The 144,179-nt window shown below is 35.7% G+C and overlaps 3 protein-coding genes and 1 long non-coding RNA gene across 5 annotated transcripts in view; 2 read left to right on the top strand and 2 right to left on the bottom strand.

Moving 5' to 3' along the window:
* LOC143246534 (zinc metalloproteinase nas-8-like) overlaps positions 1-8,565 on the top strand; it is a 14,639-nt gene extending 6,074 nt beyond the window's left edge. Inside the window, exons 3-6 of the mRNA XM_076493397.1 lie at positions 695-770; positions 2,570-2,687; positions 7,286-7,464; positions 8,256-8,565. Of these exons, the coding sequence (XP_076349512.1) occupies positions 695-770; positions 2,570-2,687; positions 7,286-7,464; positions 8,256-8,488 (606 nt within the window). The 3' untranslated portion in view covers positions 8,489-8,565. The remainder of the gene's footprint in view (positions 1-694; positions 771-2,569; positions 2,688-7,285; positions 7,465-8,255) is intronic.
* Positions 8,566-18,908: 10,343 nt separating this feature from the next.
* LOC143246532 (astacin-like) lies at positions 18,909-28,789 on the bottom strand. Of its 2 annotated transcripts, XM_076493395.1 has the most exons (6): positions 28,563-28,780; positions 27,860-27,906; positions 23,611-23,686; positions 21,007-21,124; positions 19,543-19,721; positions 18,909-19,409 (listed from the first exon to the last, which is right to left on the bottom strand). In XM_076493395.1, the coding sequence occupies exons 1-6, from the start codon at positions 28,663-28,665 to the stop codon at positions 19,168-19,170; spliced, it is 765 nt and encodes a 254-aa protein (XP_076349510.1). In that variant the 5' UTR covers positions 28,666-28,780; the 3' UTR covers positions 18,909-19,167. The 2 variants fall into 2 exon arrangements, with proteins under 2 accessions (XP_076349510.1, XP_076349511.1); XM_076493396.1 differs by lacking the exons at positions 23,611-23,686; positions 27,860-27,906 and having other exon boundaries at positions 28,563-28,789.
* Positions 28,790-48,326: 19,537 nt separating this feature from the next.
* Positions 48,327-132,191, top strand: LOC143246035 (uncharacterized). Its single transcript, XM_076492276.1, has 4 exons — positions 48,327-48,934; positions 115,167-115,232; positions 116,697-117,083; positions 131,581-132,191. The coding sequence occupies exons 1-4, from the start codon at positions 48,889-48,891 to the stop codon at positions 131,817-131,819; spliced, it is 738 nt and encodes a 245-aa protein (XP_076348391.1). The 5' UTR covers positions 48,327-48,888; the 3' UTR covers positions 131,820-132,191.
* On the bottom strand, positions 107,279-112,684 carry LOC143246034 (uncharacterized). Its single transcript, XR_013025732.1, has 2 exons — positions 112,491-112,684; positions 107,279-107,713 (listed from the first exon to the last, which is right to left on the bottom strand). It is a non-coding gene; the product is annotated as an uncharacterized LOC143246034 (long non-coding RNA).
* Positions 132,192-144,179: the final 11,988 nt, after the last annotated feature.

Raw genomic sequence — 144,179 nt, 5'->3', positions numbered from 1 at the left:
GGTGGAGATGACTAGCTGTCTTCTCTTTAGTTTTACACTGCTAAATTACGGACGGCTAGCACAGATAGTCCTCTTGTAGCTTTGCGCAAAATTCAAGAAACAAACAAACGTTTCCAAAATGAAATAATAATTATGTATGCACATAGATTATTTGATTCTGAGACGTTTTAAATTTCGAAACAAAATTTTACATATAGAAATAAATGTAACATTGCTAATGTTTTCTGTTATTAATGTGAATGGAAAAAAAGTCTACATTCTGAAAGCGTTCGGGTGATGTTATAGGATTTTTTATTTTGTGGTAAATTGATATATTTGGTTTGTTTGAACTTCGCGCAAAGCTACACGCTAGTCGTCTCTAATTTAGCAGTGTAAGACTAGAGGGAAAGCAGCGAGTTATCACCGCTCACTACCAACTCTTGGGCTACTCTTTTACCAACGAATAGTGGGATTGACCGTACATTTAACGTCCCCACGACTGAAAGAACGAGTATGTTTGATGCGATGGAGACTTGAACCCGTGACCCTCAGATTACGAGTTGAGTGCCTTAACCATCTGGTCAGCCAGACCTTGATTTTTTTTATTTTTTTTTTTGCCTACGTGTTCTTTTGACATCGCGAATGAAACCACATAGTTCAATATGTTTATTGGTATGAAATTTTTAAATGTTTATAAAGTTTGTATCACCTCTAGGACAGAGTTGCTTTGAGAGATCGAAATTATCAGTGGCCAAATAAACGTGTTCCGTACGTGCTTTCAAAGTCTTACGGTACGTGAAAACTTGTGTGTGTTTTTGTAACTTGTTATTATTTCGTAATGCTTAGCAGGTGCCTTATAATGTTTTGTTGAGACAAACTAATCAAACATTTGAATGTTTTAAGTTTATTCTAAAAGTTTTGAAGTTTTTAAAACTAAATTGTCTTTGTATCTTCGTAGCTTACTTTCGTGATATTTGAAGCTAAATCTTTGGCGGTTTATGACATGATAAATTAATCAACTTCTCTTCTAAAATACAAAGTTATATGTAAAAAAATCTATACAACAGAAGAGTTTCACGATAATTTGAGGAAGAAAATTTACGTTCATGCAATGTGGAAAAGAATAACTAAAACATGTTGTTTTATTATTTAGGGTAACTTATAGTATTAGCAGTTCATTCATATGAGTAAAACGTCTGTTGTTTTATTATTTAGGGTAACTTATAGTATCAGCAGTTCATTTATATGAGTAAAACATGTGTTGTTTTAGTATTTAAGGTAACTTATAGTATCAGCAGTTCATTCATATGAGTAAAACGTGTTGTTTTAGTATTTAGGGTAACTTATAGTATAAGCAGTTCATTACTAGTGATTTAGTTTTCACATTTAACAATGTAAAGCGATTATAGTTTGTTGACAAAACAAGTTAAACCATATGTATTTCATTGAATAGCTTTTCAAAATTCTTGTATTCTCAAGACGGCTGGTATAGGTATTAGCACTTCAATTGAAATAAGGTAAATACCAACGTTTCGACCTTCTTAGGTCATCTTCAGGTTAACAGAAGAGTTTGCTACTGATCGTTGCTGGGCACATGCATCAGGGACGGGAGTATAAACGTGTACGATATTGTAGGGGGCGTTGCAGTTAGATGTTAGGTTATTAAAATTAGTATAGGTATAAAGGTGTTCCTTTATATTGGTTTAATTTTGGTTTTAGTTGCTGCATAAGTAAGGCTTCTTTAACTTTGCGTTTATTTATATTTGTTTCCTTACTTAGTATCTGGATGTTTTCTATGGTTATCTTGTGTTTATTTGATTTGCAGTGTTCAAAAACGTGTGAAGGTGTTTTTTATGTTCTTTGAATCTGGTTTCCATTTTTCAGTTTCTTTCTCCAATAAAGAAGTTGTGGCAGTTGTTACATTGTATTTCATAATAATGTTGGTGTTGTGTTTGTCAGTGCAGTTTTTACATAGTATGGACTTTAGTTTCGTGCCTAGTTTTTAAATAAATTTAGTGTTTACTGGAATGTTGTGTTTTGCTATAAGTTTTTCTAAATTTCTTCCATAAACCTTTGATAAAATTATACACACACACAACAACAACACAATCAATAAGAAACAAACGATAATAAATCCCAAGATGCAACAAATTACAAAACCTTATACTGCTGCATACCATATATTTCTGACATCAGCAAAAGAAATAACCAATAGCAGCAAACTGTCATGCTAACCTGAAGATGACCTAAGAAGGTCGACACGTTTTACTGTACTTTATTTTAATTAAAGTACTGATACCAATACCAGCCGTCTTCAGAATACATTTTTACTTCAAGTGGATTTCTCGTCATGAAGAATTACTTTTCAAAATTCGAAAGCTCACTGAGATTTTTAAACCACAAAAGGAAAGCTTAAAGAATAGCATCTTTGTAACGTAAACTGTAATATTGTGTCTAGTGTTTATTTCGCTTACGGAGCTTTCATTGTAGAGTTCATGGTTATTATACCCAAGACAGGTAAGAAAATCCAGAGAACGTATAACCTTTGAACTTTGTTCAACTTATTACATGTTTTATACGATTATTTCAGGCTCATCAAATGTAGCTGTAATAAAGAGTGCTATGGAAGAATATGCGAAACTTACTTGCATAAGGTTTGTGCAGCGAAGCACTGAGAGGGACTATCTGTATATTAGTTCTATGGACGGGTAAGTATTGTTATCGTCACTTGATTTTTCTTAGAACGCGAAAGAGATTTATTGTAGTATTTGTTTGAGACACTAGATGCCGCCCAGATATCAAGATAGGACAATTGAACACAAATGATAAACCCGCACGTTCGATGATTTTCGCCTTCAACCAGAAAACACTTGAGACATGAGAGAGTTCACCATCTTTGTCTTATTTAGCTTCATTCGTGTGAGAATCAAACGTATTGCCATTATCTACAAACGCGTTTTTGTCAGAAATCTTTAGTTAAAAAAATGCTAGCATATCACAAAACATTTCCTTAAAATCAGGAATATATTTTCGTATTTTGAAAATATAAATTTTTAATTTTTCCTGGGAAGTTTGGCTGTTGGATGTCAATAAAATTGTCTAAGTTGTCTTGTTTTTGTTGGCTAGATCTTCTAAACATGTTTTGATTTCTAAAGTTGGAATGTACCTAGGTGCTATTGCGAAGTTGAGTCCTATGTATGTCACGACAAACCGTTGACTAACCACATAATTAACAGATCCGACCGACAATTAAACACAGACGAGATACATCTACTTAACAAACGACTCAACTTCGCAATAGCACCTAGGTACATTTCAACTTTAGAAATCAAAACGTGTTTTGAAGATCTAGCCAGGACAAGTTTATTAACATCTAACAGACAAACTTCCCAGGAAAAATTAAAAATTAATATTTTCCAGAAACACCTAAAAACAACATCTTAAACGATTTTTTCAAAGACTTTTCTCACAAAACCATTAATATAATTTCACAAAACAGAAAGCCAAAAGAGAAGCTTAGAAAAGAGACATAATTCAACTATGTTATATCCAAACAAATCTAACAAAGACACACGAGACACAACTCTTTCACAAACACTTTACAGAAAACCGACTCACGCACACCACAAATATATGGCATCTCTAAACCTCATAAACCAGTTCCAACCGCTGAAGCAATCTTGCAAAATATGATAGCCTTAGAACTCTATATCCTTAATGGCCAGTTTCGATGTTATATCCCTCTTTAGACCCTAACCCATCTATAGACATTCCCAGTAACCAGTTAGCAACCCTCATAGAATTCACCACGATGAAGACAAACTTCATGTTCAACAACCACAACTATATACAAACAAATGGCCTATGCATAGGCAACCCAGTATCACCAGTTCTAGCCAATATTTTTATGACACAAGTTGAAACACAAGCAATTAATACAGCACTACATCCACCACTATACTGGTACAGATATGTAGACGACACGATTGCGGCATTCACATCTACAGAACACACACTTAATTTTTTCAGTCACATTAACGCTATACATCCCAACATCAACAAGAAGGAAGCAATCAAATATCATTTCTTAACCTCAAAATTACAAGAAACGATACACAATTTAAAACAGAAATCCACCGAAAAATCACCCATACTGGACTATACATTCCTTGGGACTCAGCACATGAAACCAAACAAAAACTCAACATACTAAGAAACCAAATAAACAAAGCCATAAAACTATGCTCACCAGATAAAATTAACGATGAATTAGACAAAATAAAACAATACTTCATCAACATCAATAAGTTTCCTTCACAAACCGTAGAAAACATTATACGCACACACCTAGACATAAAGCAAAATCAACCAACAAAAGTAAATATATCTCACGAATCAAAAAATCACGAAACCATTTTCTGCTGCAAACCATATATTCCCGACACCAGCAGAAACAATAAACAACATTTGGTAAACACTAGTAAAAAAATATGACATTCCAGTTAATACCAAATTTATTCAAAAACCAGGCACAAAACTGAGGTATATACTATGTTAAAACTATACTGACAATTTGTTTGTTTGTTTTGGAATTTCGCACAAAGCTACTCGAGGGCTATCTGTGCTAGCCGTCCCTAATTTAGCAGTGTAAGATTAGAGGGAAGGCAGCTAGTCATCACCACCGCCAATTTTGGGCTACTTTTTACCAACGAATAGTGGGATTGACCGTCACATAATACAATGGGAGGGCGAGCATGTTTGGCGCGACTCGGGCGCGAACCCGCGACCTTCTGATTACAAAGCGCACGCTTTAACGCGCTAGGCCATGCCAGGCCCTCTATACTAACACACATAAGAAGAACACACTATATTGGAGAAACAAGTATAAAAATAGAAACCAGATTCAAAGAACATAAAAAGTCACCTTCACATGTTCTCGAACACTGCAAGTCAAATAAACACAACATAACCATAGAAAACACTCAAATACTAAATAAAGAAACAAACATAAACAAACGCAAAATTAAAGAAGCCTTACTTATACAACAATTCAAGCCCAAAATAAACCAATACAAAGGAACACTTTATACCTATATTAAAAATAATATAATAAATAATGTTGTTGTTTTTTAATAAAGCACAAAGCTACACAATGGGCTAGTTGTGCTCTGCCCACCACGGGTATCGAAACCCGGATTTTAGCGTTGTAAGTCCACAGACATACCGCTGAGCCACTGGGGGGCATAATAAATAATAATAATAAAATAAATAATATAAAATTATATATTCAAACATCTAAGCACGCCCTCTTCATTCCGACACTCAGTTACACAAATCCTTTCAAACATGTGGTCAGCTTCCGGTCAGTTACCTCTTTCTTTCTTTGTGAATCTGATGACCGAAGAAGGTGGAAACGTTTTTCATTCCTCTACGTAAAATATTTTCTCAACCCAAACCAGCCGTTTTTACATATATATTATCAGACGTTGCATTGAACAGTTAGCAATTTTTATAGGGTGCTACTGTGATAGTATTAGATGTTTAAACGTTATCAGACGTTGCCTTGAACAGTTAGCAATTTTTATAGGGTGCTACTGTGATAGTATTGATGTTGAAACGTTATCAGACGTTATCGTGAACATTAATAAATATTATGAGACTAAATAGGTATTATTCAATAAAATAATCCGGGACCTCAGTGCCCCAGGGGCCCGGCATGACCAGGTTGGTTAAGACGTTTGATTATTCCCTTGTCTGATGATTCATTTGAACCATTATTCCCTTGTCTGATGATTCATCTGAACCATTATTCCCTTGTCTGATGATTCTAAGATGTTGTTACCCAACAGTTTGGGCCCGGCATGGCAAGGTGGTTAAGGCACTGGACTCGTAATCCGAGGTTCACGGGTAGAATCCCCGTCACACCAAAGACGCTCGCCGTTTCAGCCGTGAGGGCGTTATAATGTGTCGGTCAATCCTACTATTCGTTGGTGAAAGAGTAGCCCAAAAGTTGGCGGTGAGTAGAGATGATTAGCTCCCTTCTCTCTTGTCTTACACTGATAAATTAGGGACGACTAGCGCAGATACCCCTTGTGTAGCTTTGCGCTAAATTAAAATACAAAAACAAACAGTGCCAGAGCGGTGTGTTTTCGGACTTGCAACGCTAGAAACCTGGTTTCGATATCCGTGGAGTGCAGAGCACATAGTGCTCATTGTGTAGTTCTGCGCTTAACGAAATACAAACGAACGAAATAATTCGACAAAAAAGTATCCAAATATTAGTATATTTTTATTAGTATTGTTTCTTACTAAGCAGTGAATTTTTGTTTGCAACAAGTAAACCTGGTGGTTACGCGTTAGATATAGTTATTATCTAAGGTTTGATTCCTGCAGTCGAAGCTCAGATAATACGTTCTGAGGCTTTACAATAAAACACAATAACAACAACACGGTGTTTTGATTTTAGCCTATTTGCACGTGTGACATATTTTTGTGATATTGTGCTTTTTTTTTTATGTCAGTAGTCAAGAACGTTGGGAAGTACTAAACGTTCTAAACATCTTGAGAAAATAATAATTCTGGCCAGATTCTGAAGTTTATTTAACATGTTCTACGAATACGTGTTTTTGTGGAGACGTTTCTTTTCCAAATTGACTGTACTGAGCCAAGAGATTTGTTTTGAATTTTGCACAATGCTACACGAGGGCTATCTGCGCTAGCCATTTCTAATTAAGAAGTGGAAGACTAGAGGGAAGGTAGCTAGTCATTACCACCCACCACCAACTCTTGGACCACTTTTTTACCAACCAATGGTGGGATTGACCGTAACGTTATGACGCCTCCACGGCTGAAAGGGAGAACATGTTTCGTGTGACTGGGATTCGGACCCGTAACACTCGGATTACGAGTGTCGAGTGCCTTACCCACCTAGCCACGACGGGCCGAGCCAAGAGAAAGAACTAATTTCTTACTTCACTTATTTGTCATTAATGGCCCGGCATGGCCAAGTGATTAGGGCGCTCTACTCGCAATCTGAGGGTCACAAGTTCGAATCCCCGTCGCACCAAACATGCCCGCCCTTTCAGCCGAGTGAGCGTTATAATGTGACGATCAATTCCACTATTCCTTGGTGATAGAGTGGCTCAGGAGTTGGTGGTGGGTGGTGATGGCTATCCGTCTTCCCTCTAGCCTTACACTGTAAATTAGGGACTCCTAGCGCAGATAGCCCTCGTGTAGCTTTACGCGAAATTCAAAACCAAACAAACAAATATTTCTCTAATTTGTTATTTTATTCATCTTTCTGCAGATGTTGGTCATATATGGGACGTATTGGTGGAAGGCAAGATGTTTCTCTCGCCAGCAATGGCTGCATATACAAGGGCATTGTCATGCACGAACTAATGCATGCTCTTGGCTTCGAACATGAGCACAGTCGACCTGATAGAAATCTCTATTTGAATATTCTGTGGGCAAATATTGACAAAAGTATGTTTCTTATACACGTGGCTTTTAGGCAGTTGTACGTAACTCAGAACAAATCATTAGAACTGTCTCGTGTTTATAAACAACAATGCGTAATTAATTCTTAACGAGGGTTATTGTGATGAAGAATATATGTAATGAAGGTTAAACATTATTTTGTTTAAATCTCATGTGTAGTTAGAGAGAAAAAAAATAGGTAGGTGTGGTTTAGTTAAAAAAAAAGGAAGGTACATATGGTGATAGATACGTCTAGGTATATAATTAGGTAGATATACATAAATGTAATAAAAACATACTTATAAGTAAATTAACAGATAGGTAGGTAAAAAAAAAGGTTAAATATAATAATGTAATGGATTACATACATAGAAAAGAAGGTAGATAGGTGGGTACGCATGTTGGTGGATACACACCTAAAGAGGTAGGTAAGTAAATAGATAAATGGGTAAGTATGTGGATAGATATATAGATATGGATGCAGATAGGCTAATGAGAAGTCACGTATGTGGATAAATAAATATGTATTGTAATATTTCCTGAATGTAAATCATGTTTTAGCTTGAAAAGCAGTGATAGCTTTGTAAAGTTACGTCACTGTTAACATTTCTTGTACATGCATGAAAAATAAAAGTACAATTTGGGTAATGATTCTACTTTATCTATACGTGAATGATTATTATTGTTAGATTATTGACTAGGACAATTAGAAATAACTTAAGTTTTAGGCTTAACTTCGCCAATATAAAGTTTTGCATTTGATGAAGGAAAAACTAATTATGGTTTGTTCTTTATAGACAATTGGGACCAGTTTCAAGTAGCATCCTCTTTTGAATTCGATACGCTGTCTCAAGCTTATGATTATAGGTCAGTTATGCATTATGATGGATGGGCATTTGCTCGAGGTAGAGAGCCATCAATGACACCAATACAGGAAGGAGTCAACATTAATGAGTTAGGTCTCGGTCTTGAAGAGGACCGGTTTACATCGTTGGATCTAAAGAAGCTTAATAGTTATTACTGTCAATAAAGCAACGAAAGAATTGGAAAGTGTTTTGTCTATGTAAAGATTTGCCACGGGACTTAATAAAAAATGTATATTACAGAGTTTTAATGCTCTAGTGGAGTTTTTTTTTACATGACTCATTGTTAAGAAGTCTTTAAGGAGATGGGTGAATTATGACTCATTGTTAAAAAGTCTTTAAGGAGGTGGGTGAATTATGACTTATTGTTAAGAAGTCTTTAAGGAGGTGGGTGAATTATGACTCATTGTTAAGAAGTCTTTAAGGAGGTGGGTGAATTATGACTCATTGTTAAGAAGTCTTTAAGGAGGTGGGTGAATTATGACTCATTGTTAAGAAGTCTTTAAGGAGGTGGGTGAATTATGACTCATTGTTAAGAAGTCTTTAAGGAGGTGGGTGAATTATGACTCATTGTTAAGAAGTCTTTAAGGAGGTGGGTGAATTATGACTCATTGTTAAGAAGTCTTTAAGGAGGTGGGTGAATTATGACTCATTGTTAAGAAGTCTTTAAGGAGGTGGGTGAATAATGACTCATTGTTAAGAAGTCTTTAAGGAGGTGGGTGAAGTACATTCCACCATCCTCTTATACAGTGAATGACAGTTACATTTTGAAGACTGTCTGCTCTTTTAGAAACTTATGAGCACTGATGAGAAAGTAAAACATGCATGCGTCTGTCTATGCCACGACACCAGCATGATCAAACTTTTAACGATAAATTATATATTTTGTCTATAAGAAATAGGCCCGGCATGGCCAGGTGGTTAAGGCACTTGACTCCGATCGCAAGTAGCCTCTGTGTAACTTCGCGCGACATTCAAACACAAACAAACACACTCAACCAATATTATATTAATTCGCTTAACTTAATCATTATCATATTAACCAGATTAACTTAATCAATATCATATTAACCAGATTAACTTAATCAATATCATATTAACCAGATTAACTTTATCAATGTCATATTAACCAGATTAACTTTATTAATGTCATATTAACCAGATTAACTTAATCAATGTCATATTAACCAGATTAACTTAACCAATACCATATTAACCAGATTAACTTAACCAATACCATATTAATCAGATTAACTTAATCAATATCATATTAACCAGATTAACTTTATCAATATCATATTAACCAGATTAACTTTATCAATATCATATAAACCAGATTAACTTAATCAATATCATATTAACCAGATTAACTTAATCAATATCATATTAACCAGATTAACTTTATCAATACCATATTAATCAAATTAACTTAATCAATATCATATAAACCAGATTAACTTTATCAATATCATATTAACCAAATTAACTTTATCAATATCATATTAACCAGATTAACTTTATCAATATCATATTAACCAGATTATCTTTAATAGGACGATAGATACTTGGCTATTTTTTACAAAACAGACGAAGATACAGTAATAATAGTAAAAATAAATGTTTAGGGAAGCCAAACAAATCACATGTCATCATAATGGTTGCTCTTGAACTTTGAACATATCAACAAATTATCCTTTTGCTTACATCACAATTTAAACAGCCACAATACTTACTTTTTGTTTAATAGACTCTTTCATCGTATATAGGGCTTCCACGTGATTAAACAACTACTTTGAACCAGTTTCTACTGTGCGCATACTAATAGTTACGGTGGTATATGACGCAACAGCTTATAGAAATTTCATCCACTCTCAAAGTTCCACATCATCCTCAACTTGTCAAGGGACCAAAACGCAAATAACAAGTACAGCCCACTTCAAGAAGAACTGTGTAGACAATTGTCATATACCAGTTAGCGAGATGCGAACGTTTTCTCTTTGGTAAACACACCCAGATATAGTAAACAAAGTTTACACTTAAGAAATTACAAAACAAGAGATCACGGGAAATGTTGAAAACTGCAATGCTTCCCGTTGAAACCATTTATTGCTGCAATAATTATCCATATCAATGAAAGACAGGGGTTGAACGAACACGTCGGAAATCACGTCTTACCTTGCTTTATGTTAAATATTCCTAAATAGTATGATTAGAAATGATATGTTATTGATAAACTACTTGTTAAATTTGTACTATTTTAGATTATTCTGTGTCGAAGCCTTTTATGAGTGATTCATTTACTTGGGTGCGTTCAGACACCAATCTAAGTATGGTCAGGTGCGTTAAGGTGTTCAACTTGTAATCTGAGGGTCGCAGGTTCGAATTCCCATCGCACCAAACATGCTCGCACTTTCAGTTGTTGGGGCGTTATAATGTTACGGTCAATCTCACTATTCGTTGGTAAAAGAGTAGCCCAAGAGTTGGCGGTGGGTGGTGATGACTAGCTGCCTTCTTTCTTGTCTTACACTGCTAAATTAGAGATGGCTAGCGCAGATAGCCTTCGAGTAGCTTTGCGCGAAAATTCAAAAACAAACAAACCGATAAGTCGAACAATAACATACATCAGAATTTCAGAAAAATCTGGCTTGTTTCTGGTAAGGTTACTTGAAACAGCATTTCACTCCTACTTATTAAGATAGTTATGTAATAACATTTTATAGTTGTTCTACGTACACTCATACAAAAAAGTTAGGACACCCTACGAAAGCCTGTGTATTTGTGTAACATTTTTGGATATGTAGATATTTAATCTCAATTTCAACAATACTGAGAGATTATAGGAATATAACTAAACAATTAAAACTAAAGAAAAGACTTTTCAAGATCTTCTGTAAATGTAATTTTACAAAAATGCATATTCTAACTGAGGAAAAAGTTAGGACACCCTACCCCCTAATAGCTAGTGTTACCCTCTTTGGCTGAAATAACTGCAGTGAGACGCTTCTTATAACCATCTATCAGTCTCTGACATCGGTCTGAAGAAAGTTTGCCCCACTCCTCAATGCAGAATTCTTTCAGTTGTGAGATGTTTGAGGGGTTTCTTGCATGTACAGCCCGTTTCAAGTCACCCCAGAGCATCTTAATGGGATTAAGATCTGGGCTTTGACTCGGCCATTCCAGGACTCTCCATTTCTTAGTTTTCAGCCAGTCCTTGGTAGATTTACTGGTGTGTTTTGGGTCATTGTCGTGTTGTAGGGTCCAGTTCCGCTTCAGCTTTAATTTTCTTACAGATGGTCTCACATGATCCTCAAGCACCCTCTGATACACAGTAGAATTCATGGTGGATTCTATGATTGTGAGTTGTCCAGGTCCTGCTGCAGCAAAGCAGCTCCAAGTCATGACACTTCCACCTCTATGCTTCACAGTTGGTATGAGGTTCTTTTCCTAGAATGCTGTATTTGGTTTACGCCAAACATGTCCTCTGTTCTGGTGTCCAAATAATTCAATTTTGGATCATCTGTCCAAGGAACATTATTCCAGAAGTCCTGGTCTTTGCCTACATTCTCTATGGCAAACTTCAGTCTGGCCTTGATGTTTCTCTTAGAGAGCAAAGGTTTCCTCCTTGCATATCTCCCATGCAAGTTAAACTTGTACAGTCTCTTTCTGATTGTAGAGGCATACACTTTCACATAAACAGTAGCCAGAGCCTGCTGTAGTTCCCGTGATGACATGTTAGGGTGTTTTGAGCATCTTTTAGCATCTTGCGGTCTGCTCTCGGGGTGAACTTGCTTGGACGACCAGACCTGGGCATGTTGGCAGTTGTTTTGAAAGCCCTCCACTTGTTGACTATTTTCCGGACAGTGGAATGTTTTGGGATCTTTTTAAATCCCATACCAAACTCATAAGCTGCTACAAGTTTCTTTCTTAAGGCCTCACACAGCTCTTTTGCTCTCACCATGATGCTCACTCTCACTTCAACTGTCAGGAGCACACCAAACTAAAGGTCTGTGGTTTAAATAGGGCAAGCCTCATTCAAAATGCTGAGTAACAATCTTCTAATCATGTACACCTGGTGTGATACACCTGTGTGTGAGTTGAGCCATTTTAAGTGGGTTTGTTTGTTTTTTATGAATTTCGCACAAAGTTACTCGAGGGCTATCTGTGCTAGCAGTCCCTAATTTAGCAGTGTAAGACTAGAGGAAGGCAGCTAGTCATCATCACCCACCGCCAACTCTTGGGCTACTCTTTTACCAACGAATACTGGGATTGACCGTCACATTATAACGCCTCACGGCTGAAATGGCGAACATGTTTGGCGCGACGGGGATGCGAACCCGCGACCCTCGGATTACGAATCGCACGCCTTAACACGCTTGGCCATGCCGGGTCATTTTAAGTGGAAATAAATGTGGGGGTGTCCTAACTTTTTCCTCGGTTAGAATATGCATTTTGTAGAATTACATTTACAGAAGATCTTGAAAGTCTTTTCTTCAGTTTTAAATGTTTAGTTATATTCCTATAATCTCTCAGTATTGTTGAAATTGAGATTAAATATCATCATCATCATCATATGCCACTTGATTCCGCAAGGAACATAGGGCCACAAACGCTGCGGTTTCTGTAACAGGCTGGGTTTTTTTTTTTTAAGTGAGTAGGTTGTTAGCCTACTGCACAACCCCCAACCAGGAGGATCTTTTCTCTGCCCACCGAGGGGAATCGCACCCCTGAATTTAGCGTTGTAAATCCGGAGACATACCGCTGTACTAGCGGGGGGCGAGATTAAATATACTCTTTAAAAAAAATAAACGCAAAAGGGATATTTTTTTATTTTAAAGAGAAATATATGTAATAACGTTAAAAGCTCAGAGTATGTGATGTTACACGTGTTAAGGCACTGATTGTCAGACCAAAATGACAATAAAAGTTGTGCACTTTGAAAACGGAGGAAAACATCGGATTTTTCGCCCAAACGCATTCGTGTCCAATAAATTTGTTTGAGAGATCTGCATGTTCTGCACGTGCAACATGTGCAAAATCCCTATAAAAGTGACGGGTTCTCGGTTTACATAGCTCAGTGTTAAGCCACCGACACGCAATACAGTTACGCCAAGACTGACTGAAGCACAACGCAACAACGCCATTGGTCGCTTGGAAGCAGGCGAGTCTCGATCAGATGTTGCCAGAGCTGTGAATGTCCACCCAAGCACCATCACAAGGCTATGGAATCGTCACCAACAACATGGATCAACTCGTGACCATCCACGATCTGGCAGACCTCGTGTGACCACGCCCGCACAAGATCGCTACATCCGGTTACGTCACCTTCGGGATAGGACCACCACTGCGACGTCTACTGCCTCAACCATACCAGGGCTGCGTAGGATTTCCGATCAGACCGTACGCAACCGTCTTCGAGATTCTTAGGCCCCATGTGCAACCCATCATGGTTAACGTCAACGACGTTTTTCAACATGACAACGCCCGTCCTCACACAGTCCGACTCACCACTGTCTTCTTGAGACACCACAACATCAACGTTCATCCCTGGCCCTCAAGATCACCAGATTTAAACCCCATCGAACATCTTTGGAACGAGTTGAACCGATGTCTGCGACGGCGACAACCTCAACCGCAGACTCTACCTCAGCTTGCAGCAGCTTTGCAGGCTGAGTGGACAGCCATTCCACAGAATGAGATTCGTCATCTCATCGCTTCCATGGGCAGGAGATGCCAAGCAGTTATTGATGCTCACGGGGGGCATACTCGTTATTGACGTTGAGTGACGTTAAACGTCAACTAGTGAGCGTGGACTTCGCCTTTGCAGACTTTGGATGTTCAGCAGTGAATGTGCAAAGTTTCACACATGTCATACAGAACTACCCGGAATAAACTTGTTAACAATATGTCTCAAATTTTGCCTTTTGCGTTTCTTTTTTTGAAGAGTATATCTATATATCCGAAAATGTTACAAAAATACACAGGCTTTCACAGGGTGCCCTAACTTTTTTACATGACTGTATATTATTCATGGGTAAATATGAGTGACTGTAACACTAATACTCGGAGTTTACTACCAGCAGCGAATATGATAAGTTGTGTAGATTTTCCTATAAAAACAAATAAAACAATTGTGTTGACTTACTTTTAACACTTTTAGGGTTTGTGTATTAACACTGACTTACAATAAGCGTTTAGTGTTGATCATAGAGGTTACTTTTCATTCATTTATCACTTTTATAATTTGTGAACACGTCTTAATAACAATTAAACATGAACACTCAATATACAATCAAGTACCTATGTGATGTCTTATGCATATAAATAACTCGGTAGGGCATAGAAGACAAACAGTGGTACTATACACGAAAGTATCCCTGGAAGTAAATGTATGTTCACAAAAATTGGTAATTAAAGAGCGGTCAAAGTCGATGAGAATTGTTAAACCATCTGAATTACCTAATCCAGCTTCAAAATGGGTTAGGGTTCCAGAATCTACAGAATGGAACCCTTCGTGATGTGAGGAGAATACCCCACGTCAAACGGCTGTTACTATTTCAAGACAGGTGCAACTGTGCCCCATTTTCATCAAAAGTTATCTTCAAAAAACGGGCAACAGTGGTAGGCTAGTCAAATGCAAGTCACTCCATATACTAGATAATATCGTACGTCGACAAAAGGTGCTGTCACACCTTCCCCCTTTTTGGGTGTAATTATCTGCAGGGAATCCACATTTGTAAAACAGTTCTTGCTCAATGGTTCAATTTGTATTTCTGTTATGGTGCAAGCGGAAGGACGACCTCTAGTGTGTTATATGTTACAGTTCTTGTAGTTTTCTTGTAAGACTGGTCTTCTGCTCATCCAGCCCGAGTCATTAAAAGATTGCTTAAAGGTCAGGGTAACATCACTCGGGCTAATAGTGGGATAAGTGTACTATTATATATTAATAGCCTATTTTTTATCCTACCCTAGGAAAGTGTCTCAAAAATCAACTTCTAGGCATATCCTCATCCAAATTTCTCGCCAGGAGTGAGGTACGATCCCACAGATTCAGATTCTGAAAATATGATCTGTATCCCTGTCTTTTCTTTAAAAATTTGAAAGAGGGGATCTTCTAAAAAATCATTGTAATCTGTTTAACTTTGTTTCATGTTTGTTTACTTAACGAAACCGGAATTATTTGTGATGTGAGTGTCTGTTTACTTACTGGTAGAGAGTTTGTGTTAACGTAGAAATTCTGTGACGTATATGGTGGGTGAAGCCTCTTGCTTAACTCCAAAGAAAGAAATTCTTCTTGTTATTTCCTTTAAAACTTTACCTACATAGCAACAGTGCGAACAATATGTGTATAATTTGGCTAAGCCTTTTGAGGCCCTTGTCTTCTTTTTAGAGCAAAACGACTCAATGTGTTCTGCTTACCTCGGGGAATCCAATATCTGGTTTTATCGTCCATTAATATACCACTGGCTCCCCGAGGGACGTCAGTTTTTCGAAATATTTTGGTTTAATGTCAATATCGTCTTATGACGGGTTTCTTCTACGTTCAAGTAATTGATCTTAGTAACCACTTTAAACAACACCATGTTAAACCCCAGAGACATGCAGGTTTATCTGGCAAGATTGAACAACAACAACAAAACACAATCAAATCTGTAGCTTTTAACATTCCAAACATTCAGTTGTGGTGTGAATTAGAAGCCCACCCCATCCATGAAATAGTAAGTTCATTTTACAAATTATTTTGAGCTTGAATCTTATTTTTAGTAAACTTTTCCTGTTCTTCTGGTGAGTTTTCTGAAACTGGTATTGTACTAAGTTTGAATAGTACTGTAGACCAAAAATAAATTTGTGAGTATATTCACTATATTTTCTGTAGATATGGTAAGAGTCGAGATTATTAAGCTCTATGTGAAAGAATTCTGAGGTTAGTCCCTTCGTCACGTGTCACAGAGTTAGACAAGTTTTGGGAGGGAAATTCTTCCCTTCATTAGGGACCCTGGACGAGGGTAAATCACAGAGCCAGACTATAAAAGAAGATCTGGCATTGCCAGATGGGTTAAGGCGTTCAACTCGTAATCTGAGGGTCGCGGATTCGAATCCCCGTCGCACCAAACATGCTCGCCCTTTCAGACGTGGGGGCGTTATAATGTTCGGTCAATCCCATTATTTGTTGGTAAAAAAGTAGCCCAAGAGATGGCGGTGGGTGGTGATGACTAGCTGCCTTCTCTCTAGTCTTACACTGCTAAATTAGGGACGGCTAGTGCAGATAGCCCTCGTGTAGCTTTGCGCGAAATTCCAAAACAAACAATCTCATCGAACTGTCAAACGCAACGATGAACATGGATACGTTTGTGACCATATTTTATTTTGATCATCTACCAATCACCCACAAAGCCAACGTGAGCTATGAGTCTTATAAGTAGAAGTTTTGGTAATTTTATAGACAATGAAATGGTATGCTTATGTCATGAATCAATATTTAATACGGGTATGAAACGTACCTATGTTGGAAATCAAAGGGTTAAAAACGCACATCTTTATCGATACCAGGTAAGATAATCTTAAGTGTTGTAGATGTGAGGAGTAAATCATAGTATTATAAGTATGAACTAATGTAACATTTATTTTAGGCTTCTGGTTCTAATTTATTTTTAAATATAATTACGACAAAAAAAAAGTCTGCTTTCAGTCGAATGTTCGACTGAAACTAAGAAATCGTTTGTTTTGTTTGAAGCAAAGCAACACAATGGACTACTTCAGTTGTATCTACCTGGGGAATTGAACCTGGAATTTTACCGCTGAGTCACTAGATGGCAAAGAGAAAGCGAAATATTTATAACGAGTTTCTTTAAGCAACAAGTGAAATAATGTGTTCTTTATAGTTCCATATTTAATACTATTTGTTTAAGGTTGTTTAATTCTCAACTAAACCTAGATTATAACCATAATAAAGAAATGCAGTTGATAAGTGAATTATTACATTAAACGGAGCACTCTAGGATATAGAAAATACAAGTCACAGCACTGGTGTTCATTATGTTTTTATAATTTAGAATAGATGTGTGAATGTTACAGTAGCACACTATATTGACGTTTGCTCAAACGTCCTATAAACACTACAGTTATTAGTTTGTTTGTTTTGTTTTTGAATTTCGCGCAAAGCTACACGAGGGCTAGCTGTGCCAGCCGTCCCTAATTAAGCAGTGTAAGACTAGAGGGAAGGCAGCTAGTCATCACTACCAACCGCCAACTCTTGGACTACTCTTTTACCAACGAATAGTGAGACTGACCGCCACATTATAATGCCCCCCACGGCTAAAAGGGTGATCATGTTTGGTGCGACGGAATTCGAACCCGCGACTCTGAGATTACGAGTCGAACGCCTTAACCCACCTGGCCATGCTGGGCACAGTTATTAGTAATGTCATAGCTATGAAAAAGATTTTGTCCCAGGGCGACATAGCAGTAACTCTGAGGCCTCGCAATGATAAAAACACGGGTTTAGACAATTGTGGTGGGCGCAAGATAAGTAGTCTACTGTGCAGCTCTGCGTTTTAAAAAATAAACTAACAGGTTTGACTTGAATTCCACGCAAACCTACACGAAGACTTTTTGTGCTAGCCGTACCTAACCATCTGGCTATGTCTGGCCAACAAACTAACGATCTAAAAGTGTTCAAACACATTATGTTAAAGTTGAAACCATCATAAAAATGAGTATTTTTGTTTCTGTAGCGCGTGCATTTGATTGATAATATGAACGTAGTCATCTGATTTTTAAATAAGTCTTCACACCATCTTCTGATTCATCGACTTGTAAAAGTAAGATGTTACTTGTTACTTCAGAGAATGCTGGTAGTCTTGTTTTGCTGTAGCGAATAACTATAATAAAAGGCTGCGAATGGCTATTGGATAAGTTCTAGGCTGTGGATCGAGAGGTTCAAAGTTCGAAATACGATATGCTTATGAATATCTGAAGGTATGAGTTACTACAGATGACGAATTCAGTTCCTCCACTTGAGTAAGTCCTGTGGGTGGCGATTGTTGCTGGTTAGGTACTCTTCCTGTTCTGAAAAGTTCTGCACTAGAGATTTCTGAAGCATAGGGATTTCTGCTGTGTCCCAAGAGTTCCACAAAATGCCATTAAAGTTGAGCAAAAAAACAAAAAAACCACACTTAGTCGTTACCCGTTGGAACAGCGGTAAGTCTACGGAGTTACAACGCTAAAATCAGGGTTAGATTCCCCTCGGTGGACTTAGCAAATAGCCCCATCTAGCTTTGCTGTAAGAAAACACACACACCCACACCTTGTCTTCAACATAACAACAGACCACTGAAAAGTTAAGACGTTATTACCTGTGTACAAATGTCTTCTTACATTTTTAATGTGTCTTTTTTTCACCGCTAGTTACTGAGAAGTTCAAACACTTCCTTTTTAAACTCAAGGATAATATATATATACCAATGGTCAGTGTATGGGTTACAGTTTATTATATACATTTAATCTATAAATAAAAAATTAAGTTTTGGAAACAAATAAAGTGGTTCTGGATCATAAATGTATTATGTTTATAACAAACCAAATAACAGGTATTTTTATTAGTCTTTTATTAACAACAATTTAAGTGACAACACATATTCAGCTGAGCTTATATATTATTTTAATCTTTAACAACCCGGATGTTCTCTTCGAATACACGATTGAAGTTTTATTTCGGAAGAACGCTTTTCGAAACCACTGATGTATTAAACCGTAACGTAGAGAGTAAATTAGTTAAATAAGAGGAAGTATTTTAAGCAACATGCGAGTTTAGGTACCTTGTTTTTAATCCAGCCACCGATGTGACTTACTAGTTGTATTCATCGCAGTAAAATTTGTTTAGTTTCCTGATGTCGGTTTCGGTGAGCATGTCATTCGTTAGGGCCTCTCCTAATTCTGTTGGTAGAACGGAACTCTTTTTAGGCAAGAGTGTTGGGCCTGAACCTTTGGAAAAAGCCTTGTAGTTATAATGCATTACGGATTTATAGTCGTATGGTTCTCCAAAAGTGTCGAACTCAAACGCATAGACAATATCAAACTGGTAAAAATTACCTGTAATGATAATAAATATATTTATATTAATCCGATTACATATAAAACTAAGCAGATTATATCTTTTTTTGTAATGTGATCTCATAACCGCCTTCCCACCCCTATAAAGGTAATAACATAGAATGTAGCTTACTTGGAAGGATATTCTCCCATTTTATAATAATATATTCGTTCCTATCAGGTCGATTGTGCTCGTGCTCGAATCCAATGGCATGAATTATCTCGTGCATTACCACACCTTTGTGCACGCAAGAATCACGCTGAAGAGATACGATCTGCTTTCCTCCGAGACGACCAACATTGGACCAGCAACTTCAAATGGAAACAGACTATTTGTACACTACTGAACAAAAACACAAGTGCTCTAGAGTCAGGTTTATCCCAGTCAAGCAATGAGTGTGGATTTCAGAAATTTACAAAAGTGTTTACGGTAAGTAAAGACGAAATAAAAAAAGAGTGACGTATAAAAAACATTTTGTAATTTCAGCTATAAAAAGTTAAATCATTATACAGGAACCACATCAGATAAATAGCTGAAGGTTTTGGAGTGTGGGAAACTGAAGTCTGTAGTTTATATGTGGTAGTTTTGGTGAAGGACATTGGCTGTATGGCGAAATTGCCATGAATGTTGGCAGGTAGTGGATTATCGTATGGTCATCCATCGAGTTACGAATAATCTATGTATCGAGGTGTACTAACAGCACCATTAATCAAGGACAAATCTGAGATATTTCTATGTTGAAATGTACTAACCGGCCAAGGACGAATGTGAAGTGTCGCTGTGTCCAGATGTACTAACAGCACCATTAACTAATGAATGATCTGAAGTGTTCCCATGTTGAGATATACTAGCAGCACCATTAACCAAGAACAAATGTGAAGTGCTAGCCTTTATTATCCCAAAAACCACAGTTGGTAATATGTAATTTATTTTGTTACATTTGTTACTAACGCTGACCTCTTATATTTTTATTTCGTTATGTTTATGTGCCAGTTTTTGTTTTTTTTTGTAACCAAAGTTACTCATTTGTAGTACTGTGGAAGGTGATCCAGAGGTTAACAATCAGAGGGTTTATAGTTCACAGCCCATTGCTACAAAAAAAAAAAGAGATCACGTTCCATTTTCGGGTGTCCTGGGCATAAGTTAAAGTAACCCAACAATTGATTCGTTGGTAAAAGAGTAGCCCAAGAGTTGGCGGTGGGTGGTAGTGATTAGCTGCCTTTCCTCTAGTCTGCAAAATTAGGGACGCTTAGCGCAGATAGTCCTCGAGTAGCTTTGCGCGAAATTCAAAACAAACAAACAAACAAACAAACAATTCTTTATCATACACTGGCAATTAGAAATTAATGTCAAAGAAACGCTAGTAATCTTGCGCTTTAATTATGTATACAGATGTCAGGAACTATTGTTGGGTTTTACAATATTTATATGAAGTATTATATTTTAGGTATCAAAAAGAAATAATTAGATGTCTGACACACGGAGATTCACAATACGAAACTAAACCTATATTCGTGACTGACATTATTTTCAAAACTGCAACGTCGAGCTATTGAAACTGAATTACCAAGAGAGACAACATTACTTATAACATACCCTTCCTTCGAAGTGATGAAAACATGGTCTGCCGTGGTCTCCCTTTCCACAAATCGAATACATGTTTGCTTTTCAATTTCGGTCAGGGCACTGATGATAATATTCCTTTCAGCGTCATCTATAGGATAAAATACAACAAAATTAATCACATCGTGTCTTACTATAAGCCCATCTCGTTTGTAGATTAGAAATTATATGTATACATATTAAAATCAGGGTCAATGTCAGACGCTTTCATCCAAGTCTCTTGACACTAAAGGTTGCTTGGCAGAGAGTCATCGAGCTTTGTCCTCATCAGTTTTCTGTCAGCTACACCCAAGACAAAATAAACAGTACAGTAGAATTTCCATAGCAGTGCTGACGAGTTTGAAAATCAATAATGTTGTACTTCCCTCTATAATCGTATTTTATATATAAAAAAAACTGTTTAATATAATGACTAGAACTGAACTTTTGTGTCAATAAGTACTTTGAAATGAAAATCTAACGAATTTTTTTTATTGAGTCCCCTCCATTGGCTCAGTGGTACGTTTGTGAACTTAAGAGGGTTAAGAACCGGATTGCGATACCCGTGGTGGGACTAGAGCAGATAGTCCATTGTGTAGTTTTGTGTTTACTTGGAAACAAAGAAATTAGACTTTATTAGCGACAAGAACTTTTGATATAAATGTTTAAGGAAGGCTTTTGTTGATAAAATTATTTTTATAAAATGTGCATAGCCAGGTGGTTAGGGTATTCGACTCGTAAATCTGAGAGTCACTGGTTCGAATCCCCGTCGCACCATACATGCTCGCCTTTTCAACCGTAAGGGCGTTATAATGTGATGGTGAATTCCACTATTCGTTGGTAAAAGAATAGTCCAAGACTTAGCGGTGGGTGGTGATGACTAACTACCTTCCCTCTACTTTTACACTGCTAAATTAGGGACGGCTAGCGCAGATAGCCCTCGTGTAGCTTTGCGCGAAAATCTAAGACAAACAAACATAAAATGTGATCAACCTTATTTTTGTATAGAAGATTTGAATTAAAATTCTTGAGGTAAAATTATATAAATCATCCTTATTTAACGTCAAGCATTCATAAAAATACGTTGGTACGCTATAGTCAGATAACTAAAGCAGCTATAGAGACAATAGTTCAATGTGTTTAAACATTAACAATATTGCAATTATAACTACAAAACATACAATTACTTTCTCAAGATACCAGTTTATTAAACGTGTGTGGTGTGTAGAACATTGCAATCTATCATTATACTAAAACGATTCGGGTGCTTCATCGTTTCGTTACACACAGAATCGCCATTTCTTACTTTTTGACAACAGCGTAGTTTCCATTGTAAAAAGCTCTTTGCAATTACAACATCATATAAATTAGAAAGAATACAGCTAGCCAGTAGCATATGCTGACACTAGGAGTTTGTTCGGATCTTTGAACTACATAATGAGATTGACAGTCACTTTTATAAGACGCTTATAAGACAGTTAAAGTTCTTTAACGTTATTACATCTCAGACCTTTAACCATTGGCCACGCCCCACCATAGAAGTATCCAATAATTTACAAGCACTTAAAACATAATATTAACACTATAGACAAAAGGTTGCAATATTATTAACTTAATAACAAATATAAAGGTTAAATTCGACGCCACGTGTGTGAGTAATTTATTTAATGCACAAATGTTCTCCTCTGAGATTAAAACCAACTTTTATGAATATTTTGATGTAATTATAACAAATACATCTGTCTCCCAGGGACACAGCAGGAAGTTTATGAACTGACACCGCCTGTCTCCCAGGGACACAGCAGGAAGTTTATGAAATGACACCACCTGTCTCCCAGGGACACAGCAGGAAGTTTATGAACTGACACCACCTGTCTCCCAGGGACACAGCAGGAAGTTTATGAACTGGCACCACCTGTCTCCCAGGGACACAGCAGGAAGTTTATGAACTGACACCACCTGTCTCCCAGGGACACAGCAGGAAGTTTATGAACTGACACCACCTGTCTCCCAGGGACACAGCAGGAAGTTTATGAACTGACACCACCTGTCTCCCAGGGACACAGCAGGAAGTTCATGAACTGACACCACCTGTCTCCCAGGGACACAGCAGGAAGTTCATGAACTGACACCACCTGTCTCCCAGGGACACAGCAGGAAGTTTATGAACTGGCACCACCTGTCTCCCAGGGACACAGCAGGAAGTTTATGAACTGACACCACCTGTCTCCCAGGGACACAGCAGGAAGTTCATGAACTGACACCACCTGTCTCCCAGGGACACAGCAGGAAGTTTATGAACTGGCACCACCTGTCTCCCAGGGACACAGCAGGAAGTTTATGAACTGACACCACCTGTCTCCCAGGGACACAGCAGGAAGTTTATGAACTGGCACCACCTGTCTCCCAGGGACACAGCAGGAAGTTTATGAACTGACACCACCTGTCTCCCAGGGACACAGCAGGAAGTTTATGAACTGACACCACCTGTCTCCCAGGGACACAGCAGGAAGTTTATGAACTGACACCACTTTAATTTGGGGTTAATATCCGTGGCAGAATCAACATGTAACCCGACTAAAGAAACAATACACTCACCGTAAACTGAATCAATCGTATAAGGAACAATACCGTTTGGCCACTTTGAATTTTGATCTTTAACCGCTACTCTGTCCTGTAATAGAAGAGAATATTTAAAGTTCATGAATATCAAAACTCGTACGATGCATAATAAACCCAAACAATGGCTGTTTAATGAGTGTAAGAATGTATAAAATATATATGTTGACAAAGCTAGTTGATAGTATGAGCATCGTATTTCATTGTAAAGAACATAATTAATTATAAGAAAACCAATCTTCTGAAATTATCAAGATGAATCAGTTTGAATGTGATACCATATTAAAATTATTCTTTGATTTCAACTTGTCAGAAGATAGAGACTGAAGTTAGGTTTAGTAAATAATGAAAATTATTTATATATTAACCTATACGTTCATTGCAGCTACTCAATACAAAATGTTTTCGTAAGTTTGATTTTAATCTGGATGTTATAGCACCAGTTTCTTGGAACCGAATTTTGGAATATTTTGTTACATGAGCTGGAGTTAAGTTTCATAAATCACTTTTAAGCTTCGATACAAGACAGGGCTTATCAAAAACCACAAGTGTGATTTAATTTAGATTTTAATATATATATCAAAATAATAACATATTTTTATGCGCTTCGACTTCTGCTGTGACTACTGTCTGGGATGGAGAGTATATCAAACACTCATGATTGTTTGAAATATACCAGTAAAGGTATACCAAAGAAAAAAGAAACGTACATTAATAGCTGAGTCATTTTAAAAGGAATTCTGCACATTAGCAATATCCTTTAATAGTCTACTGAAGGTGCAACTATGTAGACAAGTTTTGTTCATAGTTAGAAAATTGAGACAAAACGGAGAAAGCAATCTCTGAACAGAAGCAAAATTAGGCAGCGAAAAAAATAATTAAACCACAACAACACAACTTTAGTTTGAAATATAAAGTATTTTTCACAGGTTGAGGTGAAAACAGTCTATTTGGCATGTTTAGTTGCATCAGTAAATGTAGTTAAAAACACAAATGACTCAGATTTTTCTCAAACGATCTGGTGGGTCATTCATTGTTAATCACAAACAGAGATAAATTACAAATGTGTCGTATCAGGTTTTGAAAACCTCCTTTTACAATGTGTTGCGATCCAAGACGTTTTACTATCCACTAGGTAAGGTGTTTCCGTTCTTCAGTGAATAAATGGTTTAAATGAATGGAAATGAACACGTTAAATATTCTTACAAACATTAAAAGCCTACAACACCAGTTTGTCACAAAAGCTATTCGTAAAGTGTGTCGAATAAAGCTCTATAAAAAACAAATTATGAACAAAGTGATCTTGGTATTTATATTCCCATAACAATTGTAGAAAATATAAAACTTCCAATTAATTATAAAGATTTTCTTTATCGATTTGATTATTTATTGAGTTATTACTCTCGTAACAGTTGACTTCTAATATACATTTAAAAAGAACTTGAAATTCACACATGCCCACGTATCCACGTTATGGAGGTATCAAAGAACTGTTTGGTGATGTATCGCATAACATGGAGTATATATAATTCATTAAAATATCACACATTGATGGATTATCTCTAAACAGAATCTTTGTATCTAAACTTTTCAATAATGAACAATAAATAACATTATCCAGTGGTATAAGACACGACAAATAAATACCTATATATAATCAAATCCTTTATTTTTTTATTATTTCAGGATTTGATAATGAAAAACGAAAATTATTTTATGCTAACAGATGATATGAATGAATACTTATCTCTAAATGTGAAATAATTGTTTCTGTATATCTCAGTATTCAACAATGACGAAAAATACACAACGTAAGAATACATTACAAATAAGAACCTATATATAATCAAGTCCTTAGTTTCTGATTGTTTGAATATTTAACAATGAAAACCGAACGTTATTCAATGCTAAAACGTGATATGAATGAATACTTATCTCTAAATGTGAAATAATTGTTTCTGTATATCTCAGTATTCAACAATGACGAAAATACACAACGTAAGAATACATTACAAATAAGAACCTATATATAATCAAGTCCTTAGTTTCTGATTGTTTGAATATTTAACAATGAAAACCGAACGTTATTCAATGCTAAAACGTGATATGAATGAATACTTATCTCTAAATGTGAAGTAATTGTTTCTGTATATCTCAGTATTCAACAATGACGAAAAATACACAACGTAAGAATACATTACAAATAAGAACCTATATATAATCAAGTCCTTAGTTTCTGATTGTTTGAATATTTAACAATGAAAACCGAACGTTATTCAATGCTAAAACGTGATATGAATGAATACTTATCTCTAAATGTGAAATAATTGTTTCTGTATATCTCAGTATTCAACAATGACGAAAATACACAACGTAAGAATACATTACAAATAAGAACCTATATATAATCAAGTCCTTAGTTTCTGATTGTTTGAATATTTAACAATGAAAACCGAACGTTATTCAATGCTAAAACGTGATATGAATGAATACTTATCTCTAAATGTGAAATAATTGTTTCTGTATATCTCAGTATTCAACAATGACGAAAAATACACAACGTAAGAATACATTACAAATAAGAACCTATATATAATCAAGTCCTTAGTTTCTGATTGTTTGAATATTTAACAATGAAAACCGAACGTTATTCAATGCTAAAACGTGATATGAATGAATACTTATCTCTAAATGTGAAATAATTGTTTCTGTATATCTCAGTATTCAACAATGACGAAAAATACACAACGTAAGAATACATTACAAATAAGAACCTATATATAATCAAGTCCTTAGTTTCTGATTGTTTGAATATTTAACAATGAAAACCGAACGTTATTCAATGCTAAAACGTGATATGAATGAATACTTATCTCTAAATGTGAAATAATTGTTTCTGTATATCTCAGTATTCAACAATGACGAAAAATACACAACGTAAGAATACATTACAAATAAGAACCTATATATAATCAAGTCCTTAGTTTCTGATTGTTTGAATATTTAACAATGAAAACCGAACGTTATTCAATGCTAAAACGTGATATGAATGAATACTTATCTCTAAATGTGAAGTAATTGTTTCTGTATATCTCAGTATTCAACAATGACGAAAAATACACAACGTAAGAATACATTACAAATAAGAACCTATATATAATCAAGTCCTTAGTTTCTGATTGTTTGAATATTTAACAATGAAAACCGAACGTTATTCAATGCTAAAACGTGATATGAATTAATACTTATCTCTAAATGTGAAATAATTGTTTCTGTATATCTCAGTATTCAACAATGACGAAAAATACACAACGTAAGAATACATTACAAATAAGAACCTATATATAATCAAGTCCTTAGTTTCTGATTGTTTGAATATTTAACAATTAAAACCGAACGTTATTCAATGCTAAAACGTGATATGAATGAATACTTATCTCTAAATGTGAAATAATTGTTTCTGTATATCTCAGCATTAAACAATGACGAAAAATACACAACGTAAGAATACATTACAAATAAGAACCTATATATAATCAAGTCCTTAGTTTCTGATTGTTTGAATATTTAACAATGAAAACCGAACGTTATTCAATGCTAAAACGTGATATGAATGAATACTTATCTCTAAATGTGAAATAATTGTTTCTGTATATCTCAGTATTCAACAATGACGAAAATACACAACGTAAGAATACATTACGAATAAGAACCTATATATAATCAAGTCCTTAGTTTCTGATTGTTTGAATATTTAACAATGAAAACCGAACGTTATTCAATGCTAAAACGTGATATGAATGAATACTTATCTCTAAATGTGAAATAATTGTTTCTGTATATCTCAGTATTCAACAATGACGAAAAATACACAACGTAAGAATACATTACAAATAAGAACCTATATATAATCAAGTCCTTAGTTTCTGATTGTTTGAATATTTAACAATGAAAACCGAACGTTATTCAATGCTAAAACGTGATATGAATGAATACTTATCTCTAAATGTGAAGTAATTGTTTCTGTATATCTCAGTATTCAACAATGACGAAAAATACACAACGTAAGAATACATTATAAATAAATACTGATCTCTAATCAAAACGTTTCTTTGTTTAATTTTGAACGTTAAACAATAAAGAACAATATTGAATAACAGAATGTGATACAAAATATTTTTATAAAATGTTTCAAATGTTACACATGTGTTGGAGTATACAAACTTACCCTCACTGAGAAACCCTTTGGAACCATAATGTCCCCCTCTATCAGGTCTAAACAAAGAAATACAAGCCAAAAGTCTATAATTTGTACAATTTTAAAAATAACGTTTAATAAAAAAATATCAGTTAATAGCCTAAACAAAATTGTTAGTCTTATAAACTGTATCAAAATAAACGTTTAACTAAATTTCAGACCTTCAAAAACTTTACGTTTTTTTATGTAACAGTTGTTTTCTACCAGTGTATAGCATGTGACTTATTATAACTCCAAGAAAAAAATGATGAAATTGCCCTATCCGATGAACGCCCACAGAAATATGTATTACGTGTGCCTAAACGCAAACAATAATTTATAGTTTTAATAAAAATTATTAAAATATTTAATTTAATTACATTATTAAGTTTACATCACAATAAGTATATTTTTTTCGTAAAAGCTAAGGGGGCAAATGCCCCCTCTTGCCCCTTTTTGTGGCCGCCCTTGTCCTCTCCCCACATAGGAGCTAATGGATGAAATGGACCATAAGAAACGGATATAAGTCACTTTCTATGGCCGTTAATACTTATCTGCTACGATTATTGTTAGTTACATGAGCCATTAAAGAGCGCTCTAAGTGAAATGAATAGAAATAATACATTTCCAAGAAACGTTTAGTGACTAGATTATATTTTCAACTAAAAACCTGATTATAAATCGATTAACTCACGACCGAAAGGAGTTTCTTTGTCTTCTCGATAAAGAACATCAAACTTTGAAGACGAGACTACCTTCCATACAAAAACACCCCACAACAACATTCCAAGTGCCATGTTGTTTAGTGTCAACAAGCGAACTTTTCTGTTTCTTTGACTCAGAGAGGGAGCGGTATCCTGAGAAAACCTGATAGGATATCTACGTAAGTCCTGCAGATTAACATGTGTTGTAACTTGTGTTTGTTTTCGCTGTAATTCTTCGTTACACAATTACGCCGCTGTGTATCATAACGGTAATCACTAAGATAATAGATGCTGCTGTTGTTTTTTTAATCGTGCCTTCAAATTACTGCTGAGAATCAACAGAAGTACATCTTGGTTGAACCTGTACAAAATGTGTTTTAGTTACCTAAGTTAGGGGTTAAAAAAAAAGTGAGACAGTCCGAATTAGACGACCTTGGTATATTTGTACTCGAGTTATTTAGAATATTACCGTAACGTAAGCTCATTACAAACTGCAATTTATGTATTAGTGAGCAATTTCAGGTAAAGAGTTTCTCACCGTTATGGTATTTGTTGTACTGGTTGTTTTTTTTTATCAGGAGCCTAAAAAATACCTGGATGAGGTTTCTGGTAGCTGCGCCGCGCCGCTTCATGATTAGAAATTTTGTAAGGTTGTATGGTGCCTGGTGCTATTCTCTCTTAAAGAAGACTGGTAATCGAAACGTTGAGAAAATAAATATTCTGTTATAGAAGTCATAGCCTTGTTGTTACCATGGTATCCGAAACGTTGAGAGAATAAAGATTCTGTTATGGCAGTCATACTCTCGTTGTTACCATAGTATCCGAAACGTTGAGAGAATAACGATTATGTTATAGTAGACATACTCTCGTTGTTACCATAGTATCCGAAACGTTGAGAGAATAACGATTATGTTATGGCAGTCATACTCTCGTTGTTACCATAGTATCCGAAACGTTGAGAGAATAAAGATTATGTTATGGCAGTCATACTCTCGTTGTTACCATAGTATCCGAAACGTTGAGAGAATAAAGATTCTGTTATGGCAGTCATACTCTCGTTGTTACCATAGTATCCGAAACGTTGAGAGAATAACGATTATGTTATAGTAGACATACTCTCGTTGTTACCATAGTATCCAAAGGTATCAGTCGGTGTTGCCAGTTATTGATTAAACATATCTACACACTGAAAGCATCTACTTTCTGTAATCTCCTTACATGATATATATATATATCTACTGTAACACGAACTATACATACAGCTGTCAGTAATGATCTGGGGTTTCATATTTGCATATTAAGATAGTTGTGGGGTTCAAATGCCCCTTCACAATACACAGAAACCGTTACTTACTTACATTATCTACATTACTCCTATAACTACCCTTGGGAGTATGGACCCGAAAAAAAAACACACGTTAGATCACTTGTCCATGCATTCTAAGCTTGGTTCCGCTGTTTTGGAAGTAAGCGTATGAACACAGTTTTAAACACCTGGACTCCAAGGATCTAGGGACGGGGCTGGGCAGAAAAAGACAAAATCAGATGTCAGATTTGGGCTCAGTGATCCTGAAAAACCCATTCTTGTTCTCTTATTATGTCTTCCTTTCTACGTGGGATACACCATACAGAGGGAACACTTCTTGGGCTATTCCGATATCTTGTTATCTTTAAAATTGTGGGAGGAGTTAGTAGAAGGAGAAAATAATGACGTATTTCTCAGGAGCCATTAAGCTCCGCCTTTTTCTTACGTGGGTCACGCCATATAAATAGGACATCCCTCTGAGTCACTTTGAATTTATTTTTCTCGTGCTAAGATATTTCCACAGCCAGCGAATTGTACGACAGGCACCATTGGTAATTTTTGACGGATTTCCTCCAACTTTTCCCGGTCTCAAATAGTATTCTTTGTCGGCAAAACCTAGCTAGCAGTAAACCTCGACCTTACAACGACTAGGATACTTCGACGAGGCGGAATCTTTCTCCAGCCCTCTACCAAATGGACCTCATCTATGTATGTGAGCTCTGAAACGTCGACATTAAAGTCAGCGTTTCACTACCAGTAGTTCCACTGATCTTTTCTTGTTTGGTTTTCCTTAGGGTCGTTGACCTTTCCATTAAACGAGAGGAAATTAAACAAACTCTGGAATGAGAATCAAACCAATCATAACACGTTCTCCACATCAAACCAATCATAACACGTTCTCCACATCAAACCAATCATAACACGCTCTCCACATCAAACCAATCATAACACGCTCTCCACATCAAACCAATTATAACACGTTCCACACATCAAACCAATTATAACACACTCTCCACACCAAATCAATCATAACACGTTCTCCACATCAAACCAATCATAACACACTTTTCACACCAAATTAATCATAACACGCTTTCCACAACAAACCAGTCACAACCAAATCTCCGCATCAAACCAATCATAACACGTTCTCCACATCAAACCAATCATAACACGCTCTCCACATCAAACCAATCATAACACGCTCTCCACATCAAACCAATCATAACACACTCTTCACACCAAATTAATCATAACACGTTCTCCACATCAAACCAATCATAACACACTCTTCACACCAAATTAATCATAACACGCTTTCCACAACAAACCAATCACAACCAAATCTCCGCATCAAACCAATCATAACACGCTCTCCACAATCCATCTGGATACTATAGAAGACCGACAACACCTTACACACACATTGACCTGAAGACGAAAGGTAGAAGGCTATTGAAACGTCACGTTGTCCTCTACACTTGTGTCTCCACAACAGGCAGTTGCTGTTCATTCTACAAAGTTTCATTATGAGTACTCTACCTAAACAATTCATCAAAGAAAAACTTTAGAATATCATATTAAGACCAAACTACATGCATATCACAGAATCCGATGCAAAACGACAGGCCAAATTACCCATTTCATCAGAGTGACAGCTACGTCTACAACGATTGCAAACTATATCTTATCTAATGGTTGTTTTTCATATCTTCCATTTCAGAGCCGAACGCCCCTACCGGCGTCCAATCAAGACTTATTCTTCAGTATCAATCAAAAGTTCTCTCCATCTATCCCAAGCCAGTGAACCACCAACCATCGTCACCAAACAACCTACTAACCTTCAGGTCACTTTAAACACAAACGACAACAATACAACAGTAATCATTAAAACTCCACATCAGTCCCAGACTACAAACATATAGTTAGACCCCTTTACTTCCACTAATATGCCTGGCATGGCCAGGTGGTTAAGGCACTCGACTCGTAATCTGAGGGTCGCTGGTTCGAATCCCCGTCACACCAAACATGCTCACCCTTTCAGCCGTGGGGGCGTTATAATGTGACAGTCAATCCCACTATTCGTTGGTAAAAGAATAATATCCCAAGGGTTGGAGGTGAGTGATCATGACTAGCTGCTTTCCCTCTAGTTTTACACTGCTAAGTTTAAGACGGCTTCCACTGACAGCCTTCACCTAGTATGCCAAGAGACACAAACACGAATCGTGAAGAAGAGTTGAAGGATCCGGACCACGGCGGCTTCAGAAGACTGATATGAAAACGCAACCACCCGAAACCTAACAGGCCGAGGATGAAATATTCACCTACTCATGCGAGGCCACAACCTTGTTGGACAACCCGTTTCTTCGCACGATCAATCCGAGACTTCCAGCTACACAGCAACTTTAACAACCGTAAGTTTACTCTGGACCGAGTTATACGTATTTATGTTTGTTTGATAATAGTCCTGTCTTCCATGGCATCTTTCGAGCACGGTCAGAGCAATTTTATTTGCCCCTGGCGGTGAAAGTGGGTTTTCTTTGAGCACTCCCGTTTCCCCTACAGCAAACTTTTCAACAAACCTAGCATCCAGTGATCCCAGCCCTGAGAAGGACTGTTCCTGATCAATGTAAGCTTAAAACACTAATCTTTAAGTTAAATATCTCTAAGTCCAGAATAATATGGTTTTAATGTTAAACAGGATCGGACATACACAGCCTGCACCTTTCTGGGACAGTACATCTCTCTCCTACAATCAAGATCCATCCAAGTCCTTCTACTACATCTCCTTTCAGCTTCTCTCCTGACCTTATATAACGTCTTCACGGCTTCTCCTGACTTTATATCTCCTCAATAACCTCAATCAACGAAAATAATATCATCTCTAGATCACGATAAATAATTAAGAAAACTCGAAAGTCACGCATCCTATAACTCTAAACCATGCAGGGAAGTGAAAAGTAACAGACCTTTCTGACTGCTCATGATTATACCTCATTCTCCAAAGAGGAATAAAATAAACTTTAACCTAAATTATTGCCACGTGCCACGCGCCACGCTGTGTTATTGTTTGGGTCACTCCGAATCCGCCTGTGTTAACAGACAAACAAACATAGAATGTAAATTTACAAGCAATGTAAGTGTATGAACACGAAACCTTTCTTATTTGGGGACTTAAAATCTAATCTTACCCAACACATAAAACACTAAGTATCCTATAAAGTCTTTCACATTACGTTGTCAGAACTTAGGGTAACACGTGATTTCAAAGGAAATTTTAATTTTCCAGGACAATGACATGAAATATTTAAACAAAAGAAAATTGAGATTTATAAAAAACTAAAACAAGAAACTTCTTTAAAGTTTTAATAAAGAATTTACGAGGCTAAAATCAGGGGTTCGATTCCCCTCGGTGGGCTCAGAAGATAGCACGATGTGGTCTTGCTATAAGAAAACACACACGTAGAGAAGGTTCAACCACCATGAAACCCGAAGGTTGAATGTTTTTATCCATTTACGAAACCTCAATAAATAAATTTCAACCAGATGGAACTATTTGAATGAAGCATACTTTGTAAAAACAAACCCCACAAAACTAAAGATACATACTGCGTTTTGTACTTGCTTGCTGAAACTAGTTTTAGCTTTTGTGCGAAAAAATGATATTTAGTAACCGGAGTTAAAGACGTGTTTATTTCACGTAACAATTGCCAAATAGTGTTTCGTACGCAGTGCTTATTTCTCGCTCAAGGGATTTTTGAATGGTTAGTTGGCTGATATAGTCAGTTATATTATTTTAGTCCCAAATAGCACTCAGATAATTTATTCACTCTCTCAGTTTTTTTTATTATGTTTACGTGTTTTGCAAAACCAAGCGAGGTATTTGCTAAGTTATGGAGGAGCCAATGTAGTTACAAAATAATTTGTAATTTCGATGGGTTAGTTCGTACTTTCAATAGTAGATGGCAATATGTTCCAAAAAAGTGAATTTATATATGTACATATATAAGATGGCCCGTAAGTCCCTACCCATTCATATTCTATTATAAACAACGTTATAATACTAATGATGAGTTGAAGGCAGCTGTTACCGCGGCATTTGGAACAATAACCCCTGCAATGTTGAGGAAAATGTTTCACAGAACATGGCATCGCATAATATTATGCAGCGAGAATGAGGGACAGCACACAGATACACTGGATACATAAGATATATGGATGGGTAAGGACTTACGGGCCACCCTGTATATTTCAAGTTAAAGTAGATAATGAAACCAGCTTGCTTGAAAAAGAATGAAAGTGGAACACATTAGAATATCCGTTTTCACATTTGTTACACTTTATAAGTAACGTTTTACTTTCTTCTGTAGATTAAAACTGGTCATGAAAATAACAACTCTTTCACTTAAGACGTTTTAAGGGCTCGGCAAGGCCAGGTGGGTTAAGGCGTTCGACTCGTAATATGAGGGTCGTGGGTTCGAATCCCGGTCGCACCAAAACACGTTCGCCCTTTCAGCCGTGGGGGCGTTATAATGTGACGGTCAATTTCACTATTCGTTGGTAAAAGAGTAGCCCAAGAGTTGGCGGTGAGTGGTGATGACTAGCTGCCTTATCCCTAGTCTTACCCTGCTAAATTAGAGACGGCTATCATAGATAGCCCTTGTGTAGATGTGCGCGAAATTCAAACAAACCATAATGAACGTAGTGAGGAGAAGGTAATGACACGTGTTAATCACTCGTAATGTACGTAGTATAATAAATAAACGTAATGTCTAGAAGATATTAACGTCCCTTAGACACTTGAAACAAACGACTGTTCAGAAGATACCACAATCTGTTAAACACTCTTGATAAGAGTAGCCAGTAGAAGATGCTAACACTTGTAACACTTAGATATATACCCAATAGACTACTTTATATTCTGTTAAATGCATGAACAAACAAGTAGAGTGTAAGATGCCGCTTTCCTATATTGCCTATACTGTAAGTGTGAATTTATTCCAAATTTTTTAAAAAATATATGTACATGTGTTTTCTCCAGGTTGATAAACATTTCATATTTTGCCATTTAATAAGTAGTTTCTCCATAGAAATTAAGATAGGTATCGAAGTTCGCATTTTAAAAATTTATATTTTAAAGGGATAGGTTTGTGGAGTCGTGAAGCGCATATCACAGAAGTAAACAGGGGTGTGTATGTGTATGTTTTCTTATAGCAAAGCCACATCGGGCTATCTGCTGAGTCCACCGAGAGGAATCGAACCCCTGATTTTAACGTTTGTAAACAGACATCTAATAAGAAGTATAGTCAAGTAAATACGTGAAGTAATTGTGTACTTATGGATAAAAATAAAATCTGGGTCATAAATAAATACGTAATGTAAATTTTACGGTGTGAATACCAAGACGGAATTAGCATGTTAGGGTGACAAGTTTTCATTTCAAAATGGTCACCATCTTTAAATAATGTAAGATAAAGTCGACTTCGAGGCCACGTAGGAGGTTATTTTTAATGACTGTATTTAATTTTTAGGGTTAAGGATCTGTTAGTCATTTTTTTATTTCAAAATGGGTGCTAGTTATTTAAAATAGCGGTAGTAACCAGCTTCTGAATTAGGGCCTGTATAAAATTAAATTTGCATAGGCAGCTTTTAATTTTGACGTACTACAACTTTATTAAATTTTATTACGCCAACTTAATGTGAAGTCGTCACATTCATAAATCTATATCCGGTAAACAGCAAAATCAACTTGTAGAACACCAGCCTAGTTACTTAGAGGTCTGTTATCAGGCCTGCACATCATTTTTCCTTGCTGTCCTCTGCCTGTTGCTTTGAAATTGCTAGTGAAATACTAACCAAACACTGTATTCAAAGTGTTTATTTGCTTATGACATAAGAAGAGAACACTAATTCAGTATATTCGCCAAATGTTTATGGAGCTCCAGGTTTGAGCATGATGAGGAGTGCTACAACAACCACAACATCAAACACTGGAGCATTTGACGCCTTCAACTGTCTAGTTGTTGCTGTTTGTTATTAAGCACAAAGCTACAAAACGGCTACCTGTGCTTTGCCCACCACGAGTATGGATACTCGCGTCTAACAGTAGAAGCCCATAGACATACCTCTGTGCCACTCGGGAGCCAGATGGATAAAGTTCCTCTAAACATCCAGTTAGTTCCGATCTAGTACCTTGTCTGAGTGTTTGCAACAGTAATGGGTAGGAAGGGGAGGGATGTCTCTTTCTCAGGCCAGAAGAGTGTGTCCAATTTACCTTCACGTCCCTGACAGATTATGAACAACAGTAAACAAAAGTAGGAAGTATTCAGTTAGCTCACCTGGATTTAAGATTGGGATATTGCACAACTGGATGAATTATTGAAAAATATGTAGCTGGCTTTACTTGATTGGATCAAAAACAAACTTTTTTATTGTCTTGAAGTGGTCATCAACAAAATCCAGATGTAGGTCTTGAATACATATCCCTATCACAACTGCTAGCCTAGTGAGGTCAACTTCTGTAACTTTCTTGGAGTCAAGAACAAGCAGGTCTACACTTTTCTCAAAGAATCATTTACCAATTTCCTCAAAGGCATCCACTACTGCAGTCCCCTCTGTGCGGAATGAAACTTGTGCCCCTTTGGCCTGTTCCTGGTGTTTAGTGTATAGCTGCTTCTGAAATTGTTTTGTATACTCCTCAAACTCTGTGATCACTCCAGTAACTTCAGGTCCTAATCTTACTTACCACAGAAAGGTATAAGGCAGTGGTGCACAAACTTTTGAGTCAGAGGCCACAAACAGACTTCTCGTAACCGTTGGGGGCCACAAAAAAGTGAAGATTAAAATCGTCCCACAGCTGTTTTACACAAGATGAACATCACATTTAAGAACACACAAATAACGATTACATCAAAGACTTTGCACATTATTCTAAGAAATGTTATGATATATCAACTCTCACAAAGTCAGTGCGATGGATGGTGCTGCTTGTCATCTACGAGCTTAGAAATGTCCGACTTGATGTTTGACGTTGAAAGACGCAAGACTGCTTCCAGATGATCATTAGTCAGCTGATTGCAAGTGTTTTTTTTTGTTCAATTTCATGTGCGAGAAAGCCTGTTCGCAGCAGTACGTGCTGCCAAACATGCTGGTGTGGACAAGTACGTTCTCTTTCAGATTAGCAAATGTATCAGGCAACGTTTTGTAGAAGTCAAGCAAATTGTTTTCTTGGTAAATAGCACGCAGTTCATCAGATGCCTGGAGATCAGTAAGTTCGAGATGATATTCTGCTTACAAGTCATCCACTGACACAGTGACCGGATCAGCAAAAAGTTTCATCAACAATCAGCATTGGTCAAAGTCATGAAACCATGAGTTGAAGGATTGAATCAAGGTATCTAGCTTCCCAACATAAACTTGTGTGTCAATGTCCTGATTCTTCTGTAGTTGTGACTGAAAAGTGGGAAAGTGCACGAAGTTGCCTGATGCTGCTTGCTGCCGAAACAACTGAAACTTTGTATTGAAAGCTGAGACGTGATTTGCAAGCTGACAGACAAGCTGATTTTTGCCTTGCAACTTCAAATTCAGATCATTCAAGTGTTGTGTCATGTCGACCAGAAAGACCAAATCAACTTGCCATGCTGAATCAGTCATGGAAATCACTTCTGTGTCTTTGTTCTTGTGTCTGAGGAATTCTATCACCTCATCAATCAACTTCCAGAATCTTCTGAGCATCGTCCCTCGATTCAGCCAGCGTACTTCACAGTGATACACAAGGTCACCATAGTCTGAATCAATTTGAGCATCTTCCCTCGATTCAGCCAGCGTACTTCACAGTGATACACAAGGTCACCATAGTCTGAATCAATTTCTTCAAGAAGACTTCGAAACTAACGGTGATTGAGCCTTGGTGATTTAATGAAATTAATGGTTTTCGTCACTAATGCTATCAGTGCCTGAAAACCAACTTCACCAACTGTCTGTTCTGCTTTCCTCAATGCTTCATCAACAGTGCTACCAGCCCGCTAGTTTCTTCGGTCATGGCTAGTGCTCCGTCAGTTGTCACACTTACCAGTTTCGTGAAATCCAATGAAACACTACTACACAGTCGTACTGTCTCCTCGAATAGAGCAACCCAGTTGTCTGACCTTTCATAGAACCCATACCGATTAGTTCCTCTGTGATATTAAACGATGACAACACACCACGAACAAAAACTAGTGGCTGTGCTGTTGAACTGATGTCAGTCGACTCGTCTGCTGCCAAAGAGAAGAAGACAAGGTTGGCTGCTTTATTTGTAAGCTGTCTTGTCACGTCTGCTGAGAGGTGTGAAATTCTTCGTTGAACTGTCATACGATTCACCGTCTGTAGCTTGCGAACTGCTTCCGGACACAACTTTTCCGATGCAGTAATCATACATTGCTTGACAAAATCACCATCAGTGAACGATCGGCCAGATTTCGCTATCATCAACGAAATATCGTAACTGACCTCACACGCTGCACATAAATCTACTGACTGCTTTGAGAAAACGTTCTGCTGGTGATTCAGCGACCGCCGCAGAGATTCAGTTTGAGCTGTTCGTTCATCACCTACAACGTTGTGGAAATCTTTATGCTTCGACTCATAATGACGCTTTATATTGGATACCTTCGCTTCTGTTACTGTTGAATGACAGAGCAAACAAATCACGTTCTTCTGTTTTTGAATAAAATAGTATTGCGCAGTCCAATCGTCAGGAAACTGCCGATTTTCGTCGTCAACTTTTCTTTTACAACTAGCTGCCATTTTTGTTACGAAATAATATCAAAATAGGGCTCGTAAGTAAATGTCGAAGAACAACTGGAACGCGTGAGATTTCGTAATTACGGAAATATTACGCCATTGTGCCGATGATTAAATGTCTATGCATTAACGAGATTTGCTTATTAAATTTTCTTTATGGAACCATCCAATATCTAATCTAATGCATATTCTTCTATAGCGCTTAATCTTCGCGCAGGCGCGAATTCTGTGTTTGACTTTCCCGTTGGACATCGCAGGCTGCTCGGCGACTCGTCGCGTGCCGGATTTGGCCCGCGGGCCGGACTTCGTGCACCATTGGTATAAGAGATTTCTGTGAGAACAACAACATCAACATTTCCCCTTCTATAACGTATTGTTTTGTTTATGTGTTTGGTATATTAAAATAGCTGAGAAATGATGTGTCTTGTGGATCACAAAGTTACTACTGATAAACTGTGAAGTGTGCTTGGATGTTTTCTGAAAGTAAGGCCATGTCACAGAGAAGAACTATTAGCCACTACTTCTAGTGAGTGTGGTCTATGGGTGAAGTTTTGTGAATACTTCTTGAATGTACAAATAGCAGCACAAGCAGATAAATTTGTAGTACGGTGTTCTAGCACTAAAACTGTGGACGTTTATAAATTCATTTGAAAATCTAGTTATCACATACGAGGATACGTTTCTCGGGAACGCCACTGCCGTATACATCATAAACTGTACTTAGAAGCAGACGAATTTTGCAAGCGATTACCTGGTAGGCATGCTTTATAAGTCACAGTTACCGACGAACCTACAACCTCTGATAAAGCAGTCTGAGTTGGTTTATAGCTCTGGTCTATTTATTAAATCCCAGCCAGTCTCCCATGCACAAAGCGATTCATAATTTTGAGCTGGTGGACTAGAGAAAAAGCTGATAGCTAGTGGATAGCACATACCAAAAAAGATTGAATTGTTCTTGACTGAACAATTAGTACAATTTGATCGCTAATCTTTTAGCGCATGAACTCAAAAATGGGACGTGTTTCTACCGCAACGAAATACATTATACGAATTCTCAGATTCTCAGCCCAGACATGCTAACCACTGAGCTACGCCTTATACAAATTCAGAAACTAATACCTTTAATTTTCAATACGTCTTTGAAAAAAATATGAATTTTTGGAAAGAAATATTTTGGGCCAATTTTCTGTAATCAGTACGATGATAGGATTAACCGTTCATTTTATATCTCTAGTGAGATTAATAATGAATTCTTTTAATTTCTTATATGAACATCTTTCGCTATCCTTAATCCCTAAAATAATTATTATTTATCACAGATTAAAATTAATTTCTGATTCGTGAACCTCTTTTTACATAGAATTACACAAGTGTTATAATAATGTAAAACAAAAATAATTAAGGTTTGAATTTCGCACAGAGCTACACAAGAGGGATACCTGCGCTAGCCGTCCCTAATTTAGTAGTGTGATACTAGAGGAGAGGTAGCTAGATATCACCACCCGCCGCCAACTCTTGGTCTACTCTTTTACCAAAGAATAGTGGAATTGACTATAACATTATAATGCCCCTACGGTTGAAAGAGCTAGCATGTTTAGTACGATAAGGATTCAAACCTGTGACCCTCAGATTACGAGTCGAGCGCGTTAACCACCTGGCCATGCCGGGCCAATAATTATTGAAACACCCTAATTGATTTATCTGCTGTGTATGATCGCTCATCCAGTGGATTACCTAGCAGATTTACTTATGTAATATATTTATATTAACTGGTTTTGAAACTAACACGTTTGTTTTCTTCCCATTTAATTTTTATATCAATTTAACAAATGGCAATTTCAACACATAATGAATTATTTAACTGTGTGAGGAAGGCAAACCTATTCGTTTTCCGTGGACACGAAAGGTAATTCTGCCCGGTGAAACTATAAGATGTTTTCTCTATGTAATACAGTCTGCATGAGAACATTACATTACCATTACAAACTCAATACAAATACAGTAATGCACTGGACGCCTCAAACTGTTGTGAACTCTAATGTGAAAAAAGTCCGTATTATTCAGTCAAATATTTGTGGTTATACAACATCTTTGTTGTACGCATTAAAACTATCGTTCCTATATACAATGATATCTTGCTTGGTAAGTTATGATGAAGTAATTTTCATTTTCATGATATATTTCCAGAATTATTGGCATTAAGCTCATAATACTATCCTTATAAGACCTATCCTGTGATGAAAACAGAAATGATTCTGTGTTCGTTCAGTTATTGTAATTATATAACACCAGTAAGGTTGCGTTTGCTTTGAATTTTGCGCAAACCTACACGAACCGTCTATAAGTTAACAGCTAGTCAACACTACCCACCGCCAACTCTTGAGCTACTTTTTACTAACTAACAGTGAAAATGATCGTGATATTGTAACACCCCCGCGGCTGAAAGGACGAGTATATTCTTTGATGGGGATTCGAACCCGCGACCCTAAGCTGAGCGCTCTAACCATCAGACCATACCAGGCAATAATAGTCAATAAGGATACTGTTCAAAGTTTTAAGTTTCACACCGTATTGTACCGTAGTACTTAAGTTTAACACAGCAGTGAGGAATTTGAGCAAGCCACGTTTTATGTAAAAGTCAAAGGATATGCCCCTTATAGAGTAAAATATTGCGTTACGTAGAAAAAGTGTTAGTTGTAGAATAGACAACGTAGATACTAAAATATCCGCTCTAACTGTTTTTGTTGTTACTCTCAGCTTTCCTATGCCCATGATATTTCCAAACCAGTCTTCATTGCGTTTGTTACTCATAATATATCAAAATCTCTTCATCTGGATCATTGCAGACTGTTAAAGATCACTTTGATATGAGATCTGGCAGCATCATAAAGTCGGTAGGTTAAATGGACAACTTTGTTTGTTTTTACAAATTTCAAGTGATTTTTCTAGTATTCATTAAAAGAAGCTGACCTCAACTACTAAGAGTATTTTACTAATGTGTCTGAAAACTCCTTATGATTTATTATCTACAGAGAAATACCGGATAAAAGGCAGAGATAGACATAGTGTCCCGCTCAAAACGTACTGAAGACAGAGTTTTAGGCATCTACGGATCATACACCACTGAAAGGTATTATGTTTGTGTGTGTTTTCTTATAGTAAAGCCACATCGGGCTATCTGCTGTGAAAAGTATTAGACAAGAAACTTTTAACTCAAATAATGCACGACGCCCATTCAGTTGTGGAGTCTCATAAACAGGTAAACGGAATTTTTACTTCCAGAACCTAAATGTGAAGAGCCTGAAAAACAATAATTTAAATGTATAATAGAAACGTTTAAAAGGTTCATAAATAAGAATAATTAATATTACTATTCACAGGAAAAAAGTAGTTCCGCGCTCCCTTATTTCTGGAACTTCCATATTTCTTAACAACGCTTACACAGATTGCTACGTTCTAAGCCTTACTTCTTAATCGTACATGCTACCTAACTGCTAACAGAACCACCTGATTTGAAATCTAATCTTAAAGTTATATCGACTGAAAAAATTCAACGATTTTCTTATTTCTAGGTTCATTGTTAATCCAACACGGACTACTTATCATGCGTTTTGAATGTGTTTAACGTTTCGAACATTGTTATAAGCACTCTGTAACTTTTATGGATTCTCTGTTTATACAGATGAGTTGAAAATCCGTAAAAGTCACTGAAGTTTACTCTAAATACTGTAAAAAGAAAGTCTTGATAATCTACTAACGAACGAGTTAAAAACAAAAAAATTACATCATAATTATTCTTCTTAGATATAAAAAAGTGAATGAAGTTTCCAGTAATACGAAATCATAAATTTTTATTCTAACATTTACACCATTCTAGAATAGATATTGTTTAATCGACACCATTAAATAACATTAACCGTTTTGCATGATCAGCAAAAAACGCTTGATTAATCAAAATATTAAGAATAAATGTTTTTTTTTAGTTTGAAATTGAATCTAAACATGTCAGAAGAGTTTTGTTAAAGCAATGAGATGAAACTACAAAGTTTTTATAGTTTGCTTGATAGCCAACTTTAAGGGTAAAAGGTCGGTTTACTGGCAGTTAAAACATGCATCTAGATAAAGTGTTGGAACATTATTTCTGTTATCGTTCGTTTATTACTGATTAACATAAACAAAAACCGCGTTAGTAAATATATATATATAACTAAATGGCTCAGTGAGATATACATGGAACTAATACAAAGCATAATAATTAAACAAACTCGACTGTAGAGCAATAAGAGAAGAGATCAGTGTTTCCTTTTTTTTTTAGTAAATCTTTTTCAGAATTATTTATTCGGTCCTTAACGACAGGAGTATATTCGGATGAAGTAATGGCTTTCTTTTTTTTTTTTTCTCTTTTAGGCATCACAACCAAAGATCACTGACGTTTTATGCTAACAGTTGTAATAACCAAAAGAGGTCATTTGGGTATTTAGAGCAGTGAATTATTTTGACCAAGAAACAACCTTGCGGGTTCAATTAATACATTGTTATTCCTGTATCACGAGCTATTTTGTTAACTTTCACAACAACAATATTCGAAGGTAACATTGTTCAAGTAAATTCTTTACTTTGTATTAAAATTTTCGATTTTGTTAAGCTTCGTGTTTGGTATTGAGTAACACCGTATAGGTTTTTAGTCTTTAACAGCTAACTTTACCCAGTGTAGCAACACTAAGCACTAAACACTAAGCAACACTTGTAAATGACAAAATATGAAAAATTATTCTCAAATTTAGAATTGAAAAATTGCCAGTTTACTTGTTTCATTAAACTAAAAACATTCGAAACTGTTACTGAATCAACTGCGTTTAAAAATAGATTACGAGTGTTATTAAGTCTTTCTTTTGAATTTCGTGTAAATCTACAGAAGGGCTATTTTCGCTAGACGCCTCTAATTTATCAGTGTAAGACTAAAGTGAAGGCAACTAGTCATCACCGCCCTCCGTCAACTCTTGAGCTACTCTTTTGTCAACGCATAGTGGAATTGATCGTTACGTTATTATGCCCTACGGCTGAAAAGACGAGCATGTTTGGTGTGACGGGGGTTCGAACCAGCGACCCTGAGGTTACGAGTCGAGCAACCCTAACCACCTAACCATGTCAGATCTATATTAAGAGTTATTTAATATTTTTTTTACACATAACACTATGTAAAGCTTTTTAATTTTACATTGTTGCTCCAAGCGTTCATAAATATGTTTTGCCCTCTATGAAGAATATAGTACACTACATTAATAAGGACTGTTCGACAGAAATAACGCCCATCAGTAGATCAACGTTAAAGTTTATGGGCTTATAGCACTAAAGTCCGGGGCTCGATTTCTTTTTGTGGGCGGAGTGAAGAGAACTCGTTTTGTGTTAAAAGAAACAAACTATAGAAATGTTATACCATTTTATATGACTAATTTAAAATGTCAGTGACTTAACAGAATTACGGTTCAAGAGTATATCGTTTGTAATAAACACTGTATACGATACAATCATATATTTCATTGACAGTTCTTACAGAAAGATATACAGACGCCATCTAGTGAATAGATTCTTCTTATCTAATAAGCACTCGATAAGTGGCACAGTAAGCTGGTTGTTTGTAGGCGCTTTTGTATCAACTGGGGGGTAATTTGTATCGTTATGAATGAATCCAGTGACACTGAAAGATCAAACCGAAGATTTACTACACATACCTCTGTCTTCAAGGCTTTACTACAGTTAGGTCAAAAGTGGCAATTCGCAGGAGCATATAATCACGTTTTGTGATTCTGTAGTTTCAATCTGGTTCTTCCGTCCTCGACGAGTCTTCATTACCTGGTTTGTTTGTTTTTGAATTTCGCGCAAAACTGCACGAGGACTATCTGCGCTAGTCGTCCATAATTTAGAAGTATAGGACTAGAGAGAAAGTAGCTAGTCATCACCACCCACAGCCAACTCTTTTACCAACGAATAGTGGAATTGATCGTTACATTGTAACGCCTTCACAGTTTAAAAGGGTGAAGATATTTGGTGTGACGGGATTCGAGCCCGCAACTCTCAGCTTGCGAGTCGACCGCTCTAACCGTCTGAGCATGCCGGGCCTTCGTTACCTGCTATTATATCCTCTCACAAACTAGTAATGTACAAACACCAGTCTATCGGAGTTTATGGCTAATTGAATTTATGAAATATTATCATACCCGTTTGACCGAAGAGCTGAAATTGCGCTTTGAATTTGCACCGTTGCAGTAGCTTGAACATTATTTGTGGTGTATGACTGATAGTTACCCCTATTATTGCACACAGTCTCGTTTGCAAATTTATCCAGATCCACTTTTAGATTCTCAAATTCATAATTTAAATATTCTGGCTGCTGCAACAATGCTCTTATAATCTAAATACTGGGCCTGATCTAGCTGTCCCTAATTTAGCAGTGTAATATTAGAGGGAAGGCAGCTAGTCATCACCACCCACCGCCAACTCTTGAGCTACTCTTTTACCAACGAATAGTGGGATTGTCCGTAACATTATGACGCCCCCACGGCTGAAAGGGCGAACGTGTTTGGTGTGACGGGGATTCAAACCCTCGACCCTTAGATTACGAGTCAAGCCCCTTATCCACCTGGCCATGCCGGGTCTTTTACGTGTCGAAGCTCCTTTTATAAACTTTATATTGATCACTGTGTCTGTCTGTGTCACTGATGGTCTTTATACTTATTTTTGTTGTTAAACACAAAGCTTCCGGTGAACTCAGCAGATAGTCCGATGGAGCTTTGCTATAACAAAATACACACAAAGCTTTACAATGGGCTGTCTTTACTGTGTGTACTACAGGCGTCGAAACCAGTTTTCTTAGCATTGTAAGTTTCAGACTTGACACTAAGCCACTGAGGATGGAAGCTACTTATATTGAGACAAATATAAAATGAATACAACTACATCACAACCAACAACAACAAAAAATTAAAAATTTCCGTTAAGCCTAAACAAAGAAGAAGAAACAGATAATATGTATTTTCATTATTGTTTCATAAACAACCATTGATTATTAAATTTAAATAGTAGAAAATAATGAAAAATAAATTAAAAGAAAACAAAAAAATATAAATGAGAGTTGTTTATTTTTCTTAGGAATGATTTACATCAGCCGCTGGTCATCATATTTATTGAACTTTAATCTGACACTAAACATAATACTATCCAATTGAGCAACAAAACTACAGTAAAATGTACTTGCCAAGAAAATTAATTTGTATTTTAATTGATTTAGTTTTAAAGAGTTAAAAATGTTTAAGCGACCAATCAAAGCTTTGTCTCAACGATAAGTCCGCAGACTGACGATAAAAATCGAGTTGCGGTGATTCACAACTTTGACAGCACATTGTATAACTTTGGGCTTAACAACAAACAATCTGAGACGCTGATTTATTTGATTTGCTTTTTTAAATTCTCCACCCACTCCCGTGGGCTCAGCGATAATTCTAAAGGCTTTTACAGCTGAAAATATGGTTTCGATACCAGCAATAGGCAGAGAACAGATAGCCCATTATGTAGTTTTGGACTTAGCATCAAACAATCATTCTGAAACCAATGATAACAGAAGCTGATGCCAGACTACAACGAACAGTTTGCTGGGCTTGAACACACACATGTGTAGATTAGGGGACAAATACTTTCTATGAGGATTCTCAATCTGGGAATATTATTAAAGAAGTCCCGTGGAACGTGGAGATGCTATAAGTCACGTTGTTAGGTTAGCAGCCTGTTTTAAATCAGATAATAACTACGATATACTACACTGTGAAACGTGGAGATGCTACAAGTATAGGCTACGTTGTAGCTAGGAGGAAGAGCTTACGTTGTTGCAATTGTTAAGCCTAAATCCGATACCGACAGTATTGTACTACTTTGTTAAAGAACATGCCTCATGTTATCTTCGTACCAACTTTAGTTATTTGAACGTTAAGAACAACAATGGACTTTGGTAATACCAATGTGTGTGAAAATTAATGGTAGCCTATAACTTCTAAAACCGTTTATGTGATGTAAGAGATGTAACTATCCGTTATTTATATGCGGATTTTGGCAGATACGTCTTCTCTATTATAATGACTCAAATAATAACATGGTAAATCGAAATTGTTTAATTCCTATATTCAGTGCTTAAATAATATGGTAGTCCACAACTGTCCACTCTTTATATACAATGTTTAAAGTGTATATGGTAATTTGTGACTATCTACTAGTTAAGCACAATGCTTAAAGCATATATGGTAATTTGTGACTGTTTACTAGTTAAGCACAATGCTTAAGGGATATGGTAATTTGTGACTGTTTATTTATTAAGCACAATGCTTAAAGCATATATGGTAATTTGTGACTGTTTACTAGTTAAGCACAATGCTTAAGGGATATGGTAATTTATTACTGTTTACCACTTAAGTAAAATGCTTTTAGTATATATGGTAATTTGTGACAATGCTTTAAGTATATATATGGTAATTTGTGACTGTCAACCACTTAAGTACAATGCTTAAAGCATATATGGTAATTTGTGACTGTCTACTAGTTAAGCACAATAGTTAAGGGATATGGTAATTTGTGACTGTTTACTAGTTAAGTACAATACTTAAGGTATATGTCAGTTTGTAATATTAATAACTTACGACGAGTGTGTGAAGTATATGATGTGATATTTTTGTACTTTCAATATATTTAATATTTTACGTATTTACATTAGTACAGACGATATTTATCAGCTTTTGAAGAGAAAGGTCGAGTGAAATACAAACATTTATTTTTTACACCATAAAAAATATGTCCGTGTGTCATGTTTCAGTATATTTATCTGTGACGTTCATCACTTAATTTCATATTTGTACATATAGGCATCAAATTAAACTTTGTAATTTAAGTTAAATTTACAACTGATACTCATTGTATCTCCGGTACTAAGAAAAATGATAATTTGATTTGTTAATTTACAAATGTCACTGGTATTTGTAACTTGAAAACTTGTCTGAGAAATGTACATGTTGCTTCGTTTAGTGTACTTAGTAATGTGCCACCTATCCCTTTATTTTATTAAATTATGTATTTATTTATTAGATAAACATTTCAACTTACGAAATGCGCAAGATAACTTATAAATATTCATTTCGTGTCATATTAAATTATTTGTTTAATTTTTTACATGTACTTTACAAATTATAAACCTACGTGACGTGATGTGAAAAACGAACGGAAGATTAGAAAATGCAATTACAAATAATTAAACAACTAGTTCACTTCTTAGGTAATTTGCCAAATTTAGAAATAGCAATGACATTTATAAGCTAAGTTTACACTGTTTAAATTGTGCGTACATTTTACCTCAAATTGCAAAGATAAACGTGACATGTCATACATTGGGCACAAGTGATAAAGGTTAACAGATTTTTCTTGCGTTCCTTCTGCTGGTCTGTGAATCAAAACGTATTTTTCTTGTGGTTTTCCGTGGCTATGGTGTCATTATTTGTGCTTCCTCTGCGTTCTAATTTTATCTTGGGTCGCGTCCAAAGTGTTCGTCTTTCACTTCTTATATCGCTAAGCTGCATCACTTGCCGCAGGAATATAAGGTCTTACGGCACTGATTGACACTTGTAATGCGTAATACATGGAGAATCGTATCTATATTATGCAAGGGAAAAGCTCTTACGTTATTGCCGCTTTAAGTTTGTCTCCGTTTGTAGCATGTTGCAAACAAGGCACATTTTCACTGTGACAACTCTATTCTATTCGTCGTCTGTCTCTTCGAAAAAAATACTGTTTTCCAGCAAAAATATGCGCATTAAATAAAGGATAAAGAACAAAAAACACGTGCGGGCATGCCAAGCCTATTTCCAGGGATAAGCGTGCCAATGTCCATACTAGATTAGGACTACGAAAGGAGTTAGAATGGTTGCTAGGCGACCAACAAGTCAAGCTCGCGAGAGTCGAGGAATGTCACATTGGCTGATATTGTTCTCAGCACCTTGGCGAGAGCAGACGGTATACTAAATTCCCTCCACTGGCCGCCGTTGTATCATCCATAATAGCCCGAATATTTTCCACTGGAATACATATCAGTGCTACTTCTTTGTTACTAAACTCAATATTTCATAAATTACAGCCTGGTTTTTTTGGCAACCAGCTGTTGGGAACATAATTCTAGAAGTACTGTAACAGGAATGCCTCCCAAGCACGACCGAAGACAAAAAGGCGCCGAAAGCCGCAGTAAGTCACCGTGATTATTTTCCTAAGCGAACTACTTTATCTTTAGTTCATTTACAAGGTCAGTATGCAGGGAATATCGAAAGGGACACTAACACGAAACTAATCACAGTTGTTTAACTTCCCCAGTTCGGCGGCTGTTGCTGTAGGCTTCACATGTTGCGTATTTGTAGAGTCCATGTTGATTGTGTTTGTGCAATTTTTTTTTTTTACTGCGAAACTGCACATTTTACAGTGATGGATCTTAGGTCTCATAATCCTGTCCGTTTTACAAAAGTTTGAGTTGTTAACAAACACATTTAACAAGATTGATTAACACTCCTACGAAAAGACGTTTCTAGTCCTGATTTCTCCAAGCCCGTTCCCCTGGCTGTGGTTTCGCTAGATAGTAGATAGGGATAGTGAGAATCTCGTTAATCCATTCATTAATGGATTTAAATGGCAATTTCATTTAAATACAAAATTATTAGCCTAATATTAATAACCTTTCAAGTTGCCCTGGGGCCTATTAGGCCCCACTTTTCGTAGGAGTGTTAACATTGTTCGTTTTCAATACTTGCTAGACGATATAAAACGATAATTCAGACAACAACACAAACGAAGCACTTGTGAAGAAAAGTAAAAAAAAAAAAAAAAACATGCTAATTAGTCAATTATTTACTGATTTGTAACAACGTAGTGAAAGAGAGAGAAACTTAAGCCGTTGTCTTAATGATTAGTTAGAGACTTTTTTTATTATCCTTGTTTTATTAGAGGTCCTAGACTTATAAGGTAGAATATACTGGAGTGAATAAGGTAGGACACTCTACTGACACGTACATTCTAACGGTTAAAAACGTTGCTCGTCATATTATTATTTTCCATTTATTTAGTTAAACATATAAGTTTGTAAAATAAGCTACACATATGTGCAGAGTTACACACTACGGCATTTTTTTATAATATTTTTTATTGTGACAGAGGACAGTTGGTTGTTGGGAGTAAAGTCAGATTTGTATACAAATATCTGTGATGCTCATTTCCATTCATCTTGTCCGGCTGTATTGTAATAACGAAACACGTGTACAGTAATGGTTGACTCACCGGTTGCTATACAAAGTCGTTGGACACAGAAACAACGTGTATTAAAGTTACATACAGAAGAAACGAACGGTGTGATCAAACGTTATGTACTTGGACAATGGTTCGTGTGCTATGAATGCTACAGAAAAAGTACTACTCATATCAAATAAACATTGACCCTCTGTCCAGATAATACCCGGGTAAGGAAGGATGGTATGTCCGTATAGCGGTATGGTAAATATCGACCCTATTCAGGTAATACCCGGGTAAGGGTGGATAGTAGGTTAACATAGAGGTTTGGTAAATATCGACCCTATTCAGGTAATACCCGGGTAAGGGTGGATGGTAGGTTAACATAGCGGTTTGGTAAATATCGACACTATTCAGGTAATACCCGGGTAAGGGTGGATAGTAGGTTAACATAGCGGTTTGGTAAATATCGACCCTCTATTTAGGTAATACCCGGGTAAGGGTGGATAGTAGGTTAACATAGAGGTTTGGTAAATATCGACACTATTCAGGTAATACCCGGGTAAGGGTGGATAGTAGGTTAACGTAGCGGCTTGATAAATATCGACCCTATTCAGGTAATACCCGGGTAAGGGTGGATAGTAGGTTAACATAGCGGTTTGGTAAATACCGACACTATTCAGGTAATACCCGGGTAAGGGTGGATAGTAGGTTAACGTAGCGGCTTGGTAAATATCGACCCTATTCAGGTAATACCCGGGTAATGGTGGATAGTAGGTTAACATAGCGGCTTGATAAATACCGACACTATTAAGGTAATACCCGGGTAAGGGTGGATAGTAGGTTAACATAGCGGTTTGGTAAATATCGACCCTCTATTTAGGTAATACCCGGGTAAGGGTGGATAGTAGGTTAACATAGCGGTTTGGTAAATATCGACCCTATTCAGGTAATACCCGGGTAAGTGTGGATAGTAGGTTAACATAGCGGTTTGGTAAATATCGACCCTCTATTTAGGTAATACCCGGGTAAGGGTGGATAGTAGGTTAACATAGCGGTTTGGTAAATACCGACACTATTCAGGTAATACCCGGGTAAGGGTGGATAGTAGGTTAACATAGCGGTTTGCTGAGCAAAAGGAGTGAAGGGTGCGACCAAACTGTTTGTACTCGATAAGTGTTGAGTCTTACATGACAAACTAATTATATCAAGGTTAAGGTTAGTTTCAAAAGAAGCGAATGATATAATAGAATGATATGGATTTAGAGATTCGTGTGCTGAATAATACAAAACAAACTACGTACGTTCACGTGAAGCGAAAGATATGATCGAATGATACGGATTTAGAGATTCGTGTGCTGAATGATACATAACAAACTACGTGCTTTTACGTGAAGCGAAAATTGAAATAACATGAAACAGAAACATTATTAACTGTTTGTAACATTAACACTATATTTTCTGATAGACGTTAAGGCCTAATATCCTTATAAGTTATTAATGTAGTCGAATGTCAGCAACATACGAGAAGCAATAGAAAACTGACACCAGCATTGTTAAACGTGCAAATCGTTTTAAACGACGTACGACAGGTTGTATGTTTTAAAACTTCAGAAGGCCTCGTTTTAAATAGCGATCGCCATTATGCAGCATCTGTGCCTGAAACTAAAACAAACAACAACATCAATAGTATCGCTTTTTTAGATTTTATAGAGCATGTGCCAAATAATCAAAAATTGAGAGAAAAGTGTATGCAGATGAATCTTTAGAGAGTTGAAAGATAAAAATATAGTTTCATCTTTTAGTATGTGTTATATATAACCAATCAGTTTCTCATATGAGTATCTGTAGCCTTGTACGATCTTTCTGTGATTGTTAGAGGTTTAATCTCTTATTAAACATAATGGTAATTTATTTTATCAACTCTGTAATAGAGAAATTGACAATTCGTTGAAATACCTGCAAGTTACAAAGAATGAAACTCCATTAGAAGACTGGTGGATTATTATATTTGTTTGTGCTACCTTTGGTACCGTTTATACGTGAGAACAAATCGTGAATCTATTATGTACATGGTTAAAAACATACTCTGTTACGTATCAAAACAACATGACTGTTTCAATGTGATGTATAACGAAGTATACACACGTGTGGTAACGCATAATGAAAACATGTCTGTGTGATAAATAACACAATCCTGTAGGATCAACTACATTTTGTAAACTGACTGTGTAATATATATAGCACATTGTGTAGATATGATATTACATATCATAATTTATCACAAGTAAGTCTCCGATATATTATGCTACTTACACTACGTATTGGAATTTCAAATAACCGAAAATTTTAATTTAGAAGTTAATTCAATGTTAATATGTATGAACTTTATGATATTTGCTAACAAGATTGATACACGCAATTTTCTTTCTTAATACAAATATTTTGAATATACAAACAACAATACAACATATAATAACGGTTATTACAAATAATGGTTTATATACAAAAATTTTACAAACAATACGGAGCCTTCTATCTGGCCTAGAACTAAATATTTAATCGACGGTCAACGACGACGACCAAATTAATTCTGAGTTGACATTGTTATACCATGGTGAAGCTAGCGTTGTCTTTTCTTGGCTGGCCTCACACCGCTAACAAGCTGCCTTTTTAGTGACGAAGATATTTAATGTCGTTATACAAATACAAACGTCCGAAGTTAATTAATTGAAGTTGAACTGTTTGTATTGTTCGAAATATATAAAGGTTCTTGATCAAATTCTATACTTTTCTTTGTTAACCACAATTATAGCTTCTGAGGCTTATGGTATACCCACTGTAGTTAACAAACAAATATTTTGTTCTGTATCCCGGCGCGTCGGTTTATATACTTTAAAGTGCGATTTTTGAATGTTCAACATTGTTCGAAGACACGCTAGTATTTACGTAAACCATATATTGTTGATTCTTGCTCTCCAGTATCTTCTACACTTTTTTATAATAGGCGGGATTTGCGCAATACACATCCAAGAATATACGTCACATGCATCAAACTGAAACAAACATAGGTATTAAAATAAACCTATAATTGTAGCTCCGTTACAGTGATATATAACACAATGTATATGCTGTAACTCGTTAGATAGACATTTGTTGTTTTCATAATTCTCTCTCTATAAATATACAGAATGTTGGCTTTAAAGTTTTTTTCAACAGATATTTCCATCGGTGGGACAACGGTAAGCCTTTGTATTTACAACACTAAAATCAAAGATACAATTCTCTTCTGTGGTGACAGTAACGGGAATCAGAGAAGTCAGGTGGCTAGGGTGGTCAACTCGTAGTCTAGGAGTCGTGTATTTTAACGTCCATCCCACCAAACACGCTCGCCCTTTCTGCCGTGGGGACTTTATATTGTGACGGTCACCCTTACTGTTAGTTGGTAAAAGAGTAACCAAACAGCTGGTAATGGGTGGTGCCTTCTCTCTAGTTTTTTACTGCTACATTATCAAAGATAGCCCTCGTGTAGCTTTTCGCGAAATTCAAAATAAATCAACGGACATAATCTCCAAACAAGCACCGATAAAGCACATAACAATGTGCACATCTGTCAATTTACCGGCATCATTGTAACTTTTAAGACTCTGGATAGATTCTTTTCGAAGACTGTTAATGGTAGGAATTATCGTTTGTTTATTTTCGGATGTTCGCGCAAAGCTACATGCTGTAGACACCCTTGATTTTTAACATGATCGACCAGAGAGTAGGCAGGCAGATAATAGTACCGACCGCTAATTCACGAGCTGCTCTAATCAAGTAGCGCAAGTTTACAGTCGCATTTGTAAAAAAAAAATCAAAAAAATCTCCGGCTCCAAAGTGCAGAGGGCGTTTTATTTTTATTATTTTTCTGCCAAGTGACGTGAACCATGGTCAGATACTCTGATCGTTAGGACTTACCAGGTCGTTATGTGAAGAAACGTAATACAGAAAATCTCAGTTGCTAATCCGTATAAAGCTCAGGTAGCAGCATAATTACACTGAAATATAGCTCTAATCATACAGTCGTTTTGACGATTTCAGTAGTTAAACTTTTGGGCAACCCGAAAGTTTCCGAATAATCCGGACCGACATCATCAACTATTCTTCTTGTTAAAAACGCTATAACCCTGCCCAGCTATTGGAATTAAACATGTTATTAACTGTTCTAAAGCATGGCCAAGCGCGTTAAGGCGTGCGACTCGTAATCTGAGGGTCGCGGGTTCGCATCCCCGTCGCATAAACATGCTCGCCCTTTCAGCCGTGGGGGCGTTATAATGTGACGGTCAATCCCACTATTCGTTGTTAAAAGAGCAGCCCAAGAGTTGGCGATGGGTGGTGATGACTAGCTGCCTTCCCTCTAGTCTTACACTGCTAAATTAGGGAGGGCTAGCACAGATGGCCCTCGAGTAGCTTTGTGCGAAATTCCAAAAACAAACAAACAAACAATCATTTGTTTTTGAATTTCGCGCAAAGCTACACGAGGGCTACCTGCACTAGCCGTTCCTAATTTCGTAGGACTAGAGGGAAGGCAACTAGTCATCACCACCCTCCGCCAACTCTTGGGCTACTCTTTTACCAACAAATAGTGAGATTAACCGTCACTTTATAACGCCCCCACGGCTGAAAGGGCGAGCATGTTTGATGCGACGGGAATTCGAACCCGCGACCCTCAGATTACGAGTCGAACGCCTCAACTCACCAGTCCATGCCGGGCCCAAATTTTTATCGCTCAGTACATTATTGCCTTATGAAGGCTCCTGTAAGAAGGTCAAAGGCTCTCAAATAAAGGTATTCTATAACTCATAATGTAGGTAAGGTAGAAAACAACAAAAGCAGTGCTAGGTTATGAGTGCGATAAAACACTAAGGTAAAACACAAATTAGTGATTTGAACGAAAGAATAATAATCTGTTGAAAATATTTATTTCACTAATGAACGTTTACATTTTTTGATAATGTTTAATATTATTTTAGCAATACTTACTATCTAACGTTTCAAATACATCCAAGGATTGAATTAATCGTCGAAATAAACAGACGCCAGTCAATTTACACTCATGTTTCTACACTAAGGAGTCACTACAAAATTAACATAAATTTTCTACGAAAAACGTGACAATGAATTGGTATATCGGTTAATAATTATAAAACTGATGTTTAACATAACACCACAGTGTTGTAAATAGTTTTTACTACTGGGTATTGAAAGCTTGTTTGATTACCTTGATCAAATGATATTAACAATGGATATAATTGGTTTATTTAAAGCGTATCTCGAATTTTCTCTGTTTTTATATATAAATTTTACAAGAATTTATGAGTAGTTGTGGGCAGCGAAGAACTGTCTTAAAAATTAGACTAGAATTAAAAGCGAGCAGACTTGTGAATAAAATGGGTGAGTTTGTTATGGGTAAAGGATTCCATGGATTAAATAAATAAGTCTAAAATTAAGTATAGCTTTATTTAAGTTTAAACATATTGTGTGGCCTAGCATGACAAGGTGATTAAGGCTCGCGACTCGTAATCTGAGGGTCGCGGTTTCGAATCCCCGTCGCACCACACATGCTCGCTCTTTCAGCCGTGGGGACGTTATAAAGTTACGGTCAATCCTACTATCCGTTGGTAAAAGAGTAGCCAAAGAGTTGGCTGTGGGTGGTGATGACTAGCTCTAGCTGTCTTCCATCTAGTCTTACACTGCTAATCTGGGGACAGCTAGCGCAGATAGCCCTCTAGTAGATTTGCGCGAAATTCAAAACAAGCAAACAAACCCTCTAGTCTCTTACTGCAGCCCCCCGCTAGTACAGCGGTATGTCTCCGGATTTACAACACCAAAATCAGGGGTTCGATTCCTCTCGGTGGGCTGAGCAGATAGCCTTTGTGGCTTTGCTAAAAGAAAACACACTCACACTGCAAAATTAGGGACGGCTGGTGCAGATAGCCCTCGTGTAGCAATGTGCGAAATTTAAAAACAAACAAACATATAGTGAAAAACAACACAATCGGCTAAGATCCGCCTTAGTAATTAGGGCTAGAGTAGAGTCCAGTTATTATTATTTTTCTGTGAAATATATAATGTATTTTAAATACCAAAAAGAAGAGAATTTATAAGTTAGGCTTGAAACATTTTGTGAAATAAGTTTAGAGTATCGTTTTTGTAATCACAGAATTATAAATTGTAATTGCTGGAGTCTTCCTAGCCAGCTGACTGTTCAAAAAAAAAAAAGTCTGTTCAAAGCCGATGTACAAGAATATTTGATGTTGTTGAGTTTACGAATTTGATAAGATCTAACGAAGATAATAATAAAATACAAACTGTATATTGCTATCAAGTTATATTAGACTTCATATTTCATAGCGTCTTGAGGAAGTGAGGCTACACAGACACTCTCAGTGTTTCCTGTTTTCAAACAGGAGAGCCAACTTTTCGGTCATCTTTATTTATTGTGATTAGAGGTTGGAGAAGGTTTAGAACTGTAATAAAGACGAAAGCTGTATACTTTTTTTTTTTTTTGGAAATCGACTGATGTCGAAATTTTAGTTGGAAATCAACTGGTGGAATTTTAAACTTTGAAGTTACTTAGATAATTAAAGAAAACCAACTCCAATCACGAGCCTTAAGAAACAGAGATTTTGTTTGTTTGTTTGTTTGTTTAGGATTAAGTACAACGCTACATAGACAATTTGTGCTTTGCCCAGTTCGGGTATCGAAACTCGGTTTTTAGCGGCGTGAGTCCGCAAACATGCCGCTGTACCACTGGGAGGCAAGAACCATAGACTGGTTTGGTTTGTTTTGAATTTCGCCCAAAGCTACACGAGGCCTACCTGCGCTAGCCGTCCCTAATTTAGCAGTGTAAGACTGGAGGAAAGGCAGCTAATCATCACTACCCACCGCCAACTCTTGGGCTACTCTTTCACCAATGAATAGTGGGATTTACCGTGACATTTTAACGTCCCCACGGCTGAAAGGGCGGACATGTTTGGTACGACCGGGATTCGAACTCGTGACCCTCGGATTACGAGTCGAGCGCCTTACCCACCTGGCCATACCGGACCTGAAAGAACCAGAGGAAAAACCAAAACAGCAACTAAATCAATGACGTAAAATTTAAGATGCAGAACACAGACATACAGTTAATATGATTGGTAGTGGCTTTCAAGAGTGGAAACAGTCTAGTCTACAACAGAGTTAAAAAAGAAAACAAAAACAGTTAAATCAATTTGACCAACGCTTAAGTACCTTAATCCATGTTTCTCGTAAAAACGAATATTTCCACTACGTAGTTTGAAGAAAATTTATTTCACAGAATTTTTGCCTTTTTTATAGTGTGGTATATTTGTGTTTTAATAAAAGATGTTGTTAGTGTAATTTGTTTTACATTCACAAGAACTAGGACGATCTAATCTTGGAGGCCGATTGGCGCGCTCTAATTCCGAATTATCTTGTGTGGTGCTAACTCAGCATTTTATGTTAATCTAGTTAATTAACAATTCTCAAAATTACTGAAGTTGAAGAATAAACTTGTAAGGAAACACTGTAGTGACTTGGATTTGTGGTTAATAATTGCTAACAACAAATTATGAAATCGTAAAGTAAGATTAGATAACCTTTGGTACAGTAGTATTTATGGTATGAATTAATTACGAGTTCTCTTGTTTTGTAATCCAATCTGTGGGGCTTTATTTGGGGCTGTCATTTTTACCAGTTCATCAAGAAATACTATCTAGAATTGCTTCGTAACGGATGAGATGGTTTGTTTTGAATTTCGCGCAAAGCTACTCGAGGGCTATCTGCGTTAGCCGTCCCTAATTTAGCAGTGCAAGACTAGAGGGAAGGCAGCTAGTCATCACCACCAACCGCCAACTCTTGGGCTACTCTTTTACCAACGAATAGTGGTATTGACCGTAACATTATAACGCCCCCACGGCTGAAAGGGCGAGCATGTTTGGTGCGACCGGGATTCGAACCCGCGACCCTGGGAATACGAGTCGAACGCCTTAACACGTTTGGCCATGCCAGGCCAGGATGAGATGGAAATCGATGTTTCTCAGCGAAACTGTTACGTTAAAAAAATTAAACAATCTCGGAATGTTTTTATAATTAATGTATTATCACCTAGGCCCAAGATATTTTGAAAACCAGGGAATGAATCTAGTGATTCGGACCACCACGTTTTTTAGTGTCTTATACAATCTTCATGGAATAGTCGAAGTTAAAGAATATCAAAGAAACTTTAGACAAGGTGAAACACCAACGTTTCCTAGCCGTTGTTAACGTGGCGCTGAGTAGAGTCGCCTGAAAAGAGCCTTGGGGAATAATGGAGAAACTTGGAGGTCGAACGTGCGCGAGTTTGTCTCAAAATAACAGATTCTTTCGAGACATCTGAAGAAGGTTTTTCCTTAAGATTTCGTGACTGCAGTTGTAATTTGTTTGTTGTAAACGTGAGAAATGCAATCGCTGGGGATTTCTGTCAATAAAAAGAAGAAGTTAAAAAAGGAAAATTTCTCAGCTACTTGGAAAGAACCTGCAACGTTTGCTAAAACACTTAAGTACATCGTTTCGGTCAGCAATATAAAATGTGACGAATAATTAGATGGCCGATAAATTTAAATATTCACGCCTTTTGTCTGTTATTTTTTACAGAAGAACCTAAATTATATTGATAACACTTTCACGAGACAATAAAACCGTTTGTGACGAAAAGAACAAGAAATAGCGCGAAAAGCATACATTAATACGGATATTATCAAACCATCCGTTTCGTAACCTTTATCTGTGAGAAATAAATTTATATATTCGCTGATGATACTTTTCGTTTCAATCGATAAAAGAGAGCACAGTGGTTGGTTGGCTGGATTTATGTGTTTACTGTTTATTTTTATTTGTAACCCACTAATAGGTTCTAATCGTGAAAAATGTCTTGCTCGATATATGTATATATCTTATAACGAAATTCAGATAAATTTGATGAACCTTCACTGTTTTGGAGAAAAGTTTCGGCTGATACTACCGTTGGTGCTATCTGGTGACAGTTTGGAGGACAACATGGCTATAAAGTTCACACTGTTCTTTGAAACTTTAAATACCTTTGGGGTGGATTAGTAATTAATGTGTCGCACTGTGGCTCTACAGGTTAATGTGTCGTATTGTGATTCTACTGATTAGTGTATTAAACTGTGGCTTTACAGGTTAATGTGTCGTATTGTGATTCTACTGATTAATTTGTCGCACTGTGGCTTTACTGGTTAATGTGTCGTATTGTGATTCTACTGATTAATGTGTTGAACTGTGACTTTACTGGTTAATGTGTCGTATTGTGATTCTACTGATTAATGTATTAAACTGTGGCTTTACTGGTTAATGTGTCGTATTGTGATTCTACTGATTAATGTGTCGCAATGTGGCTTTACTAGTTAATGTGTCGTATTGTGATTCTACTGATTAATGTGTTGAAGTGTGGTTTTACTGGTTAATGTGTCGTATTGTGATTCTACTGATTAATGTATTGAACTGTAGCTTTACTGGTTAATGTGTTGTATTGTGGCTTTACGGATCAATATGTCGCACTGTGGCTCTACAGGTTAATGTCGTATTGTGCCTCTATAGATTAATGTGACGCACTGTGAATCTACGGATTATGTGTCGGACTTTGGCTTTACAACTTGCGTCTCCTTGCCGCAAAAAAACTATAGACCCCCATATTTTGGAGCCGTGGGTGTGATGTCAGACAAGACAAACCTAAAAGTTGACCGAGGGTTGTTTTTACAATCTACCAGTCATTCGAGTTGTCTGTTTACATTTAGGAAAAGTTGTTGTTGTTTTGAATTAAGCACAAAGATACATAATAGGCTATCTGTGCTCTGCCCACCACGGGTATCGAAACCCGGGCTTAGCGTTGTTCCACAGATACACCGCTGTGCCACTAGGGGTCAATTTACGAAGAGCTAGTGCAGATAACCTATGAGTAGTTTTTCGCGAATATCCTAAAACAAAGAAACCAAAACAAAACGTTAAAATTTTGTTTACTTTCAACAATGTGTTTGAGTGAAAAGAGATTTGTTATTCTTCATCAGGTACACGCTTTTAAGTGAGATATCTCTCATGGCTACCATAAAAAAGAGAAAAAAGCCAGTCATTGCTCGTTACATATATTGTGTTTTTTTTCTGAATTAACGCGCTCTAGTGGCACTATACATCAGAAAAAACTACTCTTCTGATCGTCTTACACAAATCTGCTTCTTCAAATTAAAATTAATCGGGCAAAGAAAGTAATCCTGTGAACGATCCAGAGTTTTTAGCTGAAGTTAACTGTAACTGGATGTGTGTGTGTGTAGGTGTTTTTTTGCAGCAAAGTCACATCGGGCTATCAGTCGAGCCCACCGAGGGAACTACAACTGGTACAGGCCCGTCATTACCAAGTGGGTTAAGGCGTTCGACTCGTAATATGATGGTCATGGGTTAGAATCCCCGTTACACCAAACATGTTCATCCTTTCAGCCGTAGGGACGTTATAATGTTACGTTCAATCCCACTATTCGTCGGTAAAAGAGTAGCCCAAGAGTTGGCGGTGGGAGTTGATGACTAGCTGCCTTCCCTCTAGTCTTACACTGCTGAATTAGGGACGGCTATCGCAGATAGCCCTCGAGTAGCTTTGCGCGAAATTTGAAACAAACAAACAAACATCGTTTGTTGGTTTTATCTTTTAAAGAAACGGCAGATATCTGAAATTTGGAAAATTCTTGTACTCTGTTTGTCTGTTTAAAGAACTGAGATGGACGTTACCTGACGGAATATAAATAATCTTCGTGTTCACATTGCAGCGCAAATGCACAAAGGGGGTGCGTATAAGAGTGGCAGTCAGATCCCATTTTTCAATCACACGAGAGTACTCCATGAGCTGGCGGTTGATGCTTTTGAATAACTAATTACAGCACATTGTTATGAAATACATTTCAATGTTTATATAATTATGGTACTTTTATGTGGCTATTTAATCAAACGTATCAGCGAGTGGAGCTTCTGGAGTTACAATTACTCTTATTTTAAATTTCAACTTCGTTACTGATTTTAACAGACTGACTAGTGTGTTCGAATCCTGCTAAAGAGGCATTTTGTTCATTTTGTCCTTTAGTGGTACAGCGGGAGGGTTTGCCATTTGTAACGCAAGAATTCGGGTTTCGATACCTGTGTTGGGCACAGCACAGATGGTTTAGGTTTGTGTTTGACAAAATCTTCCCTTTATAAAGAGCTTCTTAGGAACGATTATGGCAGAGCAACCACTACAGGCGGCGTGTGTTACTGAACGGTTGCCTTCCTTGCGGTCTTCAATCAGAAATTCGGAACGAATATGCCTAAGCTATAATGGTTTATTTTTTTTATCCTGTCTGTTTAACACAGTATTCTCATAAGTAGTCGTTCAGGTGAGAAAATTAGCAGACCACTTAATTTTTATCGTTTTTAAAATTTATATAAAGTATTTAAAGTATTACATTTCGCATTAAGCGGATTCGACCTTTGATAAAATAAACAATCCGAAGTGGAGAGTTTGATTGATTGTTTCAGTAAAGCACAAAACTACACAGTGTGCTATCTGTGCTTCACCCACCACGGGTTAGAAACCTGGTTTCTACAAGAGGGAGTCTGCTGACATACCGCTGTGCCATCGAGAGACAAGAGAAAAAGCTCTTATTTTTAATATTTTCCATCTTACGTTATTCGAAGGTTTAGATTTATTATTATGTGGGTGTGGCAACATCGTCACCAGGAGTCATTTGTTCGGGCTACACAGAAACGTGTTAAAAGATTAAGTCCAGAACAAAAACTTTTCATTCAGTGCTAATCATACGGATACACACCTTAGTTTTATTATGTCGGTAATTCGAATAGTATAAAGAAATTCAATACTTAAAAGTATTAAAAAATACTTAAAATACTTTTCTCTGTTTCAGATCCTCATAAAGTATTTCTTTGATGGGACAGTAGTAAGTAAATTAGATGCAAAATAATAAATAGCCTGTCGGAATTCCTATGAATTAATATCCAATGTCTGCCACCGAGAATACACAGAATCATTTATTGTTATTGATTAACTGCAATCAGTCGTATGTTTTTTTGTTCATGCTATATACAAAGAATTTCTTATCCCAGACATCCCTGGTATGTTTGATTAAACAGGGACTGTTGTAGTAACTAAATGTATTCATGCACACTTGTACTTTAATATTGATTAAAACATAAAGCTTGTCGATTCGTTTTGATGTAATATAAAAAAAATATTCTATGAACCTTAGATTTTTAAGCAGTATTTTTTAACCATTTGTACTACAAATGATATTTCTATGATTATTTACGAAAGCTAAAAACTATCGCTTTAAAGTTATCGGGTTTCTATTATTATTATTTTTTTAACAAAACATATTTAAACGATTTTTAAAGTGAAAGAAAACTGTAATGTTATGGTCTAGACTAGAAAGTAAACACACACACTATGCTCATCTCGTCAGAGTTTGCTGTTTGATTTCACTCAAACGGTAACTACATGTCAGTTTCAATCAGAGATGTGAAAAGACAGTTACGGTATTTGGAAGTACGTGATTAAATACAATATTTAGCAAAGTACTGGCATACTTTACGTCCTACCGACGATGTTTAATTTATTTCATGGACGTTATTATGTTAAATAAAGTAAGCAATCACACAAGTTACCTTTTTTGTTTGTTTTTAAGCACAAAGCCACGACGAGTTTTTTAAAATTATTCTTAGACGTAAAATATTCAGCAGAAGAGTCCGAAACTGTAAACATAACATCAAACAATATGGCCGAAAATATTGTTGACAGTGATGGTACCCAAGTAATGAAACAATGCACATTCTAATCTCTTCGAGTAAAAACGTAAGAACAGTATATTGAATTAATTATACTCTTTAACGGATTGAGTTGTATCCTTTGATTTAACTAGGTTGCTTTCTCGGTTCCAAAGTAACTACTGATGTTAATTAAGAACTGTTATTCTTTCTTACTGCGCATGTGCAAGAATAGATTTGTTTTTTTATTCTTTTAAATATTCGAAGACCTAAATAATGAAACCAAACTTTTATGATATATTAGTGAATTTAAACACCCTCAAAATATGCACACACATACGCAAAGAATAAAAAATGAACAACACGTAAAGCTATTTTACCTTCGTAATCAGAAAAAAAACAAATATTGTGTTTTTATTTACTGCATTGTTTCAGGACACTTACACTATTTACACACGTACAATCGATTGGGTTTTATTTATATTGATCCACGTTATTTTCGGTTTTCAAGTAACACGAAACATTATTCGTCTCTATATAAGAATAGGTAGTTGTATTTGAATTTGTTTATCACAAGGAAGCCTTACCCTAACCTGTTCTAGACAAATGACTAGGTATCACTGGCCGTGATAGTTCTGGTTAACACTTCTAGACTATTAGAACTGTCTGACGTTTGCTCTTTAATACTCGACCCACGTGTGGGTTCTTTGTTATTGTTCATATGTCTCATTCTAACGTTTCTTGAATACCGACATTCCTTGTTGGATTGTTATTGTGAAAATAACTTAGGTCTCACGACTAAGGCGTTTAAGCTAAAAAACAAAACAAGACAGGTTAAACGTTTCATCAGACAGTGCATTCAGTCCAGGAAACGTGTGATGAATAGAGTGTTACTTGATTATAAGGACGTTGCAAGCAGTGGTTTTAAAGCTTTTAATAAAACGCCAAGGATCGTGTGAGTTTAGTGGGTCTTGAATATTACAAGTCCTTTGAACTACTTAAGAAATCTTGTTTTTGATGGTCGTACTTGCAGTAAGTCTGGAGGCTTATAAGGCTATAAAATAGAGTGTTGATACCCACCGCTGTCGGAGCACAGATACCTTTTCGTGTAGATTTGTACTACACAACAAATAATCAGACTAATGGGTGTTTGCTGTTATACGGAACCTCACTAATTGACGAAATGAGGTAGTATTGGTTTTACTACGTCACAAAATAAGCCATGTTTCGCCTAAAGCCGTACAAATATCTATCTCAACACAGCTGCCACTGGTTCTGAGCTGATAGATAAGGGAAAAGGCGGCTAGTCGATGGCCTCTAACTATTGGGCCACTCTTGTCTGACTGAATAGTAGAATCTGGCCACCACTCTCATAATGCTCCAACAGTTCCAAAGTACGGAGAATATTTTACTGCATTGGCACTCGAACCTCAATAATCCGATTCACAACTGGGAGGGGTCACATTAGCCACCAAGTCACGCCTTGCCCAATAAGCCAACTAGAGGTTACCACGTGTGAGAGACTAACAGTTCGTGTAACACACTCTAAGTGTTTGTTTTTATTGGTGCGTTTTAACCTTCTCGTGGGTAAGTTAGCTCCGATCTAATAACAGTTAGAGCTGTATACATCCTGGTAAAGCTGTGATACAGAAAGACTATTCAGTCTTCTTGTTTATACTGGCAAATCTCCTGGCATCATACACTTAAAGGATCAAATCTTTAGTGATAAGACATTACTTTTAATGAAACATCTCGTTAAATATAAGCTCCTAAAATTCTTCCTTTGTAAATATAAAAGTTTTAAGATTGGTGAAACAGCTTCTTCGCGTTTCTTTGAATTTTCACACATTTGAGGCCTGGTGTGGCCAAGTGGTTAGGGCGTTCGCCTCGTAATCTGAAGGTCGCGGGTTCGAAATCTCGTTACACCAAACTATAGTAGCCCTTTCATCTGTGGGAGCGTTATAATATGACGGTCAATCCCATTATTAGTTGATAAAAGAGAAGCCCTAGAGTTGGCGGTGGGTAGTGATGGCTAACTTCCTTCCCTCTATTTTTACACTACTAAATTAGGGACGGCTAGCACAGATAGCCCTCGAGTAGCTTTGTGCGAAATTCAAACACAAAACAAACAATTGAATCATTTGACTGTTGCAGAAATGTGTTTGACGTCCAGCACTAAATCTGAGGACTTATAATTCGTAATGCACACAGCACTGGCAATCTATAGTGTAATGTTGTAGTTAACATCAAAGAAATAAACAACAAGAAAGTCAGTTCATCTCACAACAAATACAACGTACAGCTCACTACTAAAAACGTCTGCTTAAATCGAAATCTTGTTACAATGCTAACAACACATTACTTACATTGTATTTACTAAATAGTACGTTGCGAACAACCTCTTACAGAACTTCTTAAACTAATCCCTTTGTATTACCCTCAAGTAATTGAAATACATAACATATTTAGAGCTAGTGGCTAATTCTTGAATTGACATCGGCCCGGCATGGCCAGGAGGTTAAGGCACTCGACTCGTAATCTGAGGGTCCCGGGTTCGAATCCCAATCGCACCAAACATGCTCGCTCTTTCAGCCACGGGGACGTTGTAATGTGACAATCAATCCACTATTCGTTGGTAAAAGAAAAGCCTATGAGTCGGCGGTGGGTGGTGATGACTAGCTGCCTTCTATCTAGACTTACCCTGCTAAATTAGGGACGGCTAAAGTGAGAGAGCCGTGGAGTAGCTTTGCGCGAAATTAAAAAAACAACAAAGAAACCTTGACATTGGATGTACACGCCGCTAAAACCTGGTTTCGATACTCGTGGCAGGAACAGCACAGACAGTCCATTTTGTTTTCTTGTTATTAACAAAAAACAAATAGGAGGCGAAATAATTATAAAATATTAATTGTATGAATCTGAATTTGTGATAAATTTTGAATTTAACTTCCTAGCATTTTGGAAATAAGCCATAACGACTGGTTTTAAAGTTATTAACAAATATGATGCTGTACGTTATGATATTGGGCCAGCTTTGATTAACTTGTGTTCGGGGTTACTAAGGGGGAGGTGGAATTCTCCGAAACTGGTATAACCTAGTAACACACGTTGACCAAAGAGAAGGTTGAACCGGATTTATCTTGAACCTATACTTCGAAATTAAACAATTTTCGGAAAACTAAGTTTGTTTATTATATCTGCAATTTTGCGGCCACATAATATGACGAAATAAACAGCGGCCACATAATGCGAAGAAGTAAACAGCGGCCATTGAGACTTTTTCTTCACTTCACTTATCCAGTCCCCCGCTGGTACAGCGGTAAGTCTACGGATTTACAACGCTAAAATCAGGGGTTCGATTCCCCTCGGTAAACTCAGCAGATAGCTCAATGTGGGTTTGCTCAAAGAACAACACACACACACCTATCCAGTGTGAAGGTTTGTCTCATAGTGAATATCACATTCACACCGATAGTATATTGGATTATTATTACATTTATCTTCTTAACAGCTGAATGGACTAATCAGAAAGTGTTTCATTTATAAACACAGCTTCTCTATGCTCGCTCCATATTTAAAGTGTAGTGCAAACAAAAGGCAGCAAATTACTGACACTAATGTCTCTGCTCATTTACTGTCTCTACAGAATGATATAAACAAAAGGTAACATGTTTCTAACGCTACTTTCTCCTTCCATTGGCCACAGAATTACGAAGTGTTAGATTTCTAATGTCTTTTGTAAGATAACACTAACTGATATATCCCTTGATTTACAATATACCTACGTATTGTTCGACAAAGAAACAAATGAAAACCCGAATAAGTAAGATAATTAAGATAATAAAATTAGAGACGGTTTCTTTGTTTTCTTCGTTATCCGTATATTTGTTCTTGAAGTGTATTTTCTTGCACTTCAAAACCAATTTCAGACACAGAAAGAGTTTGTTTGTTGCAAGTTAAGCACAAAACTGCTCAACGGGCTATCCGTTCTCTGCCCTCTACGGGTATCGAAATCCGGTTTCTAGAGCTGTAATACCGCAGACATATCGCTACACCACTGGGGGACGTCACGAAAGATTGTTTGTTTGTTTGTTTTTGAATTTCAAAAAGACTTGGTGCGAACTCTTGGGCTAATTTTTACCCGCGGGATCTCGAAAGAAGGTTAATTTCTCTCGAAAGAAGGCTAATTTCTCTCTCTCCCTTTTTATTATTTCGTATGCAAATAAATATAATGCACGAGTGAACTACATTGTTCATGTGCATTAAGAATCAAGGAAAAGAATATTTTATTTTCCCAGACGACTAAAGTCACGAATCAGGATATCTGTCACAACATTAGTTTTAAAATGTTTTCGCATAAACACTCAAAAATATTTTATTATGCACGGTCGTAATTTGTAAGCAACATTATTGTATTCTCTACAGGCATAATTTTTAAAAGATGATATTTCGTTTTGTGCGGTCATACATTTTGAGAGACGTTATTTTATGCAACCATATTCTTTGGGAGACGAATTTTATTCTCTACAATTTTATGTGTTCGTCAGTTTTTATACACATCATATTTGTGTACTGATTCTGAGTAGTGTTAGTTGTTCGTCAGTTTTTAAACACACCATATTTGTGTACTGATTCTGACTAGTGTTAGTTGTTCGTCAGTTTTTATACACACCATATTTGTGTACTGATTCTGACTAGTGTTAGTTGTTCGTCAGTTTTTAAACGCACCATATTTGTGTACTGATTCTGACTAGTGTTAGTTGTTCGTCAGTTTTTAAACACACCATATTTGTGTACTGATTCTGACTAGTGTTACTTGTTCGTCAGTTTTTAAACACACCATATTTGTGTACTGATTCTGAGTAGTGTTAGTTGTTCGTCAGTTTTTAAACACACCATATTTGTGTACTGATTCTGACTAGTGTTAGTTGTTCGTCAGTTTTTATACACATCATATTTGTGTACTGATTCTGACTAGTGTTAGTTGTTCGTCAGTTTTTATACACATCATATTTGTGTACTGATTCTGACTAGTGTTAGTTGTTCGTCAGTTTTTATACACATCATATTTGTGTACTGATTCTGACTAGTGTTAGTTGTTCGTCAGTTTTTAAACACACCATATTTATGTACTGATTCTGACTAGTGTTAGTTGTTCGTCAGTTTTTAAACACACCATATTTGTGTACTGATTCTGACTAGTGTTAGTTGTTCGTCAGTTTTTATACACATCATATTTGTGTACTGATTCTGACTAGTGTTATATGTTTGTCAGTTTTCAAACACGCCATATTTGTGTTCTGATTCTGACTAGTGTCATGTATTCGACAGTTTTTAAAGACACCTTATTTGTGTACTGATTCTGACTAGTGTCATGTATTCGACAGTTTTTAAACATGTAATATTTATGTACTGATTCTGACTAAAACGAGAATCATCCTGAATTAAATTTGACATTTTTTTTGCATCATTATATTATTAATCCCAATAACGAGTCTCGTGAAGATCGGTCATCTTTTTTTGCATTTTTTCTGGAGAGTTCTAGTGTTATGCAAACATCACTGAACCATTTTAACACTGTGCCTCCATTACCAGAAGGAAGAATTATAATGGACTAAAGTCTGGGTGTTCACAGCAATATCAACGTATCCTTTTAGACTTATAGCTTTTCCACAAGTTATCTGTAATCCACGAATGATAATATTCGTGAAGAACTTAGAGAAACGTCTTAACTCTCGCATATTTTAATTCAGGGTCTAATCATTCTAATAATCTAGAATATGGTGTGCACGTTTTATATCTGTCTACAACGGCAAGGCAGTTACAAAGTCAGTAACTGTCAGCAGTTAATAAACTGATATCTAACGAAAACTTACCACATTAATGCTGCCCTGAATAGTGCCCAAAATAAACTTCTGAAATAAATGGAATGCAAAGACTTGGCCAGATCGGAACATTAGTCATAGACTGAAAACATGGAGAAAACGATTCAGTTAACAGACTTTATGAGTTCTTTTAGAGTTTTATCTATTAATGAAACTTAAAAGATTTCAAAAACTGTTTCCAGAGTAGTTAAACTACAAAGTTTAAATAGCACTAGTGAAACGTTCCCGTCTTCACTTGGTCCTGTGTCGGTAATTTTCCCTCTTTTTATATCTTAATTAAATCAAACACAAAACACTTCAGTAATTTCTACCGACCATCCAAGCATAACGCACGTTTTGGATATTCTGTTCCCATAGGTATCACACCTACATTAATCTAGTGATATAGTCAGTGGTTTTCCATTCCCAGGAGCCATCCTTGCAAAATGGATGACTGGTTCATTTCGGCCTAGCATTTAAACACGCCTTTCGGAAAGCCTCACTGTCTTTTTATACTACGTCGGTTTTTGCTCTTCAATGTTAAAAATAAGTAACGGCAAACTTAATGTTTTTAATATCCATTTATTTTTTACCTTTATATACTCTTTAAAAGTCCACAATTAGTGATAGAATAATAGGTATGAATCTTACCGTATTCTGCCCACTGCAGGCATTAAAGTCCGATGTTTGGCATTATAAGTAATCTGATATTTCTCTGATCAACCAGAGGAATATTATACAGTAGTATTTATTACAAGAATTGAGTAGAGTCAGAACGAAATTTACACGAAACTAACATTCAAGATTTTTCATCCATCTTGACTTCTTGTTTGTGCATACTTGTAATTAGTGTAGTGTCTCTGATGTTATACTAGTGGAAGTGGTCTGTTTAAGGTCACTTTGAAGCACAGTAACTTTATTCTATCGATAAAAGGTGAAGTCATACTTCGGGGGTAGTGTTTATTTTAATATTAGTGTTACCTTAATGGGTTTACGTAACGTTATGAAAATATGAAGGTACAAAAATCGATTTAAGACAAAATACAAAGCTGGCATTTCTTCTCCAGGGGTAAACGGATTTTCAGTTTTACAAATAGTCGAAGTTAAAACGTTTCGAATCCCTTTACTTGAAACTGTATGCGGAGAATACGAATTTAGCCACACGTCAAGTAAAAAGGTAAAACGAAGTATTAACACGTTATGACGTCAGCTCATCTGCGCTGTGCTCACCTTATGAATCAAAACCCGAATGTCAACGTTATACGTCCCCAAACTTACCGCTAAGCCTCAAACTGGAAATTGTCATATTGGAACCACATTAATTTTATAAATACATGATTTTCTGTTAATTTGGATTTGAAAACCATACGTGAGTAAAAAAAACAAAACTCAAACACTATTTGAATATTTGAAAAAGGTTTGATAAGTTTTCAACGCTAGGAAACGTTGCTATAGTGAAATTAAAACATGAAATGTTTGTTCACCAAGAATTCCGAGATCGTCCATACAGAAGAATCACACAGGCCTGCGATGGTTTTATTGTCTTGAAATTGTTACACGTTCTATAGTAATTTATCTATGCTGAATTTAAAAACGATATCCATATTTCTCCATCACTCAGAAAACGTCATATGTGCTTTCAGATAAGTGAATAATTGTAATTGAAATTTGGTCACATTTTGATATGCTTAAAATAGTGACAACTAATGCTTGTAGATTTCTCTAAACCGATCGTGACGTGAGAATCTCATCGATCGTTCTATTGTTTGTTTTGTTTGTTTTTGAACTTCGCACAAAGCTACTCGAGGGCTATCTGTGCTAGCCAACCCTAATTTAGTAGTGTAAGACTAGAGGGAAGGCAGCTAGTCATCACCACCCACCGCCAACTCTTGGGCTACTCTTTTACCAACGAATAGTGGGATTGACCGTAATATTATAACGCCCCCACGGCTGAAAGGGCGAGCATGTTTGGCGCGACGGGGATGCGAACCCGCGACCCTCAGATTACGAGTCGCACGCCTTAACACGCTTGGTCATACCGGGCCCCTCGATCGTTCTAGAACCCAAACATATTAATAAAAGATGTTCATTGTGGTAAACGAAATAAGAAATTTGATCTCTTCCCGTGATAGAAAACAAAATTAATATATCAACAGGTTAGCTAAAAAGGAAGATTTAGAGAATTTATTTCACGCTCGGAATTTTTTTTCTCAACTAGGTGGCTTTATCTTCCAGAAAATAGTTATTATTTTTTCTTATCAGTGCATAGCCTATTAGTTTAATATTGATATAAAAATATTAAACTTGCGTTGTAAGAAGTTATTTGCGAAAATGTTAATCTATATTTATAATATCTTTTAACCGGTGAGAGGACTCAAAGGCTTAGCACAGTCAATAACTAAAAAGTAATTATATGAGATTTTGACAGAATGAACTAAACGAGATTTTTCCTCACAAAAACAACAGCGACTCGATGAAAGATTTTAATTCTAGAACAGTCTGCGGTGGACGGGTGCTTCAATGTTCAGCGAACTGTGCGCTAATAGATATTGGTTCTTCACCATGCGTGTGGTTCGTTTCAAGCCCAGAGAAACATCTTAAGAATAGCTAACCTTGCGTCATCTTCCGGAGATAACCTTAAATCATGCTCGTAAGATCATGGATACTGAGCACACAGAGTTTTATGTCGATAGTAACAAAGTATAAGAAAAGAATCTTCTAAACTAATAGGCTCTGACATAGTGCGTTTAATTTGGTTTACAGGAAATGGAATTACAAAATGAAAATATTTGGTAAAAGAAAAATGATAATCCGTATTTCGATACAGATACCATTGTAACCGACAATAATAGATCTACTAGGTTCTTAATATAGCTTTAAATCAGAAGAAACGTCTAACCTCTTGGAAATAATTATAGAAGCAGTGAATACAATTAATATAATGTACAAGATTTATGCTATTGTTTCTCTCTATTATACGAAAACCAACAGCATTAGGGAAAAGTGACTTTTCGACAGTTTACAATGTTATTGGCTGTCATCTAATGAACCAGAGATCCACACTAGCATAATGTTTATGAGAAATAATTACGGTCATACTATTCCCAGAAGTATTACAGCAAATGCACTCGTGGTTTCTGGGGAAGACATGACACACGACAAACGTGGTGATCAAAGTTTTGAAGACTGTTTTATGCGACTTACATCGAAACAAAATTTCATGTCTCAATGGGAGATATATGAAAAATCTGAAGAGAGCATATGGTTTGGTTTGAACATCGGGCAAAGTTGCATAAAGGTTATCTGCGCTAACCATCCATGATTTAGCAGTGAAGACTAGAGGAAAGGCAGCTAGTCATCGCCACCCACCGCTAACTCTTGGGCTACTCTTTAACCAACGAATAGTTGAACCCTATTCATTATAACGTCCCCGCGGCTGACTGGGCGAGCATGTTTGGTGGGACAGGATTCGAACCGGCGTACCTCGGATTACGAGTCGAGTGTCTTAACCACCACCTACCTGGCCATGTCGGTCCGAGGTTAGGTGACCGGTGCTTTTGACAGCAGAGATGGTCGAGGTGGAAAACCGAAACTCTCCAAAACTAATGTTAAACACATTCTGAGAACCTTGAGACTCGAATTCCCGAGACGAACATAGCGGATAGCCCAATGTGGCTTTGGTTTAAATAACAAACATACTCAATGTGTTTATCTACAACGAAATGTGATTGAAGATCAACAGAGGTTTGCGCCTTCATTTGCGGCTCATGTCAGTCTGCTTATCACTCCATGCGCAAATATTTTTTGAGGCGGGCTAGTCATAATGACATACGCAAAGTGCTTGCATACTATGATGTCAACCGCAGTCTCGTACGCTAACACCATATAACGTCAACCGCATCTCAGCCAATCGTATACATCAAATATGGTTAAATTATATATTGACAGCAACTCAACAGGACAACCATGATATTGTAGATGCTTAGGTAGAAAGTGATTGTTTGTTTGTTTTTGAATTTCGCGCAAAGCTACTCGAGGGCTATCTGCGCTAGCCGTCCCTAATTTAGCAGTGTAAGACTAGAGGGAAGGCAGCTAGTCATCACCACCCACCGCTAACTTTTGGGCTACTCTTTTACCATTGAATAGTGGGATTGACTGCAAAGTAAAAGACTTGTATATAAAATATTAGTGCATTGTTCTACGCTTCTTTTTAAAAGAAAATTTCTCAGATAATGTTTTTTTATCATCAATAAGTTCACTACTTAATTGTCATTATTTTTTTACTTATTTCTCTTAATTAGAAAAAGAAGTATACATGATGGCAATACCCATAAACAAATGTAATATTGTTTCACTAAGCCTAACTGAGATATTTTTATACATACATATCTTTCCTGTCCCGTATCTTCGAGAGCGTTTTCCATTCATACAGATCTTAATGGCCCGGCATGGTCAGGTGGTTAAGGCACTCGAGTCGTAATCTGAGGGTCGCGAGTTCGATTCCCCGTCACACCAAACATTCTCGCCATTTTAGCCGTGGAGGCGTTATAAAGTGTCGGTCAATCCCACTATTCGTTGGTAAAAGAGTAGCCCAAGAGTAGGCAGTGGGTAATGATGACTAGCTGCCTTCCCTCTAGTCTTACACTGCTAAATTAGGGACGGTTAGCGCAGATAGCCCTGGAGTAGTTTTACGCGAAATTCAAAATAAACCAAACAAATCTAAATTCAACAAGTGTTCTAATTTTCTGAAATCTTCATTCGGTCTTGTGATGGACATGTTCTTAAAAATTTATTTGTGTTATTGTTGCTGATAGAATGGTACACTTGATTATCTAAACACACTTTGTATGTAAGGTCCATCACATACTCTTAGGATGTTGTACTGATGGTTCTCTGAAGAGATTTTTCTTTAAATTAGATTTAAGTTGCTAAAATATATCAAAATGTTGAACCAGCTTGTAAAATGTTAAAACTGCTACAAAATTTAAAATTTAACCAGATAATTAGTAATTACGAGTCATGTAAGGTCATAGTTAAACAAAGAGTACAACGCAATAAGGCATTCGTTTTTTTTTTCTTGTTTCCTTCTTATAGTTTTATGCAATGATTTTTAAATACTGAAGAGATACAATCGACTAATACATGCTTAAGTGAAGAAACTTTTATGTTCTAACTTATATCAACTACTTGAGTTCTAACAGGCAGTTATCCGACTTAAGTTATTCCAATAGAAATTTCAAAATGACCGCCATCATCACATAAATTAAAATGCCTTCACTCAAATCCGTGCTGAACAGTATTTTGAACTTGAAATCGACCAGCAAACTGAACATTTATAACTCCAGCACTCATGATAACGTTAAAAACCCTAAGCTCTACTTTCCACCATTTGGCGATTCAGAGCAATTTTATAACACTTAGATTTGATGTCTCGGGTTGAACGGGTGACTCGGAGAGTTTCCATACAATGTTGCTGTCGAAGAATCTATGACAAGTATGCAACTAAACGACTGCATGTGGTCGCGTTAAGCCTTATCTTTATTACCATATAGCAGCGTTATAACAAGCTACGTAGAATATCCTCCCAGAGAGTTGGTTACGTACCCATAAGAGACATGATTTTATTATAAACTTTTTTGAAATGTAGGAAGATATCTTCTTTTCTTAGATCCTAAAAAGAAGACAACTAACTTCAAGGTAATTTTATCCAAAATAATAAATCTCCGAACATTTCATTAGTTTTGGCTTAAGAGGGAATTAGTATTAGAAGTTTATTTTGCCAGTTTTTTTTTGTGATATTTTGTGGTTTTGTTATAGCATTTAGTGCAACTTCATCATTAACCAGGCAAATTGTGCATAAACTCAACATCTGCGCTTGTGAGTTATATTTACGGCTAATAAACATCACGTACTTTTATGGCAGATAAACATCACATACACTTGTGACTAGTAAACATTTTGCTTATTTATGGCTGAAAAACATCCCGTATATTTGTGATTAGTAAACATCGTGTATATACGTGACTGATAAGCATCACGTATATTTTTAATAGATAAAAATCGTGTGTGTGTACCTGACTGTTAAACATCACGTATATTTGTGATCAATAAACATTGTATGTATACGTGACTGAAAAACATCACGTATATTTGTGATCAATAAACATTGTATGTATACGTGACTGATAAACATCACGTATATTTGTGATCAATAAACATTGTATGTATACGTGACTGATAAACATCACGTATATTTGTGATCAATAAACATTGTATGTATAGGTGACTGATTTGGGCCTGGCATGGCCTAGCGCGTTAAGGCGTGCGCTTCGTAATCTCAGGGTCGCGGGTTCGCGCCCGAGTCGCGCCAAACATGCTCGCCCTTTCAGCCGTGGGGGCGTTATAAAGTGACGGTCAATCCCACTATTCGTTGGTAAAAGAGTAGCCCAAGAGTTGGCGGTGGGTGGTGATGACTAGCTGCCTTCCCTCTAGTCTTACACTGCTAAATTAGGGACGGCTAGCACAGATAGCCCTCGAGTAGCTTTGTGCGAAATTCCAAAACAAACAAACGTGACTGATAAACATCACGTATATTTGTGTATACGATGCTCGAGAATGTTTAGAATTTGTTGAATTAGTGAAGTAATTACACGTAGTTGAACAATTAAAACTGACTTGTTCATTTAAAGTATTTAATATTAATGTTCTTCAATATTTAGTGTAAGAGGTCATGTAAGCGACTTTTGTTTGGTCTGTCCAGTAGGATGATACTGTAGGCACATTAATATTTTAAGATTATACTGAATCTGGTTGTAGTTATGTAGACTATGCTAAAGAAAAAAAATAGTTTTACAGTTAATAGTAAACAGTAAGTATCCCAATAACAGGAGGATTAAAATGAATTGTTTGTGAAGAGAATAAGGTGGTGAACCCTTACTTACACTGGTAAGTAATCCAGTTATATATATTCAATGAGAAATTAACTATCACCTCAAACTATTGTACCGTCTCTTTACACACATCTCTTGTGTATTGTGTCACAGAAGCGTTACAAAGATAGCGTTATCTCTATATCTCTGTGGAATCTCAACAGTGTTGTGTATATTCTTGTCCAAAGGCAAGGGTTAATAAAAGTTTACAACTATTTCAGAGAGGCTTTGACTGCGTAAAATATGGGAGTTTTAAATGCTGCATATAGAGCACTGATTCCATAGAAACACTAAATATATTTGTTTCAAATGTTAAAGCAATGATACATATTTTAAATGAAAAAAAACCTTTTGAACTTATTATAGTCTATATATGTATTTTTTTGAAAACAAAGGTTCTTCGTTTCGTATAAATATATGTATATATTATATTACGAAAATAATATAAGTATGGTTTTTTAGAGAGCTATCCTGGGCTGGGCGTGGCGTAGCTGATGTCTTTCGAGACTGTGAAACTAAGAAATTTATGGTTGGTGTCTCGTTCTTTCCAAAGCGCACTCCACATCTGGCAGTGCGAACGCTACAGATGTGACATCATAACCCATTATTCCTTCAGACAAGAGCAGGCCAAGAGATGGTGGTGGTTGCTGTAATTAACAATTTCCCTTTCGGATGCCAGTTCAAGATTAGGAATATTTATAGGCAGAAAGCCTGGTTTGTGTAGCAGATAGTCTGGTTTGTGCAGCAGATAGCCTGGTTTGTGCAGCTTTTCACGCTAAATAACGTATAAAAATTGATTTTTTTTGCAATTAGTTATAACTTAAAAGCAGTTTCATTATTAACTATCTGTGTGATAATAAACAATTACTGACTAATTGCGAAGGCAAAAATATTATCTTTTGCCTGAAATCACCAATCAATAATAGGCTTATTCCACCGCTTCCTCTTCTGTTTTTAGTTTTACTAGCATCTAATTAATTAGTGCTGTCAGACAGTATATTTAGCTTACATCCACGGACCTATGTGTAAGTTTTAAACTTTAAGATTTCATTGAATATACTGACATAATTTTAATAATAAATAATTAATCAATAACATTTATCCGTTTTATTATTGTTATAATTAAACAATATTTCAGTGCTTTAACATTCGTATTTTCAACTCGCAACTTATTCATCTATAAATGTCACTACAGGTGAGATTGTTATGAATGACATAGCTCCATACTATAAGTAATCATAATATTTATATGAGAAGTAATAAACTTAATCTGGGCCTGAACCACAATAATTCGATAACTTTATCACTAAGTATAATATCGCAAAAAATAATGTTTACAAATCACAATAAGACTATAAAGCATGCACCTATCTAACTTCTGTGTAAATTTTGCCTAGAGGGCTGGCAAGATTTACAACACTGTCATCCACAGTCACTCTCCGAGCAATATATGATAGTATTCTTCGAATACTTTAATACCACCCCTGATTATGTTTTAGTATCCCAACTGCTCTTTTCTGCAGCGAGACTCTGCAACCCTTCCTCTGGGAGTAACTGAACTCTTACACCATATGATACGTCCGCATTTATTTAACAAGTTTGAGAAAATTGTTGTAATTAGGCCTAAATGAATCAGTATGTTCTCAGTATGCTAAACAAATAGTTTTTCTACAGAATTCTGCTGCGACGTTAGGAATGGATGGTTACTTCCATGATACCACTGCACAACAAAGTTTTTGCTTCTTGAACATTGTTGGGTGTTCCTTATAGATGTTTGGCTGCTGATCACGAAAATCACATTCATATTTGCCCATCACGTACCGTTTCATCGAAATCTTCAGTTTTGCTACAATGGAAAAACGATATCAGGGCAACTGGAATCTGTCAATGCTTGCTGACTACTGACTATGTGATGCACCTGACATTGAATACAAACGAAAATCAGGAGCAAAACACTTTTAATTATGTTGAACTTAATAGCGTATTAGAAACAAAAACGAAATTAAATACGTTACTGCCGGTAAACAGTTAACTGTCTCTTTCTCAGAGTTCCTACGTGATGAAGCAAAACCAAAACTATATTTGTACATACCCACCAAGTACTTTTCAAAATAATTGTTGTGCAGTGCTATCAGAAAGCTACCCGTTATATAAAAAACTAGGCCAGACATGGCCAGGTGGTTAGAGTACTCAACTCGTAAGCTGAGGGTCAGGATTCAAATCCATGTCATACCCAACAGACTTGTCCTTTCAGCCGTGCGGACGTTATAATGTGATAGTCAATCCGACTATTCGTTGATAAATGAGTAGCCCAAGAGCTGGCGGTGAGCGGTGATGACTAGATGCCTTCCCTCTAGTCTTACACTGCTAAATTAGGTACGGCTAGCACCGATAGCCCTCGTGTAGCTTTGCGCGAAATAAAAAAAAATATATTTCATTTATTCCAAGTGATTGTGCTGAATGATAAAATTTATCTGATCGCTAACTCTTAACTTCAATTTAGTTCCATACGCCTAATAATTTTAATTGGATAATTTTGAAACTTTTCAGAAATAATTTTGAGATGTCATGTTTGCAGGGTGAATATAAAAGTCTACACGTCTTTTCAAAATGAATAATGTTTTTTTAGCCTCAGAAGAAACACTTGTGATGTTCGAGCCACCAGTCGCATATTTTCTTAAGCGACGATAGTACCTCATTAAGTCTAAATTCCAAACAACTAGGCTTAAAACAAGCAGCGTCGTAAAAATAAAACAGACAAAAAGGAAAAAGATAAAAACTGCATTGTAAGAATAGTGAAATGTATCTTAATAGAAGAGATGTCTGAATGAGTTTTGCTCTCACTGCGGTGGGGATACATAGACTGTCATGTCTATCATTAATTCTAAAGCCTTACATTTGAAATGGAACTAGACCTAAAAAAATAGGGTTTAAAAAGTAGGAGCCCATAACATTTCATCTTTATAACTGCCATACATTTCTGCAAGCATTTGTGAGAAAATAAATTTTCCAAGTAAAACAAATCAAGGAAAGAAAAACATATTAAAAATATCACTGTTCTTGATAACTAAACCTAAGTCTTAAACGTAGATCATTAGATGTTAATTAAACCTAATTCCTAAACAAAGATAACTATATGGTAATTAAACCTAAACCAGATTACCAAATTACAAGATGATAACTGAACCTAACTCCCAAACAAATATCATTGGATGGTAATTAAACCTAACTTTTAAACACAGATCACTCTCGATGGTAGTTAAATCTAACTCTGAAACACAGATCACTGTCGATGGTAATTAAACCTAACTCTTAAACACAGATAACACTCGATGGTAATTAAACCTAACTCTTAAACACAGATAAAACTCGATGGTAATTAAACCTAACTCTTAAACACAGATCACTGTCGATGGTAATTAAACCTAACTCTTAAACACAGATAACACTCTATGGTAATTAAACCTAACTCTTAAACACAGATAACACTCGATGGTAATTAAACCTAACTCTTAAACACAGATCACTGTCGATGGTAATTAAACCTAACTCTTAACCACAGATAACACTCGATGGTAATTAAACCTAAATCTTAAACACAGATCATTGTCGATGGTAATTAAACCTAACTCTTAAACACAGATAACACTCGATGGTAATAAAACCTAAATCTTAAACACAGATCACTGTCGATGGTAATTAAACCTAACTCTTAAACACAGATAACACTCGATGGTAGTTAAATCTAACTCTTAAACACAGATCACTGTCAATGGTAATTAAACCTAACTCTTAAACACAGATCACTGTCGATGGTAATTAAACCTAACTCTTAAACACAGATCACTGTCGATGGTAATTAAACCTATCTCTTAAACACAGATAACACTCTATGGTAATTAAACCTAACTCTTAAACACAGATCACTGTCGATGGTAATTAAACCTAACTCTTAAACACAGATAACACTCGATGGTAATTAAACCTAAATCTTAAACACAGATCACTGTCGATGGTAATTAAACCTAACTCTTAAACACGGATCACTCTCGATGGTAGTTAAATCTAACTCTTAAACACAGATCACTCTCGATGGTAATTAAACCTAACTCTTAACCACAGATCACTGTCGATGGTAATAAAACCTAAATCTTAAACACAGATCACTGTCGATGGTAATTAAACCTAACTCTTAAACACAGATAACACTCGATGGTAATTAAACCCAACTCTTAAACACAGATCACTCTCGATGGTAATTAAACCTAACTCTTAAACACAGATCACTGTTGATGATAATTAAACCTAACTCTTAAACACAGATCACTGTCGATGGTAATTAAACCTAACTCTTAAACATGGATCACTCTCGATGGTAGTTAAATCTAACTCTTAAACACAGATCACTGTCGATGGTAATTAAACCTAACTCTTAAACACAGATCACTGTCGTTGGTAATTAAACGTAACTCTTAAACACAGATCACTGTCGATTGTAATTAAACCTAACTCTTAAACACAGATAACACTCGATGGTAATTAAACCTAACTCTTAAACACAGATCACTGTCGATGGTAATTAAACCTAACTCTTAAACACAGATAACACTCGATGGTAATTAAAACTAACTCTTAAACACAGATCACTGTCGATGGTAATTAAACCTAACTCTTAAACACAGATCACTGTCGATGGTAATTAAACCTAACTCTTAAACACAGATAACACTCTATGGTAATTAAACCTAACTCTTAAACACAGATCACTGTCGATGGTAATTAAACCTAACTCTTAAACACAGATAACACTCGATGGTAATTAAACCTAAATCTTAAACACAGATCACTGTCGATGGTAATTAAACCTAACTCTTAAACACAGATAACACTCGATGGTAATTAAACCTATCTCTTAAACACGGATCACTCTCGATGGTAGTTAAATCTAACTCTTAAACACAGATCACTCTCGATGGTAATTAAACCTAACTCTTAAACACAGATCACTGTTGATGGTAATTAAACCTAACTCTTAACCACAGATCACTGTCGATGGTAATTAAACCTAACTCTTAAACATGGATCACTCTCGATGGTAATTAAACCTAACTCTTAAACACAGATAACACTCGATGGTAATTAAACCTAAATCTTAAACACAGATCACTGTCGATGGTAATTAAACCTAACTCTTAAACACGGATCACTCTCGATGGTAGTTAAATCTAACTCTTAAACACAGATAACACTCGATGGTAATTAAACCTAACTCTTAAACACAGATCACTGTCGATGGTAATTAAACCTAACTCTTAAACACAGATAACACTCTATGGTAATTAAACCTAACTCTTAAACACAGATAACACTCGATGGTAATTAAACCTAACTCTTAAACACAGATCACTGTCGATGGTAATTAAACCTAACTCTTAACCACAGATAACACTCGATGGTAATTAAACCTAAATCTTAAACACAGATCATTGTCGATGGTAATTAAACCTAACTCTTAAACACAGATAACACTCGATGGTAATAAAACCTAAATCTTAAACACAGATCACTGTCGATGGTAATTAAACCTAACTCTTAAACACAGATAACACTCGATGGTAGTTAAATCTAACTCTTAAACACAGATCACTGTCAATGGTAATTAAACCTAACTCTTAAACACAGATCACTGTCGATGGTAATTAAACCTAACTCTTAAACACAGATCACTGTCGATGGTAATTAAACCTATCTCTTAAACACAGATAACACTCTATGGTAATTAAACCTAACTCTTAAACACAGATCACTGTCGATGGTAATTAAACCTAACTCTTAAACACAGATAACACTCGATGGTAATTAAACCTAAATCTTAAACACAGATCACTGTCGATGGTAATTAAACCTAACTCTTAAACACGGATCACTCTCGATGGTAGTTAAATCTAACTCTTAAACACAGATCACTCTCGATGGTAATTAAACCTAACTCTTAACCACAGATCACTGTCGATGGTAATAAAACCTAAATCTTAAACACAGATCACTGTCGATGGTAATTAAACCTAACTCTTAAACACAGATAACACTCGATGGTAATTAAACCCAACTCTTAAACACGGATCACTCTCGATGGTAGTTAAATCTAACTCTTAAACACAGATCACTCTCGATGGTAATTAAACCTAACTCTTAAACACAGATCACTGTTGATGGTAATTAAACCTAACTCTTAAACACAGATCACTGTCGATGGTAATTAAACCTAACTCTTAAACATGGATCACTCTCGATGGTAGTTAAATCTAACTCTTAAACACAGATCACTGTCGATGGTAATTAAACCTAACTCTTAAACACAGATCACTGTCGTTGGTAATTAAACCTAACTCTTAAACACAGATCACTGTCGATGGTAATTAAACCTAACTCTTAAACACAGATAACACTCTATGGTAATTAAACCTAACTCTTAAACACAGATCACTGTCGATGGTAATTAAACCTAACTCTTAAACACAGATAACACTCGATGGTAATTAAACCTAAATCTTAAACACAGATCACTGTCGATGGTAATTAAACCTAACTCTTAAACACAGATAACACTCGATGGTAATTAAACCTATCTCTTAAACACGGATCACTCTCGATGGTAGTTAAATCTAACTCTTAAACACAGATCACTCTCGATGGTAATTAAACCTAACTCTTAAACACAGATCACTGTTGATGGTAATTAAACCTAACTCTTAACCACAGATCACTGTCGATGGTAATTAAACCTAACTCTTAAACATGGATCACTCTCGATGGTAATTAAACCTAACTCTTAAACACAGATAACACTCGATGGTAATTAAACCTAAATCTTAAACACAGATCACTGTCGATGGTAATTAAACCTAACTCTTAAACACGGATCACTCTCGATGGTAGTTAAATCTAACTCTTAAACACAGATCACTCTCGATGGTAATTAAACCTAAATCTTAAACACAGATCACTGTCGATGGTAATTAAACCTAACTCTTAAACACAGATAACACTCGATGGTAATTAAACCCAACTCTTAAACACGGATCACTCTCGATGGTAGTTAAATCTAACTCTTAAACACAGATCACTCTCGATGGTAATTAAACCTAACTCTTAAACACAGATCACTGTTGATGGTAATTAAACCTAACTCTTAAACACAGATCACTGTCGATGGTAATTAAACCTAACTCTTAAACATGCATCACTCTCGATGGTAGTTAAATCTAACTCTTAAACACAGATCACTGTCGATGGTAATTAAACCTAAGTCTTAAACACAGATCACTGTCGTTGGTAATTAAACGTAACTCTTAAACACAGATCACTGTCGATGGTAATTAAACCTAACTCTTAAACACAGATAACACTCGATGGTAATTAAACCTAACTCTTAAACACAGATCACTGTCGATGGTAATTAAACCTAACTCTTAAACACAGATAACACTCGATGGTAATTAAAACTAACTCTTAAACACAGATCACTGTCGATGGTAATTAAACCTAACTCTTAAACACAGATCACTGTCGATGGTAATTAAACCTAACTCTTAAACACAGATCACTGTCGATGGTAATTAAACCTAACTCTTAAACACAGATAACACTCGATGGTAATTAAACCTAAATCTTAAACACAGATCACTGTCGATGGTAATTAAACCTAACTCTTAAACACAGATAACACTCGATGGTAATTAAACCTATCTCTTAAACACGGATCACTCTCGATGGTAGTTAAATCTAACTCTTAAACACAGATCACTCTCGATGGTAATTAAACCTAACTCTTAAACACAGATCACTGTTGATGGTAATTAAACCTAACTCTTAACCACAGATCACTGTCGATGGTAATTAAACCTAACTCTTAAACACAGATAACACTCGATGGTAATTAAACCTAAATCTTAAACACAGATCACTGTCGATGGTAATTAAACCTAACTCTTAAACACAGATAACACTCGATGGTAATTAAACCTATCTCTTAAACACGGATCACTCTCGATGGTAGTTAAATCTAACTCTTAAACACAGATCACTCTCGATGGTAATTAAACCTAACTCTTAAACACAGATCACTGTTGATGGTAATTAAACCTAACTCTTAACCACAGATCACTGTCGATGGTAATTAAACCTAACTCTTAAACATGGATCACTCTCGATGGTAGTTAAATCTAACTCTTAAACACAGATCACTGTCGATGGTAATTAAACCTAACTCTTAAACACAGATAACACTCGATGGTAATTAAACCTAACTCTTAAACACAGATCACTGTCGATGGTAATTAAACCTAACTCTTAAACACAGATCACTGTCGATGGTAATTAAACCTAACTCTTAAACACAGATAACACTCGATGGTAATTAAACCTAACTCTTAAACACAGATCACTGTCGATGGTAATTAAACCTAACTCTTAAACACAGATAACACTTGATGGTAATTAAACCTAACTCTTAAACACAGATAACTGTCGATGGTAATTAAACATAAATCTTAAACACAGATCACTGTTGATGGTAATTAAACCTAACTCTTAAACACAGATCACTGTCGATGGTAATTAAACCTAACTCTTAAACACAGATCACTGTCGATGGTAATTAAACCTAACTCTTAAACACAGATAACACTCGATGGTAATTAAACCTAACTCTTAAACACAGATCACTGTCGATGGTAATTAAACCTAACTGTTAAACACAGATAACACTCGATGGTAATTAAACCTAACTCTTAAACACGGATCACTCTCGATGGTAGTTAAATCTAGCTCTTAAACACAGATCACTCTCGATGGTAATTAAACCTAACTCTTAAACACAGATCACTGTTTATGGTAATTAAACCTAACTCTTAAACACAGATAACTGTCGATGGTAATTAAACATAAATCTTAAACACAGATCACTGTTGATGGTAATTAAACCTAACTCTTAAACACAGATCACTGTCGATGGTAATTAAACCTAACTCTTAAACACAGATCACTGTCGATGGTAATTAAACCTAACTCTTAAACACAGATAACACTCGATGGTAATTAAACCTAACTCTTAAACACAGATCACTGTCGATGGTAATTAAACCTAACTGTTAAACACAGATAACACTCGATGGTAATTAAACCTAACTCTTAAACACGGATCACTCTCGATGGTAGTTAAATCTAACTCTTAAACACAGATCACTCTCGATGGTAATTAAACCTAACTCTTAAACACAGATCACTGTTGATGGTAATTAAACCTAACTCTTAAATACAGATCACTGTTGATGGTAATTAAACCTAACTCTTAAACACGGATAACACTCGATGGTAATTAAACCTAACTCTTAAACACAGATAACTGTCGATGGTAATTAAACATAAATCTTAAACACAGATCACTGTTGATGGTAATTAAACCTAACTCTTAAACATAGATCACTGTCGATGGTAATTAAACCTAACTCTTAAACACGGATCACTTTCGATGGTAGTTAAATCTAACTCTTAAACACAGATCACTCTCGATGGTAATTAAACATAACTCTTAAACACAGATCACTGTTGATGGTAATTAAACCTAACTCTTAAATACAGATCACTGTTGATGGTAATTAAACCTAATTCTTAAACACGGATCACTCTTGACGGTAGTTAAATCTAATTCTTAAACACAGATCACTCTCGATGGTAATTAAACATAACTCTTAAACACAGATCACTGTTGATGGTAATTAAACCTAACTCTTAAATACAGATCACTGTCGATGGTAATTAAACCTAACTCTTAAACACAGATAACACTCGATGGTAATTAAACCTAACTCTTAAACACAGATCACTGTCGATGGTAATTAAACCTAACTGTTAAACACAGATAACACTCGATGGTAATTAAACCTAACTCTTAAACACGGATCACTCTCGATGGTAGTTAAATCTAACTCTTAAACACAGATCACTCTCGATGGTAATTAAACCTAACTCTTAAACACAGATCACTGTTGATGGTAATTAAACCTAACTCTTAAATACAGATCACTGTTGATGGCAATTAAACCTAACTCTTAAACACGGATAACACTCGATGGTAATTAAACTTAACTCTTAAACACAGATAACTGTCGATGGTAATTAAACATAAATCTTAAACACAGATCACTGTTGATGGTAATTAAACCTAACTCTTAAACATAGATCACTGTCGATGGTAATTAAACCTAACTCTTAAACACGGATCACTTTCGATGGTAATTAAATCTAACTCTTAAACACAGATCACTCTCGATGGTAATTAAACATAACTCTTAAACACAGATCACTGTTGATGGTAATTAAACCTAACTCTTAAATACAGATCACTGTTGATGGTAATTAAACCTAACTCTTAAACACGGATCACTCTTGACGGTAGTTAAATCTAATTCTTAAACACAGATCACTCTCGATGGTAATTAAACATAACTCTTAAACACAGATCACTGTTGATGGTAATTAAACCTAACTCTTAAATACAGATCACTGTCGATGGTAATTAAACCTAACTCTTAAACACAGATAACACTCGATGGTAATTAAACCTAACTCTTAAACACAGATCACTGTCGATGGTAATTAAACCTAACTCTTAAACACAGATAACACTCGATGGTAATTAAACCTAACTCTTAAACACAGATCACTGTCGATGGTAATTAAACCTAACTCTTAAACACAGATAACACTTGATGGTAATTAAACCTAACTCTTAAACACAGATAACTGTCGATGGTAATTAAACATAAATCTTAAACACAGATCACTGTTGATGGTAATTAAACCTAACTCTTAAACACAGATCACTGTCGATGGTAATTAAACCTAACTCTTAAACACAGATCACTGTCGATGGTAATTAAACCTAACTCTTAAACACAGATAACACTCGATGGTAATTAAACCTAACTCTTAAACACAGATCACTGTCGATGGTAATTAAACCTAACTGTTAAACACAGATAACACTCGATGGTAATTAAACCTAACTCTTAGACACGGATCACTCTCGATGGTAGTTAAATCTAACTCTTAAACACAGATCACTCTCGATGGTAATTAAACCTAACTCTTAAACACAGATCACTGTTGATGGTAATTAAACCTAACTCTTAAATACAGATCACTGTTGATGGTAATTAAACCTGACTCTTAAACACGGATAACACTCGATGGTAATTAAACCTAACTCTTAAACACAGATAACTGTCGATGGTAATTAAACATAAATCTTAAACACAGATCACTGTTGATGGTAATTAAACCTAACTCTTAAACATAGATCACTGTCGATGGTAATTAAACCTAACTCTTAAACACGGATCACTTTCGATGGTAGTTAAATCTAACTCTTAAACACAGATCACTCTCGATGGTAATTAAACATAACTCTTAAACACAGATCACTGTTGATGGTAATTAAACCTAACTCTTAAATACAGATCACTGTTGATGGTAATTAAACCTAACTCTTAAACACGGATCACTCTCGATGGTAGTTAAATCTAACTCTTAAACACAGATCACTCTCGATGGTAATTAAACCTAAATCTTAAACACAGATCACTGTCGATGGTAATTAAACCTAACTCTTAAACACAGATAACACTCGATGGTAATTAAACCCAACTCTTAAACACGGATCACTCTCGATGGTAGTTAAATCTAATTCTTAAACACAGATAACTCTCGATGGTAATTAAACCTAACTTTTAAACACAGATCACTCTCGATGGTAGTTAAACCTAACTCTTAAACAAATATCACTAGATGATAATTAAACTTGATTTCCTGATTCTAAATACTTGTATGATAAACACAACGAATCTTAATATTTACTTCTAGACTATTAAAATAACTACTAAGTAATTAAAACTAAAAGTAAATCACCTTCTAACTTTTAAAAACAAGGCTTATCAATAAACTACCTTAGGAATCTTAATGCAATGTTAACAAAGTTCTTCCTTAAGCTGATTTCTACAGATATAAGAAGAAAACAAGTTAAAAGCTAACATAACTTATTTCATTCGCAATACGACACGTACACATAGATATATTATGTAGGTATTTATTTGTGTATATGTAGATAAAATTTTATTTTTTCTTAAAGCAGAGCCACAATGGACTATTTGCTGTGCTGTGCTCACCGCAAGGAGTCAGATCTCGTGTCGCTGTCCCACCGAAACACGTGGTTAATTGTGTTTGTTTTGAATTTCGCGCAAAGCTACTCGAGAGCTATCTGCGCTATCCGTCCTTAATTTAGCAGTGTAAGACTAGAGGGAAGGCAGCTAGTCATCACCACCCACCGCCAACTCTTGGGCTACTCTTTCACCAACGTATAGTGGGATTGACCGTCACATTATACTGTATTGTGAAGACATCTTATTAAAGTGGTAATTTTAAATATTATCCTTATATCAAGCACAGTGTGTTTTATGTTTACTACTGAAGTGAATGATCAATGATTCATTAATTTTCAACATTTATTCTTATGATCATTAAGATAATTTACAAATTAAATTTAAACTTTTGTTTTCTATCTCAAACATAGTGAGTATTTTACACTCAGGTAGATAGAAAAATAAACAGCTACATGTTCCTAAACATTCCCTGATTTTGAACTAAAACACTAGGTGGAAGATATCCAAGTTTCAGACTATTCTTGTCTCACCCTAATAGCAGAATTTGACTGTCACTTATATAACATTCAGGTTCCCCAATACTCACAATTACGACACGTTTACCACCTAATCCCGCCAAGCCTTAGCTAGCTAAATTAATAGATAGATTCAAGCCTTAGCTAGCTAAATTAATAGATAGATTGTAGTTTATATGCTTGATATTCCACTGTACTTTATATACTTAAGGCCTACCAGTGGCACAGCGATATGTCTGCGGACTCAACAACGCTAGAGTCCAGGTTTCGATACCTATGGTGGGCCAAGCACAGATAACCCATTGTGTAGCTTTGTGCTTAAGTACAAACATATATGCTTAATATTTCATAGCATTTTATACGCGTAATATTTACTAGCTATTGTACATAAAATAGACTGAAAGAAATCCTGCGCTTCATATTTCACTGGTATCTCCAAGAAGAAGTAAAAGAAGCCACATTTTATATATAACCAGCGCTATAATTAGAACTTAATTATTAAATAATATTTCATTATGTATTTAAAGTATTAATATACCAGCTGTGTTTTTTGCTAATACAGGCTACTAGTGTTACAAAAACGATGAAATAAATGCATTGTTAGATGCCGGTCTTGAGACATAGGCGGCGGGAACTGAGGTTTATAGGACCGACTCTATGCACGTATATATATTAATGGTCTTTTTATTTAGTATTGGTGTTGTGACAAAAGGTTCGAATGACTTGTAAATTCATTCTACCCACCTTCCCTACCATCCACGTACACACTTAGTATATATGTAGAAATACCCATACCTTTATGCGAAATATCTCAAAGAACATAGATATAAGGAGAAAGAAGTACTGGGTAGGGCCCGGCATGGCCAAGCGTGTTAAGGCACTCAGCTCGTAATACGAGGATCGCGGGTTCAAATCCCGGTCGCACCAAACATGCTCGCCATTTCAGCCGTGGGGACGTTGTATGTGACGGTCAATCCCACTATTCGTTGGTAAAGGAGTAGCCCAAAAGTTGGCGGTGGATGGTGATGACTAGTTGCCTTCCCTCTAGCCTTACACTGCTAAATTATGGACGGCTAACGCAGATGGCTCTCGTGTAGCTTTGCGAGAACAAAAACAGTCTATCAGTTTGTATTTCTCTGTCTTCCTCTATCTATCTGTCTTTTTAATTATAAAATAAAAGGAAAAAATATATGTAGGGAAACAAGGGAATACCACCTTTCTTAAGCTTGATGTCATACATAGACATGAGTTATATTTATTGTGGGGAGGTGAATCAGTAGATAACATTAAAACCTGATCTCATTCATGGACATAACTTATATTTGTTGTATGTGGGGGATAATCAGTCAAAAACTGTAAGCCTGATATCATACATGGACAACACTTATATTTGTTGTATGTGGGGGATAATCAGTCAAAAACTGTAAGCCTGATATCATACATGGACAACACTTATATTTGTTGTGAGGGGTATAATAAGTCGATAGCGTTAAGCAAAGTCTCTTACGAAGACATAAGTTATATTTGTTGGATGTGAATAATCAGGGTACAGATAATCAGTGGAGGATCTTTCACAACGCACTTCGTCCAATCTGGGCGCCTCCAGTGGATCATCCGTATGTTTCCGGATTTAGAAAGCTAAAATCTGAGAACAAAGTGCAGATAACGTGTTGTGTAGCTTTGTTCTAATACAAATATTAAGGCTGGTGAGAGTGAGTCATATTTGTAACTTCTTTCGCAAAACATTTCTTTTGTATCTGTACTTACTGTGCTTATTTCACACCTTGAGTTTAATGGAGTTTAAATCTTTTCGTTTGTGAACTTACAAGTCACCAGTATAAACGTGGTTATTATTACAGTTTTAAGTTGCTTTGTAAAATGATAGAACGGACTTATAGCTCTGAAAACAGGATTTCGATACTCGTAGTTCGTAAAACACAAATAGATATTTGTGCAGCTTTATATTTAACTGTAAACAAGTAAATTATAGAAATAAATAAATAGGAAAATTAGTAAATAGCAGCGAAAAACCTTATTTATCTGTATCTAACCACATGTTAAAAACTGGGATATTAGAAACTGGTGAAGTCAGACTCTGTAACAAAACCTATACCACAACCAGCTAATTATTATAGTTCAAATTATATCAGCAAAACTATAGATCTGTGGTATAGTATGATTCTATTCATTGTCTTTTATATATATATATACACGTAACATAACATTTAATAGAACTTATGTGTATCACGGGCACAAAAGATACGTATACACATTAGTTTGAAATTAACTAATAATAAAATTAATATAGTACACAGTTACTATGCACATAAAAATAATAGCTTGTTATATGTATTTTTTATGATCGCATTCTTATTTGACTTTTATTATGAAAAGTAACATGTTTATGATATTATAAACAATACGTTTTAATGTGTATTAAAACACACATATATGTGTGTGTTACTTTTAAAGTCTGTTTTAACAGAGTGGAAACATTGGATTCCTATTTTAGTATAGATAAAGAAAAATCCGTTTATTATGAAAGCACTTCACTATATCTAGACGTGAATCTGGAAAAGATATAGCAAAGTAATATACTTTACAAAAATGTCTACCTAGAATAATGTCGAAGTGGATTGCGTTCAAAGAACAGTCAACACGTATTAATTATTTCAAGTGAAGCGTCAGAAAACAACAGATAGCTCTGTCTGGCTCTTTCCACTTTTAAGATCAGATTGTTTCTGACAACAAAAATCTGGCTGATGAGATTCTTAAAGCATACATCTGACGACAGAGATATTGAAAAAAACATTTGATAAGGATAAGCCGATTAGCAGTAGTCTTAGCTTTCTATCCACTACAGGATATTGGATAAAAACTTCGACCTGCTACTTGGTACACACACATACACATGAAATCTAGTGAAAATCCTTGAGCTTTGGTATCTTACTATAATTTCTTGAACTAAACTTTCTCGGGTGTGTTAAAGACAAACACAAAGAGTAACTTACGTGAGGCGGAAATTACCGAAAGTATTCTTTTTATTGATATTTGTCTGTACAAAGAGAAACGTAATTTTGTAAGAAGTAATTACATTGTAAAAGAGAGACTGTTTATATCTGAAAGTAAATATTAAAACACGGTACTAAAAATATAGCAATTTAACAGATTTTCTGATAAAGGTAAGTTCAATGGAAATTCGCTAAACATTTTTATTGACCTCAGTTGTAAGACAATAAGAGCAGTTGTATACCAACTGTGAGGATAGTTGTATACCAATAGTAAGGATAATTGTATACCAATAGTAAGGATAGTTGTATACCAATAGTAAGGATAGTTATATACCAACCGTAAGGATAGTTGTATACCAACTGTAAGTATAATTGTGTACCAATTGTAAGGACAGTTTTATACCAACCGTAAAGATAGTTGTATACCAATTGTAAGGATAGTTGTATACCAATTGTAAGGACAGTTTTATACCGAGGACAGATGTAAATCAACTAACTATATGAGCTAATTTGAGAAGCCAATAACTATGACAAAAACAATATTTTAACATTTTACATTGTTCATCTGCAAAAAAAAAAAAAAAAATATTTGAAAATAATATTTAGTGTTTTGTAAATGAACAATATTTACACACACAATAATCAAGCCTAACTTAACCTGACGTAACTGAACGTTAGCCAAGACTAAAGCAGCCTAACGTAATTTGATTTTTAGTTTAAAGTTTATGGTTTAAACTTCGCAAAATATGGGAAAACTAGGTTGTTTTTTTCCTCAACATACCTTTTAATTTGTCCATTACGACTCGAAATCAGAGATACGTAAAAATTACATTTTAAGGCTATTTTTTGTAGCCCACAATTAATTGTCAAATAAAGTTTTTGTTCAATATCTCAACTGATCAGTTAGGCTGTATGACGAGAGATAAAAAAATCTATGAAATGCTATTTATATGTACATTGTTGTAATAGTGTATAAGAATAAGTTAACTGAATAAATTTAAAGAAATATGGAGAGAAATTCATTTGAAGTTAACTTGTTTTTATACCAATTCGTAGGCCTATTGGTTCTTCACAAATAGCCCCCCAGTACTTAGCGGTATGTTTACGGACTTACAACACTAAAAACCGAGTTTCGATACCAGTGGTGGGCAGAGCACAGATAGCCTTTTGTGTAGTTTTGTGCTTAATTCAAAACAACAAACAACAATCTCTAAAAATATTTCACCTGTTAGATATCAGATGATACGTTAATATAATGGGATTAATCAAACTTCTGGTTCAAATATGAAATCACATTTAGTAGTATATGGACAGAAATGTTCTTCAATGACGACCTGGCTCGGCATAGCCAGGTGGTTAAGGCACTCCTTTCGTAATGCGAGGGTTGTGGGTTCAAATCCCCGTCATACCAAACATGTTCGCCCTTTCAGGCGTGGAGGTGTTATAAAATGACGGTCCATCTCACTGTTTGTTTGAAAAAGAGTAGTCCAAGACTTGGCGGTAGGTGGTGATGACTAACTGCCTTCCCTCTAGTCTTACACTGCTAAATTAGGGATGGCTAGTCCAGATAGCCCTCGTGTAGCTTTGCGCGAAATTCAAAAGAAACCAAACCAATGACGACCTTTCTTCGTCTAGTATTTTGAATGTTTTAAAAAGTCCCTGATTTTGTACTTTGGACAGGAAGACGTGAGCAAGGAGACATAGCAATTAAGCCTATGCAGTAGAGTTGAAAAGTTAAAATTCACTTTCAATTACTGGTTATCTGCTCGTCTCACTCAATAAAACTTGCAAGTTTAATGAATCTGTATACATAGTTTAAAAATGATAAAGTATTTCAGAAAAATATTTTATTAACTCATTCGCCTTTTCCTCTATTCCAGAGTAAAGAATTTTTCTGAATATTAACTGATCAGTGCTAGTACAATGAACCTAAACATTGTGAATTCTAATATCTATAGAATTATATAAAATTTAATACCAAAAATCAATATTTAATAGCACTCAAATGAATTACTATATGTTTTTTTCCAACTACTGGGTAGGAATTAGCTAACTTAAGACTCCTATATATAGAGAATTTGACCAACTGGCAATTTGTGACGTCATTACTGAAATTGGAAGAGATGATAGGTCCAACTAGAGGTTGATACAAGTTTTGACGAAACCTGTAAATAATATTGTTTATTTGTTTGTTTTGGAATTTCGCACAAAGCTACTCGAGGGCTATCTGTGCTAGCCATCCCTAATTTAGCAGTGTAAGACTAGAGGGAAGGCAGCTAGTCATCACCACCCACCGCCAACTCTTGGGCTACTCTTTTACCAACGAATAGTGGGGATTGACCGTCACATTATAACGCCCCCACGGCTGGGAGGGCGAGCATGTTTAGCGCGACGCGGGCGCGAACCCGTGACCCTCGGATTACGAGTATATAATACAATTAGAGTGTTTGCGCGGAAAACGACGAAGGTTTTATGTTTGTTGGTGTGTTAATTATTGACAAATTGAGCTTCGTGTTTCTTGACAAATAGATTTGATGTTTTGTAAACAAATTTACAGCCATCATTAAATGACATCTCTGGACACTGTTCTAAAAAATAAATAAAAATTAATATATCAAAAACACAAATCTTAGTCCTGGCAAAACTAAATAAATAAATAAAAATTAATAAATCAAAAACACAAATCTTAGTCCTGGCAAAACTAAAGAAATAAATAAAAATTAATATAGCAAAAACACAAATCTTAGTCTTGGCAAAACTAAAGAAATAAATAAAAATTAATATATCAAAAACACAAATCTTAGTCCTGGCAAAACTAAAGAAATTAATTAAAATCAACCCCAAATTATATTTTAACAGAACACTTCTATAAACAGGTACTTCATCAAAATTTCTTGGTCTCATCTATGACATAAAATTAACCTGACAAAAGCAAATAAATGAAATATTGAACAAACATTTGGCAAGGAATAAAGTAAGTTAGAAATCTGTCAGAAAATAATAGAGGTTTGTTTTGTTTTGAGTTTTGCGCAAAGTTACAAGAGGGCTATCTGCGCTAGCTGTCCCCAATTTAGCAGTGTAAAACTGAAGGGAAGGCAACTAGTCATCACCACTCACCCTTGAACTACTCTTTTACCAACGAATAGTAGGATTCACCGTCACATTATAACGCCCCCACAGCTGAGAGGGCAAGCATGTTTGGTGGGACAGGGATACGAACCCGCGATCCTCGGATTACGAGTCGAGTACCTTAACCACCTAGTCATGCCGGCACCAATTATAGGGAAACAACACCAAGCAACATATTAAAATTTATATCTACGACCATCATAGAATACGCTTGTCCAGTCTGAATCAATGTCGCACCGCACTAAATTAAAACTAAACTACAAAATATAACACGCACTAGTGTATATAAAGCTGCTCAACAAATTCAAACATACAAGTACTCCATGACACACTGTTAAGTTGATAATTCACGTACTTTAAGAAACTTGCATGAAAACGAAATGTGACGAGCATTAGATCGCTATATCATACATGATAAAAATGAGCCTACGTACCTTTGACCTTTAAATACGCATCACAAGTTTAGTAATACGACAACTATTGCTAGATCTGCTTAATTCATTATTTTGTTCTTTATTATATAGTGTATTAAAAATGTATTTATGTAAATAGACTTACATGTAGAATAAACGAACAATGTGAAAAACATTGGAATATATAGACTATGTATATATAGCGAGTGTGTCCTAGCGTAAATGAGGAACGTTAGAACTTAAATGGAGATGGTTCCGTTAGGAGTTTTGAATTTATATAAATGAATATTTGTGATCACAATACTCTCTTTTATGCTACGTTCAACATGCGACAGTTACCGAACCACAAAATTATTAATAACACCTAAATGTGGCAGGAAGTGGTTAAGACCGCATCTGACCCTCCCAGGTTCACCAAAAGGATCTAAATAGCGATATATATTAACAGATGTTACAATATGTAAACACAGCACTTTCTCTATGAAAGCGCTTAAACTCCGATTCACAGAAAACAGCGTAATTTTCCACAATGTTATTTCAAAATACCCAGCTGTGCTGCCTGAGGTGGCAGCAATCGAACCAAACATGGTGTCCGCTTGTTTGGCTTCCCAGCAGATATTTAAAGGAGAAAAATTTGGGAAATGAAAGTTTAAAGTAGGAATGGCGAGTAAACAGAAAAAAAAACACAGAGTAAAAGAACAGAGGGCTGTGTGTCACTCATTTTGGATAACGTGTTCTCAAATCTCTTTGAAATGTATCTCGAAAAATATTCACACTGGGGCGTTTCAACGTAACGAAACTTGAATCGAAAACTGATAAAATAGGCTTAACTCAGCCTAATGTTATTCTATGCCTGCGATCGTTATCTTTAGGCTGTGATGCTACGTCTGCTAACATTTACATTTGTTCTGACCTAGTCAAAGTCAAGTTGAACTCCTATAAATTACATAGGGTATAACAAGCTCTCGTAAATAAAAAGGGAAAATTACTACCTCACATGAATCAATGAAATGCCTGATCTAATATTATTAGGCCTATTTGTAAGCTAAACCATTTGTAAGCTAGCCTTATTTGAGCTTAAGAAAACTGCTAAAATGAAAATCATTCACACTTGAGTAACTACATTATTTGCAAATTATGAAGTGAAGCAGAAATGTTGGTCGTTTAATGGTATGTCGTTTACTTGTCTATCTACTCCTTCATAAGGTACCTCTGTCTCAGGAGTAATATACTCCGAATAGGCGTCCCCAACATTATCTATTTTCTACAAAGTTTGATTACCACCGAATAACTCCTCGCGGTAACTTTATCACTAACATCCGGGATCTTAAACTTGAGTGCCGGATTGTATCGCAAGCCTTCTGTAAATCAAGAAGACAAACGACCTACACTCTGTTCTGTGAAAACTACCTATTACAAATTCAGTCAATCTAACTAAATGACCTGTTGTTTGCCGAAATTTCCTGAAACCATTTTGTACTTCCGGAAATTTAAAATTATGTTTTAGGTAAAGATTTAATGTTTCTAAATTTTTTTCTTATGCAGCTGGTCAGGTTGATTGGTCTGTAGCTTTACGATTCATTACCTGGTTTTATTTCCTTTAAAAACATGAGAATATTCGTTTGCTTTCAAGAGACGAGGATATACTCTGTTTTGAGGGAGAGGTTGTAGAGTGCCTTAATGCCTTAAGTAATAACCGAGTTCCGTTTTTCAGTAACATTACTTGTATGTTGTCTGTCCGTAGTGATTTGTTTTTAGTAAGTGTCATAGCTGTATAGTTTGTGATTTTGTTATTTTACTGGTCATGTATTCTTCCGTGGTTTCGGTGATTTATTTTGTTGTTGTTTGTGGTGGCTGTAAAGAGTGGCGTGAAGATATTTTGTTGTTTACTTGGTTTTGATAATAGTTATTCATATCTGGATCGTTTTGTGTTTGAAAAATAATTTGTAGGTGTTCTTTAAGTAGTTCAGCTTTTTGCGTATTAGTATGTGGTGTTTTGTTACTGTGGGCTAATGTTGGGTAGGATTTTGTTGGTTTTTCTTTTGTGTGAATCTGTTTAGCTGATTCCAGAATTTTTGTGGGTTTTGTTCTTCATTTAAAATATTACCATCAGTATCCAAGTCTTGCTGTTTTAGTAATTTTATTTCATTTTTAATTTTGTTACATAGTATATTTACCTGTGGTTTCAAAATTATAGATGTGGTTTCAAAGTTATATCTCAAGTTATATCTTTTGTGTTTATGTCCAGTCACTATAATCTCCATCTTTCTTTAAATATATCTCTCATGTTTTAATGTGGTTTACATGTCTATATAGCTGTGTGATTTTGTTGTTTTGGAATAGCTATTTCTGCTGCTTTAGTGATTGCGTTCAATTATTACTTGACACTTGTTACCTTTGAATAACTGGTAATAATTCAGTTATTACTTGACAATAACCATCTATGTCTTGCGGACACGACGCACTTGTTATCTGTGAATAACTGGTAATAATTCAGTTATTACTTGACAATTAGCGTCTATGTCTTGTGGACACAACGCACTTGTTATCTGTGAATAACTGGTAATAATTCAGTTATTACTTGACAATAATCGTCTATGTCTTGTAGACACGACGCACTTGTTATCTGTGAATAACTGGTAATAATTCAGTTATTACTTGACAATTAGCGTCTATGTCTTGTGGACACAACGCACTTGTTATCTGTGAATAACTGGTAATAATTCAGTTATTACTTGACAATAATCGTCTATGTCTTGTAGACACGACGCACTTGTTATCTGTGAATAACTGGTAATAATTCAGTTATTACTTGAAAATATTCGTCTATGTCTTGTGTACGGACACAAGGCATTTGTTGTCTTTGAAGATGGTAATAATTTATCTTAACTTTGTTTTGTATCGCTACAAATCTGCTTTATTATAGTTAAGTTGTGTTTGAGGTGTAAGTTCGTTTTGGTGAAGACGAGGTCAAGGTCATATTTTGTCCATCACGAAATTCCAAACATTTTAAACTTGAATCAGAAGAGGCTATAAGTTTATGTAATATTTTTTTTCCGGAATTTGTGCATGTGTACTAGTGTAACAAATAACATATAATAACATTTGACGTTGTATGAAGGAAACAGTTAATCTTGATCCAAGTTCGTACAAATAAGTATGAGTCGTAACGAACTCAAGTGAGATTATCCCAGGTTTGAGTGCGTGACACACTTTACTAAATATCTACCTTCACATTATCGTGTCCACTCTTCTAGTGGAGACAGCTAGCTACTGCTGAAATCCACAAACGTTTTTTTATCAACTTATTTCACATGACCTCAAAATACGGATTTGTCCAATTAATATAGAAGGTCATTGCCATATGAGTAATGTAGGCTGAGCTAATACACTGTGTAATTACGTTTACTGACTTGGGTTTAGGATATACTCTAAAGCCTCAACATGTAGTGTTAATTTCCAGTTGCTGCATTTTCAAGTTAGTTTATCTTTGTGTTACGGTAGGTAACACTGGAAAGAAACAAAAAATCTACGACATGCATGTCCTTTCACTATAAGTTTGGTTCGTAAGTTTAGACTATTCATGAATATATCATTTTAGGTGAGCGAGAGACTAGGTGACGCGTGAAATCACTTTGTGACGCGCCATTTCTCCAATGTCCCCTGGTACCTGTGTGACTGACACCTGGTATGTCTGATAAGAACAGAGCCAGGAACCTATCTGATTGTCTGCCTAAAATGATAACTAAGCAGTTGGCTTTAGGTGTAAATGTGTATTTTTTAAATTCTCATTAACAATTCGAAGCCTTTACACAAATTAGTTCCGCAAACAAATACACGTGTATATATACATACATATAACATTATAAGAAATACACGTGTATATATACATACATATAACATTATAAGAAATACACGTGTATATATATACACATATAACATTATAACAAATACACGTGTATATATATATATACACATATAACATTATAAGAAATACACGTGTATATATATATATATAACATTATAACGAAAAACAAGTTTTTTGCACGTGATGTTTAGAGAGGCCATAAAAGTTTAGTCTCACTTTCACCGCTTTCCTGGGGAAGGTTTCATGGTATTGTACGGCCTCTATCAAATAAAATCCACTAACAGCACATTACGTTGTCAAGGGCGAAATACACTATTATTTGAGAAACTACATAAAACTTGTTTTGAACAAGTTATAAATTAACTCATTTTTAGTTACTTCGAGATGAAACGAGAAACATTACATCGCAATTATTTGGAATAGGTTTTAAATAAACTACACAGGAACGATCTCAAAGTTGAGTTAGACAATCGAAATAACAGAGCGAAACTATACTAGCTATATAAACGTTATATAAAGGTGACACAAAACAAATTACACAGAGCTTGTATCATAGGGAAACTGCATGAACTACACAGAAGTTAAATCAATGTGAAACTAAACAAGTATGTCGAAGTAGTTTTCAAAATTATGAGACAAATAACCAATATTTCCAGAGGTGAACCTTTCTTATTTGTTTAGTTTTATGTATTTATAAAATAACTCGAAGATGCGTCGAGATAGATTTATTTATTTGTAGACACGAAATTTAAAGTTTAGAAATATTTAAATACTTCAATGAAAATAGAAGTTTCAATAATATTATTTTGTAACTATGACCTATGTTTTGTTGCTCCAGAATATATTGGGATTTGATTTTTCGGCTAATATATAAGAAATACATTTATATATATATATATACATATAACATTATAAGAAATACATTTATATATATATATATATACATATAACATTATAAAACGCTCCATTTGCGAATTTTCCTCTTCCATTAAACAATACTTTTTCGAAATACTGTATTATTTGATAATGTATTAATTAAAAACTTGCTAAACGAATATCAGTCCAAGTAAAGGTTGTGGCATTCTCTCCCAGTCATAAATGGCGTCATTCTTAGAACGGTCTGGAATTCATCGTGAACTACATATACAGGCGTAGTACGTCGTGGCCCGGCATGGCCAGGTGGGTTAAGGCGTTTTACTCGTAATCTGAGGGTCGCGGGTTCGAATCCCCGTCGCACCAAACATGCTCGCCTTTTCAGCCGTGGGGCGTTATAATGTCAATCACACTATTCGTTCGTAAAAGAGTAGTGCGAGAGTTGGCGGTGGGTGGTGATAACTAGCTGCCTTCCCTCTAGTCGTATACTGCTAAATTAGGGACGGCTAAGGCAGATAGCCCTCGAGTAGCTTTGCGCAAAATTCAAAAAACAAATCAGAGTGTCGGTGTCTTAGATACAATATGTTTACTAGTTTTAAAAAATACGTAAAGTATTAGCATATACATAAAGCACTTTAATTTTGATCTAGAATATCTCTATTAGCCTCAATAAACATAAAGAAATGCAAAGTTCTATAATATTCTGTTCTGACAAACTGTCAAGCTTTCTGTGCAGAAAGAGGTCGAAATTATGTCTGTTTAAATAAAGTTTGTTAAAATACCTTCTTTTAAAGGGTTAAGCATTCGTTACAATTCATAATAATTCGATTAAATTAACAGATGTTTGTGACACGTCTATATTTGTATTCCTTGTAGCAGCAGGCTTGGAATTGTTTTGTCACCTATAATTATTTCTGCTTTGCAAGACAAAAAGTTGTTTGCTCTACATGGCTTTCCCATGCATGTAAAAAGATTTAAATTTGTGTGACGTTCAGTTTGAATATAAAGTATGTTAACGGAACATTTGATGTAAATGGTCAACCTACTGGCGCGAGAAAGAGATTATTTGATTAATGGAATGGGAGAAAAAATAGCAAAAAAAATTTAAAAGCGATTCATATGCTCTTGGAAAGTTTGTTGGGTATTTATCAAAGACGGCCCCGTCATGGCTAGGTGGTTAAGGCACTCGACCCGTAATCCGAGGGTCGAGGGTTCGAATCTTTGTCACACCAAGCATGCTCGCCGTAGGGGCGTTTTAATGTTACGGTCAATCCCACTATTCGTTAGTAAAAGAGTAGCCCAAGAGTTAGCGGTGGGTGGTGATGACTAGCTGTCTTCCCTCTAGTCTTACACTGCTAAATTAGGGACGGCTATCGTAGATAAACCATCGTGTAGATTTGCCCGAAATTAAAAAAAAAACAAATGGTGGGAAATCCTACTGTAAAATGAATCATTTGAAGCTCACTGAACTTCATTTTGACAGAACCCCTTTCTAGGTTAACTTTGCTAATGATCAAATATGTCTCTATTCAACCATATGAGTCTAACGTACGGCTCGTTTTCCTGTAGTGTTTTTCTTATGTTCAAGATGTAATCACGATTTAGGAGCACATCTATAGTGCTTCCACCCCTAAAGTGGAGGTATGTAACGTTTAAAACAAAACAAAAAAACATACAATTATCCGGTAAATATGCCTTGAAAAAACAAACAATACTTTATTGTGCAGTGTTTTTGAACAAGTATAACCTAGAGGGGCCCTTAACGCTGAAGATTTAAATTTCTATTATTAGAATAAGGAAATATTTTGTGTATAAATACAGAATGAGTGAGACGAAGTGCTCGAACTTCATCTACACGTGTCAGTCTTCTGGATTTTAAAACGATTGGTTGATGGAATTTTGACGCACTCTCAGAGTAACATTGTATTTGATTTATCTGTACTATTTTTAAGTATACATCCCCTCTATGAGGGATGGTTGTTATTGTTGTTTTGAATTAAGCACAAAGCTACACAATGGGCTATCTGTGCTCTGCCCACCACAGGTATCGAAACCCGATTTTAAAAGTTGTAAGTCCGCAGACATGCCGCTGAGCCACTAGGGGGCATGAGGGATGGATTAATAAAGATAAAAAAAAAGATGAAAGTGTCAGTGAGTGTTTAGTGTGTTTTAACTTTCAGTAATTTCACGTCGAAAATTACAAAGTTTAAAACAATGGAATCAAAGAGACTTTGGTCATTAAAAACTTTCCTTCGAAATAGAATGCAGTAGAATGATGTCTTGCTATGTTAAGAAATATAAACACAGTACATATAAAATATATGATAATTCTCAATATGTGATATATTAAGAAGATATAATTTAGACTGTGTAATTTTTGTTCCGAAAATACATATCAGATGTGTGGATAAAAATTTAAATGTTATGAAAATTGAATTTTTTGAATAAATGTTCTTAAAAGTACTTATTTGTGTTTTTAAATACATATTTCAATTAATTTGGACACTTGACAGGGAACGGACAATTCATGAAGTTAATAATATATAATAGATGTATATTAAAAATATTTACATAGAAAATATATAGTTATCAACATTTAGGTAAACCATGTGAAACGCATGTCTCTTGGGTAGGCTAAAACACAACTGTATCAAAATGCCTATTGAAAACACTAGCTAGTGAAACGTAATGGAGTAAAAAGGCATATGTAGCTTATTGTAAAAATTTCTTTTTGAAGAGTAGCGTCAGTGAGGCCTAGTTTGTTTGCTTGATTGTTTCATATCTTCTTGAAGATTATTGCTATTTCTGAGGTTACTTGTTGGTTCACTGATCCGTTAACTACTCATGCCTAGTTGAGCGTTATTTCACCGTCGATAGGTAGCTCGTCTGTACATTACCCATAGGTTGTTCGTGAGAAAGTTATGTTTTTCTAAAACCAAAGAAATAAACTTAATTCCACTGTTAACCTTCTCAAAATGCATTAAAAGTGAACTCTGTTTATGCTTTCGTTTATTACAAAAGTATGTTGACTTTATACGATAGGGGGTTCATTTGGAAGGCTTTATTTCTTCTCTGGTTGGTAGTGTTAAAGATACACGTTGTGTTTGAAAGGCAGAGTTACTGTTACGTTGCTCTTTATACAGTTATGAGAAATAGAATTTGGTTTGAGTTTTTGGTGTAAGAAACAGTTCTGATTTGTTGTTTTTGTCTTCCATATACTGCAGTTCCGTATTGCCTAACTACCTTTCACTGATCTTTGTTGTTTTAATATTACGACCTCCATATTCAGATTCAAACTTTCAGTTCGTTACCTTGATATTTAGTAACTACTGACGGTATTTGCTTTTTAAGAATTTGGGAACTTCCCTGGTGACTGTAAAAAGAACTAATTCACTAAATGTCGGAACAAATCACTCCTCGTTTGGATTGGTGATAGCACTACTACGATGCTTGTTTGCTTAGCTACATGAACTTGCTGAAATAGCTTTAAGTTTGTAGAACAGTAAAAGCCAACATAGGTCCGTAGAACCGTCTTTCTATTACATCTTCACAATGTCCAAATATAAACGTACCAGCAATATAGGAAGAACCACTAGAGATATTGCAGCTATAAAACCTGTACATATTTGGCTTTCCTTTATAAGCTTATATTGTTTTAATGTCTTGGATCATACTCTTACCTTGTAATTGTTTCATTTAATCTTTTATCTAAAAAGTGAACAAAAAGACACCAGTTGTTTAGAACCTCGAGTTTTCTTTTCTGTATAAAACTGAAAATCGGCTGTCTTCTGTGAAATACCATAGGAGACTGTACTTTAGGCTGCAAACCGTGATAACACAACTGCCTGTAATTAGCATATAGTAATGTGTTATTGGCTACCTCAATATATTCAAGTAACAAAAGTAAGCCGTCACCAAAGAAAATTTTCGTCAATAAGAGATTATCACGCCAGAAGAGCCCAAGATTAAATCCATTACAGAAACACTTTAAAGCAGCCATTATAAAATAATCTACTGCAAACTGGTGAACCACGATAGATTTTTAATACGTAAAGTTTAAAGACACGTTGTAATAGGACTTTCTAATTTCAGAACAGTACTTGTGGTTAGCTATCACGCTAGTTACCCGCATAATAATCTTTGTTATCATTTGATATCTGAACTGCTTTACCACAAAGCCACCATTAAAATAAAAGGGAATATTTATCTTTTAGGAGATATTGTTCATGGAGTTGTAATATTTAATGAACACTTACTTATGTGCACTGTAGCACATGTCTTACAGATAAAACGGGCTGATAAAAGAATACATACACATATATATATATTGTTGTTTCGAATTAACCACAAACCTACACAATGGGCTATCTGTGCTTTGCCCACCATGGGTATCGAAACCCGGATTTTAGCGTTGTAAGTCCGCAGATATACCGTTGAGCCACTAAACTACATAACGTAAGTCATTTGTACACTGGGACCAAAATATTATTCTATTATAATTCCATGGTGATTATTATTCTATTATAATTCCATGGTGATTATTATTCTATTATAATTCCATGGTGATTATTATTCTTTTATAATTCCATGGCCAGGTGATTAAGGAGCTCGACTCGTAATCTGAGGGTCGCGGGTTCAAATAATCTACGTCATGTTCACCCTTTCAGCCGTGGGGGCGTTATAATGTTACAGTCAATCCCACTATTCGTTGGTAAAAGAGTAGTCCAAGAGTTGGCGGTGGGTGGTGATGACTAGCTGCCTTCCCTCTAGTCTTACACTGCTAAATTAGAGAGGGCTAACAAAACAAACTGTTATAAATCATCAGTATCGAATAAAATGTAGAATATTCTGGAAAAATGTAATAAGCATGTTCGATACCAACACGGATCAGCGTTTATATAGCAATGCATAGAGGATTGTGTGCGTTACATTAAAACGTTACATTAAGCAAGTCAAAATGAAAGGCATATACTTTTTGATATATATGAAAAGCATACTTAACGTTGTTTTTCGTTTCGTAGGTTGTATGATACATCGAAAATAAATCGCTTTTGGATACGGCATGTAACAACCCTTTTTAACAAAGAAAAAAGTTCATACGCTCAAATCGCAAAGATGTTTTTGTGTTAAGGACTTAGAAATTCCAAGAAGATGACATCGCTTGTATTTAATGACATTGGAAAACAAAGAAATGAATTATCTTTTGGTGACAAGGACCATCAAGAAAGACAACACCTTCAATAAAATCTTGCCTCAACCGTGTTAAATAAAGTATGGTATGTTACAATAAGTGAGAATAAACAAAGACAAAATTAGTGGTAAAAGCCATCCATGTTCTGCGAATAATAGCAAACTATGTGATCAAGATCGAAGTATATCTAGAAAAACATACAAATACTAGATTGTATATCTAGTACAATCAGAGTATTAGCTCGCCAAATGAGGCAACTCGTCAAATCTAAAGCTGTAAATCTCAAACAACTGTAAAATGTAAACGGTATTTGTGCTATTCTGCAAGAAGATGTTCTGGTTAAGTCACTGATGCAGGACATTTTAATTTCTATGCATTTGGAATGTTAAAACGGGTGCTGGGAAACCGTTATATTCGTAAAATAGATGAGTTACGAAAAGTCATTCAAGAGCAGTGGTGTGTTTTTGACATAACAGTCTTGCTACAGATTCTTTTACAATTAAAGCAACGTTGCAGGGTTCTTTTCGAGATCCATGGCTGTCAGAGCATGATAAAACATGACAATACGGAGTTTAACCAAGTGGTGAGGCTCCAAATCGTTTTAAGATAATGCAATCAACTTTGTAACACACTTTGATCCAACGTAACTTTTCAATAAACATAAAATATGACTGGAAAATTACATTATATTCAGTGGTTTGGTTTTACTCTATCTAGGCCAGATTTATAGGTATGCATGAAGGTAGCATAACCACGCCACGAAGATTACACAGGACAAAAATAATTTACAAAATTAAATCGTTATTCTCGTCAAAGTATTTCTATTTATAGGTGACGCTACCTAAGATGTTTGTTTGTTTGTTTTTGAATTTCGCACAAAGCTACTCGAGGGATATCTGCGCTAGCCATCCCTAATTCAGCAGTGTAAGACTAGAGGGAAAGCAGCTAGCCATCACCACCCACCGCCAACTCTTGGGCTACTCTTTTACCAACGAATAGTGGGGATTGACCGTCACAATATTACGCCCTACTGCTGAAAGGGCGAGCATGTTTGGCGCGACCGCGATGCGAACCCGCGACCCTCAGATTACGAGTCGCACGCCTTAACACGCTTGGCCATGCCGATCCTACTTAAGATGAGTCAGTTGTGTTAAAATATTAAGATATGTGATATTTAATATGGAAGTTTCAAGAAAAGTTCCGGTGAATGTTTATTTATTTCTGACATTTATCGATATGACACAAAAATAACAACACATAACGCAAAGAACAACACAAAACATTTATTTCGTGAATTTGCTTCTCTGCAAATATTTTCTTGTTTATGTGCAAATGCGAAAGAAACACTTTTAACAAATCCTGTTCCGCACGCGTGTGTTTTATATTCTGATTGATTCGCAGGCTTACAAGTTGATAATGTTTTCACTAAAGGTGGCTCAAATTTTCTGTTTGTTTTTTTTTAACTTACAAGTTACCAGCTAGCCATGTAATCGACTACTTGAACATTCCTAGAAAATATTTCAATCTTTCTACAGGTGCTGAAAGGCAATATGTTTTGGAAGTGAGGTCGTTTAATGTAGGAAATGACTAAAAGTGGTTGACAAAACTACCAATCTCGAATACCGATCGGGTTGTCCAATACGAACCTCAATACGCTTGAGGATATGACGTTCATTTGCTACAAATGAAATCGACATCTCATTTTTTTTTATTCTTAAGACGAATTCCAGAAACTCTTAAAAGAAATGCCGACTACAAAATAAATCCAATTGGAAAGAAATTTTCTAAAGATAATAAAACAGTTTGTTCATAGTGTTTTTGTTGCTTACTACTGATGGAATGACTGAAGAGGTAAAGCTGTAGTTCTAACGTACATATAAATTGTCACGACATATTTTGTATAGGATATCAATTTCGGTGTTAAAAGGTGCTATTTAAATACAAAATTGTTAAATATAGGATGTGATTGAGTCGTTTGAATATAATATATAGCCAGATGGGTCATATGTTGGATTTCAGCTAAAAATACATAAAAACCACAAGGAACAAATTAAACGATGAAGAAAGAGACAAACATCTTTTTCTTGTTTCAAAAGTAGCTAATTTATATCGAAACGTCTACATCCTTCTTCTCTATAATAGCGCAACGGCGAAATTTTGTTTATTTATTGTTGAATTTCGCGCAAAAACTGCTCGAGGACTACCTTTTCTAGTCGCTCCTAATGTAGAAGTGTTAGACTAAAAAAACAGGCAGCTGTCAACACCATCAACTCTTGGTTTATTTTTTGCCAGCAAAAAGTGGGATTAACTGTTATATAACAACGCCTCCTCGGCTGAAATGGCAAACACGTTCGGGGATGGGATGCGAACCTTCGCCTCGTAGAATGAAGACTGGGTGCTATAACAAACATTCCATATCAGGCCAAATTGCGAAGTCATCAAAATATTAGTATTCAAATAAGACCCACTTCTGTTCTTTATTAAACATTTCGGATTACTGTACAAAATCAAAATTTACAATATTCGAATTAAATCAGAGCCTGAATGTAATTATTCCAGACCCGATCCAAGCATTTTCAGTCGCTTGTTCATCACCACTGCTATGTTTATGAAGATTTTGGTAATTAGTTTAGCAATCTAATGTTCTACAAGACGGCTCTTGTTCACTTTAATATTTTAATAAAGCATATTTATGATCCGATTTAAATTTGCTTAATAAGTTATTTTCTATTCTCGGATTTTCTATTTTTTTTTTCTTTCTGGAGGTGAGTAAACTATAGTAAAAAGTAAAACGTATAGGTTGTGAGAAGATGAGAGGATGCACCCTCACAGTGTCAACCAGAAACATTGCCAACACAGTATGGTTGAAACAGATTCTTCTTCTTGAAACGTCCTAAGGGAGCAAATAAAAAACAAACTGTGTTAAAATTAAATAAATCTTAATGCTTTTGTGTCATGACATATAATTAATTATAATCACTGTTCGCCAGCAAAAGCCGTTCATATCATAAGAAAACCAACAGTAGTTTGAGATGAAAGTGATTTAAGTATCTATCTATCTATGTATATAATAAATCAAATGCATATCTATATGTCAAAGCTAAAGTGATTTAAATGCCAATCTCTCTATATATACATAATAGACCAAATGCCTATCTATTTGTCACGCTAAAGTGAATTAAATGTCTATCTATATATATAACAGAATAAATGCCTATCTATTTGTCACGCCCCATGTCTTTGAACAGTTGGCTGCCTCATTGGCACAGCGGTATATATGAGAACTTACAACGTTAGAAATCGGGTTTCAACACACGTGACGGACTTTAACAGTTAATTGCACAAAAAAACAAAGAAATCAAAATGCTTATTTTAAAAGAGTACAGTTACATGAAAATTACTCATTTTTTTTGCCATATCTAAATTTTATATCAATATCGATCCGTTAGTCTTAGTATATGCTGAATGATTGAACTGAGAAGATAAATTATTAAGAAGAGAAAATATATATTTGTTGTTTCTCGGTTTATGTATATATATTTTACGTGTCAGTATTATATCCATGTATGATTTTATTGTAACATGTCGAATAAATTAATTTGAGTTGAATATTTCCCCTTTGACACTTCTTATAGGAATTACAACTCTTAAAAACAGATTGCTTCGGTAGTATTTTTTTTTCCTTGCGCTCAGTAAAATGAGAGGGAACAGTGGCATCCAGCGAAAAAATAATCCCACTGGTTACTTGGCGAAGTTAAGCATTTTATTGTGTTACATGCACCCATTGTATCAAAACTCAAGCACTTTTACCAATCATGCATTGTAGTCAGTCTCTTTTGTTTAAAAACAAACAACATGCAATTTTCGCTATAAAACTAACACAAGGAGTGACAAAGACAATTATATTGTATGTATGCGTTGGGATTACAAATGAATTGTTTAATGGCTGTCTATTAGTGCAGCTTAATATGATTTTGAGACACTCAGGTTAGTGTCCACACGTTTCTGAATAAAATGTATAACTTTCAATGTGTATCTGGGGAAATATTATTTTTTAAGATACAAGGAGCAGACAAAAAAGTGGCCCCTTTGAAAATATTAATTGATTATATCTTTTATTAGATAACAGAAAAATATGTACAGCTGTATGTTTCTAGAAAGCACTCGACGAGACCCGTTCAAATATTATCTCAAATCTTAATTTTAAACACTGGATTTTGTACACACCCGAAATTTTCATGATTTTAGTTATATTTTACCATAAAAGTGTTGGGCACTTGCTGTAGTTTATTATAACAAGTGTTGAACACTTGCTGTAGTTTATTAGATCTTCTTATTGTAATTATACTACAAATAAGTTTCCTGCAAGCCGGTAAAATATATCTTAAAAATAAGAGAATTAATATTATGGAACGCCCAGGTCAAACAACTGATATCAACCTGATTAAAGATTTATGGCTGAGTTAAACCGGTTATTGAAAAATCGAATGATGAATTTTTTGAAGTACTCAAAGAAGGATGGCACTCAAGAATATTTGTACAAACCCATTAAAAGCATGCTGTGTTGATGTGAAACAGTAATGAAATCCAAGGGAATGCCGAATAAATATTAACTTGTGAAACTGGTTTGTGTTATTTTGAATTTCATTTTTACGTTCAATTATTGCACAGAAACTTGTTGGATTATTTTGTAGACTAATCGGAACATGAACATCTAAGAAACTACAGCAAATTAACAGCACTTTTTATGAGAAAATGTAACTAATGTAACTAAAATCATGAATGGTTCTGGTATTTACGAAAGTCGGTGTTAAAATTAAGATTTGAGATCATATTTGAACGTATATCGTCGAGTGTTTTCAAAAAACGTAGTTTTTTTGCTATTTTACTGTTATCTAATAAAAAATATAACAAATTAACAACATTTTCGAGTGGTGCTACTTTTTTGTCCATCTCTGTAAGTAGTTTTAAGAACTTTAATCCTGTTTTTGTTAGTAATTACCCCGTATGGATAACAGGAAAATAACAAAACAGGTTTTATGAGTAATATTTTGCAAGTTTTGTGCCTGTCGTTTGGTAACGAGATTTTATTTCACTAGGGGTTAATAATATACTAAAATATGTTGAATATTTAATAGTTTTAAATTGTCAATTATCTTTCAATTAGTACTTTATCTAAATGCTTTGAATTTGCAAACAGATAAAATCCCAATGTACGAAACAAAATAACGTACATTTATTTTAGGCTTAGCTCTACTCTCAACTGTCCTTGTGATTTGGAAAAACAAGAAAGATTTACCAGAGTATATGCAACAAAGTCAACGAAAATGGTCCAAGTGTTTGTTCAGAGTTGAACTAACACTTATACTCTGTAAATATAAAACAAATCCGTAGGAGATAACAAATCTCATACCATGATGAAGTAATTCTTGATGACGAGAAACCCACTTGAAATAAAAGTGCATCTCAGAACGGCTGGTGTGGGTATTAACACTTATTGATAAGCAGAAAACAACGTTCCGACCTTCCTTAACGTTAACCTAAAGATGACCTAGGAAGGTCGAAACGTTGTTCTCTGCTTAGCAATAAAAGTCTTACTACCTATACCAGCCGTTCTGAGATACAAATCTTATCCCAGGATCAGCTAAGTATTACAATTTTCCAGCTACATGAGTTCTAGGTTTTCTAGGTCTTCGAAACAAAATTTTATTCGAATAAACAAGATATGTCTAGTTGTTGAATATAACTTTATACAGAAGTTGTTTAAATACAGTCTCTGTGCTCTCTTACAGCTAGCTAACTTTCCAGCTATATAATTACAGTTTATTTAATAAGTTTAGCACATGAGCTTTGTTCAATTTGTTCGTTCGTACTGGTAAGAGAATCCAACCTTGGATCAGCTGAATACTCTAGTTTGTTGCTGAAATATCACGCATTATTAATCTTAATATTAAATTTTTATTTGGTGTGTGTGTGTTAACTCATCTGATCTCGTAAGTTGCCCGGTGGACCCAGCAGGTAGCCCGAACACACACACACACACATTCGTGAGTAGCCGCCACCTACTGACAGATTTCAGAAAATTCTCTGGATTTCAAGTATAAAAATTATGTTTCCTTCCATTACGCGTGGATGTTTGTCTGAATAATTCTGTTTATAAAATGAAAGTAAAAACGTAATTTCATCTTTTAAATAAATATATTTCTATAGGATAATTAATTTAGCAATTATGGGCTTCTGATTCTAAAGACTCTTTGCTCTCAAGACAATTGTTACGGATTATAATTAACATTGTATAAAAACATAAATCAGAGATGTAAATGTAAGCGTTTTACAGAAATGTATTTGACATTTTATCGATTTAATCGATTGCAAGATGTCAATACTTTATTCTCATAAGTGTTTCATTTCAATTAATGTTAATTATTAAAAGAAAAATATAGACATGTAAGTATGTTATTGTTTCCAAATACGTTATTGTTGCTTTCATATTAAATTTATTAACTAAAACATTACGTAACAATGGATTTGATTTGGTTTGTTCTGAGCTTCGCGCAAAGCTCCACGAAGGCTATCTGTGGTAGCCGTTCCTAATTTAGCAGTGTAAGACTAGAGAGAAGGCAGCTAGTCATCATCACCCACCGCCAACTCTTGAGTTATTCTTTTATCAACGAATAGTGGGAGTGATTGTAACATTATAACGCCCCCACGGCTGAAAGAACGAACATGTTTGGTGCGACGGCGATTCGAACCCGCGACCCTCAGATTACGAGTCGAGTGCCTTAACTACTTGGGGGGGCCTAATATGAGACATTTTCACATCTGGCAGCTCATTGAATAAACGACAAACAGTCGGAAAGTTAGCGCTCAGAGTAGGTTTAGCATTGAGAAATTTTAATTCAACATTATAAAACAATATAAAAAATGAACCAAATTTTGAATTGTAATTAAAGTAGTAATTGTTTTAACAGTGGAATGAATCTACAGTTTACTTCATTTATTTTCGATGAAAATCTAATTGCTTTTTTTCTCTCAAAGCAAAACTGAAAAATATCCATGTCCAAGACAGACACTTTCAAACCTGAGCCGTTCTTTAGTATTTACCACTTATGATCTTTTTTATGAACAATTCTGTTCCTAAAGGGGCCTGGCATGGCCTAGCGCGTTAAGGCGTGTGCTTCGTAATCTGAGGGTCGCGGGTTCGCGCCCGAGTCGCGCCAAATATGCTCGCCCTCCCAGCCGTGGGGGCGTCATAATGTTACGGTCAATCCCACTATTCGTTGGTAAAAGAGTAGCCCAAGAGTTGGCGGTGGGTGGTGATGACTAGCTGCCTTCCCTCTAGTCTTACACTGCTAAATTAGGGACGGCTAGCACATATAGCCCTCGAGTTGCTTTGTGCGAAATATCAAAACAAACAAACTGTTTCTGAAGAAAACTAGCAAACAAAATTTAAAATTTCGATATTCTACACGTACGTACAAATAAATGTTCGTGATCAGACAGCATGTTAATAGTTCTAATTTAGCTGCTTGTGAACAGGTCTTTAAGTCATTCGTCTCATTATAAAACACTTTAACTTGATTATTTTGTATGCCTGTAACTTATTACGTAGACAAATGAATCTCGTCAAATTATAATTACAGAAGATGAGACGTATCTTGGGAACTTACCTATGGAAAAAAGTTCAGTAGATGTTGGCGCTTTCAAAGTTTTGAGTGGAACGCTTGATGCAACATATTTTAAAGGTTCTTTTACGTACACATCCAGTCGATCGGATCATTTGATCCTAGTGTTATAAGTAATCGAATTTCAGTCTTTGTCAACTTGATATGATGCTTTCAAATTGTGTGAATGATTTAAGGAGATCTTGTGTCCATACGGTATTTCATTGTCACGTTCGTGGGATTCTAAAGAATATATTAGTATAAGTTTCAATGGCGCATTTTTTTGGGGGGAAAGGGCTTTCGTGATGGGCAATTTAATTCACAGAATTTATGCAAATAAATTTCTAATTAATTTTTAACTGTAATGCGTTCATCCAGTTGAGTGAAAAAGATTCTTGGACAATGTGTCTCGTGACAGACGAAAAAATAGATTTCAAATGCCTCTAATAACTGAAATATACCTACTAACAGGTTTGGTTTGTTTTGAATTTCGCTTAAAGTTACACAAGGGCTAACTGCCATCCCTAATTTAGTAGTGTAAGACTAGAGGGAAGGTAGCTAGTCATCACCACCCATCGCCAACTCTTGGGCTACTCTTTTACCAACGAATAGTGGGACTGACCGCCACTTTATAATGCCTACACTGCGAAAAGGGCGAGCATTTTTGGTGTGAAGGGGATTCGAATACGCAACCCTCGGATTATAAGTGGAGTGCCTTAACCATCTGGCCATGCCAGATAGTAAAATAGTAAAAATTAACATAGACTGGAATATTATTCCTTGTTTTTATCTCTTGTAAGTGAAAAGAGTTTAACATAGAGTGGAAAATTATATCTTATTTTTATTTAATGTAAGTAATTAATTGAAAACAAATATCTTTGTTTTTATTTCTCGTGTCGTAGCTTTGGTTTATTAAATGCTTCGCGGATTTATTAGCATGGCGTCTCCCGCTGGTACAGTGTTAAGTCTGCGGATTTACAACGCTAAAATTAGGGGTTTGATTCCTCTAGGTGGACATAGCAGATAGCCCAAGGTGGCTTTTCTATAAGTAAAAAAAACAACACACACTCGTTTGCATGGAACATTCAAAGTAGCTTTCTCTTCTATGATGTGGTTTTTGTGACGCTTACTTTAGAAACTAATTTGGTTGTTTTGCTTTAACATGTTGTTAAGCTGAAGATAACCTAAGAAAGCCGAAATGTAGTTATCTGTGTTGATACCCATACCGACCGTCTTGAGGCACATTTTTACTTCAAGTGGGTTTCACCTCATCACGAATCTAATTCTTTTTTGTTTTTAATTTGTATAAGTTTTTGTAAGTGTTGTATTTCAGACATCTTTTGATCTGAAGGATTATTGTATAGTCTTGTTTTTACCTTTTATCGTTTGTGGACATTTAAATGCCCTGTGCAGTTAACTAAAAAGGACTCCACGGTTTATTGTGAAGGATGACTTGTGTTTGATTACTGTATAAACTAATGAACGGTGATATATTTTTTCATAGTAAAGAGTGTGAAAAGAATATATTTAATATACTCAGGCCGAATGTTTAAGAAGGTATAATATTCCAGGAGGTTGTCAAGGTCGTAGTTTCAGATCCGAAAAGTGTCACCACTAAAACGATATCACTTGTTAATTTTATGTTCTGTTTGTTCTGATCATTGATGTGGTTTAAAAAGACATGAACAAAAATGACTTAGAAGAATACTTCTATTTTATTCCACCAGGGTATGGCTTTGGTTTGTTGAAAAATCTCTTCTCCGAAATAAAAATAACCAGAAACCATCTCTAGTGTTATTTCAAATAGATCTGAAGAAACAAATTGATGACGTCAATGGTAGTTCTGAGCAAATTCATAACGGACTGAATTACTTCCTCTAGAACTAGGAATTACTTCCTCTAGAACTTCAGTTATTTTCATATCCTTGTTTGATAGATTGCAGAATTGTCTCTACAAAGTACTCATTAAGGTTTATTATATATTATTGTAGGCATATGTAACGTAATGGAACCATAAGAGCACCTGCGGGTCAGAGCTATTATCTGGGTTCGATTCTGCGATGATCAGAACGTAGATAACTCATTGTAAGATAACATTAAACGTGAGATTCTTAAGAGAGAAAAATAACTAAAAGTCCATTTGCGATAGGAGTTCTTGATTTCAAGCTAACAATCTAGTCAGTAACACCCACCATCAACTCTCAAGCTACTAAGTCAAAAAGTGACATTTGACTCTCACTTTAATAATGGCCCAAAGTGCGGAGTGGGATTTTGTTACGACAACGGGACCCAAACCATGGACCCTGAGATCCACAGTCCACTTTCTTAGATAAAAGGGTAAAACTAGAGCACTGTAAAATGTACAGTTCGTTATCACCATCTTGTTTCCTTGGTTACGTAATAGAGACATTTACCTATTGTTTGAGAAGTAGAGAATTACTAAAGGGAACGTAATATCGAATTTTAGACATAATTTTAATGATAAGAGTTATTAACGTTATTTTTAAGCAAAGGTAAATTAGTATTCTTATTGGTGATAAACAGGTATGTCATATAAACTTGTCTATTTTGCTCTTCAATACATTTAATAAAAACACTTGTTACTGCACGTATACCATAACCAATAATCAGGCTTGTTTATTAAAAGCATTTTATTTGAGAAACAAGTATTTGCATTTACAGGTACGAACTTTGTTGGCAAGTTCACGACGTCTGTTAGAAAATTAGTCCAAGAAGTGGAGTGTGGAGGTAAGTTGTGACTTTTGTATAATTTGTGAGTGGACAGCAAACTTTCTGGTCTCCTTAGATTTCCTTACATGGTCATGAGAATGTTTTCTTCACTTACAGCTCGTGTCTTGTGCCTATTATGACTGAGTGTTCTTGACACAAGGTGCAGTTTTAGCTAAAAATGTCATGTTTTGTGATAATTCATAATTCGACGAGTATTCGAAATAAAGACAAGCTGTAAAATACGTGTATAACGAGATATACACCATAACTCACAAACCAGACTTTAGTAAGCCAAATTATGTTTTGTGTTTGTAAGAAGAGCGTGCATTGTGTTTCACGAGGTTATGTTTCCTAAGGCGAATTACGTATTACGAGTATGATAATAACTTATCATTATGAGTGAATAATGTGTCTTTCCTGAGACAAATTTCGTATTCTGTGTAGTCCTATATCCTAACCTGTACAACATAACTCACGAAGTAGTCGTTATTTCGGTAAATTGCGGGCACATTATGTGTTATGTATCGCTGACAAATTTGATTCTCCTAAAGAAAGCTTTGTGTTCTCTGTATGACTGGTTCTTAAGAGTTACGTTATGACTCACGAAGTAGTTGCAGTTTATCTAAGTTGTATACGTGTAATCTTTTCTCCCATGGGATGTATTTATCTGCATTATATTCCTGTCTTCTTGTCCTGTGAAGCAGTAGTTAGTAAGACACGTTGTGTTCATATAAGAACTCAGAATTTTGACTCCTAAAGAAGTTTCCTTGGAAAGGTCATGATGTGTATTCTAGACAAACGTGTACACTAAACTCTACCACTAAAATTAAATCTCCAGGTTTTATTAGCGAAAAAAAAAAAAAGATTCGCTTTTGTGATTAATTAAATATTATGTTCTTTAAATAACGTTGAACGTAATAGTTACTTAATTTTAACCATCGATATTCTTGCGCGAGAACAGTTAGTCATATAATTTTAATTCGTAAAGCTTAAGTGTTAAAATATCCAAGGTACTATTAATTCATAAAACTTTACATTTGAAACACAGATTCACACAATTGTTTTGTGAGATAACTTGGATGACATCATCAAAGGAAGCTATTTCTTAGTTCGGAAGACAACAATTATGTCTATTTTTTAATTTCTCTAGAGCTGTACTTAAGTTATTGTGGTAAATGTAATACCAGAGCCATGGAAATATAGCCATTAGCAAGAAACAGATCTGCTATCTGGCTAAAGGTGCCAACAGAAAGGTACTGACGCCAGGCCAATAATAATATATATTTTGGGGATACACGTACGTTTAATGTAAGCTTAAAAGCGTAAATCTATAGCTCTTAGCAAAACTTTCATCAAATAAATATATACAATTTTAAAAGTTTTTCATTTAAAGTTAGTTATGCCTACATTACTCCAGCACTTACTTAAGTGTTTTTAAGGCACTTTAGCAGTTCTAAAGAATCAGAAATAATTTTATTTCAGATCACACGCGTGAAGGTGCTATCCAAACCAACGAACGTCTTCGTAATGTAACCAGTAAAGTAAGTGAATCTTATTGCAAAGTTAAATTGTTTTTAATCACGCTTCATGAAAAGTATGACGCTTCCAAGTCGGAACGAAATATCTTCCGTCGATATGGTTTATTTAAGTCAATGATTAAGGAAGTAATTCCACTGGACGCTCAGTATTGGAGGTTGGTGACCATTCCGAAACAGGATAAACACGAGCAAGTCACTACATACGTCCTCCGCGCATGTGCAGCTCTGGAAAAGATAACTGAAGCCAGACCAGCCGAAGGAGCGAAAACTCTGTCTTCCAAACATGCCGAGGACGAAGCTCGAGATAGAGAAAAGAAAGCTAGGTTTGATGGTAAGTGTTTGTCATTGTCGTCTCGGAACGAAGCTAGGAAACCTATTAGGAGTTCTTTTTTTTTTTTGTTTCAGCATTCGAACTCAAATAGCTATTTCCACTCGTGTTGAATACTGTTGCTAAATATTAAGAAACACACGTTTTTGCTCTTTATAATTCGTTTGTTTGCTTTGTCGAATTCTGCATAAAGCTTCTCGAGAGCAATAAGTGCTAGCCGTCTCTAATTTCGAAGTGATAGACTAGAATTAATACAACTAGTTAACATCATCCGCCATCAGCTCTTGGGCTACTCTTAACCAACGAACAGTGGGATTAACGATCATGTTATAACGCACCTTCCCCACGGCTGAAAAGAGCGAGCATGCTTACTAACGGGATACGAACCTGCAACCCACTTATTGCAAACTGAACACCCTAACCACCAGAACCAGCAAGCTTTATTTATAAAACTGAATATAACCAGCTAGCTTTATTTATAACAATAGGTATATCTAGCTAGCTTTATTTATATAAATGGATATAACCAACTAACTTTATTTATAACAATAGGTATAACCAACACACTTTTTTTTTAAATGTAAAATGGATATAACCAGCTAGATTTATTTATAAAAATAAGTATAACCAGCTACTTCATTAATGACAATATGAATAACCAACACACTTTCTTTGAAACAACGGATGAAACCGTCAAGATTTATTTATAACAATGGGCCATATCAGGCTTTGTTTGTTCATAAAGAACCAGTTTAATTTTTGTTTATGGCTAATTTAGTCAAACTAGTCTTATTTCTGCCATTTTAAAAACTAATTTTGTGTTGCTGTTTTTAAGTTTATTGATTTCTTAACAGAGGAAGATTTTGACTGACTTTAAAGTAGTTCCGGTGTGAGTAAAAGGAGGTTTGCGCCTCTCAAACTGATACTGTCCATCAATTATATTTAAAGTTCTCTCTTTTATCCGTCTCATTGACCCCTTCACAGTTAATGGAACCTGCTGCAGGAACTGCTTAAAGATATTAATAAGGGGAAGGTGGAAACGTTGTTCTTTCCTTATTAATAAAAGTGTTAATACCCATACCAGCCGTTTTGAGATACATTTTTATTTCAAGTGGATGTCTCGTAATCAAGAATGGGACGTTCTCTTGTTCTTGATTTGATCAACTTTCTTTTCTATGATAGAAGTTGGTAAAAACATTTTCTAAGTTTAAGTATATTAATAAAATTAGTACTTTTTCTTCTTATAAATATGTGTTAAAGATGTCGACTCAAGTCGGTCAATATTACATTCGATGGTGACGACTCTGCCCTCAACATATAATACAAAGACCAATGGGTTTGTTTTGAATTTCGCGCAAAGCTATCCGAGGGCTATCTGCGCTACCGTCCCTAATTTAGCAGTGTAAGACTAGAGAGAAGGCAGCTAGTCATCAGCACCCACCGCCAACTCTTGGGCTACTCTTTTACCAACAGATAGTGGGAATAACCGTCATTTTATAATGTCCCCACCGGGAATTCGAAGCCGCGACCCTCAGATTACGAATCGAGTGCTTTAACCACATGACCAGAAGACCAATTGAATTATCTTTATAAAACTAATTCCATACTCTTTTTCAGCAATGTATCATTGATTACTTTTAATGTGGCTTGACGCTGACGTTTCTAAGTTGCATGAAAATATGCTATATTTCACATCACACGTAAAAATCGTGTTATATCTTATGTTGCATGTATAAATAATGCTCTCTTTAATTACGTCTACAGAGGTTCGGTATGATAGAGCTAACTTTTCTGTCATTTGTCCACTTTCTAACAGCTTGTCTCTTATTTCGAGTTACACTTCGTGACTCATTAAGACATAAACTAATTTGTCTGTTTTAGTTCTTAAAACGTGAAGCGAACGAAACAAAACTATCATTTTAGAAAGGTGAATTCTGTCTAGTATTATCCATTCTTCACTTCTATAGTTAGATTCACCCAAACTAAAATAGAATATTTAGGCTGATATGTCTAAAATTTGGCTCCAAATAAAGTTGGCGCTTGAAACTTCTTAGTTTTGCTACTCTTACACATAAATACGCTTTCATGCTATTTAAATAAAATGTTATAAAACAGATTTAATAATGAATAATACATTTATATGTCTTAAAATTGCTAATTGAAGTTCGTAAGTTATAAAGTACAATTTATATATATATGTGCATTTTTGGTATATCCTTTTAACAACCAGTGCTTATGTCCAACACAATAGAAACTCATGACCGATACTGCTCGTATATTATATATAAATTTAAGTTCATTTTACGATTTTCATTATGTTTTCAGATCCTAATATTTTAAACTATTGGGGAAAAGAAGACACTTATAGACGTTTAGTTATCCACAGTACAAGCTCTGTTACGAATTACCATCCTTACTTGTCAAAGACGTTTCAAGAGTCAAAATCTTGTTATTACCAGATTAAATGTTACACGTGACTCAGATTAGGTTTTACAGGTGACGCATTAGAGAGGTTATTAGTCAAATAATTTTATAATTATGTACTTGGTCATTTGACAATGTTCCTCGTGCCACTGCGAATTTAAACTTCATAAAAAGGTGTTTTGGTTTTAATAACGATTTTTTCATAATTCAGCTGATTTCTAAAATTATATTCATTATTTTTTTATCACGTGGGGATTCGTTTAAAAATATGGGAGAGAAAAACTCTCACTTAGATCAGATTGATTATTTCGTTTACCACAATGAACATTTTTTATTATTATGTTTGGGTTCTAGAACTATCGATGAAACTCTCACGTCGCGATTGGTCTAGAGAAATCTATAGCCACTGGTTGTCAACATTTTTAAGCATATATCAAAATGTGACCAGATTTCGAGAAAAATGATTCACTAATGTAAAAGTACATATGACGTTTTATGAAAACGTGTACGTGAGAGAGAAAAATGAATATCAATTTCAGATTCAGCATACAGGAACTACCAGAGAATCTATGGACATTTCGTGAGAGTAAAACAGTCCTGTGATATATTTAAGTATAACATGTAATTATGCCTTGTGAAGGTTTGCAATTTTTGTAAGAACATTAAGAGATTTGAATCTTACATTTCACAGTTACGGATATGAAACAAATAGGTGGTGGAAAAACACGGAAAAGCACATTATCATAGTAATGAATTCTATGACTTCAAACTAAAGTAAATTCCTAAAGAAAGGTCAAATCTATGTTATATCAAAGAATAAAAACTGGATAGAAATGTGCGAAAGTTCTATTCGTCTTCCATCATGAAATTTTCGAAATTCTTTTATGTTTTTTGAAACAATTTCGATTAAAAACAAAATCGAATTTGAGTCTCAGACGATGTTGAGAGTAATTGGAAGGATGTAATTATTAATTTGAAATGATTTAGTTTGGAAATAGCAATAATTTGATACTTCTCAACGTCACAAAATGAGAACAGTTTTGAACACTGACACGAAAATCTATTGAATATGCTGTTTTCTTTATGGTTAATTTTGTACTTTCCAAATCTGAAAGTTTGATTGTTTGTTTTTTGAATTTCACGCGAAGATATTTGAGGGGCTATCTGCGCTAGCCGTCCCTAATTTTGCAGTGTAAGACTAGAGGGAAGGCAGCTAGTCATCATCACCCACCGTCAACCCTTGGGATACTCTTTTACCAACGAATAGTGGGATTGACCGTATGCATTGTAGCGCCCCTACGGCTGAAAGGGCGAGCATGTTTGGTGTGACGGGGAATTCGAACCCGTGACCCTCAGATTACGAGTCGAACACCTTACCCACTTGACCATGCCGGACCCCAAATTTGAAACAAATCTGTATTTGTGGTGCAAAATTGTTGACATACCAAGCAAAGGGTTTAGTAAAGATATTATATCTTCTAGTAGTTACCTTAGTAACTATTCCCGGCATAGCCAAGTAATTAAGGCATTAGACTCGTAATCCAAGGGTCACGGGTTTGAATTACCATCACACCAAACATGTTCACTTTTTCAGCCGTGGGGACGTTATAATCTAACGGTCAATCCCACTATTCCTTGGTAAAATAGCAGACCCAGAGTTGGCGGTGGGTGGTGATGACTACCTGCTTTTCCTCTAGCCTTACACTGCTACATTAGGGACGGCTAGTGTAGATAGCCCTCGTGTAGCTTTGCGCGAAATTCAAAACAAATAAACTTAAATATAAGCTTGTCTGTCGAAAATGATACCATTACGATTGAGCTGAAATTTGTTACGTTCGTGAGTAGTCTGCCATAATTATGTTATATTTGTTTGTCTTTTGTATTATGAGCTTACAGAACTCGTGACAAGCATAATGAATATATTCTGTTACTGGTGGGAAAAACTGGAAATCTCTGAGATTGTGGCCCGAAACTTGATGGAAAAACAAAGTAGAGTCAACAAGAGTAACTCTGTCAAAGGTGAAAGATTATCATTTGAAAACACTTATTTATGTCAACGACAAAACACAGGTGTCGAGTATGTTCAATTAACATCATTATAGAGTCTTGCCACGACGTTGCAGTTTACGTCATTACGTCCGATCATGTGCTGTCTGTCAACCGTGCATCTTTTCGTTAGACCTGTAATGTTGTTTACATTGCAAAAGACACCGTCAAAAGGCTGTCATGTAAAAAGCACATCACCCTTTCCTGGTGGCTTTCCATAATCCATTTAGTGTGTAAGGACATCAGTTCATCAGCATCCGTTTCAATAGTCTGATCGCATAGAAGTCTACGGGCGTTGCATCTGGCGACTTGATTGATATGTGTTGGAATGGAATAGCCGGAATACCTCTTTCCTTCTCCATCTGCTTGAGGTATGTGACGATTTGAGCAGAAGAAGGTGCATTTCCGTATTGACCATTATTGGAAGAGAATCTTTGCAATGTCTTTAGCTTCTCCATACGAAAAAAAGATGAATTTCTACCAAATTTCACGTGTCTTGTCCAAGTTCGTTATATTTCAGTGCAGATGTTGAGATACCGCTATGAATAACAAATTATTTTATATTTTCTAGAGAGCGAACTGGTATAAGTCTTCACAGATTAGGAACGGTAAAAGATCATGTCAAAACACTTCAGCAAGATGGAGCTGAAACAAAATTATTAAGGGCAATCCAGTACGTAAATTATCTATATAAAGAAGGAAAGAAGAGAAACATAGGTAAGCCTTGGAGGAGACTATATAAACTACAGGCAGAACAAAAATCGATAGAAACGTTTGGAGACCAAGAAGAAGAAAAGCTGAGGACTAATGAAAAACATTGTGATGAATCCTTCAACGTAACCTATAGTATGGGTCACGTCCTTTTGTGTGTACTGAAGAGGAAATTGTAAAAACGTTGCAAAAGGAAGAGAGGAAACTGCGTGAAGAAATGAGATAATTTCGAATGTAAGAAATCTGTACTATTGAAGAACGTCACTAAGTGCATTCAGTTCTCATAAACAGAATCACAAGTAAAGATACGAACCTTATTACTCAGGTAATGAAACTGTGTTGGTTATCTTTGCCAAGTTGTTTTATTGTAAAGCATGTGATCCTTTTAAAATATTGTGTTTTTTTATCATTTCTGTGCCCCTCCTCCAATAGCACAGCGTTATGCCTATGGATTCACACAGCTAGAAACCGGGTTTCGGCACCTGTGGTGGGCAGAACACGGATAGCCCATTGTGTAGCCTTATGCTTTATTCTAAACAATAAATCAATTATTTCTGTGCCGTTGAGACGGATGGGTAAAATACATTATGTTTTTAATATGTGATCCAGTTTCTCAACTGATGATAATGTAATGTGATTGTCAATGGAAACAAATGTAGTCATACGCTTAGCATACTATTAGTTTACTGCAAGTTCTTAACACATTTTAATACATATTTTAAATACTAGTAGAATTAAAAGCGTATGTATTAATACGGTTTGTCAGATTTACGCGGCCCGGCATGGCCAGATGGTTGAAGCACTTGACTCGTAATCCGAGGGTCGCGAGCGCAGATAACCCTCGAGTAGCTTTGCTCGAAATTCAAAAACAAACAAACAAACAAACTAAAACTCAATTTTATTTAGAGAATGCTTTTAAACCGGCATATTGTTTCGATACGAGCTTGGCATACCCTGATGATTAGGGCCTTGGACTCGTAAACTGCGGGTCGCGAGTTTGTGTCCCTCACCCAACACGCTCGCTGTTTCAGCCGTAGTCAATTCCATTATTCGTTGGTAAAGAGTAACTCAGAGTTGAAAAGCTACCTTCCATCTATTCTTCCATTTCAAAATTAGGAAAAGCTAGCGTAAATAGCTCTCGAGTAGCTTTGAGCGGAATTTGACAAAAGAAAACAGTTACGATGCATACAAATCTTGAACTGTCATTGTATGTATATTCGACTGAATCTGTTGGTGTACGAACAGGATTTTAAAATAATATCGCACATTCAAAAATTCTGATTGTTATGCCGAAGAACCCACTGGGTAATGAAGAAAAACAACAACTTTATTGTAAATGTACAGCGTTTCGATAATATTATGTCTTCCTCTGGTCAACCATCTACAGAGTTACATATGTGAATACTGTTCATTTTTTATGATAGCCAAGAGCTAAGCTATTTTCCAGGTTTGTTTGTTGGTATATGCGCATTTATCACGTAACAATATGATCACATTGTTTGAGACAACTCTATATCTTAAGTCAATAAAGTTCACACAATGTAAAAAAATAACCTCGTCACAATCGAGGTTATAGTTCAGTGTTTCTCAGCTGGATTGGTCAGATGCCCCTCATGTCCGAACTTTGGTGTCGTTGCAAACCCCCTCCATTATCTGAATATTAAAATACTAATAATATACAAATATTAAGAATAAACAAAGTTTGTTATTGCTCATAACCAAATCGATAATGACACACCTCACCCCCCCAAAGAAAAAGTTTAACTTGGCGCAAACAGCTCATGATTCACCTGATAAACCTAAGAAACATTGTCAGAGATGATAACGGCCCCCCAGTGGCTCAGCGGTATGTCTGCGGATTTACAACGCTAAAAACCGGGTTTCGATACCAGGGGTGAGCAGAGCACAGATAGCCCACTATGCAGCTTTGTGCTTAATTCGAAACAACAACAAGATGATAATGACGTGAAAACACCCCCCAAAAAAAATTCAAACTAGAGTATAGTTTTCATATTTGTTCTCTAAGAACATAAAACCAATTTTAAGCGTTTACTAAAAAAAAGAACTTTGATGATTATGTACGATAATTTAAACTTTTACTGATTAATAGCTATAGTAATAACATGTAATGTTTTGTACAATCAATGTACAAACGATTTAGTTATTTTTAAAGAAACGTTTTAGTCTATCAGATCTATTCACTGTTATAATTGACATGATATAACAGCGCCCTCTAGCAATAATCGAAATAACTATTCTTATATCACACGAGAGTGCTCTTTTATATATAGTGATACGATGCTACTTGATCCACGGGCAGCACAGATTACTTGACTTCGACAGTCAATTTGCGCGTGAATCGGAAGAATAAAACCCTCATAACTATCTGTGGAGGTCACGTTTGGTGGTCATTCACACGTGGACAAAGTTGAACAATTATTTGTCCATTTATATTCTCGGCACTCTTCCTTTCAGTTTACTCAGTAACATAAAAAATATCGTGATTTTCACCACAGTCTTTCTAAAACAGAAATTAGTTTTGAAAGAAAGTGTAGAAAACTATAAGTATCACTGATGTACACACACACATATTGTACTGTACTCATAATGTACTCTCCCCAATGGCTCAACTCGTAATCCGAGGGTTCACGGGTTCGAATCCCCGTCATACCAAACATGGTGGTTCTTTCAGCCGTGGGAGCCTTATAATGGTAGGTCAATCCCACTATTCGTTGGTAAAAGAGTAGTCCAAGAGTTGGCGGTGGGTAGTGATGACTAACTGCCTTTCCTCTAGTCTTATAGTGCTAAATTAGGGACGGTCAGTGCAGATAGCCCTCGTGTAACTATGTTCGAAATTGAAAACAAACCAAACAAACCTCCAGCGGCACATCGGTATGTCTCTGGATTTATAACGCTAGAAACCGTTTTTCGATACCTGTGGTAGGTACAACACAGATAACCCAAAGCATAGGTTTGTGCTTAATTACAAATAAACAATCAAATTTGCTCATAATGTATATTAAAATGTGCAAATCATGAAAATAACATTAGTTTGTGTATATGTATATACTGATACAATGCTCATAATGTTTAATAAACTATGGGAATCATAAGAGCTCTTATTGTGCTTGAAATACAAAATATAAATAGTGCAACACTGTACAATAAACTTTATTTAAAATCTAGGCAAAACATTGCACAAGAAATTAAAAAAATTAGGAAGACTTTGCATGATTCGATAGATTCCACTACCATTATCAGTAGGACTACATCATGTCAAGTTTTGTATGAAAAGAACCGGGTCCACTGTACTTCACCAGAATGACATGAATACTGTATATATAAAGTCCATGGTGAGCAAATGATTATTTAATTTACATTTACAACACACAATTTCAAAACATTATTTCATATTAATCTAATTCACTGTCTTGGGTTTGTTTAAAATTATTGTTTGACTCCACTGTATTGAGCGTGGGGGGTGTTTTCTTATAGCAAAGCCACATCAGGCTGTCTGCTGAGCCCACCGAGGAAAATCGAACACTGATTTTAGCGTTGTAAATCCGTAGACTTACCGCTCTACTAGTGTGTGGGGGGGGCGACATGGCCAAGCGCGTTAAGGCGTGCGACTCGTAATCTGAGGGTCGCGGGTTCGAATCGCAGTCGCACCAAACATGCTCGCCCTTCCAGCCGTGGAGGCGTTATAATAATGTGACGGTCAATCCCACTATTCGTTGGTAAAAGAGTAGCCCAAGAATTGGCGGTTGGTGGTGATGACTAGCTGCCTTCCCTCTAGTCTTACATTGCTAAATTAGGGACGGCTAGCACAGATAGCCCTCGAGTAGCTTTGTGCGAAATTCCAAAACAAACAAACTACTAGTGGGGGGCCTGTATTGAGTGATCTGTTGCTACAATGTCTTCGGCCAGTGGAGAAAACTGACGTCTTTTTATTACACAAGTAATCTTGATGCTCGTTAATGCGGTATTTCAAATTACATTTAGTTTTGCTACTTTATATTTTTGGTTATACTTACATCTGATGTGATATATACTTTTTTTTTTTTTTGGTAGAAATATCTTTTCGTCTTCAGTGCTAGGAAGTATTGTTTCAGTTTTACTAAACTACTTTAAAATGGCGGAAAAATGTTTTCTTAACACTTTTGCAACTTGACTGGTTGTATTAGTAAAGGTTTTCTGATCATAAACACTATTTAAACTGGTACATTCATCAGTTATTTTGTCATTATGGTTGTGGAGCTAATCTACTGCCAATCAGCTTTGTTATTTTTTTTCTCTAAGGAAATTCATTGAATCTCAATTAACGATTTTTTTTATATGTACTTTTAATTTATTTCCACTAACGAATTCAACTGTTAATTTAGAATGGATGTTATAATGCGCGCTTTAAACAGGTGTCCTATAACCAAAAAATATTCTGATTAAGCACAATAACAAAATGAAACTATTTAACTCCATACATGAAGTTAACTTTTGTTTCAAACTGATATCAAAATGTTTTCGATGGAAATGTATAAATATATATATGATTACTTTCAAAACGATTTATTCTTCTGGTATTGACAAGTCGAGTCGACGTTTGGATGAACTAACACAGATGTACTTTATATATTTTGATACATAACAGCAGAAACAAAAACATTCGAAGTTTATAGGAAAACATTATTGAAGAAGAAAATTAAAATATAGGAAGAATATAAAATAAAAATGTAAAATATAAGAGACTCTTTGCCAAACGATGTCTTAAATAAGAATCCAGACCAACTCGATTTCTCTTTTCTGTTGAAGCAACCTTATGAATTCTTGGTTCTGCCACCATTAGTTATTGATTGGATGGCTGTTTCTGTCATCTGACACTTCATGTTGGTAGAAACTGTCTCTTTTGTTATGTTAACATTATACTTGATAGCGTCGAGCTAATTCATCAAAATGTTAAAATTTTGTGGATTTCTGGCTTTTTATTCGGGGGCTTTCGAAGGATTCTCTTAAATGTTTTAGAACTGCACACTGATCTGTGTTTGTCACTATAGTGATTGAAGCTAAATCATTTATTTATTTGTATAAGGAAGAGAAGACTGACCATGTTGGTTAAGCCATGAATCTAAACGTTTAAGAAGATGACCTGGGAAGGTCAAAACGTTGTTCGCTTCTTATCAATAAGTGTTAATACCCACACCAGCCGTTCTGAGATACATTTTTGTTTCAAGTGGGTTTCTCGTCATCAAGAATCTAAACGTTTCATTTATTCATCCTAGAAAGCAAAAAAAAAATTGGCCACAATGGCTGACCTACAAACTTATTTTTTTATTTTAGTAACAGAAAGACGTTTGATCACAATTGCTGATCCATGGTTCTCAATGATTTATTCATTTTAGTAACAATAAAAAGAAACAAACAATGAACATGGTAAATGACTCGTGAACCAAACTAAATGAGCAGTTATACTTTGTTTTACACTATTGAAATAATGAAATAAGTTAATGGTTTGTGTAACTTTTTTCTGCCACACGTATTTTACTAGTGGAAGTATTCGTCACGAAGAATCATGTTTGTGTATTTTAACACAAAATTTCACCATACGCCCACCACAGTTATCAAAACCTAATTTTGTAGCGTTCTAAGTCTTTAGAGTTACTGCTGACCTATGGAGTTCTCACTAAACATCTAACAGATCGTGTGATGAATACTTCGGCCCTGCATGGCCAGGTTGGTTAAGACGTTCGATTACTAATCCGAGGATCGCGGGTTCGAATCCCGGTCGCACCAAACATGCTCACCCTTTCAGCCGTGGGAGTGTTATAATGTGACGGCCAATCCCACTATTATTTGGTAAAAGAGTAGCCCAAGAGTTGGCGGTGGGTGGTGATGACTAGCTGCCTTCCTTCTAGTTTTACACTGCTAAATTAGAGATGGCTAGCGCGGATAGCCCTCGAGTAGCTTTGCGTGAAATTCAAAACAAACAAACATAAATACTTACATTTCCTGTTGATTTTTAAAAATATTTATGTTGTTAAGATACGTTGTTCATAAAACCAAATTCTACGTAGCAGCGGTCACTTCTTGCTGAATACTCAATTATTGTCTCTTTCCATCCTTTAAGCTATAACTAAGAGACGTAAACTGATGAGAAAAGTCAGTGAAAATAAACAAAAAACTGTCTCTAATGTATGCGTCTTTCGCTCACCTAAACTTGATAGATGTTTACATTCGTTAAAGTATGGTAGCAGTTAACTGATGATACAATGTTGGAAAAAATACCATTTATTTATTTTGTTTTCTCGTTTTTCAGAAAATAAATATCAGGATACGTTGTATAATTAGTTAGTGTTCATAGGTATGTATAACTTCTGAGAGGGTACGTTGTATAATTAGTTAGTGTTCGTAGATATGTATAACTTCTGAGAGGATACGTTGTATAATTAGTGTTCATAGATTTGTATAACTTCTGAGAGGATACGTTGTATAATTAGTGTTCATAGATTTGTATAACTTCTGAGAGGATACGTTGTATAATTAGTGTTCATAGATTTGTATAACTTCTGAGAGGATACGTTGTATAATTAGTTAGTGTTCATAGATTTGTATAACTTCTGAGAGGATACGTTGTATAATTAGTTAGTGTTCATAGATTTGTATAACTTCTGAGAGGATACGTTGTATAATTAGTTAGTGTTCATAGATTTGTATAACTTCTGAGAGGATACGTTGTATAATTAGTTAGTGTTCATAGATATGTATAACTTCTGAGAGGATACGATGTATAATTAGTGTTCATAGATTTGTATAACTTCTGAGAGGATACGTTGTATAATTAGTTAGTGTTCATAGATATGTATAACTTCTGAGAGGATACGTTGCATAATTAGTGTTCATAGATTTGTATAACTTCTTAGAGGATACGTTGTATAATTAGTTAGTGTTTATAAGTTTGTATAACTTCTGAGAGTATTTCTTGGTGAACAAGCTTGTTCGTTATGATTATAACTATTTATAGTATTATATAACTGATTTGTGCAAAAATTTTGGATTCCCACTCAACGTTTTCTGGTGCAATAAGGGACATAAATAAACAACTTGACCTTAACGTGTTTCATCAGACGGCTAAATGTGCGCGTGTGCGTACATCATCAGAGGTGAAAAACTCTTAACAAATTATGTGTAGATATAAAATTAGAACAAGCCAAGTAAAGTAGATCGTAGTTAACTTCCAATGGATATAAAGTTAAAAAACATGTTTAGAACACGTCACTTTTACTCGCTAAAGATTTTGAAAGGTTGGTCCAAGAGCCTTAATTTAAAAAAAAATCTTTACTTCGTTGGAGCACAAAGCTGCACAATAGAATATCCACATTTCGTCTTCCTTCAGCTTTTACCTCAGAACTACAACCCCCCCCATGGCACAGCGACATGTTTACGGGCTATATACGCTAGAATTCGGGATTCGATTCCCGTCTGAGCAAACCACATATAGCCCTTCGAATGGCTCTGCTAAACTACAAACAAACAGAACCACAATTTTGTGTCAATATATAAGTTCTTCCTCTGTTACTGTCGATTCACATAAAAGTTTTTTTAAGAATACACATCGTATTTGTGATTTCCAGATTCTAGAACAAATTTCAAGTACGCTCTTTGGTGTTACAAAAGAATTTTCGGCATGTCATTTACTATTTGCATATTAGTTTGGGATTCAACTATTTTATTTGACAAATACGTTTTATGACTTTTGCTTTTCTTTGTTTATTTCTGAATGTCGCGCAAAACTACACGAAGGCTATCTGCGTTAGCCGTCCCTAATTTAGCAGTGTAAGACTAGAGGGAAGGCAGCTAGTTATCCCTTGCCACCGTCAACTCTTGGGCTACTCTTTTATCAATGAATAGTGGGATTGACCATCCCATTATAATGCCCTCACGGCTGAAAGGGCGAACATATTTGGTGTGACGGGGATTCGAACCTGCGACCGTCGGATTACGAGTCGAATGCTTTAACCCACATGGCCATGCCGGACTTTTCCTTTTCTTCATTATGTACTTTTAAAAAATAACATAAGCAGAGTAGCTTACTTCCTAACGGATGTTTTGTGCTTTTTTTCTGTTTGTTTTCTACTCTTGCAAGGAATGAAAAGTTAGAATGACAGAAAATAAAACCAATAACGTTATAAAACAATTATTTTACCCTTCAGCAATAAAATGTTCTATGAAGCATTATACCAAATAAAATAACTATTTTAAAAATCCTAATTAGGCTTAACATTGTTTACAATACTTATTATGTAATTTTCCTGGCCCGGCATGGCCAAGCGTGTTAAGGCGTGCGACTCGTAATCTGAGGGTCGCGGGTTCGCATTCCCGTCGCGCCAAACATGCTCGCCCTTTCAGCCGTGGGGGTATTATAATGTTACTGTCAATTCCACTATTTGTTGGTGAAAGAGTAGCCTAAGAGTTGGCAGTGAGTGGTGATAATCAAAGTGGCTTAACTCCCCTAATAGGCGACTCATTAAGACAGGGATTAAAGAGTAGATTTTCAGGATTACTGACTTCGAATATGATATTATAATTTGTGTTTGTACTTCTTTGAATTTCATATTTTTATTCACAAGAGAACAAGACCAAACCTTTCTCAGTTATTAAGATATCACGAGTGGTTATCCTAACGGTTTGTTTTGTGGGACACTTATCCCTTTAGGGCAGATAACGAAATAACTGGGAATAATGGAGAAGTTTAATTAGTACATTGGAGCCTCTGTGGATCATACTGCAACGGCGTGCAGTATTTTATTCTAGTCTTATAAAGGTAGCCAATGAAAGACTAATTACCTTATTAAGAAAAATCCAATTATAAATGGCTACTTCATGGCACTTAACTCAAAAACAAAGGCAAAATCATGTACAGGTATTATTCGTATTTTGCTTAAGTACAATGGCGAATCTAATGGGCAATATTTATATTGAAGCAAGCGTATAAAGATCTAAAACACACGCTGGACAATACGTAGCACATGAGAACTAGATTGTATTTAATGCATCACTGAGCCAGATTACAGGGCACGTCAGTGGTTAAGATAATGACATAACCACCCTTCAGTGCCGAGGCGGTGAGCTACCTTGTAACTGTCGCTCCTTCGTTAATTAACTATCTTATATTTCGTCTTACTGAAAATTTAGATAAAGATGTGATACGTCACCCAGAAAGCTTCTTGAAAGGTTAATAGTTGAATCACATTGGAACGTAAGAATAAAAAACACGTATGTTAAAGTTTCAATCGATCAAATAACTTTTTGTCATTTTCTTTTAATTTAGAAATGAGTGTTGAGGCGATTGAAAATGAAAACCAGCAACTCATCAACGACCTCTACCGTCTCCTGAAGAAATATACAAGCCTGCGGAATATCGTTCATGAACTGAATCTAGCATACAGAGATGCAAGACTTTACCCCATTATACCTCGGTACACCATGTTAAAAGAAATGATAAAAGATGTCTTGAGAGACCCAAACTATATGGAGGTGTGTCATGAAGACGTAGGAAAAAATCTCTGATTTAACGTGTTTCAGATTGGTCGCTGAGACAACGTCACTTGTTGTGTCAGAAATTTGCCACCAGATGGACACGCAAAGTAATCTTTTGTTGTTGTTGTTTTCAGTCTACTTACTAAGTGTCTATGATTTTTGGCAAATTCGTGCTATTTTTCTCGAAAGTAATTTCAAACAGTAATAAATAAGACGTGAAGAAGGTCGGCATTGCAAAACAGAGAAGCAACTATGTTACAGCTTTAACTGTTAACTATGTAAAAGCTTTAACTGTGTAACAGCTTTTATTTTTGCTTACGTGTAAGATAATCCAATACGATTTTCTGTTTTAAAACAATTGATGCCGGTTCTGTACTCTAAAAATAAAACAAAAATTTGTTCTCAAAATGGATCATTTTTTATCAACACAGGTGCTTTCATTTTGTAAGTTATTTTTATTACAAGATCACTTCGTGTCGGTAATACGATTTGTTACTGCTCGTGAAATCGTAATATCCAGCAAGTAAACGACATATTACATAACACTATTTCAAACGTAAAGTGTTGCATACACAGCTAGTTGCCAACAGTGGTCCAGCTGTAATTCTTCAGATTTACACTGCTAAAATTCGGGTTTCGATACCTATGGTGCACATTGCACAGATATCTTTGTGCTTCTCTTAAGCTCATCCAAAGTCTATAGGTAATTTTAGTAACTGAATATTTCTCAATACAACAACAACCAATAGCTTTTAAAGAACTTCGACCAGCATGACCATGTAATTAGGGCACTCGACTCCTACAATGAGGGCCGCGGATTCGAATCCCCGTTACACCAAACATGTTTGCCCTTTCATCTATGGGTCGTTATAATTTGACGGTCAATCTCTCTTGGTAAAACAGTAGCCCAAGAGTTGACGGTGGGTGGTGATGACTGGCTGCCTTACCTCTAGTCTTACGCTGCTAAATTAGGAACGGTTAGCGCAGATAGCTCTCATTTAGCTGTGCGCTTTATTAAAATAACCCAAACAAATAAAATTGAAGAGGGTAAGAAAATTTTCCACCAAATATTTTCTTTTTTATTGTCAGAAGTGAAAAGTTATTTATTTTAAGCACAAAAATACATTTGGTGTATGCGTGGCAAATCTCGATTTATCATCAAAAGAAAATACTGATCACAGATATAGAAGACAAAATAAAAGTGTTTGTGTCAACTTGAAAGGTGCCTTCTGTAAAGAGATATAAGCGTGTTAATTCGCACCATAATATTTTTTGTTTGTTTCTTGAATTTTGCGCAAAGCTACACGAGGGCTATCTGCGCTAGCCGTTCCTAATTTAGTAGTGTAAGACCAGAGGGAAGGCAGCTAGTCATCACCACCAACCACCAATTCTTGGACTACTCTTTTACCAACAAATAGCAGGATTGACCGACACATTATAACGCCCTCACAGCTGAAAAGGCGAGCATGTTTGGTGCGACAAAGATTCGAACACTTGACCCTCAAATTACGAGTCGAGTGTCTTAACCACCTGGCCATGCCAGTCCTGCACCATAATAAGCCTCGGATTTGTAAGTTTCTAAAAAATAAATTGTGTACTCAAAATAGCATCTATGCACAAGCCACATCAAGAAAAATTTCTGAGAAAACTTAAAGGAAGCTCTTCTGCCAGTAAACGTTTTAATTGTATTTTACTCAACGATATGTAAACAAAATAATCACAGACTTAGTGCACTCAAACTTCATTAATTTACTGAACGTTTCATAACAGAGTATAAACTGTGAAAAATATAAGGAGAAAACCTAGCTTGCTCTTTATAGACGAATATTTGCTAACACATGGAATGATTTATAAATCGATCCAACCATCTAAATTAAAGCTTAGTCAGTGTTTCGCTAGTAAGGACATTCTAAAATACTTTCTTCAATCGAAGGATAAACTTCCAGAGTTTTTCTTGGTCATCCCAGGAGAGTTGCAACGATAAATTGAAGTCTGAATCATATACATTTATACTTCAATTTCATAATGTAATGCTATCAGATATTTTTTTCTGGAATACTTATATTATATTAGGTGTACTTCACCAGAGTTTCCGAAAGTGTTCTGTTTCAAGAGTAAATAAAACTAAAATTCAGAGTTACATTTTTTTTATTTTTGCTTTCGAATTCATGTGTCAAGCCTGCGTATGTAGCCTCCAGAGAGAATAATTCTTCTCGTGATTCATGGCATACGCACGATTCACTGACGCCACCTCAATACAAGTTACAACGTTAAGCGTCCATTACATGATACCATTTTAGTGTCTTCTAATCGACTGACAGACAAAATGTTCGGTGGTAGGAAAGACTAAAACAAAATACTTTCCAAGCCCGACATGGACAGGTGGGTAGGGTGCTCGACTCGTAATATAAGGGTTCCGGGTTCGAATCCCAGCCACACTAAACATGTTCGCCCTTTTAGCCGTGGGGGTGTTATAATATGACAGTCAATCGTACTATTCGTCGATTAAAGAGTAGCTCAAGAGTTGGCGGTGGGTGGTGGTGACTAGCTGCCCTCCCTCTCGTCTTACACTGCTAAATTAGGGACTACTAGCACAGATAGCTCCCGTGTAGCTTTGCCCGAAATTCAAAAACAAACAAACAAGACTTTCCAAGCGGTCTTTTTTTTCCTTTTTTGTGGAGGGTCCGGCATGTCCAGGTGGTTAAGGCACTCGTCTCGTAATCCAAGGGTTGCGGGTTTGAATCCTAGGTCGCACCAAAGGTGGTGATGACCAGCTGCCTTCCCTCTAGTATTACACTGCTAAATTAGGAACGGCTAGCGTAGATGGCCTCTCGAGTAGCTTTGCGCAAAATACAAAAACAAAAGCAAACCTTTTCCGTGGAAATAAGACAGTAATCATAACAGATTACATGATAATAGAACTGGGAGTTGTATACGTACTTTAAATTGGAATCCAACACTTTTTTTTCATGGTACTTTTCAGAGAACCTAATGCAAATATATATATATATATATACACACATACACCATAAGTGAACTTTTGTGTCCTGTGAATGTTCAATAAAACATTGCTGAATAGTACGAATGATGGAATGTTTGCACAGTATCGGGGGCTTGTACTGACCTTACAGTTCTAAGCCGTAATACATTTTCCTGAAAAGTCTACTATTAGGCCTTCCAGCAGAAACAGTGTTGTTTGGTTAGATACGAAAAGATAAGGCTATTTTATTTGAAAATAAAGATCAAAACTACAAGTTCTTATAATTTTAAAACCAATTAGGTAATTACACTTTCGGAAAGAATACATCTAAATAAGTTATAAAAGAATTAACAGTCTGTGCACATAGTTGCGAATTTGGAGCATTGCCAGTTAAAGTTCTCACAATCGACTGATAGTACCGAGAATATGGTTAGGTCAATTTAGCTGGTCTTTGAGCCACTGCTAAGTGACCATTAATTTAATACGTCTATTAACAAAAAAATTGTGTAAAACAAGTATTTTATTAGAAAAAATAAGTAATATGATGTTCTTACTTGTGAAAATACAGCGTGTAATATTAATATGTAAAAACGGCTCGTTTGGGTTGAGAACATTTTTTTTTTTTTTACTTAGAGGGGCGAACAACGTTTCGACCTTCTTCGGTTATCGTCAGGTTCACAGAGAAGGAAAGAGGTAACTGACCGGTAGCTGACCACATGTTTGAAGGAGGTTGCGTAACTGAGTGTAGGAATGTAGAGGGAGTGAATAAACCAGGCACAAAACTAAGGTCTATACAATGTAAAAACTACACTGACAAAAACGACACCAACATTGTTTATAAAATACAATGTGATAACTGCCACGATTTCTATATTGGAGAAACAAGTAGAAAAATGGAAACCAGATTCAAAGAACACAAAAAGTCACCTTCACGCGTTTTCGAACACTGCAAATCAAATAAACACAACATAACCATAGAAAACACCCAAATGCTAAATAAAGAAACAAACATAAAGAAACGCAAAATTAAAGAAGCCCAAAATAAACCAGTACAAAGGAACACCTTTATATCTATATTAAAAATAAAAAAAAATAAAAAAGAAATAAATAATAAAATAAATAATATAAAATTATATATTCAAACATCCAAGCACGCCCTCTACATTTCGACACTCAGTTACACAACCCCTTTCAAACATGTGGTCAACTACTGGTCAGTTACCTCTTTTCTTCTTTGTAAACCTGACGATGACCGAAAAAGGTTGAAACATTGTTCGCTCCTCTACGTAAAAAAAAATAAATTTCTCAACCCAAGCGAGCCGTTTTTACACATATATTGTTCTCCACAAGTGGGTTTTCTCATCATCACTGAGCGTGTAATATTACATAAAATAATTCTAGAGGTTATAACAGTAATATTTCAGATTTACAGTACTACTAACCATTTGTGCAGGTTTGTGTTTAGCAACAAACAAACAAAAATTAATGTAAATACTTATTTCTTTCATATTTTCGTTCAAAGCTACAAAAACACTATCTGCTCTAAGCTGTCGCTAAGACTGATTGGTTTGGTGATCTTCGCTAGCCGTCCCTAATTTAGCATTGTAAGAGTAGAGGGAAGGCAGCTAGTCATCACCACCCACCGCCAATTCTTGGGCTACTCTTTTACCAACGAATAGCAGGATTGACCGACACATTATAAAGTCCCCACGGCTGAAAAGGCGAGCATGCTGGTGTGACGGGAATTCGAACCCGTGACCTTCGGATTACGATTCGAGTGCCTTGACCACCTAGCCACACCGGGCCCTCTAAGACTGACATGAAAGACTTAAAAGAAGACAACTATCTGATAGCACCTGTCTTCAACCCTGGAACATCTCTTGTCAAATCGAACAGTGAAATTTGAACTTTACTCTTAACGGTTACTGTCAGCATCAGAATGTTTAAAAACGATATGAAAGCCATGAAATATCCGATATAAATGTATGTTTTTTATCACATAAAATGTTCGTAAATAAACCTTTCTCTTTATTAATGAAAAAAAGGTTAAAAATTAGCGTTTATTATTTGTGGTTAATCCAGAAAAAATAACAACTATTTATTTCATTTGTTTATTTTACACCATTGATTTAATGATTACAGTGACATAGCATGAGATGGTGTGATATGCTAAATTCATCTCTGACACTGGTACCATGTTTTACTATATAATATATGATTGACTAGTCAAATGAAAACACATTTTGCTTAAGAGTGCTTACGTATTTTCTTATTTAACGACACATCGTCGTTATAAATTTTATGTGTAATGTGCTTTTTTTATCATAGTAAAGCCACATCGGGCTATCTGCTGAGCCCACTGAGGGGAATCGAACCGTTAATTTGAGCGTTGTAAATCCGAAGACTTATCGCTGTCCCAGCGGTGGACCTTTACAAATTATTGGAAAACTTTACATAAGGAAATATTATAACAATGACGACATTGCTTTACACCTGTTGGGTTAAATCCACAAGTCAACAAATTTGACTTAAAATGTGATACTGTTCGTTGCAATGCATAATGGGCTATCTGCACTCTGTACATTGCAGGGATTAAACGTGACACTCTAGCGTTATAAAGATTTACGTTTACGAGTGGACCACCAAGAGATTCGTTATCTTTTTTTTTCTGACTGAATCTCATATCCTCTTTCAGAAACAATAATTTTAGGTCTAGCATATAAACGATGTATTTCTGTCGCCTTCTGAGTCTGCTGTGCATTTTCCGATTTACAACTATAACATCGAGAATGTATTTCCTCACGGTCGACGGCGCAGAGGTAGCTAATTGTGTGGCTTTGCCCGAAAGAAGAAACAAAGTTACATCTTTTAAAAAATATGCCATAAAAACATTCATTATGTCTAACTTAAACTCAGATAAGTCCATTCATGCGTAAACTTTCAAGCTAATGAAAGAAATGCCATTCACATGTTTTTTCTTGAATAGTTTAGGACTTTTTACACGACACATTACTCAGCTATTAAATTTCTTCAACCGTTTTACATCAATTGAGTTGCACATTTGAGACAATTCCACACCCAAGTTTTTATTGCTATTTTTTTACCATCTTCCTGAGCTCACATACCAGCCTGATGAACCCTCATATCAGACGAAGAAAGGTTTCGTCGACACTGGATACAGTAGATATTGTGTAGGGCCTGGCATGGCCTAGCGCGTAAGGCGTGCGACTTGTAATCCGAGGGTCGCGGGTTCGCGCCCGCGTCGCGCTAAACATGCTCGCCCTCCCAGCCGTGGGGGCGTATAATGTGACGGTCAATCCCACTATTCGTTGATAAAAGAGTAGCCCAAGAGTTGGCGGTGGGTGGTGATGACTAGCTGCCTTCCCTCTAGTCTTACACCGCTAAATTAGGGACGGCTAGCACAGATAGCCCTCGAGTAGCTTTGTGCGAAATTCCAAAAACAAAAAAACAAACAGATATTGTGTGGTTTACATATAATTATATATTTTTCTTTACCTTTACTCACAAAATGTTAAAATTAAAACGTTTACGGTGTTAAAGTCTTGTTTTTGTTGTTTGTTTCTTTTTACTGTCATTGAGCGAACTCTTTTGTCGATACTACATACGAATTTATTTCATTTTCCTCCACAATATACAATTTTTAGAAATGCTTTGTTTTGATGTGTAAGGTACGTACAGTAGTTTTGTATAGCCTGTGTAAAATCATACTACCATGGAACTCTTGCTTATATTATAGTGGAAAACCTTTTTTATTACGCGATGTGCAACCCTAACTTTCGCGAAGTTTTTATCCTGTGTGCATGTATATTTGCAACAGGGTCATGATTTTCCCTTTTCACCTGCGTTGCGTGCCGCGGATAATTTTTTTCCCCACTCTCATGGTGCAGATATGGTGTAATGTATACGTCACACGCGGATATAATGCGCTCGCGCCATATATGTAAATATAATAGCTTTTGTTTTGTTTTTGTTTGTTGTTTTGAATTTCGCACAAAGCAACTCGAGAGCTCTCTGTGCTAGCCGTCCCTAATTTAGCAGTGTAAGACTAGAGGGAACAGCTAGTCATCACCACCCACCGCCAATTCTTGGGCTACTCTTTTGCCAACGAATAGTGGAATTGATTGTAACATTATAACGCCCCCACGGCTGAAAGGACGAGCATGTTTGGTGCAACTGGGATTCGAACCCGCGACCCTCAGATTACGAGTCGAACGCCTTAACTCACCTGGTCATGCCGGGCCTACAAGTGTAATAGCGCTGTTAGTTGTATGTTTCTGTAAATACTTCGCAGGGTGTGGATAGATTTTCATTTGGTATGGAGGTTCATTTTGCACTTTGCGTGGTATATTTACCACTATTTTGCCCTTATTGATGAATCTCCACCAAATTTTGCATAAAGATTTATTGGGTTCATGAGGAGATACATGCAAACTTACGGTCTTACATTTTGTGTTTTGCTGTTTTATGGGTGTTTTGGTTTTTAAAATTATATATAAAGGAAACAACTTTTCATGTCATAAGATAACCTTTCATTAATTATTAATTTACATAACTTCCTTCCAGGGTACGAATACCCCAGCTAGTTGTATAACAGTTTGAAAATAAAGAAAAAGCGTTATTGGTGTCAGTCTGTGAGAGTTTCTCTTACAGTGTACCTAATTAATACACTGAAATAATTAAATTATGCGTCTTAATAAGAGCTGTTAAAAGGGTTCAGATGGTCGTCGAATTTAACCAGTGATGGAGTTGAACTCAACAATTAAGAGTTCATTATCCGATAGTGGCCAATCCATTTTTCTGTATATATAATTCATCTCAATTAAACTAAGTACTCTGGTAAACAATACGGCCACAGAAATTATTAAAACAATGTTTATTAAACGTTTCGGTCAACAAGTGAGATTATTCTGTTTGGTTTTTTTTTTGTTTTTTGAATCTCGCGCAAAGCTACACGAGGGCTATCTGCACTAGTCGTCCATAATTTAGTAGTGTAAGACTAGAGGGAAGGCAAATAATAATCACCACCTACCGCCAACTCTTGGGCTACTCGTTTACCAACGAATAGTGGGATTGATCGTCTCAATTTAATGCCCCCACTACTGAAATGGCGAGCATATTTGGTACAACGGGGATTCGAACCCAGAGATTATTTTGAAACAGATAATGAACGTGTTTTTATAATGTCTGCTATTTTGCTATTTATAAAAGAATAAAGATTTCCACTATATACACTAAACACTCACACGTCTTATTCGTGGACTAATTATACGATTTTGTTTATTTCAGCTGCGTCAATTTTTTCTTTCTGTACCAGCTTTTAATTAAGATATAAAGCACAGCTTCCTTTGCTACAACGACCTTTTTTTTACACCGCTACGCAGCTTGTCTCTTTGAAGTGTGCCACAATCGTAGTCTCAACCGTGTGAGGTGAATACACAATAACTTCCTCTTGTCTTGCACTGAATGCAAAAAGATCCAAGTGGTTCGTAAAATGAATGTTTTGACACAAAAGTGCTATCGTGACTTTCACTACACTTCCTCCATTCTACACGTCACCAGCTGTCTGATGCACCGTTTGATTTCTTGTATTCCAATATGTTATGTTCATTGAATGAATATTAGTACTTCAGAACTCTGTTTCTCGCATTCTACTTCTTCAATCGATACATTCTTTGGCGTTAATGAATCAACGGGTAAGACATTTGTTCGTGTAGGTGTTTTTTAACTCATTAAAGTTCATATGTTTCCAGCTTCACATTTGCAACGAATTTATGTTTCCAGTTTTAATGTCTAATTTTAGAAAGTTAGTGTCATTCCTGAACAATTTGATTTATCTGAGAAGCTAGGGTTCCTCGGGTTATAATATTAATAAACCTATCACGTAACAAGAAGAAAGGTTTGCACACATAAACATATAAAGAGCTTTTTGAGGGATAATTAATAATTATTAAGTTGTCTTCATTTTCTTCGTGTTACCTATTATAGTAAAAGACGTGTTGTTTAAACGAGGTAATATTACCCAGATGTAATTTGAGCTTTTCTCTGTAATCTACTAATAAACACTCATTACATTCACCGTTTCTTTTACGGAATTACGCTGTGAAACTGACAGTGTGGAGAAGTATACAAAATGATGTAGAAGTATATAAGATAGAAACTTACCATTCAATGGAAGGTTTTACCACTTTGAAATACCATTGGTCTTTGTGTAATATTGTAACTTTTTAGTGAAACCTTCGATGTTTGTGTGGTTTTACACGCTTATTCCAAATAGGGAATAGATCGAGTATTTGACCAAAATACGTAACGAAATATTCTAAACCGAATAGAAGGAATACGTAATAAATTCAAACAAATTGGTTGCTTGGCCAATGTATAGTTTAGTTACAATTAGGCACGTGTGATCTTTTCGGCAATTAGTTCCGCCTATCGAACTTTACGTTCAAGACTTTCCGAAGAGGCTGAATTCTAAACAGATTAAATTAGCTTTCCACTGGAGATTTAACTAGGCCAATAGTAAATGACCATATAAGGAAAGGATACGTAACGGAACGCAGTAAATTACATTGATACACAGAACTATTTTCCGTGGTGAATGTTTACAACTAAACATAAAGTTGTTTCTCTCCGCCACGCTGTTGATGTTTGTACAAGAAATTACTGGCAAAACAATCCAACACTTACAGCAACAAAACACGATATAATTTGGATTTTGAAAGGCACCGTTTTTTTTGACAAAATATCCAATTAAATATTGTTTTGTAATTTTGAGCTGTTCTCTAATTTAGTCTGCTGACGTGGAATAATGGTTTACCCAAATACACACATAGAACTTTAAATATATTTGTTAACAATCTTGCAACGTACGAAAACTTTTATTATTAACACACATCATTTGTTTATATGCTCTGGTAAACTTATCTTTGAGAAATAATAATAACATATTCCGTTCATTATCTGGATAAGAAAGCATCTTATCGTTTAGTTTAGAGCCAGAATTTGCACTTCTTGGTAACAACATCATTATAATAAAATTTGTTTACGTGTGTTCATTTGGTTGTCAGAAAAGGGTAAGTTCATGAAAAAGTCTGTCTCTGTGTAGAAACCAGAACCTGTCAGCAGTGACGAAGTTTTGGCTTCAAAAGTGTGTGTGTGTGTGTATGTGTGCGTGTGGCAGGAGAACAGTTCCTATACCAAGAGTATGCATAAGGTATTTCATATTAAAAACCATATTATGTCCTTGAAAAAATTGGGGGACACGCCTCCCCAAGGAAAATGTGCCTATGCTTTTCAGCAATTTTGTCTGTTTTTTTCTCTCTCTTTTTTTTTATAGGTCAAATCTGTTGTACCCAAGTGCAACGCCAATCCACAAGAAGTAAGTTACATCCGGTGAAAACTACAACACATTCCAAACTGATATATTCGCCTTTACGTATTTCAATGAGACATATATTACGGTTACGAAAGTATGCTGCAAGCAAAATATTAAAGTGCTATGTTATCAGGGTATATAGATATACAAGTGTTTTTTTTCGGTCATCTCGTGTTGGGTATGGTGGCTCTGGTTCTGCAGCACAATTTCCATTGCAGGAAACTATTGAGCAATATATGCTTTCCAAAGTTCTTGAACTGTGCGACAACGACTCCCGAGGACACTTTTGAGCAAAACAAAGGTAACGAAGTTAAAAAAAAATGTCTGGACATTCTGTGCATTTCATTTGTACTTACATTCTGTGGAGAAAATGACGTACTGATAGGAACGCGTGTCCAGATAATTTATCTTGATTAAATCATGGTAATTCCTTGTGTTACATTTGTGTCAGTACGTTAGTCTGATGATGTACAGACCTCATCTTGGCAATTCTTATGATATTCAACTTATCATAGAAGCTGTAATGTGCGACCTTCGGGTCTACAGATTGTTGTAATAGGTCTCTTTATAGCCCTCTGTAATATCATAAGCACAAGCGGGGTTGTGGAAAGTCGCTCATAGGTACCACCATAACACAGTGACTATATCACAAACAGTTTAAAAATTCTCTGTTACAAAGTTACAATGAGCTACATCGTAAGTGCATAACGAAACAACTTTACTTTAAACTAGTATTGAAGTTTATTTTGTTGTAGAAAAACTACCACACGGGGCTTGTACACTGAATTTACAGCTAATGTCTTATTGTAGAAGTTCATTTTGCTATAAGTGGTTTAAGTCTCTAAATGCTCTTCTGAGAGTAATTGCACAGACACACGTTTAAACAAAACAAAATGAACAAACCCAGAAGTAGAGTACCTTTAGTTTTCAATCAAACAACAGAACGTATTCGGAACGTTTTGAGCATAGGTTTGACTATATCTATTTTAATTTTGTTTTATCTCAACATTCTCCTCTAAGACTGTGGAATGAACATATATGTTTGTTTCGTGAATTCACGCAAATCCACAAAAGTGTTATCTGCACTCTCTATCCGTGAAGTGATAGACTACAGGGAACGCAGATAATAAAGTTATACATCTCAGCTCTTGGGCTACTCTTAGTAAATAATAGGATTTAATGCGTTCATGATTCCACAGTGTGGATCGCGATCTTGTGATAACAGACGCGAACCATGAATATTAGGATTCACAGTCAGCCATGCTAACTGCTAAGCCAAACGTTATCCCCATGAACCAGTTTGTTTAGAGTTAAGCACAAAGCTGCACAGTAAGCTGTTCGCATCACGGTCATGACAGGTGTCAAACCCCGGATTTTAATGATATTAGCCCTCATGTTTTTCGCTGAGCCATCAGGGGTTTATTTTCATTATAAATGGAACAGAATATATTTTATACGGAGACTGATTATGGTTCCTTCCTGCTAAGCGTTTTAATGATATTTCGAAATACAGTATCTCTTTTCAGATATTAACATTTAAAAAGGCTACATACACAAGTAGAGTATATTATTTCTTAGTTGGCTAATGGACCATTCTAATACACTGCCTAGAAATAAAAGTTTACACTTCTGGGTGACATTGGTAACAAACAATTTACAAATAACGTAATTAAGTAACATAAGCTTGTTCTATCAAACACAAGAAATATAATTTCCCGCTGAGACAGCAATAAGTAATCGGATTTATAACGCTAAAATCAAGGGTTCGATTCCCCTCAGTGGACAAGTGCTCCCCTTTCAGCCTTGGGGGTGTTATAATTTCTCAATCAGTCCCCCTATTTGTTGCTAAAAGAGTATCCCAAGAGTTAGCGGTGGATGGCGATGACTAACTGCCGTCCCTCTAGTCTTACATTGCTAAATTAGGGACGGCTAACGCAGATAGCCCTCGTGTAGCTTTGCGCGAAATTAAAAAAACAAACAATCTTTGGTTTCTCAATGTTTTGATTTTCTCTTTCTT

The sequence above is a fragment of the Tachypleus tridentatus genome, chromosome 3 (assembly GCF_004210375.1).
Source record: "Tachypleus tridentatus isolate NWPU-2018 chromosome 3, ASM421037v1, whole genome shotgun sequence".
Taxonomy (NCBI): Eukaryota; Metazoa; Arthropoda; class Merostomata; order Xiphosura; family Limulidae; genus Tachypleus; species Tachypleus tridentatus.
This window is presented reverse-complemented; position numbering and strand designations above follow the sequence as displayed.

Coding starts and splice junctions, on each gene's coding strand:
- LOC143246532 (XM_076493395.1), bottom strand. CDS start 28,665: ATGGCACTTGGAATGTTGTTGTGGGGTGTTTTTGTATGGAAGGTAGTC. Junction 19,722..21,006: donor TTCATCACTTCGAAGGAAGG/GTATGTTATAAG, acceptor TTCCATTTGAAG/TTGCTGGTCCAATGTTGGTC. Junction 19,410..19,542: donor ATGGGAGAATATCCTTCCAA/GTAAGCTACATT, acceptor TTATCATTACAG/GTAATTTTTACCAGTTTGAT.
- LOC143246035 (XM_076492276.1), top strand. CDS start 48,889: ATGCCTCCCAAGCACGACCGAAGACAAAAAGGCGCCGAAAGCCGCA. Junction 48,935..115,166: donor AAAAGGCGCCGAAAGCCGCA/GTAAGTCACCGT, acceptor TTGCATTTACAG/GTACGAACTTTGTTGGCAAG. Junction 117,084..131,580: donor AAAGAAAGCTAGGTTTGATG/GTAAGTGTTTGT, acceptor CTTTTAATTTAG/AAATGAGTGTTGAGGCGATT.